This window comes from Balaenoptera borealis, assembly GCF_965194805.1.
Source record: "Balaenoptera borealis genome assembly, contig: HAP1_SCAFFOLD_1044, whole genome shotgun sequence".
Lineage (NCBI taxonomy): Eukaryota > Metazoa > Chordata > Mammalia > Artiodactyla > Balaenopteridae > Balaenoptera > Balaenoptera borealis.
This window is the reverse complement of record NW_028123167.1, coordinates 28,786-172,101: the sequence shown is the minus strand read 5'-3', so window position 1 is coordinate 172,101 and position 143,316 is coordinate 28,786. Positions and strand designations below refer to the sequence as shown.

The 143,316-nt window shown below is 48.5% G+C and overlaps 2 pseudogenes across 2 annotated transcripts; one reads left to right on the top strand and one right to left on the bottom strand.

Annotated features, from left to right (window-relative positions):
• Positions 1-66,165: 66,165 nt before the first annotated feature.
• On the bottom strand, positions 66,166-117,123 carry LOC309621838 (thimet oligopeptidase-like; annotated as a pseudogene). The gene is made up of 14 exons: positions 116,982-117,123; positions 116,406-116,781; positions 116,131-116,326; positions 115,076-115,133; positions 114,841-114,969; positions 114,066-114,204; positions 113,705-113,851; positions 69,451-69,586; positions 68,875-69,250; positions 68,600-68,795; positions 67,545-67,602; positions 67,310-67,438; positions 66,535-66,673; positions 66,166-66,321 (listed from the first exon to the last, which is right to left on the bottom strand). The product of its transcript is annotated as a thimet oligopeptidase-like (transcript).
• Positions 117,124-120,906: 3,783 nt separating this feature from the next.
• Positions 120,907-121,393, top strand: LOC309621837 (serine/arginine-rich splicing factor 3 pseudogene; annotated as a pseudogene). Its single transcript has one exon. The product of its transcript is annotated as a serine/arginine-rich splicing factor 3 pseudogene (transcript).
• The last annotated feature ends 21,923 nt before the right edge of the window (positions 121,394-143,316 follow it).

Below are 143,316 nucleotides of genomic sequence, written 5' to 3'. Positions count from 1 at the left end.
AAAAAAATGTATGTTTCATTATAAAAAGGATACATTGGAAAGACAGAAATTGCTACCTTACAAAGTTCTTTTTTTTAAAATTATTATTTATTTATTTATTTATTTATTTATTTTTGGCTGTGTTGGGTCTTCGTTTCTGTGCAAGGGCTTCCTCTAGCTGCGGCAAGTGGGGGCCACTCTTCATCGCGGTGCGTGGGCCTCACTATCGTGGCCTTTCGTTGCGGAGCACGGGCTCCAGACGCGCAGGCTCAGTAGTTGTGGCTCACGGGCCTAGTTGCTCTGCGGCATGCGGGATCTTCCCAGAGCAGGGCTCGAACCCGTGTCCCCTGCATTGGCAGGCAGAGTCTCAACCACTGCGCCACCAGGGAAGCCCCAAAGTTCTTTTTAAAAGGATTTTCTAAGCAGGCCTGTAGAAAGAAAGATGGACACAGACATGACATAGAGACCTCTTTTTTTAATTTGGTAATTATATGCAAAATACAGGACCACAGAAGTACTGAAAAAAAAATAAGCGACACAGAGGAAAACATTTTAGGTTTACTTTTTTGTCAGTTTCAAGGATCAAAGTTACCAGCCTATTTTATGATTATAAAATTATTGCTCGAAGTGCTTTGTGCTTCAAAACATGGTAGGTGGCTAAAATCTGCAAATACTTAACCTCTGTGCAACTTCTGACTTGAAGAGCAGAGTTAAATGATAGAACCTCGAGCCCTTTTGTTTGTGGTCGTAGAGAGGGAAATCTTAACCTGGGAACCCCCCTTCAGGCTTTGTTTTCTCTTTTGTTTCCACCTTTGTTTGGAAGAGTTTGTTTGTGTCCCTGTGCAGGGCCTTCCCCAGACAAACAGCCTCCCTGATTGACAGTCACAGATGGCCGCCGTCCCACCCTGTCTGACGTGTAAAACTTCCTCCAGCTGAGAGCCACCAGCCCCAAAAGAGAAGAAAACCTGAGGCCCCATTCAACCCTGCATCAATTATCCATGGCTTTGTGGAGACTTCTAGTGAGGGAAAGAGTTAAAGATCCATTTAAACTTTCAAACAGCAGAGGTAAACACTTGGCTAAGCACAGCTGATTGGATTTTCAATTGAAGAGGCCAGGCAGCCACAGGCAACGGGTGGTGAGGAACCCACAGAAATGATGGACACAGATTCTGCACTTTCAACTTGCATCTCTAGACAGAAATGCCGCCTAGAGAGGAAAGACACTGAAGAAGAGGGAAAGGCTGTGAGTCCAAACCCCACTGGTAGGCAGTCCTTTGGGCTGACTCCTTATCTGTGTTGGCTCCCACAAGCCTGGGTATTGGCGCCCCGGGTTGGAGACGCCACCTGCCCTGCCACGCAGCCTCTGCGGCTCTGAAAACTGGGGACATCTGAGAAAATTGTGGCAGCTTTCAAAGAGAGTAAAAAGGCTTAAACCAGTCCTATGAGAAATTTCGTTGTCTTTTTTGTTCGTTTATTTTAAACCAGTTTATTTGGGCTGGTTTTCCTCTTACAAGACATCATTCAGGTTCTAAGATCAGCCATGATTATCTCTTCCCAGAAAAATTCAGAAGAGCTACACTTCTGCTGGAATGGCACAGTCCTTTAACATCTGCTAATCACTAGAACTATAGGAACCCTGGCATGTGACCACCAGACCCCTGATCTGCAGGCTGGCAACTCTCTCTCTGATCTTGTAGGTGGTTGCTATTTAATTTTCCCTGAGCTCTTCTGAGCCCGTGGTTGATGGGAATTACTATTGGTTTAAGACAGTGATGGCCACCTGTGTACTAAACACAGCACTAGTATTTTCTATGCTAGTTAAAATAATGTGACCAAGTTTGCCCATCCCCCAAAAAGCAGAGCCTGAATAGGAGGTAGGCACTTCACAACTGCTATTTTCTGTCTGTCACCAGGAAAAGTTAGTGGGGAAATGAGCATGCCTCGGGTATTTTTTTTTTTTAATTTTTTTCTTTAAATTTATTTATTTATATTTATTTTTGGCTGTGTTGGGTCTTTGTTTCTACGCGAGGGCTTTTCTCCAGTTGCGGCAAGCGGGGGCCACTCTTCATCGCGGTGCGCCGGCCTCTCACTCTCGCGGCCTCTCTTGTTGCGGAGCACAGGCTCCAGACGCGCAGGCTCAGTAGTTGTGGCTCACGGGCCTAGTTGCTCCGCGGCATGTGGGATCTTCCCAGACCAGGGCTCGAACCCGTGTCCCCTGCATTGGCAGGCAGATTCTCAACCACTGCGCCACCAGGGAAGCCCTGGGTTTTTTTTTAATTGAAGTATAGTTGATAGAATGTTGTGTTAGTTTCAGGTGTACAGCAAAGTGATTCAGCTATACATATATATATTCTTTTTCAGATTCTTTTCCATTATAGGTTATTACAAGATACTGAATGTAGTTCCCTGTGCCATACAGTAGGTCCTTGTGTTTATCTATTTTATATATAATGGTGTGTATCTGTTAATCCCAAACTCCTAATTTATCCCTCCCCACGTTTCTCCTTCGGTAGCCATAAGTTTGTTTTCTATGTCTGTGAGTCTATTTCTGTTTTGTAAATCAGTTCATTTGTATCATTTTTTTAGATTCCATGTATAAGTGATACCATGTAATATTTGTCTTTCTCTGTCTGACTCACTTCACTTAGTATGATCATCTCTAGGTCCGTCCATGTTGCTGCAAATGGCATTATTTCATTCTTTTTTATGGCTGCATAATATACCATTGTGTATATATTGATATATACCACATCATCTTTATCCATTCATCTGTGGACGGACATTTAGGCTGCTTCCATGTCTTGGCTATTGTAAGTAGTGCTGGAGTTTGTTTTTTAAAAAAGCATATAAACTATACAATTCCTAGTTAATATATCATGATACTAAAATCCAGAATTTGGGGGCAGTGCACAGGTCTCTGCTTTATGTGCTTTGTTGAATGAGACATTGAGAATCTAATATATATTAAGTGCTCCACTGGAAATGTCTTATTAAACAAAACAGCACATAGGGGAGACTAGAACAGCGTCAGGCCACAGAGGACTTTCCACCTGCCACCAGCTCACTCTGCAAAAGGATGGATGTGAAACCCACAGACCTCTGGCATGCCAGTATCAGACAGCTGTAAGGAGTGTTTACTACTGCCCAGAAGTCTCCGAAATTCTTGGAAGGGGCTACTGGTGATGTTTCAGCGCCATGAGTTTAGATCCCACGGCAAGTGTGGGGAAACCACTCTTAGCCAAAAGGAAAGTCTAGCCAATCAGCCAACATCTGCAACTGACTCAACTTTGTAGCTGTCTCGTTGCCTGGGTCCACATAATTAAGGGAAAATGCTACATGCTCTAGCAATATTAGCAAAGCTGGGGTCTTAATATATATTCCTAGAGAGTTCTAAGGACCCAGGAAACATCACCTCTACTGGAAAAGTTGACCGTCAGCTTTTTGAACTGACAGTAGAGGGATGATTGGGCGGGTTTAGGACTTTAAGAGCCCCAAACGCCTGAAATTCCAGGTGGCAGTGCACTGTCATTAATATCCCCTGGTTTTAGCTCTTTGGGAGATACCTTTTCTGAGGGTTTTATACATTATTTTTGATTTATTTTAGTATTCCTACTTCTAGTCAAAGTCAAGACCAGGAAATGTAGAGATATGCTATGAGGTGGTTCTCGGGCTTTGTTTGAAATCTACTAAAAATTCCGTCATTCGTTCAGTGACTTTCACTGTGTACCATGCATCCGTGAGTAGTACTGCTATGGGTGCCCCTATGGAGCTGACATTCTTTGTTTAATATATTTATTTAATTATTTATTTGGCTGCGCTGGGTCTTAGTTGTGGCACGTGGGATCTTTTAGTTGCAGCATGCGAACTCTTAGTTGTGGCATGTGGGATCTAGTGCCCTGACCAGGGATCGAACCCGGGCCCCCCTGCACTTAGCCACTGGACCACCAGGGAAGTCCCTGGAGCTAACATTCTACCGGGGGGTTGGGGGGGGGGCGGGAGACAGACCAACGAATACACACTGTCCGCACAGTAGTAAATGTTGTGGAGAATTGTAGAGGCCAGAGGGGGGCAGGGCTTGCCGGTATGTGCGGCAGTTTCAAAAGGGTGTTTGGAGAAGGCACCACTTATAAAGGGACGGTTGAACAGCGTCCTGGGGAGGTGTGAGGGCTGAGCCCCTGTGTACTGGGGGGAAGTGGGTCCAGGCAGAGGGCTCAGCAGGGCAGAGACCCTAAGACTGGAACCACGTGGTGGAGGAAGAGCAAGGTGGCTGCAGCCAAGGGGCTGAGTGCGAGGGACCGCGAGACAGGTGGGGGGTGGTTGGCGAGGCTTTTTAGGCAATCACGAGGATCTCCACTTTTACTGGTCCTGGGATGGGGCACAGGAAAGTTTGAGCACTGGGGCGGCACACCCTGACTCAAGTGCTCATGCAGCATCGTCTCGGTGCTGTGGAAGCAAGAAGCAGGAGATGCTGCAGCGCTCAGCAAGAGATGATCCCGGCTTTGGGACCAGCGGCCAGCAGTGGAGGTGGTGAGAAGTCATCTGAAGATGGGAGGATAGATTTGCAGTGAATTGTGCTGTGGTACAAAAGCGGGTGGGAGGCACAGGGGCTTGCAGGGTACCATGTGCTTGGGTTCAGCTGGGGTCAGAAGGTGAAAGAAAGGCTCAGGCAAGAGCCTGAGGGTGTAGGGCGATGACTGTGTTCATGCATCTCGGAATTAAGGTGACTTGCTTGCTTTGCACAGTGGGCCGTCTGCTGAAGAGTATTGTCACACCCGCTCTGTGTTCTGCGTGATGCTTTTAGGTCAGCCTTAGAGTTCAGAGCTTTGTCCCAACTCTGCTCGCTGATGAACAGAGAAGATTCTTGTGATTTGGTGGTTTCCAAGAGAAATCCCAGCAAAGTGTGGATGGAGGTGGGGGCAGAGAGAATTGCTTTAGTCCCTCAAAGAGACTGTTTATAACAGTAGAACACAGTGAGAGCAACTAGGACAGCTTCTTCAAGAAGCACATATTCTTTCTTCCCTTGTAAGAGGCACTTACTCTCCAAAGAAATCTTTTTTTTTTTTCCTTACTGGAAATATTTCACTGCTTTGATTTTATTTTTTAATTCATTGTCTTCAAAGTTTGCTCTTTCAGAATTCATTTGCTTACCATATAATCTATGACTATTTCAGAAGATTGAAATTAGGTTTGTTTTGTGGCTTCTACTTTTAAACCAAGAAGTGGGTTCAGAATTGGTGATGGAAGAGAACTTGAAATAGGATAGCTTATTGGGAACATTGATTTGGGCCCTTTTCTTCTAGTGTTACTTTTTAGCTTATCTCTTTCAGAATATGCCTGATTTCCTTCTCTTGAGATACCACATGTCTAAGGATCCAGTTGTTACTTAATTTTTCTTTGTTTACTGATAAATATGCTGTATGCTTTTGTTCTTTTAAAAAGCAATTTTATTGAGGTATAAAACACTCACAATAAAATACATCCAATTTAAGTATAGAGTTTGAGTTTTGACAAAAGTGTGCACCCGCGTACCTGTTACCACGATCCATATATGGACCATTTCCATCACTTTAAAAAGTACACTCTGGGCCCGTTTCTAAATAGCTCATCCCACCCAGCCCCAGGCAAACACTGATCTGCTTCTGCTTCCAGTCACAATAGATTATATTTGCCTTTTCTAGAACATCCTATCAATAGAATCAAATCCTATGCACTCTTTTGGGTCTGGCCCCTTTGCCTCAGCACCATGTTCTTCCTTGAGGTTCATTATCATGTTGCTTGTGTTGGGATTTTTGTTTCTTTTATTGCTGAATAGTATTCCAATGTATGGACTTATTAACACACTTCACTTTTCATGGACATCGGGTTGTTTCCAGTTCAGGGAAATTATGAGTAAAGCTGCTATGGATATTTTTCATCAAGTCTTGTTGTGAACAAATGCTGTCATTTCTCTTTGGTAAGTGCCTAGGAGAGGCATTGTTGCATCTCCTGTGATAGGTACACACGGTATTTTTTTGTTTTTTGGTCGTACCATGCAGCTTGCGGGATCTTAGTCCCCCGACCAGAGATTGAACCTGTGCCCCCTGCAGTGGAAGCATGGACCCCTAACCACTTACCGCCAGGGAATTCCCAGTACACACACATTATGATTGTTATGTCATCTTGATGAATCTACCACTTTTATCATGATGAGAAGTCTGTCCTGGTAATAATATATTTGTTCTGACGTCTACTTTGTCTAATATTGTTATAATCACTCGAGCTTTCTTGATATTAGTGTTTGCATGGTATGTCTATTCTCTGACCTCTGCCTTGTAATTAGACTATTTAGACCATTTACACTTGAATAATTACCAATTTAGTTGGATTTAAATCTCGTATGTATTATTTGTTTCCTTGTTGCTTTTTTCTTCTCCAGTCTTCTTTTGGATTGAGTATATCCTAGTAAGTTGTCATCACCACTGGCTTATAATAGCTATATAGCTCTTCATTTCATTTATTTTTCTGGTGTTTCCAGGCACCTCGTCTTCCGTGAACTCCTGGTGCCTTTGCCTCGGCAGGACCACCATGGTCTGCTTGGGTCCCCCTCCCAGCACCACATTTCAGAAAGTGCCTCCAGGCGAAGAGCTGACGCAGCCTGGGGTCCTCCTAGTTTGCTTCCCTTCTTTCAGGGACTCTAGCCCCTTCTGTGTCTGAAAACAGTTACTTCATATACTTTGTCCAGTTTTCTGGTTGTTATTGTGGGAGCTTAGGTTCGGCTCTGGTTACCATATTATGTTCTGAAGTGTAATTTTATTTTTGAAATAAAGTATTTGGTTCTTGGCAGGAGAATGTGTTAAATATGTGAAATTGGGACTGCCTGTAAAACCCTAGATGCATAACACCATTGTTATGACTTCACAAAGTGATGTAAAGATGGTGATGATCAGTTTCCGGCTTAGGCATAGCAGCACGTGTAAACCTCAGAAGCAGAAGCTTTGAAAAGTTCTGTATCAGTCCCGTTTGAATGATAACAGCCCATAATCGAGCCCTTAGGTGCTCAGTGTTCTACATACAGATCTTTTTTAAAAAAAATCATCTTACGTGTGTGTTTTTTAAATTATTTATTTATTTATTTTTGGCTGCGTTGAGTCTTCGTTGCTGTGCACGGGTTTTCTCTAGTTGCGGCGAGCGGGGGCTGCTCTTCGTTGTGGTGTGAGGGCTTCTCACTGTGGTAGCTTCTCTTGTTGCAGAGCACGGGCTGTAGCACGCGGGCTTCAGTAGTTGTGGTGCGTGGGCTTCAGTAGTTGTGGCTCACCGGCTCTAGAGCGCAGGCTCAGTAGTTGTAGTGCACGGGCTTAGTTGCTCCGAGGCATGTGGGATCTTCCCGGACCAGGGCTTAAACCCGTGTCCCCTGCATTGACAGGCGGATTCTTAACCACTGTGCCACCAGGGAAGTCCCTGAGGTTTTAATTTAATTTTAATTCATTTAAATTGAAATAGCCCCATGTGGCTAGTGGCTGCCGTATTAGACAGGGGTAGAACTCCAGGTAGCAAGGGAGCAGGGGTAGAAAGACAGCCCTGTGATGGAGCAGTCAGGGGAGCCTCCCAGCAAAAGACTGACCAGCCTCTTGCCTCACTGTGGCAGGGGAAGCCCCAGGCTGGAAATGGCAAATACTTGGCACAGGCACCACTCCGAACCATTCCTGCGCCCATGGCAGACATTGCTAGTCAATCACCACACACTTTCTTGCTAGTTCAGCCATAGCTCAGGATCCTTCTCAATACAACACTCCAGGCAGTCCCCAACTACAGATCAGTAGATGCTAGCATTTGAGAGAAATATTACTGGTCATCCCTAGGCCAGGAGGCCCATCTGGGAGGTCCAGGATCTCACCAGGCTGTAAGGTGGCTGGCAAGGGACGTGTGGCCAACCTGGGTCAGTGAGGCAACCACAAATATGGAGAGTGGAGAGGCAATGTGCTGGAGGAGCCAAGATTTTTCTATTTCTTCAAGAAACACTCAGAGCATGATTTAGGGAGAGAGGAAGGGGGTGGGGGGAGAGGTGAAGACTTGTCAAAGCCAGCTGATGTGCAAAGCATTTGGAGATTTTTATTGAGCTGGGTGCAATATTGTGATTTATGAAGAAAAATACATATTTGGTCATTCGGACCAAAAATATATATTTGGCCATCTCCCACGTGGCCCAAACCTTAAAATATTTACATTTTCGCCCTTTTTGGAAAAAAAAAATTTGCTGACCCTTATTCTAGAGAGGGTTCTGAATTGCCCACAAAAGTGGACTTGCTGGATTAAAGGAAATATGCATTGAAAATTTCAGCAGATGCTGCCCTTCATACTTGCACTAGCTAGCAGTGTATGAGATTGCCTGTTCCCCAGTATCCTCACCAACACAGAGTAATATCAAACTTTTCCGTGTGGCCAATTGGATAGGTGAAAATGGTATTTCACTATCGTTTTAATTGTACTTACCTTATTAGCAGTAAGATTTAGTATTAGGCAGTAGGTATAATAAAATATATATTTGGTCTTTGTCCCTCATTCCTGGCACAAAACTTCTAAACCCCGTGGAATTTCCAGATAGGAGTGTCTTTTGATATTCATAACAAAACCCTTTCAACCACACCTGAGTTTGTGTTAATGAGGTGACTTTTGGAAAGCCCCTAAGGAAGGGGCTGGTTGCCAGGGGAACCAACCAGAATTAGAGGATTGGAACTTTCAGTCTCTTCCACCCTCCCCCCCACCCCCTTGAAGGGGAGAGGGGCTTGAGGTTGAATCAGTTAATCCTGTCTACATAACGAAGCTTCAGTGAAATTAAAAGAATGGAGTTTGGGGCTTCCCTGGTGGCGCAGTGGTTGAGAGTCTGCCTGCCAATGCAGGGGACGCGGGCTCGAGCCCTGGTCTGGGAAGATGCCACATGACACGGAGCAAGTGGGCCCGTGAGCCACAACTGCTGAGCCTGCGCGTCTGGAGCCTGTGCTCCGCAACAAGAGAGGCCGCGATGGTGAGAGACCCGCGCATCGCGATGAAGAGTGGCCCCCGCTTGCCACAACTAGAGAAAGCCCTTGCACAGAAACGAAGACCCAACACAACTAAAATAAATAAATAAATAAATAATTTAAAAAAAAAGTTCTTCAAAATTATTAAAAAAAAAAAAAAAAAAAGAATGGAGTTTGGAGAGCTTCTGGATTGGTGTACCCAGGGAGGTGCCAGGTGGGACAGCATGGAAGCTTTGCACCCCTTTCCCCATACCTTGCCCTGTGCGTCTCTTCCATATGGCTGTTCCTGAGTTAGATCTTTTTATAATAAACTGGTAATCTAGAAAGGAAAAAAAAATATTATATATATATATATATATTTGGTCATCTCATATATATTTGGCTTTCCAAAAGTCACCTCATTAACATAACAAAAGGCACCTTTTTTAAAAAATTAATTTTATTTGAGCGTAGTTCTGCTGTACAGCAAAGTGAATCAGCTATACATATACATATATCCCCTCTTTTTTGGATTTCCTTCCCATTTAGGTCACCACAGAGCATTGAGTAGAGTTCCCTGTGCTATACAGTAGGTTCTCATTAGCCTGGAAGGGCGACGCTGCACTCTCCCCTCCGTTGCCAGGCAGGCTGTGCTTCTGTTACTGCAGCCCAAGGCCCCGAGAGCCTGCTCTGGTTCCTTAGGGGCCCCTGGGAGGGGTGTTTGTCACAGGTCTCTCCGCAAGCCCAGTTCTCTCGACCGTGACTGTCCTCGATTGCGGCGTCTGCTACACGGCCTGGGTCAAAGAGCCTAAAAGTGCGGGGATTGGGACCCAACCTGGTAGGAGGAACTTGAGTCCCGTGATCCCCCTAAGCCCCTGTAACCCTGCGGTGGGCGTGGGTCCCCCTCAAGTCACGCTGCCTCCCACACCCACAGCTTCCTTCTGTCTTTGGCTGAGTCCCCTCTGGTTCCTCAAATGGCCACCAGGTGGGAGCAGAGACCTGCGGTGAGGCTGGGACTGAGGCCTCCTTGAAGATGGGCTAGGAGGGCTCCAGGCAGGGCTGGGGGCCTCTCTCACTGGGGGTCTGGGCTTGCCGGGTGGCTGGGAGCTGGGTGCGTGCCTGGGGGTGCAGGCCTCTTTTGGGGTGAGTGTGCTGTGACTGCGTGGGGTGTAGATGGGCACACCTGTGTGCAGAGGCCTCTGCAGCTGTTGGGTGCGTGTGCCCTTGAGCATGCCCGTGTGCAAGCATGCAGGGGGTACCTGTGTGTGACTGTGGGGCCTGGGTCTGCAGAATCCTCCCTGTTCCCCTGCAGGCCTGAGAAGGCTGACGATTGGGATAGCCTGGCCCTTGAACTTTATGTTTCCAAAGCGGCAGGTGGCTCCGAGGCTCGGACCTCAGGACCCCCTGCCCGCTGCGTTCCCTTAGGCTGTGTCCAGCCAGTGTGGCGGCTTGTCCTACTTTGCCAGGTTTGGGGTCCTGCTGAGCCTTTTTTATTTATTTATTTATTTTAACATCTTTATTGGAGTATACTTGCTTTACAATGGTGTGTTAGTTTCTGCTGTGTAACAAAGTGAATCAGTTATACATATACGTATGTTCCCATATCTCTTCCCTCTTGCATCTCCCTCCCTCCCACCCTCCCTATCCCACCCCTCTAGGTGGTCACAAAGCACCAAGCTGATCTCCCTGTGCTCTGCGGCTGCTTCCCACTAGCTCTCTGTTTGACGTTTGATAGTGTATATATGTCCATGCCACTGTCTCACTTTGTCACAAATCACCAAGCTGATCTCCCTGTGCTCTGCGGCTGCTTCCCACTAGCTCTCTGTTTGACGTTTGATAGTGTATATATGTCCATGCCACTGTCTCACTTTGTCACATCTTACCCTTCCCCCTCCCCATATCCTCAGGTCCATTCTCTAGTAGGTCTGTGAGCCTTTTGATTTGTGTCAGGATGGGGACTCATTGCTGTTCCTGGGGGCCTCGGGGTAGGAAAGGCCAACAGTGCACTGGGGGTGCTCCTTAGCCCCAGGCTGGGGGTTCGGGGAGGGGGAGGGCCGCCACACCGGAGTTTGTGCCCCTGGTCCTGCCAAGCCACTGGGAGGGTGGATGCTAGCCCACTTGTCACCCGCTTAGCATCCTGGGCTTCCAAGGTCCTCCTCCAGCCAGGCCCGTTTCCCTGCTCCCTTTGGTGCCTTTCTACTGCCCTCACTACCTCCACCGCCCTCTTCCGTTCTCCCTGAAAACCACGCTAAGCAGACATTTGTCAAGGTCACAGTGACCTCCATGCTGCCAAGCCCAGTGGACAATTCTCCGGCCTCCTCTGACTTGACCCTCAGCAGCACTTCAGGGGCTGGTCCTTCCCTCCTCCTGCCATCACTCCCTTCCGCAGCTCAGGAATTCCGCTCTCCTGGTTTTCCTTCTGTCCCGCTGGCCCTCCCTCTCAGCCTCCTTTGCTGGTCCCTGATCTCTCCAAGTCTGGGTGCCCCATCCCTACACCTCTTCTGTCTCCCTCTTTAAACGCCCACTTCCTTGGTGATCTCATCCAAGCTCATGGCTTTCAAATGACTCCCGTTGAGTATAATTTAATTAGTTGGTTTTTTATCATCTGTCTTCTCCCAAAGGAAAGCAAGCTCTACAGGCAGGGCTTTTTTTGTCTTAAGTCAGGTTTATTAAGGTATAATTTACATACAGTTAATGTCACCCTTTTTAGTGTTCACTTCTGTAAGTTTTTGACAAACACGTATAGTTGTGAAACTGTCTCTGCCATCAATTACAGGACAGTTCCCATCACCCCCAAAAGTTCTCCATACCCTTGTGGTCATCCCCTCCCCCATGTCCCGCCCTGGGCAGCCACTAATCTGTTCTTTTGTCCCTTTTCCCTAGTTGTGCCTTTTCTGAAAAGTCATATAAATGGGATTGTACTGCGTGTAACCTTTGGAATCGGCTTCTTCCACTTATCACAATGCACAGCGCATTTGAGATTCACCCATATTGTTGCAGCTGTGAGCCGTTAGTTCTTTTATTCTATTGTATTTTATTGCACAGCTTTGTTTATCTGTTCGGAGGGGGACCAGTTGTCCTGGTTTCCGTGGGAGGGAATGGTTTTTCTGGGACATGGGACTTTCAGTGCTAAAACCAGGGTGGTTGGTTATCTTAGTTCTTTAGTTGAGGGACATTTGGGTTGTTTCTAGGTTGTTGATGATTTTGAATACCTACTCAATATAACCAGTGACAGAGGGTTTTTTGGTGAACACAAATGTCCATTTCTCTTGGGTAAATACCTAGGAGTGGGGTTGCTCAGTTGGATGACGAGTGTACGTATCACTGTAAAAGAGGCTGCCAAGCTGTTCTCCAGAGTGGCTGTATTGTGTAGCATTGTGGGAGAATTCCACTTGCTCTGCATCTTAACCAGAACTTGGCAGTGTGTCAAAAAAAATTAAAAACCGGTTTTTTAGCCATCTTAATAGGTGTATAATGATATCTCCTCACGGTTGGCAGAGATTTCCTTTATTCGCCTTGAGTAGTGTTGTGCCCCCAGTGCCTGGGTTAGTGCCTGCTATGTAGTAGACACTCAATGAATTTTTTTTTTTTTTACTGAGTGAATGGATGTATGGATGGATGAATGAATGAAGTCAAAGGGGCTTCCGGTATCTAAATCTGTTATAGCAAATACATAGCACACGTACCGCCAATTCCCCCATGCCCCATTCTGTTTCCATGGCAGACGTCACTCATCATTTGAGCCATTTTATCCACCTGCTTCATTTCAGACAGGTACGATCCAGTCCTTTGTGTAGCAAGTGAGATGAGCCCCATGAGCTAATGCAGCTTTAGTTCAAGCCTCTCATTGGCTGAAGAAGAGGCCAGGCTCAGAGCAGGGTCCAAGGCTGCCCAAGGACTCACAGCGAGCCAGTGGCAGGACTAGATCTCCAGGCTGGGCTCTCCCCAGAAAAATGCACGACGTCTCTGACAAGGCTGGAGTAGGATGGGAGGCATGGACGTGGATCTGGGCCTGAGGCCGGGTTGGAGCATTGTGGAGTGCTCCCTGGGCCCCGGCCGGGTGGGAAGGCTGATGCCGGCGCTCTTCCTGCAGGTGCCCAGGAGCTGCTGGGATGGCCTACCCGCCCACGTTGGCTCCCTGGCCCAGCGGGCGTACTGGGCTCTGCTGAGCCAGCAGAGGGACCAGAGCATCGTGGCCCTGGGCCAGAGCGGTGCTGGCAAGACCACCTGCTGCGAGCAGGTCCTGGAGCACCTGGTGGGGATGGCAGGCAGTGTGGATGGCAGGGTCTCAGGTACAGTGGTCTCCAGGTGACGTGCAGCTGGGACGTGGTGGGGGCGGTGGCGTGGGGGAAGGGAAGGGAGAGTCAGAGGGGGTGCTGGGCGGCTCTTTCTTATATCTGCTCAGCTAGCGTTCACTGAGCACCTGTGTGCAGACCCTGTGCTGGCTTCTGGGCAGGGCCACCCCTAGTCTGTTGGGTACTTTTGTGTGAATTAGAAACAGGTACTCCTTGCCTAAGACACTCACTGCCACATGTGGAACCGTCGTCACGCATTGACATTGTTAGAACCAAACACTTGACCACCACGTTCTGGGCCATCATCCTAATAAGTATACAGGCCTATGGCTATCTGATATAAATGCTGTGCCCTTAGGTGTGGTGTCCTTGTGCAGCGCACAGCCCACTGGACTGTGCAGAGGACCCGATAAGTAAAAACAAAGACAAGGAGGCACTGACAGCCGGAAGGGAGACTCAGCTGCTCATCTGTGCCAGACTCCAGTGCTCTGCACCGCTTGCTGGCCGAGCTGGGGAGGGGAGAGGCGGAGGGAGCACAGAGAAGGGGCCGGGGGGCTTCCTTGAGGAAATGATGTTTGAGCTGGGCATTAAAGAAAGAGTTTCAACATTGTAAATCAACTATACTTCAATAAAAAATAGTGTCAGTTGGTGATAATAATTACAATATTGATGGGGATCGTGGTAAATGCTTGCTGAGGACTTACGCGCCAGGCTCTATTCCAAGCAGGTTAACTTATTTATTATTTAAAACATCCCTATAAGGTAGACATTATTATTATTTGAATTTTATAGATGAGGCCATTAAAACGCAGGGAGGTTAACCAGCTTGCCCAAGGCCACACAGCTCATACATCCTAGCACCGAGATTCAAACACAGACAGTTTGGCTCCAGAGCTGTTACCCCTGGGCCAGTGTCCTCAATGTATTGTTGCCCCTCTGAGGAGCCTTTTTAGTTGTTCTTTCTCCTAATCGTCTCCCACCGTGAAAAGTTAATGCCATAGATTCACCATATATTTGTTTATGCAGTGTGTGTGTATGTGTGTATATATATACAGACACACACAGACATGTGTGTGTGTGTGTGTGTATCTGTGCTCTATTCTATACATAAGAAAGGAAAACTGCCCCCATCCTCAAGAATCAGTTTCTGCCCTCTTGGGGGCAGTATTCCCCCTGCTGAGAATATATGGCCCAGGCAGTATTGCTTTTCTAATAATAACAAACAATACTAACACCACCACATTTGGAGCATGTTCTGAGCACTTTACATTATTAAATCTTTTAGTCTTTGTGGCAACCACATGAGGTAAGTAAGTACTATTATTACCCCCATCTTATAGATGGGGTATCTGAGGCACAGGGAGGTTAATTTATTCGCTCCAAATCAGGTGACTAACAACGGGGAGAGGCCATATTCAAGCTTGTTTAACCATTGTACTATCCTGCTTCTCCACTGGGCTTATTCCAATGCTTTATTGATCACCTGTTCTGCACCTGGCCCAGGTTAGAGCCCTGTGAGGAGCTGGGGATACAGCAAGGAGAGGCCCTCCCAGAATGTAGATCTGCTGAAAGTGTGTGTTGGGGGAGTGGGAGTCAGGCTAGGCTGTATCCAGGTGCCTAGCACATAGTGGGTGCTTGTTAAATAGTTATGTTAAAAAGCTTGGGACTGCTGGGCTTTTTGAGCTGGCTGTGATGGGCGTTCCCCGAGAGCAGGTCCAAGAATGTTAATGCTCTGCCCTCCTCCTAGACTCCACCAGGCCCAGGAGGCCCTAGGGCAGCCCTTGTCACTCAGATCGTACCAATCCTAGGTGTGTGTATCTCCCCTTCTGGACTCACTCTTGCTCACCCCGCGCCCCTGCTTGCAGCACAGGGCCAGCCCAGCAGCGGAAGAGGTGTGGCTTAGAGCTGAGTTGGGGGAGTGGAGGGGCCCCTGCTGGGGCCTGGGGCCAGAATGGGGTCCTGTGAGAGGTGGGGGTGGCAGCACCCGGGCCACGGGTGATGCCCTGTCTGTGCCCCACCAGTGGAGAAGATTCGAGCCACCTTCACTGTCCTCCGGGCCTTTGGCTCCGTGTTCACCGGCCACAGCCGCCGTGCCACCCGGTGCTCCATGGTGATGTCACTGGACTTGAACGCCACAGGCCGAGTCACGGCCGCCCAGCTCCAGGTGAGGCCTCTGGGTGGGAGGGAGAGGGGGCTCTTTGGGACTGCAGTAGCCTCAGCCCCACTCAGCAGGGCCCACGCCTCCAGCTGGGACCCTGGAATGTGTCTAAATGGTCATCGCTCCCCAGGCCAAGGCCAGCTCCTCCCCACCTCACTCAGTGCCCAGACATCTCCTCCCGGAGCAGGCCAGCTCGTCTGTGCCTCGGAGTATCACAGGGATGAAATATTCATGAGTAGATACATAATTCAGCCGCTCATTAGCTGGGTCTTAAAAGCGTAAGCTGAAATTAAACAGGCGCTCGCTGGCCTTCTGCGGCCGCCCGTGTGTGACAGGCACATGGCCTGTTTGTTCCTCTCTCTGAAATCACCTGGCTCCTCCCCTTCCCCCCCCCCCGCCCCCACCAACATTCTGTTTGAACAGAAAACAGGATTAGGTTATTAGAAGGGTTGTTTGTATGCGGAGCTAGGAGAATACCCAGACTCGCTGGTGCACGATAAATCCCTTTCTGTCCCGGCCCTGAAAGTCTACCGTGCATCACCATGTGGGTCAAGTTATTAAGGGCTTCGGTTGCATAAGAGTGTGTTGGAGGGCGGCTCTGGGTTAATTGTTAGTACCCTTGGATTCCTTCATCGGAATGAGCCCGTTGCATTCGTTGATTGCCTGCGTGGACGCTGAATCAGTGAGACAAAGGCCTGGCACGTTTTGATTTGGAGGCGTCCAGCCAAGTTGGGGCCTGAGGTGCTGCCTCGAAGAGTGGGCCTGGGGGTTGGTGGGGGTGTGCGGGCAGCCTAGCGGGGCCTCGTGCTGACCGGCGCCTGTCCTCTCCCCTGGCAGACGATGCTGTTGGAGAAGAGCCACGTGGCCCGGCAGCTGGAAGGGGAAGGCAGTTTCGAGGTTTTCTCCCAGATGCTATCCGGATTGGACCTGGCTCTCAGGTGAGCGACTGGGCTGAGCAGGGACAGCCGAGGGCAGTGAGACAAAGGGCCTCCGCTCTCCAGGGCCCCAGCCCTGCCTCTGCCCAGAGGTGAGAGGCAGTGGAGCCCAGTGGTTAGGAATCTGGCCTCTGATTCTTGCTGCCTGGTACTGCTCCTGGGCTGGGTGAACCTGGCCAGGTGTCACCTGCTCTGAACCTCCGTTTCTTCCTCTGTAAAGTGGAAATAGTACCTTGACTGCTGACCTTACAGGATTAAGTGAGATAATTCACATATGGCTCTTTATACACGCTGGGGGGTGGTGGTGGATGTCTGCTGTGACGGTGACATTTTGGTACAGGTTCTGACAGCAGCGTGGGAGGTGGGCAAGGAACAGCAGACCCCAAATCTTCCAGAAGCTCCTAAACTCTGTGAGAGCCTTGGGTGCACCTGAGGTAGCTCAGGGCGAGGAGGCACCAGGTGGAACAGCAGAGAAGCCACAAGACTCATCTGGGAGGGCCTTCTGGGGGAGGTGGCCCAGGGAGTCATCTCTGCCCCTCGCTGACTCCTGGGAATTCTTGGACATGTGGCTCCCTGTCTCTGAGCCTTGGTTTCCTCATCTGTTGAACGAATGAGTAAGGTTCTATCTAGTGAAGCTCCAGGGAGTGCTCACCCCAGGCGAGGGGTGATAATTTTCAATTTGCCTCTGCGTCCCCCATCATTTGTCTCCTGCCTTCCACCCCCGTCTGAAGGGCAGGCCCAACCTGTCCTGAGCCTCCTGGCTAAGGCCAGAGGGGCACCTTACCCTTTGGAGAGAGGGCAGATTAGGGAGGAAACTCCCAGTTTTCAGAGCAGGGTAACTGAGGAGTAAGGAAGCTTCTGGAAGGCCTTCACTTAAGAAGGGCCCATTGAGGGCAGCAAGTGAGGAATATTCGGGAGGCAGGGCCAGGGCCTGAGGCAGACCCCGGGGCCACCTGGGGCACTCTGTGGAGCCCCGTGCCATGATGCCCACCTGCCCTGCCAGGCCACTGGTGTGGGTGGGTCCTCCCTTACTTCTGGTCCCTTCTCTGTTTCCAGGACAGAACTGTACCTGCACCAGCTGGCAGACAGCAGCTCCTTCGGCATGGGCGTGTGGCCTAAGGTAAAGAGGAGGTCCTTCTGGGTGTGAGTGGGTGTCTGTGTCCCCATGGCCAAGGTGGGCGGGTCCCCTGTGTGGCTCGTCCCTCTGCCACTGGGGTGAGTAGTTGGCAAGGGCTGGTCACGTGGGGGAGGCAGGGTTGCCTTTATGGGGCCTGGGCTTGTCAGGGAAATGAGTCTTGTGCTAATAAAGGGAACCAGGAGGTGGTTTGTGTAGAGGTAAGGGCGCGGTCTCCGGGACAGGCTGTCTGGGTTCAAACCCCGGCTCTGACACTTACTGGATATGAGACCTCAGGCATGGACCCTAGCCTCTCTGAATGTCTGTGTCCTCTTCGGTAAAATAACAACAGAACGGGCGGGCAGGCTGAGGGGAGGACAGAGCGTGGCACGGCCTGCCCGCCTGGGCCACGGGGAGAAGGTCGGGGCGCCGCCCGCGCCCTCGTTCCGCTGCCTGGCGTCCTTTGTGGAGGGAGGGCTCCCAAGGAGCTCAAAGGCCAGGGAAGGACACACGGGACGGTCCAGAGCCACCCTACCGCTCCAGTGGTGCAGCACCCTCTCTGAATTCCTACTGCCACCAAAACACATCCCTAAGGCCTTTGGGAAGAATTGCTAGGACCCAGGAAGGCGGCCCCTTGCTGTGGTCCAGACTTCAGCAGCTGCCGATGACCAGAGGGAGCCAGCCGGCCGGCCGTGAGCAGGAGGACAGGACACGGGGACAGGGACAGCCACAGCCGGGCTTCCCGCAGCTGTGCCCACCGCCAGAACCAGCTCCAGCCAGTCACAGCCCCCGAGATGCCAAACAGTGACGGGCGAGAGGCCGGCAGGAAACTGACACCCCCTCACTGGAGAGCCTGCCCGGTCGGGGTGCGGGGCACCATCCCCGTCTGAACTCACCCCACAGCTCAGCCGTCTCCCAGTGACCCAGACGCGTCACCACGGCCCCAGGGGTGATCCCCGACCAAGGTCAGAACTCCCCCCAGTGTGACGGCCCCCATGCCACTCCTGTGGTGGAAGGGACGGCAGGCAGAGACCAGGAGTAGAGTCTTTTTTATTAATGGCTGCGTTTTCAAAGAACCATTTTGTTACCAGGAAAGCTCCCCAGGAAGGGATTGCATTAGTGCAACAAGGGGGAGCCTTGATGCCAGGCTTTCCAGACACTTCCAGGTGGAGACTTTTGGCCTAGGCCGGCCGCCGGGGACTCGGGGGCTGGGAGGACACACGGCCCCTCCCCCGCCCCGACGGGGCGCTAAGGCACCCGGCCCGCCTGGGGGGGCAAAACCCCGTGCCGTCAGCAGGCCGGCGGCTTGCAGCCCTCAACCTGCAGCCCTTTGCTCAGGAGGAAGGCGTCCTGCATGGGGTCACAACCCAGGAAGAGCTTCACCATGCCCTTGGCATCCTCGGAGCCCCCTGGCCTCAGAATGCAGCTTCTGTAGTCCATGGCAACCTGAGGAGAGGGGGCGGGGCTGCAGGAGGGTGGAGCACCCCCTTCACGGAGGGTGTGGGTGTGGCCACCTCTGCTGTGACTCAACAAAGGGCAGGGGAGCAGGGGGTTCTGGGCAGGGCCCTCAGAGCCTGGCAGGCCCAGGCGGGCGGCAAAAGCATCTAGGCCCAGGCCCAAGGACCTCCGTGTTGGTCTGCACGGCAGGCCGGCCTCTCACCTTGCCACTCAGGACGCCCTCCTGCTTGAAACGAGTGTGTGGACCGTGTCCGCGGAGTACACCTCGCTGCACAGGTAGCCATAGGACTGGGCGTCGTAGCTTCCTGCCAGGTGGCCGAAGGTCGCAGGCAGGTGGGTCCCTGGGACACACGCGGAGAGGCTCCTGCCCGGCCCCCTGGCCGCTCCGTGCCCCTTCCCCAGAGCCCAGAGCTTGGGGCCTCAAAGCAGCCCTGTCTGAGTCCCCTGCCACTAGAGGGAGTATTGGCCCAACACTTCTAGAAAACGGGGACCTTGCGGGCAACTCAGTGGAGGGACACAAATCAATCTTTGCCGACTTTCTGCTGAAGCTCACGAGGGTTCACCCCTAAGCCTCTTACAGGGACAGCTGCCCGAGGCTCCGAGGGATGAGTCAGGGCTCGCCCTCCAGCACGGGGAGAGCGTGGGTTAAAGCGCTCACGAGGGAGTGAACTGCGTCTCCGCACCGACACGCTCGGGCAAACCTCGTCGACGCGTTCCGTCCGGGGTATGAAGCCCTCTCCTGCCTCTTCCAGGCTCTCCAGAAAGCACGTGCAGATACGCCCAGCCCACCCTCGGACTCCGCGGGCCACAGCTGGAGGGACCAGCCCAGGAACCCAGGCAGGAAGAGGCCAGAGGTCAGCGAGCCTCGACCAGAGCCCGTCAGTCGGTCCCCCTTCACACACCACCAGAGGATCCTCTTGACCTGGGCAGTAGCCGCCAACCGACCGCTAAGGTGGGCCCGGCGTGCGCTTGGCTACCTGGCGTGGCTGGGACCCCGAGGATCTCCTGGCAGAGGCGGGCATTGTCCTAGGCCGGGTCCGAGGGCGTCTGCGTGTGCAGGGCCTGGTCCACCTTGGCCAGGACGATCTGGCGCAGGTTGAAGAGGCCTGGAGGGCGGGAGGAAGGAGACGGGGGCGCTGGCACTGTGTCCAGGCCGCGCTTTCCAGCCGGGCGGTCCGGGAGCCCCTTTCCTTTCCCTCGGCCCGGCCGCACGGGGGTTGGCCAGCCGGGACTTGATGAGCTTGTCCAGCAGCTCCTGGGGGACGGCGCTGCTCGTGCCCCGCCGAGACTGGCAGCAGCGCCAGGGCTTCACAGGGCGCGGCGCTCCCGGCCCCAGAGCCTACCATCTGGTTCTCATCCCCGGCTGTCACCAGAGTCGCAGGCAACGTGCCCTTCTTTTCGTTTGTCTTTTTTCCGGCCCTCGACCACGCAAAGGTGTGAAGCCCTGCCACTCGCTGCCACGTGGATGCACCGTGAGAACACGGTGCTCAGCGAGAGAAGTCAGACACAGAAGGACACACAGGGTGTGACCCCACTGAGGGGAAACGTCCAGAACAGGTAGATCCACAGAGTCAGAGTGGGTTCCTGGTTGTCAGGGACAGGGGAGGGGAGGGAATGATAACTAAGGGCGTGAGGGACCTTTTTGGGGTGAGGGAAATGTTCCAGAACAGGGCAGTAGTGACGGCTGCACAGCTCAGTAAAGTGTCCCCACGCGCTCCGGTTGCAGTCTGTGAGAGCATCGCTCTCAGGACGAAGGGCTGACTGCAGGAAGACTGAACGAGCACTGGGTCCTGGGCCCAGACACTCATCTGGGGACCCCCCCCCCACATTGGGAAGTCACTGGGACTTGCTGAGCCTCCACCGAGACTGGCAGCAGCCCCAGGGCCTCACAGGGCGTGGTGCTCCCGGCCCCAGAGCCTAATCTCTGGTTCTCATCACCGCCTGTCACCAGCCTTGCATGCAACGTTCCTTTCTTCTATTTTGTCTTTTTTAAAGGCAACTCTTGAATACCTGTATTTAACATTGCAGGGAACCAGTCCTGACTCCTTGATCTGGGACTTCCAGCCTCCAGAGTCTCGAGGACATCCACTTCCGTTGTTTACGCGCCCAGTGCGTGGGGTTTGATGATGGAAACTGACACCGAGGGCGTCTCCTCGTGCGGGGTGACATCAGCGGAAGAATCCCGTGGCGAGGGCCTGCCTGAGGACCACGGGAGAGCCCGGGCCCTCCCCGCCCCCTGCCTTCAGCCCCTCGCCCGCACCCTCCTGGGAGCGGAGCTGGTGCATCGCTTGCCAGAACTCATGGAAGTAGGTCTCCAGCTCATCATGCTGGAACAGGGAGGGCGGGTTGGGCGTAGGCTTGGTGAAGTTGGCCACCATGGCCGCGATGGCAATCTGGCGCCTCCCGTCCTGCTGCAGGCAGCCCGGCTGCAGGCCAAAGCAGGCCATGTGCCCGGACTTCCCTTCCCTGGGGAGGGACGCGGGTGAGGCCCCGCTACCACAGAGGAGCCCCGGCCCACGGCCGACAGTTTCCCCCACGCATGCACCGAGGGTAGAGGTCCAGGTAGAACTTGCTGATGGATGACCTTGCCCGAGGCCGCGTCCCGGACCGTGTAGAGCCTCACATCTTCATCTTCGTGACGCATGTTGGCGCCTTCCTCCAGGTCGAAGGTCAGCCCCAGCAGCTCCTGGGAGATGCCCAGCCGCCTGCGCGTGACCACCTGCATGGGGAAGGACTCATTGAGCAGGTACTGGTCCACGTGGTAGCGCATCTCCTCCCCCTGGTTCATGTAGTAGCGCAGGTCCTAGACGTTGATGGGCCCGTCAAAGTGCAGGCCCCGCCTCTGGCACTCAGCCTTCTTTAGCTCCAGGATCACGGCCGCTCCTGCTCCCCGAGGGGCTTCAGCTTCTGGGCCAGCTCATCTGCGGGTGGAGGGGAGAGGCTCAGCTATGTCCCTGTGGCAGCCGCCCAGCCGCCCCCCACCCCACGCCCCTCGAGGCAGAATGAAGGGTTGGGGAAGGCGACCCCCAAGGGCTGACACAGTGGGGTCTCAGGCAGCACCACGTCCAGTCAAGGTCCACCTGACCCCCGTCCCCACTGGGACTCGGGGAGGCGGGGTTACCTAGGAAAGTGGCCACCACCTGGCTGGTCTTGGCCATGTTCATCTCCAGCACAGAGTCGGCACGCGTGCTGAATCCCAGCAGGCGGGACTTCTGAGCCTGCAGCCTTACCAGCTCCCCGAGGATCGCGCAGTTCTCCTGGAACCCAGAGACAGCCAGCGCTGGGGACCGTGGGCCACGCCCTCCCCACAGGCCCCGGGCCAGGTCTCTGTGGGTGGGAGGGCTCTCAGGCCACTGGCGGGCACAGCCAAACCCCCTCCCTCCTCCTCCTGGCCTGGATTTCTAGACACTTTGGTGCTGTCCTAACATGTGGTCTTTATGAACACAGGTCCTTTTGGAACCAGAAACGGCGTGAACCATGATGAGCTCTAAGGCCAAGGGCAGGAAGAAATGTGACCAGGCTCTCCAGGAGCCACCCAGGGGCCTCCCCGGGCTCAACAATACAAACTTGGCTGCCGTGCAGACAGCAGCTCATCCCCACGGCGCCCGAACACCCAGCCCCTGGACGGCGAGAGACCTGTTGCTGCAGGTGCCCCGTGGTTGGCTGGTGAGGCCTGGCCCCAGGCGTACGCCACCTTCTCTGGGGCCACCTCTCTGGGTCTGCGGTGGGGTTCTCCTGGGAGCCCCCAGTCACCACAGGACCAACGTGGCCTGTCTGCAGCCCAAGAAGGTGGGGACACAGGTCTGTCCCCCGTGGACATCACCCGCGAGGCCGAGCAAGCACCAGTGGTGTCTGCGGGGAAGATGAAGGGCTCATGCACAGCCCCCATCTACTGAAGATGCTAAACGGGAGAAGCACAGACTGCAGCCACATGCGGTATGGACCAAACGCAAGTGTCCTTGCAGGAACCGATGTCTGAATGTCGAGGCTGTTCCCGGGCCACAGTGAGAAGGCCCAGGCCCCACGCAAGGCACAGAGAGGGGATGGGGGGAACATCTGCGAATCTGAGCTCATCGGGCATCACCCCAGAAGGAGAGGGAGAGAGCCAGAAGGAGATACGGAGGGAGAGGGAGAGAGAGGGAGGTACAGACGTCTCTCCTTTCCCTGGGGGTTCTCTAGTGCAGCCAAGCCTGAAAACCACTGCATTTCGGGAGATGGGTCCTCGTGGAAAAGTTAAATAGTAGCTCATGGCATTATCGACACATATTAAAATGGCCCCAAATCTTGGGGAGTCAGGGAGGGGAGCTGGCGGCTGCCTCGTAAAGGAGGAGAGATTGGGCGTCAGAGGAGGTGCCTGCCTCCACCACCTCCGCCGCCGCTGCCCCCCCCCAGGGCCCCGCAGACTTCATCTCCCAGCTGTGGTCCTGGGCTGGAAGGCAGCGGGGAGGTCAGGCCGTCCCAAGCATCAACGTTGACTTCAGGGCTGATCTGAAAGGCGCCTGGTGTTTGTTGAAGCAGAAAAAAGAGAAAGCAGTGGGCAGAGGATGGGAGGGGGAGGGAGCCCCCATCAGCCCTTCTCCCTGTCTCCCTCTCTGTCTCCCTCCCTCCCTCCCTCCCTCTACCTCCCTGCCTCTCACTCTCCCTCCATCTCTCCCTCTGCCTCTCTCCCTCCCTCTCTCCCTCCCTCTCTCCCTGTCCCTCTTGCCCTGTCCTGTCCCTCTCTCCCTCCCTCCATCCCTGTCTCTCTTTCCCTGTCCCTCTCTCCCTCTCCCTCTATCCGTCCCCCCTCCCTTTCCCCGTTTCCATCTCCCTCTCTGCCTCCCTCTTTCCCTGTCCCTGTTTCCCTGCTCTGCTCTCCCTCTCCCTCTCCCTCTTTCCCTCTCCCTCTCTCCCTGTCCCCCTTTCCCTGTCCCTGTTTCCCTGTTCCGCTCTTCCTATACCTCTTTCCCTCTCCCTCTCTCCCTCTCGTGCTCCCTCTCCCTCTCCCTCTCCCTCCACCTCCTTCCCTCTCCAGAGAGGGAAGGAGGTGGAGGGAGAGGGACAGGGAGCAGGAGAGGGAGGGGGGAGAGGGAGAGAGGGATAGAGGGAGGGAGAGGGACAGGGAGCAGGAGAGGGAGGGGGAAGAGGGAGAGAGTGATAGAGGGAGGGAGGGAAAGACAAAGACATCTCTCCCTCCCTCCCTCCCTCCCTCTCTCCCTCCCTCTCTCCCTCCCTCTCTCCCTCTTCCTCGCTCCCTCTCCTCCCTCTCCCTCCGTCTCTCCATCTCCCTCACTCCCTCCCAGAGACAGAGAGACGAAGAGGCAGAGACAAGGGAGAGGGAGAGAGGGAGAGGGAGAGAGAGGGGGAGAGAGGGAGAGACGGAGAGAGGGAGAGAGAGAGAGGTCTCTTCCTCCCTTTCCCTCTCTCCTCCTTCTCTCCCTCTCTCCCACTCTCCCTCTTCCCTCTCCCTCCCTCCCCCCTCCCTCTCTCCCTCTCCCCCTCTCCCTCGTCTCTCCCTCTCCCTCCATCTCTCCCTCTCTGGGAGGGAGTGAGGGAGAGGGAGAGACAGAGGGAGGGAGAGGGTGAGACAGAGGGAGGGAGAGGGAGAGAGGAAGGGAAAGGGCGAGGGAGGGAGAGGGAAGGAGGACGAGACGTCTCTCCCTCTCCGTCTCCCTCCCCCTCCCTCTCTCCCTCTCCCTCCCTTCCTCTCCCTCTCCCTCTCCTAGAGGGAGGGAGGGAGAGGGAGAGACAGAGGGAGAGGAGAGGGGGAGTCGGAGAAGGAGGTAGGGAGAGGGAGAAGGCGAGAGGGTGCCTGCTTCCCTCTCTGTCTCCCTCCCTCCCTCCCTCCCTCTCCGTGTCCCTGTCTCCCCCCTCTCCCTCTCCCTCTGTCTCTCCCTCTCTGGGAGGGAGAGAGGGAGAGGGAGAAGGAGGGAAAGTGATGGAGGGAGGGAGAGGGAGAGAAGGAGGAGAGAGGGAGAGGGAGGGAGGAAGAGAGCTCTCCCTCTCTCCCCCCTCTCTCTCCCCCTCCCTCTCTCCCTCTCCCCCTCTCCCTTGTCTTTGCCTCTCCCTCCGTCTCTCCCTCTCTGAGAGGGAGTGAGGGAGACGGAGAGACGGAGGGAGAGGGAGAGGGAGGAGAGGGAGGGAGGAGAGGGAGGGAGGGAGGGAGAGACGTTTCCTCCCTCCCTTTCCTCCCTCTTCTCCCTCTCCCTCTCCCTCTCCATCTAACTCTCCCGCTCCCTCCATCTCTCCATCTCCCTCACTCCCTCCCAGAGGGAGAGGGGAGGGAGAGAAGGAGAGGGAAAGAGGAGAGGGAAGAGGGAGAGGAAAGAGGCAGAGGGAAGAGGCAGAGAGGGAAGAGGGAGAGAGGGAGAGGGAGAGAGAGGGGGAGAGAGGGAGAGACGGAGAGAGGGAGAAAGAGAGAGGTCTCTTCCTCCCTTTCCCTCTCTCCTCCTTCTCTCCCTCTCTCCCACTCTCCCTCTTCCCTCTCCCTCTCTCCCCCCTCCCTCTCTCCCTCTCCCCCTCTCCCTCGTCTCTCCCTCTCCCTCCATCTCTCCCTCTCTGGGAGGGAGTCAGGGAGAGGGAGAGACAGAGGGAGGGAGAGGGTGAGACAGAGGGAGGGAGAGGGAGAGAGGAAGGGAAAGGGCGAGGGAGGGAGAGGGAAGGAGGGCGAGACGTCTCTCCCTCTCCGTCTCCCTTCCCCTCCCTCTCTCCCTCTCCCTCCCTTCCTCTCCCTCTCCCTCTCCTAGAGGGAGGGAGGGAGAGGGAGAGACAGAGGGAGAGGAGAGGGGGAGTCGGAGAAGGAGGTAGGGAGAGGGAGAAGGCGAGAGGGTGCCTGCTTCCCTCTCTGTCTCCCTCCCTCCCTCCCTCCCTCCCTCTCCGTGTCCCTGTCTCCCCCCTCTCCCTCTCCCTCTGTCTCTCCCTCTCTGGGAGGGAGAGAGGGAGAGGGAGAAGGAGGGAAAGTGATGGAGGGAGGGAGAGGGAGAGAGGGTGAGGGAGAGAGGGAGAGAAGGAGGAGAGAGGGAGAGGGAGGGAGGAAGAGAGCTCTCCCTCTCTCCCCCCTCTCTCTCCCCCTCCCTCTCTCCCTCTCCCCCTCTCCCTTGTCTTTGCCTCTCCCTCCGTCTCTCCCTCTCTGAGAGGGAGTGAGGGAGACGGAGAGACGGAGGGAGAGGGAAAGAGAGGAGAGGGAGGGAGGCAGAGGGAGGGAGGGAGGGAGAGACGTCTCCTCCCTCCCTCTCCTCCCTCTTCTCCCTCTCCCTCTCCCTCTCCCTCCAACTCTCCCGCTCCCTCCATCTCTCCATCTCCCTCACTCCCTCCCAGAGGGAGAGACGGAGGGAGAGGCAGAGACAGGGGAGAGGGAGAGAGGAAGAGGGAGAGAGAGGGGGGAGAGAGGGAGAGGGAGAGAGGGGGAGGGAGAGAAGGAGAGGGAAAGAGGAGAGGGAAGAGGGAGAGGAAAGAGGCAGAGGAAAGAGGCAGAGGGAAGAGGGAGAGGAAGAGGGAAGAGGGAGAGAGGAGAGAGGGAGATAGGGAGAGGAAAGAGAGAGGGAGAGGGAGGGAGAGGGAGAGAGGGAGGGAGAGAGGAAGAGACAGAGGGAGAGCGAGAGAGGGAGTGGGAAAGAGGTAGAGGGAGAGCGGAACAGGGAAAGAGGTACAGGGAGAGAGGGAGGCAGCGAGGGAGGAGAGGAAGCAGGGAGAAAAGAGAGAAAGAACACACCGTCTACATTTCTGTCAAATGACACCGGGGATCCTTACACAACCAGGAGAAAGTAACACAGGGAGGCTCTTTCTCAGCTGGAACTGGAACTGCAGACGGGGCCAAACACCACCAGGCTGGCCACACGTGTCCAGCCGCCGCTCCAGCCCCGTCAGCCGTGAGTCCGGTCACCAGGGCTCTGAGTGTCTGCTCCAGGGAGCTGGGGTTCACCCTCTCACCCGGGAGGCCGGGCCAAGAGAGCAGGGCCCCGGGCTGGACACATAGGGGAAAACGCATCCCCACAGGACAGCTTGTGCGAGCAGATTCAGCTACCAGATTCTAGAGGCCCGGGACCACCCTGTGGCCCGTGAAACCCAGGAGCCACGAGGGTCTTGCAACGTGATTCCTGTCCGTTGGACTGTAAAGTTTATGTAGGGAATCTTGGAAACAGTGGTAACAAGGCTGAATTGGAACGAGCTTTAGGCTATTATGGACCACTCTGAAGTGTGTGGGGTGCTAAAAACCCTCCCGGCTTCGCTCTCGTTGAATGTGAAGATCCCCGAGATGCAGCCGATGCTGTCCGAGAACTAGATGGGAGAACACTATGTGGCTGCCGAGTAAGAGTGGACCTGTCGAATGGGGAAAAGAGAAGTCGAAATCGTGACCGCCTCCTTCTTGGGGTCGTCGCCCTCGAGATGATTATGGGAGGAGGAGTCCTCCACCTCCCGCACATCTCCAAGATGGAGAGCCTTCTCCGTCAGCCAGAGCAGGTCCCTTTCTAGATATAGGAGAAGAGAGAGATCCCTGTCCCAAGAGAGAAATCACAAGCCGTCCTGATCTTTCTCTAGGTCTCCTAGCCGATCTAGGTCAGATGAAAGGAAATAGAAGACCACTTTGCAAGAGGAGTGGTGTACAGGCAATAACTTCATTTGGCAGGAGTATGTACAGAAAATTCAAGTTTTGTTTGAGACTTCCGAAGCTTGGTGCACTTTTTAAATGTTTTAGTTGTTCACATTTGTTTGTCTCTTGGGACAGTGACACATAAAGGTGTCATTCTCTATGGTTTGAAATGGGTCCTGGGAGGCATGTAATATGAAGAATTGTTACCTTACAATGTTCCCTTAAGCAAAATTGAACTTGCTTTGAATTTTTGGTCTTGCCTAGACTGATAATAAAACTCTAACTCCTGCCCACCTAAAGTGTGATGTTTACTATTATGGAAACAACACTGGCAAACATTGAAAAGACTTTCTGTAGCTGGGATATGGTATGCAGCTGTAGTTAAGCAAGCAGTCTTTAAAAGGTGCTGTGAACCCAAGCCAGCAGGTAAAAATGAAAGCCGCACCCTTACCCTAGATTAGAGGTTTAAAAATTCCACTAGTCTTCACACCGGACAAGAGATTGTCCAGGGAGTTTAAAATCTAAGAAGTTTCAAGGAAGTTAGTTTACCTTTGAGTTAGGTCATACGTCCCCTCTGTGATTGCTGTACATGAATACATAGCTCTTTGTAATATTTTTTGGAAATTTGAGATTATCAAGATACCAATGTCCTGCCAGATTAAGAGTATATTGTAGAGCTGAACTTTGAGTTACTGTGCAATTTTTTTTTTCAGGCTGTCATTTGTAATATGTTTTGTGAGAATCCTTGGGATTAACGTTTTGGTTGCAAAAGAAAAAAAGAAAAGAAAAGAATCCGCCTGCCAATGCAGGGGACACAGGTTCAAGCCCTGGTCCGGGAAGATCCCAGGTGCCGCAGATCAACTAAGCCCGTGGGCCACAACTACTGAGCCTGCACTCTAGATCCTGGGAGCCAGAACTACTGAGCCCCCGTGCCACAACTACAGAAGCCCACACGCAACGAAGACCCAACGCAGCAAGAAAAAAAAGACGATACTGGCCAGGTGATCAAGGGTAAAATCGTTTGTCATAAGTCCCGTTGATGGTGTGTATCCTTGATGTGACCTGAGGAGAATGGCATTTTTATCTCTGTCTGGGTCTTCCGCCCCAAACCCCATAACTCCAGACCAACCATAAGAAAACATCAGAAAACAAACAGACTAACAAATTGAGGGACAAAACACCTGACCAGTCCTCCTCAAAACTTTCAAGGTATCAAAACCCAGCGACGTCTGAGAAATGTCACAGCCCAGAGGAGACTGGGACAGAAAAAGGATGTTAGGGGAACACTAGGGAAATTCTAATAAAGTGTGGACTTTAGTTAATAACAATGTATCCATCTTGGTTCCTTAGTTGGATAAACATGTCACACTAAGGTACTAATGAGTTGGAAATAGGGGTACTGGGTCAGGGTCCACTCTGTACACTCTGTACAGATCTTTGCAACTTTTTTGTAACTCTAAGCTCTTGTAAAATTAAGCGAGTACTGAACAGAGCTAAGAATGTTATTTCCCTGATTTGAACATGCCTGAGTTTCTTTTCATGGTCACATTTTTGCTATTTGGATGTGTCTTGGAATCAGTAGCAAAGGAGAGTTGCCAGCCCCTGGGAAGATGTGGGTGGTTCGCAGGTGGCTTGCTCTGGAGCTGAAGACCACGGTGGGGTGGGAAGTCTGCAGCCTCGGGCTGCACTTAGAAACATGGGAGGGGATGGGCCAGCTCAGTTAGGGATGGAACCTATAAATAAAACTTTTTTCTTTTCCGTTATGGCTTATCACAGGATACTGAATATAGTTCCCTGTGCTAGACAGTAGGACGTTGTAGTTTATCCATCCTATATTTAATAGTTTGCATCTGCTAACCCCAAACTCCCAATCCAACCCTCCCTCACTGTTTCTCCCCCTTGGCAACCACAAGTCTGTTCTCTATGTCTGTGAGTCTGTTTTTGTTTTGTAGACGCGTTCATTTGTGTCGTATTTTAGATTTCACATATAAGTGAGATCATATGATATTTGTCTTTCTCTTCTGACTTACTTCACTTAGTATGATAATCTCTAGGTCCATCCACGTTGCTGCAAATAGCATTATTTCATTCTTTTTATGGCTGAATAATATTCCATTGTATATATGTACCACATCTTCTTTATCCATTCATCCATCAGTGGACATTTAGGTAGCTTCCATGTCTTGGCTACTGTAAATAGTGCTGCAATGAACGTTGGGGTGCATGTATCTTTCTTTCTTTCTTCTTTCCTTCTTCCTTTCTTCCTTTCTTTCTTTCTCTCTCTCTCTCTTTCTCTTTCTTTCTTTCTTTCTTTCTCTCTCTTTCTTTCTTTCTTTCTTTTTTCTTTCTTCTTTTATTGTCACACGGCATGTGAGATCTTAGTTCCCTGACCAGAGATGGAACCCACGCCCCCTGCACTGGAAGCATGGATTCTTAACCACTGGACCACCAGGGAAATGCCAGGGGTGTATGTATAGTTTTGAATTAGAGTTTTCTCCGGATCTATGCCCGGGAGTGGAATTGTGGGACCCTATGGCAGCTGTATCTGTTCCTGCACGCCTCACATCAACCACCTGCACTCCAATCCTTGCTCTCAACGTCATCTTCGGGGAACCCAACCTGCGACAGGGACCTTGACAAGAAGAAATGGCTCAGGGAAAAGCTACCTGCACGGGGAGGAGATAGAGACCATCGCCCCTGGGGTGCGGAGGGGAGAGTGGGTGCAGAGGTTTGTCATTTCACCCCCGATACTCATCTCAGCCCTCGTGGCTGCCCCACTCTAGGTCACCTCGGGATACAGAGGTGACCCGGTTAGAGTCCCTGCCTGTGCAGGAATCGGGGCACCAGCGGGTCTGAATAATACTAGTGCAGGGTCTCCCCCGTGGCACTGGGGTTATTCGGGGCGGGTCATCCTCTGCTGAGGGCCCCTCCTGGGCACTGTGTGGGGTTTAGCAGCATCCCTGGCCTCACCCATTTGATTCCAGGGGCCCTCCCTCCCAGTTGTGACAACCACAGATTTTCCCCACACATCACGGAAGAACTGGGTGAGGCGGGGGCAGGATGGCTCTGGGCGAGGACAGCTGTGTTGAAGCAACCAGCCTGGCCCAGGGCAAGGTCTGCCCCAATCCCGTCAGCGCCTGCATTTAGAACTGCCCCTTTCCTCTCCCACCTCCCCTGCCCTGCAGTGGTCTCCGAGACATCATCCCCATGTAATAAATCACACCTTCTCAGTTTACTGTTTGCTGCCCTCGCTAGAACGTGAGCTCTTTGAGGACAGGGATGCTGTTATGTCCCCAGCACCTAGAAGAGTGTCTGCTGTGTAGTAGATGCTTCATAAATACTTGCTGAATAAAGGAGTTGAATAAAGGGATGAGTGGATGAATGAATGAAGGTTACAATGGAAGGAGGGGGGAGATTCCCTTTCTGGCTCTCGGGGGTTGGGAGATCAAGTGAAAGATCTGTCCTAAATAGGCTGACCAGCCTTCTGGGGTTCCCCGGGACTGAGAGTTTCCCCAGAGTTCCAGCGCTCAAACCTGAGCGGTCCTGGGCAAACTGGGGGCGGGTGTTGGTCACCCTATCTAAACACAGTAACAATTCCAGCTGCAATAGCAATGGCCAATGACCTCTACGGTCTTATTGACCATGCACAGTTCTCTACCTGGCGGGGAAGGGTGGGCCGGGATTGGAATTCTGGTGATCCAGGGCGGGTGAGGGCACACCCCGGGCTTGTGGAGGGGAGTCCAGGAAGGTTCTGGAGGAAGTGACAGTGACACAGGAGGGAGGGAGGAGTCTAAGGAAGAACATCCCACATGACAACCTGTGCCAATGGCCCTGGGCCCAAGGTCACACCTGACCAGGGCTTGCTTTTTTTTTTTTCTAATTTACTTTTCCCCACATGGATATGCAATTGTCCTAATGCCATTTATTGAAAACTCCTTAATTTCCCCACTTTCTATCATATCAAGTTCTCATATATCTGTTTCTGGACCTTTTTTCTATACCATAGAGCTATACGTCCCATCCTTGCACCACTAGGGCTGTTTCATCACTATAACTTTATTTATTCATTTTGTTTTGGCCGTGCTGTGTGGCATGTGGGATCTTATGTCCCTGACCAGGGATCGAACCCGCGTCCCCTGCAGTGGAAGCTCGGAGTCTTAATCACTGGACCTCCAGGGAAGTCCCCAGGGCTTGCTTTGACATCCATGGAATGGTGGCAGGTGGGCACGGGGAGCAGCTGTCTGTGAGCCATCCTGGGTAGAAATGCAGGGTGGAGGGGAGGACAGATGGAGCTGGAGGGGAAGAAGCGGAGGAGGGAGGGAGGAAGGGAGGGAGGCCGGGGGAGAGACAGACAGAGAGTTTCCGGAGACAATAGCTCTGGCCGTGTCCTAGGGCATGAAAGCTGAAAATAGCTCCTAGTGCCGGGAGCCTTGGAGCCGGAGCCTGGGAGCCAGGGTGACTGGCTCTCCTCCCTGGTGTGTGTGTGTTGCGGGGGGGTGGGTGGCTCTGGGCTTCTCAGGCTGGGAATGGGGTGCACAGAGCAGGAACGGAGCAGGGACCCTTCTCTCTGGAACCTCGTGGGCCATCCTCAGCTCACAAAGCTGAGCCACTCCTTGCCCTACGAGTGGGGGGCTTATCCTCCCTGTCCCCTGGATCATACCCCCTCACACACAACTTCCCCGTGTGTGTTCCCAGCAACCAAGAGAATCTGTTTTTAAAAGATTTGGGGGAGGGGGGTAACCATACAAACAAGAGCAGAATGGATACTTTTTCAGGATATGAATGGCTCTGTGTAAGCCCACCCCCAGGGTAACCACAGTCCTGACCTCTAACACTCTTGACGAGTCAGCCTTGGTCTGGGCTTGCGGACCCACGGAAGCTTCCTCATTCCCTCCTTCAGATCCCGACTCTCCCTCGGCGTCTTTGTGAGAAGCACCCGGGGAAGTGGGACTGCTAGGCTGTACTGCTGCTAGAACTCCACCTGGGCTCCACCAGGCTCCAGCCCCCCGCCCTGTCCACCTAACTGACCCTGAGGCACCTCAACTGGTAGGAGCAGCATCACCTTCCCTCCTGGGACTCGTGATACTTAAGGGAGACACCGAAAGACAAGCCTTTGGCTCCCTGGCTGGCAAAGAGCAGGTACTCAATTGTCATAAGTGTCCGTATCAGTGAGGGTTCTCCAGACAAACAGAATCCATATGGGGTGTGTGTGTATATACACACACACGTACATATGTACAAGCATACAAAAATATACAGCTGTGTACATATGCAGTATGCGTACACACATATACACACATAGTATATACAATACACACATACATATATACACACATATAAAATGCAGTTTGTATATATACAGTATGTATACACACATATACACACAATATAGACAATACACACATACATATACACTATACATACACACATATAAAATGCATAGTTGGTATGTATACAGTATGTACACATACGTATAACATATGCAATATACACACCTAGGTACATATATAGCATACGTATATACACACATACAAAGATATTTAGGTGTGCATATAGACAGTATACATACATACACATATAATATATGCAATACATACACGTACATACATATAGACACACATATACACCTACATATAAAAGCATATAGCATAAAAATATATATGTACTGTATATAGAAATTCATCGTATATATACATACATATATCATATATATAAGATATATACACATACATATATACAATGTGTACACACACACACCTATATGTAAATATGCGCATGTACATACACATATAAATTCATACGCAAGTGTGTATATAATAGTATATTCATATATACATATAATACCTAGAAACATATTGGGGGGGAGGTGTCACGGTACGTCAAGGGCGGGAGTCGAACCCGCCACCCCAGGCCCCGAGGGGTCTCCCCGGGTCTCCACTTCGGGCCGGTGGGTGTGGCCGGGGGGGGGGGGCAGCTGAAGACGTGCGTGCGTGCTTGCGTGCGTACGTGCGTGCGTACGTGCGTACGTGCGTGCGTGGGGGCGGGTCCACGGGGCGGGAGGCGCTCGCCGCGAGTGAGTGGTTCAGCCGGGCCCCGGCTCATTGTGCTTGCCTCACGCCGGCCCCAGTTGGCAGCAGCGCTGGAGGCCCCGGGCCTGTGACCACAAAGAGGGAGCCGGGGGCCGGACGGGAGCAGGCCGGCGGCGGCGGCGGCGGCGCCGGCTGAGGCCCAGGCCAGGCTCCCTCCCCTCAGCCTCCCGCCCGCCCGCCCGCCTGTCCCGCCCCCGCCGGCGGCGCCCCGCCCCTCCCCCAACCGCCAGACTAGCCTGGTGCGGGGGCCGCGCGCGAAAACGTGGGCGAGAAGCTGAGGCTGGAGTCGCCCGTGGTGGCCGAGCCCGCCGTCTACCCATGGCTGCTGCTGGTCTACGTGAGTGCCGCCCGTCCCCTCTTCCCGGACCTCCACCTCTCTTCCCCCACGGCGCGCGCTGAGCCCACCGAGTAACGGAGCGACTCGAGTCGCCAGACCCTCTTTGGAGCCCCCCTTCCCGCCCTGCCTGGTTCTCCGCGGCCGTTTCCAGCCCCCGCGCGCAGGGTGGGCAGAGGGGAGCCGGGGCCGGCCGGGGCCACAGACTCGGCAGCGGGGACCCCGCGCTTCCGAGGGGCGCCCGAGCCGGTCTGCCGTTGGCCCTGTAGGGCTGGGGACCCAGGTCCCCCCCACCCCGGCCTGGACTGCCGGCGGGCTTGCCCTTCCGTACTTTATGATCTTGACACGTCGGGTTTCTTTTTCCTGGCCAGCTTTACCATTACCTGACCAGCTTTCCCAGCATCCCCTGATAATGTGTTAGATATTCAAGTTTTAGGGCCCGGTCCCAGCCCTATGGAATCAGCAACTCTGGTGGGGCTCAGTGATCTCTGTTACAACAGGCCCTCCAGATGATTTTTATTCACCTTAAAGTTTGAAAATATCTGCATTGTCAGCTGGCCGAAGCGTCCACCAGCAGGTGAAGGGGAGTGGCGCCTGGAAAAGATAGGGACTAGCCAAGGTAAGTACAGTAGCATTTGCCATGGTAGTAATGGAGAATGCCTTTTCTCCACTGGTTGGCACAGACTAGTATCTGGGAGCAGTGGCAGGGTTATTTAGGATGCTTTACATTGCAGTGTAGAGTGACCGCTGTCCTGGTTTGCCAGGGACTTCCCCTGTGTGAGCACTTAAAATCTCATCCTGGCAAACCCCTTAGCCTTGGGTTTGATAAACTTAGGGAATAACATGAAATTTAGGGGAAACATGATCTAGGTTTTGGGCAAGTCACAAGTGCTAATTAAAGCTAAGCAAGTATGGACAACATCTAGCCTTCTTTACCCCTTTGCGGGGAGGTAAATCTTGATTGGGTGAGAGGACTTATTGTTAAGAGATCTTTGTAGAAACATCCCCTTCTGCTTAGTCCGCTGGTTCTCCGTTCTGGCTAGACATTGGCATCGTCTGAGGAGAGTTAAAATGATTGTATTGGTCTAGCATGACCAACCGTCGGTGTGAGGGTTTTTAAAAAGTGCTTCAGAGGATTCTAATGTGCAGCCAAATTTAGGTGCCACTGCTTAAGCTTTTGAACCGCTGCTATGTATTTTCACCTCATCTTGCTGTGAGAATATCCAACTGTAGTTGAGGTTTGTTGTTTTTCTTTTTCTTTTTTTAACTGTCTTATTATAAGATTTACTGTCTTAAATAAGATTGAATGGACAGAAAATCCTGCTAGTCCATTTGGTATAGCTGGATACCCGGAGTAATATCGTTAAGATATGTACCATTTAAGTATTGTGACTGGCCTTTTAAAAATTAACATATGCATTAAATTAGTATTGATAGTATAGATCTCTTTCGAAGTTGTCATGTTGGGGAGCTATACCTCTAATCTGCTGCCATTGCTAAATATCTGGACACCTCTTACTAGGAATTGCTTTTAAAAATCTTTAGGGATTAAAACCAAGATTGCTGTATTATTTGTACTGGGACCACAAAAACCTCACAGAGTTCCCCCGCTGTACCTTCTACCCCCATCTCTAACCCTTGGCAACTTCTAATCTGTTCTCCATCTCCACAGTTTTGTTATTTTAAGAATAATATGTAAACATAATCATGAATTACTTAATCTTCGGAGATTGGCTTTTAAAAACTTTTCCCTCGGCATCATTCCCTTGAAGTTCATTTCAATTTTTGCATATATTAATAATTTGTTCCTTGTTGTTGCTCGGTAGTATTCTATCATAAGATTTTATCACAATCTGTTTCAACATTCACCCATTGAAAGACATTTGGGGAGTTGCCAGTTTGTGGCTATTAGAAATAAAACTGCTATGAACATTTATGTGTAAGTTTCTGTGGGAACTTCATTAAGTTTTTGTTTCTTTTGGATAAATGCTCAAGAGTACAATTACTGCATTGTAGGGTGAATCTACTTTTAGGATTAAAAGAGACTGTCAAGCTGTTTCTCAGAGTGGCTAAACCATTTTATTTTCCCACCAGTGATGTGATATAATTTTTCTACGTACTCGCTAGCATTTGATGTTGTCACTATACTTTAATTTTAGTTATTCTCTGATATCTCATTATGGTCTTAATTTGCATTTCCCTGATGGCTAACGATGTTGAACATCTTTTCATGTGCTTCTTTGCCATGTGTATATTCTCTTCCATGAAATGTCTGTTCCTGTCTTCTGCCTATTCTCTAGTTGGATTTTTTTAAGTTGTTTGGAGAGTTCTTTGTATATTATAGATACAAGTCATTTGTCTCCTATGGGATTTTCAAATATGTTTTCCCACTGTGTAATTTGAGTTTTCATCCACTTAAAAGGATCTTCTATGAAGCATCTTTAACTCATTTTGATGAGATCCAATTGATCAGTTTTTGCTTTTATTGATCATACTTTCGGTGTCAAGTCTAAGAATTATTCACCTAGTTCTAGATGCCAAAGATTTTCTCCTATTTTTTTTTTCTAAAAATGTCCTGCTTTTACATTTAAGATTATGATCCACTTTGATTTAATTTTTGTGTAAGATGTGTAAGGTTTAGGTTAAGGTTCATTGTTTGTTTGTTTGTTTTTGTCGAGGGATGTCCAACTGTTTCAGTACCATTTTTTGAAAAGTCTATTCTTCCTTGATAGCTTTTGCACTGCTGTCAAAACCAAGTTAAATGTATTTGTGTCAGTCTATTGCTGGGTTCTCTGTTCCATTCCATTGATCTATGTATCTACCCTCCATCACTACTGCGAAATCTTGAAATTGGGTAGATTAATTCCTCCCATTTTAATCTTCCTTTACAAATTGTTTTAGCTATTCTTCAGCCTCTTCCTACCATATAAATCTTAGAATAAGCTTGTCTATATCCACAAAAACCTTGAGGGCATTTTAAGAGTAATTGTGTTAAGCCTCTTAACTTGGGGAGAATTGACAGCTTTATTATGTTGTGTTTTCTAATCCGTGAACAAGGTATGTCTCCCTCTTTGTTTGGGACTTTTAAAATTTTCTTCATCAGCATTTTGTAATTTTCAGTATAGAGGTCCTATAAATGTCTTATTGGGCTTCTATTTAAGTATTTATTTAGGTCAGTTGTAAATGGCATCACATATTTTTATTTAAGCTTCTACACATTTGTTATTAATATATAATTTGATAAAATTGTGTGGATCTTGTACTCTAAAACATTTACAAACTAATATTATTTCTCAAGCTTTATGTGGATTCCTTGGTATTTTCTCCATTTAGATTATCATCTCATCTTCAGATATAGACAGTTTTAGTTTTCCTTATTCAATATAATAGGATATATTACTATTCAACATTCAGGAGGATATATTCCTTCCTATTCAACATAGTAGGAATAGTTCTTTCATCTTTTAAATAAACTTTTTAAAAATTTAACTTTTAAATTTATCTATTTATTTATTTTTGCTTTATTTTCTTACTAGAACCCCCAGTAATATATTTAATAAAAGTGGTGAGAGCAGATATCGGTGCCTTGTTTCTGATCTTACAGAGAAAGCGTTCAGTCTTTCACAGTTAAATATAATGTCGGTATAGGTTGTTTGTAGATCATCTTTATGAGTTTCTGTATGTTCCTTTTCTATTCCTAGTTTGCTTGGAGTTTCTTTTCTTCTTTTTTTTTTAAATCATGAATGGGATTGGATTTTGTCAAATGCTTTCTCTGCATTAATGATTAGGATCACATGACTTTTCCCCCTTAATCTATTGGATATGGTAGATTACATTGTTTGATTTTCAAATATTTAACCAACTTTGCATAACTGGAATAAATACCACTTGGTCATGGTATATTATTCTTTTTATATATTTCTGGAGTTAATTTGCTAATATTTGGCTGAAGATTTTTACAGCCAATTTCATAAAAAATACTGGCCTGTAGTTTTCTTCTTTCTATACTATCCCAGTCTGGTTTTGGTATCAAGGTAATACTGGCTTCATAAAATTAATTAGGAACTGTTCCCTCTACTTCTGTTTCTTATCAAGTCATGTAAAATTGGTGTTAATTCTTTAAGTCTTGGGTAAAAGTGAAACATCTAAGCCTGAATATTTCTTTTGGGAGTTTTTAAATGAAAAATCAGTGTTTCTCATAGTTACAGGAAAATTGAGATTGTCTCTTTCATCTTGGCTGAGTTTTGGTAGTTCTGGGTGTAGACGCATTGGTCCATTTCATCCACATTTTTGAATTTATAGTGTAGACTTGTTCATAATAACTTGTCCCTTATTAACCTGCAGGATATGTCATGGTATCCTTGGTTGCATTTCTGATATCTGTGATTTGTGCCATCTCTCTTTTTATCTTGATCAGTCTTGCTACATCTTTCTTGATGAGATTGTTTATTTTGAAGAACCAGCCTTTTGTTTCATTGATTTCCTCCCCCCCCCCATTTTCCTGTTTTCAGTTTCATGGATTTTTGTTTCATCTTTATTATTTCCTTCTTTCTGCTTGTTTAGTGTTTTTTCCTCTTCCGTTTTTACTATTTTAATATAGAAAATTAGACTATTTCTTTGAAATATTTTCTTTCCCAATTTAGTGCTATAGACTTCCCTTTCAGCATTGCTTTCACTTCATTCCACAAATGTTGATCTGTTATATCTCCATTTTCTTTTATTCTATGCATTTAAAAATTTTTCCTTGACTTTTTACCCATGAGTTATTTGGAATTGTGATGTTTAGTTTTCATGTGATTGAAGATTTTCCTGTTGTCTTTCTGTTATTGATTTCTAGTCTGGTTCCATTATGGCTAGAGAATATACTCTCTATGATTTTAATTCTTTTAAATCTGCTAATGTTTTTTTTTAGCACCCAGTGTATGGTATATGAGTGAATGTTCCATGGACACTTGAATATGTATTCTGCTTTTATTGAGTGTGTTCTTTAAATGTCAGTTATATCCTGTTGATTGATGATGTTTTCAGTTCTTCCATACCCTTGCTGATTTTTGTCTCTGGGAGTTCTATAAATTGCTGTGTTGAAGTCTCAAATAATAATTGTGGATTTGAAATTCTCTCCTTTTACCTTTTTCAGTGTTTGCTTCATGTGTTTTGAAGTTCTGTTGTTTGGTGCACACACATTTAGTATCACTAGGTCATCTAGGTGGATTATTCCTGTTATCTTTATGTAATGACCCTCTTTGCCCCTAATAATTTCCTTTGCTCTGAAATCTACTTTATCTGATATTAATATAGCCATTCCTGCTTTTTCTGATGAATGTTCACATGATATACCTTTTTCATCCTTTTACTTTGAACTACCTATATCATGATGTTTAAAGTAAGCTTCTTATAGACAGTATAGAGTTGGATCATGCTTGTGATTTTTTCATCTACTCTTCCAATCTCTGTCTTTGACTTGGTTATTTAGATCATTTACAGTTAATGTAATTATTGCTATGTTAAAGATTAGGTCTACCATTTTATTTTTTGTTTTGTCTTTTACCTTAGTTTCTCAATCCTGTGTTTCTCTTATTTTGCCTTCTTGTGGGTTACTTAAACATTTTTTGGTAAGTCCATTTTAATCTAATTTATTTATAATCATTTGTGTATACTGTTTGTATAGTTTTCTTAGTGGTTGCTTTTGGCCTTACACTATACATATGTAACTTATCATAGCCTACTGGAATCTGTCTTTTATTACTTCAAGTGAAGTTTCAAAATTTTACTTCCATTTAGGTCTCTTAATAGTCCCCAGTTTTAAAGTATGATTTTCTGTAGTATTTCCTTTATATACATTGAGAACCACATCAGATGGTGTCATAATTTTTGCTTTGACCATCATAGGGAATTTAAGAAACTCATGAGACTAATGATAGTCTCTTATATTTATCCCACTTGTTTTCACCCATTCCATTTTTCCCCTTTTCTTTCTGAAGTTGCCAGTCTTCTGTTATTGTTTTTTATGTTTTCATAACAGTAGGTGATATCTGGGCTTTCCAGTGCCATTGGATATGAGTTTCAGGAAACACTGAGCCTGGCTCACTTAATGCTACTGAGTTGGAGGGTTTGCATACGTTGGGCCTGTTGGCACAGCAGATGCTAGCAGATTAGACTAATGCTGATGGGACTAGTGCCACAGGAGGATGCATTCCCATTCAGGCTACGCTGCTGCTACAGTAGATCAAATCCCCCTCTACCCCAAGTGTGGGGCAGTGACCTGCTGCTGTCACTGCTTCTTTATTAGGCTGCTTTCGCCTCAGGTGTGTGGTGGGATCCCTTGGAAGCTGCTGCTGCTGTGAATCACAGGGTTAAATTCATTTTAGAAATACTTAAATATAAATATATAGCCTGGCTCTTGTAGGACCTCTGTATTTGTTTTTTATTGCTTTCATACGAATTACCGCAAATTGAGTGACTCAAAACATCGTAAATTTATTACCTTACAAGTCTGACATTGGTCTCAGTTGAGTAAAGTAAAAGTGTTGGCAGGATCGACAGATGAATGGATAAAGCTGTGGCACATATATACAATGGACTATTACTCAGCCATAAAAAGAAATGAAATTGAGTTATTTGTAGTGAGGTGGATTGACCTAGAGACTGTCATACAGAGTGAAGTAAGTCAGAAAGAGAAAAACAAATACCGTATGCTAACACATATATATGGAATCTAAAAAAAAAGAAAAAAATGGTTATGAAGAACCTAGGGGCAGGACAGGAATAAAGACTCAGCCATAGAGAATGGACTTGAGGACACAGGGAGGGGGAAGGGTAATCTGGGATGAAGTCAGAGAGTGGCATGGACATATATACACTACCAAATGTAAACTAGATAGCTAGTGGGAAGCAGCCACAAAGCACAGGGAGTGGAATCCTGCAGTGTTTGCTGATGGTCATTTGACTGGTGTGAGCTGAAACCTTTTTGACGTTGGATTTGCATGTGGCTAATAATTCCTTATACTGAGCTTTAGGCATGTCCTTTTTTTTCTTTTCCTTTTTTTTTTAAAGAGTGACTACAACTTCCCTCTTCATATTGACGTCTTGAAAAATTTGTCATGTGTTGAATTTCCTTGCCTATTCCCTACCCCAGGGCATTTTTTGAGGGCAGGCGTCATTTACAGCCCAGCAGTCCTTGTGACTATTAAGCTACCATTAGCACTGGGTTTAAAGCTGCTGTTGTGGGAAAGAGCCACAAGGTGGCAGCATTATTTCGTTCTCAACTCTTGTTACTAGGGCAACAGAGTCTTCCTGGAGGTAGTGTTCCAAGGTTGTAAATTAGAGTGGAATGTGCTGGGACAAGCCCCCAGAAGTTTATGTCTCCTTACTTATGTTTGCTTTTTAAATTTAATTTCTATTTCTTATCAGAGTAAATTTGATTAGAGTGTTGTGATTGTTTGGCTGTACAGAATCTGCTCAATGATTCATGCATATGTCTGTTCATCTTCGGATCCTGTTACCATGTATGTTATTACAGAATGTTGAGTAGACCTCCCTTGGTATTTGGTAGGTGTTTTGTCATTATATATTTTCTATGTATTAGTGATTATATAATTCATATAGTTTATATGTTATATGTTTATATACATTTAACATACATTAATCTATGTATGTTAGCCCCTTAGTCCTAAATTATCCATCCTCCCACCTTTCATTTTGGTTAACCATTAGTTTGTTTTATAAGTCTGTGAGTGTCTTTTTCTGTGGAAATATGTTCATTGGTAGCAATCTTAGGATAACATGTATAAATGATATCATAGGATATTTGTCATTCCCTTTTGACTGACTTAACCTAATATGATTATTTCTAGGCTCATCTGTAGTCCTGTAAACGGCATTGTTCATTTTTTTCCCGAGGCTACTATTCCATTCGGTACGTATACCACTTCTTCTTTGTCCATTTATCTGTTGATGGGCATTTTGTTTGCTTCCATGTCTTGCCTATTGTAAATACTGCTGCAATACACGATTTTCCATCCCGTGTCTTTTGGATTCTGGCTTTCACAGGTGACAGGCCCAATAGTGGGCCTTCCAGATCATATGGTGACTCACTTTTTACCTTTAAACACACTGCCATTCTGTTCCTATTATTGGCTGTTACCAGTTTACATCCCACTTAGACCGAGAGGTTATGCTGTTCTCCACAACTTCTTCAACATCTATTGTTTGTTGACTTTTTGCTGATGGTCATTCTGACTGGTGTGAGGTGATACCTTTGTGTAGATTGGGTTTCCATGCGTCTGACAATTCCTGATGTTTTGCGTTTATCAATGTCCTTTTCATTTTTTTTTAAGATTGAGCTAAACTTACAACTTCTAATTGCCTTCTTGAAAAATTTGCCGCGTTTGGATTTTTTGGCCATTCCCTGCCCCAGGATATTTTTTGAGGGCATGAGTCATTTACAGCCCTGCAGTCCTTGTGAATATTAGTGACCATTAGCAGTAGATTTGAGCTGCTGTTTGAGGAAACGGCCTTAGGGTGGGAAGACTTCTACGTTGCCAACTCTGCTTGCTAGGGAAACAGAACCTTGCTGCAAGTTGTGCTTTTAGGTTGCAGATTAGAGTGGAATGTGCCAGGACAAACCCCCATAAGTTTTAGCCTCCTTAATTCTTGTCTGTGTCTTTAAGTTGTAGTTTTTATCAGAGCAAACTTGATTGAAAAATGTCTTTTTTTCTAGGTGTACAGAATCTTGTTCATTTACACATATACATATATCTATTGATCTTTGGGTTCTTTTCCATGTAGGTTATTACAGAGTGTTGAGTAGACCACTCTTGGTATTCCATAGGTCTTTGGGGATTATATATTTTATACGTATTAGTATATGTGTGTTAACCCCAATATCCTAATTTATCCATTCCTCACACCTTTTCTTTGGCTTAACCATAAGTTTGTCTTCTCAATCTGAGATTGCCTTTCTCTGTGGAAATATGTTCATTTTTATGAATTTTCAGATAACATAAGTGATATCAAAAGGCATTTGTCTTTCGCATTCTGATTTACTTCACGTTGTGTGATTATCTCTAGGCTCATGTGTGGTGCTGCATATGCCATTCTTTTATTTTTTTTCGTGACTTATATTCCATTCTGTCTATATACCACTTCTTCTTTGTCCATTCATCTGTTTATGGACCTTTTTTTTGCTTCCATATCTTGGCTATTTCAATATTGCTGCAGTGCACATTTGCCTGCCTCTGTCTTTCCGATTCTGGTGGCCTTAGGTTATAGGCCCAAAAGGTGCCCTGCCGCATCATATGGTAGCTGAATTTTTACCTTTTAAAGCAGCTCCATTCAGTTTGTGTTAGTGCTGTTACCACTTTACATCCCACCAGCAGCTAGAAGGTACACAGTTCTCTACAAGCCCTTCAGCATTTATAGTTTGTAGACTTTTTGCTGATGGTCATTTGACTGGTGTGAGCTGAAACCTTTTTGGACGTTGGATTTGCATATGGCTAAGAATTCCTTATAGTGAACTTTAGGCATGTCCTTTTTTTTCTTTTCCTTTTTTTTTAAAGAGTGACTACACCTTCCCTCTTCATATTGAGTTCTTGAAAAATTTGTCATGTGTTGAATTTCCTTGCCTATGCCCTACCCCAGGGCATTTTTTGAGGGCAGGCGTCATTTACAGTTTTTTTTTTAAATTTAATTTATTTTATTTTTTATTTTATTTTATTTTTGGCTGTGTTGGGTCTTCATTGCTGCGCACTGGCTTCCTCTAGTTGCGGTGAGCGGGGGCTACTCTTTGTTACAGTGCGCAGGCCTCTCATTGTGGTGGCTTCTCTTATTGTGGAGCACGGGCTCTAGGGTGCGCGGGCTTCAGTAGTTGTGGCACGCGGGCTCAGTAGTTGTGGCGCACAGGCTTAGTTGCTCCGCGGCATGTGGGATCTTCCGGGACCAGGGCTCGAACCCGTGTCCCCTGCGTTGGCAGGCGGATTCGTAACCACTGCGCCACCAGGGAAGGCCAAGAAGGTGTTTTTTAACGTGTAATTTGAGCAAGTGGTTCCGTGTTATTAACATGCCCGGGGCGGGGTGGGGGGTCGGTGTGACAGGGCTGCCCTCCTCTGCAGGTCTAGTTCCAGTCTCTGAAAGGCATTGAGGATTCTGTTTGAGGATTCTGTCTTCCTTTGTGTTTTCTGCTCCCCACGCTCCCTCCTGTAACCCCTTTCTGCCATCCCCACTCCCCCCACCCCCCCAGTCACACGTTGCAAACCCCAGACCCGTTTTTTCCGTTGTGATTAAACCGTCACCTGAAGCCGCCTCCAGGAGCCTCTGATCTGAACCCCCTAGTGGCATTAACGTGGCCCTCGTGCTATTAACTTCAGCCTCACAGACTTTCCCCGCTGAGAACAGCTTTGCTGGGCACTGAGGGTCTGTGACTTTTATCTCAGTTAGGCCGTTAAAAAACTGAAACATGGTTTAGATAAATAAATAACTCCTCCTTCCCTTCCTCCTGGCTCTGAGCTTGGAGCTGGTGAGCTGTCTGGGGAGAAGGTCACGGGATGGGGGCTGGGGGATGGGGAGAGAGGACAAGGTAACCGTGCCTGACAGGGATCTGTAACTACACGTGGACAGAGCTCTATACTGAACGTGTCTGGTCCCTCCTTTGCTCCGAGGCGTTCCCGTTTTCTGGTTGGTGTGAGGGGTGGGGCAGAGTGGAAGGTGGACCAAGGTTGCAGTAGCTTTGTCTGACTCTAGGTCTGTGACATCCCCCTTCAAGCACATCCCTCTTCCCCACTGTCTCCCCATCTCTTCCCTCCGCCCCTTTCCGTGACTGTCTCCGTGTGTTTCCACCTTGTTGCTTTTCTGTGGTCCCTCTGTTTCTCTTTCACCCTCTACCTGTCTCCGCCTTTTGTCTCCTTCCGAACCTTCCAGCATCCCCTGTGCTGCGGTTGGCGCATGGTTTGGGGGATCGCCCTCCAACGCGGGCTGCAGGCGACTTGTCAGACTGCTTTGTGAAACCAAAAAATGTAGAAATCTTTCATTTCCTTGGCCTCTGAGGCTTCGCTGGGGTGGCGGGCAATTGGCAGGCCTGTCGGCTACACCCCACACTGGTCGTTGTTTCATATTCTTAGCTATAAAAGTGGGGATACAAATGGTACCTGCTTCATAAGGCCGTAGTGAGGATCCAGCAGGAAGTGGATGCGAAGCCCTGAGCACAGTGATTGATTCTCAGCAGATGCTCAATGAATGAAATCTCTTAAATGAAATCGTTTATTATAAAAATGTTTAGTCCGGGGTAAAAGTGGACCAGAACAATGAGCCCCCATGCATATACATCAGCCAGATTCGGTATGTTTCAACATTTTGTGTACCTGCTTTGTCCATCCCCTCTTCTTGTGGTTGCCGGAATATTTTAAAGCAATTAGCAAACCCCTCGTAGCATTTCAGCCCTATGTGCGTCTCTAAAAAACCTGAATGTTTTCTCATACAACCTTAAGACCTTTATGCCAACCAATGAAAATGATGATTCTTACTTTAATACTGAGTCCATATTCAGGTTTTTCTGATTAACTTTAAAATGTCCTTTTACTCTTGTGTTTTTTGAATCAGGATCCAAATATTGTTCTTGTATTGTAATTGGTAATAACATCCCATTAATCCAGAACAGCCCCCCACCCCACCCCCACCCCCAGGTAATTGACGTATTGAAGAAACTGGGCCGGCTGTAGAGTGTTCCACATTCTGGATTTCTCTGTTTGCTTTTTCGTGGTGTCATTTAAATTGCACTTCTGCTTCCTAAATTTCCTATGAGCTGAAAGCCAGCTCCAACAGCTGGATTAGCGTGTTAGGTTCGGACTTTGTAGCAAGAGGCACATGACACGTAGGGGCCGCTCTGCCGTCCGTCACTTCTCTAAAGTGGGCTCAGGTGCGCTCAGCTCTCCGGCTCCTCATTCAGCTGTCATCTGCCATTCGTTTCATTTTCACTGACGATCTCTGCATAAATCGATTATTTTATTAGGAAGTTAGGAAGCAGTGAGTTTGCTAATCATGCCATTCCTTCCACGTTGACTGCTTTTTACTCATCCACTTGCGCTATATATTTGCCTGTAAAGACAGTCAGGTGCGGTTGGCAGATTTCTGCGACGTCTCCCGTGACTTTTAAAAGCCTCCAGGGGTTACTCCCAGGGGTAACCCGCTGAAAGAGATTTTGCAGATATAATTAAGGTTGTGTTCTGGGTGGGTTGAATTTGCTCACACCAGCCCTTTAAAAGCAGAGAATGTCCTCAGGCCGGCAGCAGAAGTCAGAGAGATTGAAGCAGGAGAAAGGTGGGACGCACCCTTGGCAACTTTGCAGGTGGAGGGGGCCCCATGAGAAGGATTGTGAGTGTGTCGAGGAGCTGAGGGTGACCCCTCCTCCTTGGCAGGCAGCAAGGGAACGGGGACCTCAGTCCTACAGCCCTCAGAACTGCATTCTGCCAACAGCATGAATGAGTTTGGGAGCAGATTCCTCCCTGGAGCCTCTAGATAAGAACCCAGGTTGCCAGCACCTTGATTCTGGCTTTGTGAGCCCCTAGGCAGAAAACCCAGCAGAGCCAGCCAGGACTTCTGACCTCCAGAACTGGGAGGTATTTATTAGTGGTGTTTTTAAGTCACTGAGTTTGTGGATATTTGTTACACAGCAATAGAAGACTAATAGAGCAGGATCAATGCTTAACTTCTTTGTTTTTAATTGCCGGTTTCCAGAATAAAAAAGGTTAAGTAAATGACAGCTGCCTTTATCTTCCTCATCCTTACATAGAAACCATACGTCTTAACGGACGTCAATGAAGTGGATTCCTAATTTGCTGTCAGTAAAACTTACTCATTTAGAGATTGACAAGTGTCCTGGGTTTGGCTCATTGAAAGAATGGTTTTAAAGGGATACTGGTTATCAAATAGACAGTAAAATCAATTTGTCGGTTAAAATCAATTTGTATGGTTAAGATGTTTTGCTACCATTTTCTTCTGTGATATACTGAAATAATTTCATCATATGCAAGTGGGGCACATAACATTTGATAAATTCCATCTGTCTGTTGACAATCTACTCACTTCTCTGACTGCATACCCTCTCCTGTTAGAGAAGGATGTTTCCGATTATAAGGAGACTCCAAAATAGATGCTTAATTCATAAAGTATGCAAATGTTACTCTCATATATAAAGAACATCATGGTTAAAGTACTATGACGTCACATCATTATTGCCATGGAAGACATTTCATTTTCTCACACTGACTTCAGAGCTTAATCCAGAGTCTGAATATTGATCTTTTTGAATTCGTGTGAGAATTGGTGTCTTTGAAACATGGTTTTGGTCAAAACAAAATTTTGCAACTTTTACTCTTTGAAAAACAGCTTTATCGAGGCATGCTATTACATGTTATAAAATTCACTCACTATGAGTGTAAATTTGATGAGTTTTAGTAAACTCTGAGTTGTGCAGCCAGCACCACAGTCTAATTTTAAAACATTTCCATGTGTCAAAGAGACCCCCTGTGCCCACTTGTAGTCACTTCCTGCTCCCATCCCCAGGCAACCAATAATCTGCTTTCTGTCTCTATAGTAATTTTCCTTTTCTGAACATTTCATATGAGTGGAATCTTACAGGTTGTAGACTGTTTGTCTTTTGCACATGGCTTCTTTCATTTAACACCAGGTTTTGGAGGTTGATCCACGTTGTGTGTTCCGGTCTCTCGTTCCCTTTTGTTGCTGAATAATATTCCATTACGTGGATAGACCACATTTTGTTTATCCCTTCGCCAGTTGATGGACATTTGAATTATTCCCACTTTTGGTCTATTACAAACGATGCTGCTGTGTTCACATTCACGTACAAGTGTGGATGTATGTTTTCATTTCTCCTGGGTATGTAACTAGGAGTGGAATTGCTGGGCTGTATGGTGAATTCATGTTTAACTTTCTAAGGAATCACTAGTTGCTTTCTAAATTATACTACATTTACATTCTCACCATCATTTTATGAGAGTTCCAGGTTTGCCATAGCCTCATCAACACTTGCTGTTGTCTTTGATTCTAGCCTTCCTAGTGGGTGTGAAGTGGTGCTTCATTGGGGTCTTGATTTGCATTTCCCTAACAGTTAGTGATATTGGACATGTTTGTGGTGATTAGCCATTCTTATATCTTCTTTGGTGAAATATCTATTTAAATCTTATGCCCATTTAAAAAATTGATTGTCTTTATTTATGTTATTTATCATGTGTATAATTCACAAATACTTCCTCCCAGTCAGTGGCTTCTTTTTCATTTTCTTCATAGTGACTTTTGAAGTACAGAAGGTTTTAATTTTGAAGTCCAGTTTACAACTTTTTGGAATGAATTTTAGTGTCTTATCTAAGAACTTTTTGCCTAACTGAATTCCCCAAAGATTTTTTTCTCTTTTTCTTCTAGAAGTGTTTTAGCATTTTAGCTCTTAGGTCTTTGTTTGATTTTTGAGTTGTCATGTATAACGTGAGGTAAGAGTCTAAATTCATCTTTTTTTGCATGTGGCTATCTAGTTGTCTGAAAAATGTTTGTTTTTTTGTTTGAAGATAAAAACGTTTTCTTCCCCCGTTGGATTGTCTTGGCACCTTTGTTGAAAATTGATTGACCATAAACTTAAGGACTTATTTCTGGACTCTTAGTTTTGTTCTGTGGATGTATATGTCTGTCCTTATGCTGGTCCCACAGTGTCTTGATTACTGTAGCTTTATAGTAAGTTTTGAAATCAGGAAATAAAAATCTTCTCACTTTATTCTTTTCTTTCTTTTTTTTTTCAAACTTGTGTTTGGCTCTTCTGGATCCTTTGCATTTCCATATGAATTTTAGCATCAGTTTTTCAATTTCTGCCCCCCCTCAAAAAAAAGCCTACTCAGATTTTGGTAGGGATTTTGTTGAATGTATAGATTTGGAGACAACTGTCATTTTAACAACATTAAGTCTTCCAATCCATGAATGAAATGTCTCTACAGTTGTTTACGTCGTCCCTAATTTCTCTCAGCAGTGCTTTGTAGTTTTCAGTCTTATGTGTCTTCTTAAATTTATTCACAAATATTTTAATGTTTTTGATGCTATTATGGATGAAATTGTTTCTTTAATTTCATTTTTGGTTGTTCATTGCTAGTACATGGAAATAGAATTGGATTTTGTATGGTGATCTTGTATCCTACAATCTTGCTGAACTAATTTATTAGTTCTAGTAGATTTGTGTATGTGTGTATGTGTGTGAGTTCTTCAGGATTTTCTACATGTAAGATCCTGTCTCTGAATAAAAACAAATGTACTCCTTTCTTTCCAGTCTGGTGCCTTTTCTTTTCGATTTTTACTTTTCACTTTAATTTCTTAAATATTTATTAACGTTGGTCTCAAACATATTTAGCATGCTTTCAAAGAACATTCGGGTTGAAAGAATGCATAAATTATATTTGGCGTTTGGGGCTAAGGCATAAGAAATATACTTGCCATGGACTTTGAAAAAAAAATGTATGTTTCATTATAAAAAGGATACATTGGAAAGACAGAAATTGCTACCTTACAAAGTTCTTTTTTTTAAATTATTATTTATTTATTTATTTATTTATTTAGTTTTGTCTGTGTTGGGTCTTCGTTTCTGTGCGAGGGCTTCCTCTAGCTGCGGCAAGTGGGGGCCACTCTTCATCGCGGTGCGTGGGCCTCACTATCATGGCCTTTCGTTGCGGAGCACAGGCTCCAGACGCGCAGGCTCAGTAGTTGTGGCTCACGGGCCTAGTTGCTCCGCGGCATGTGGGATCTTCCCAGACCAGGGCTCGAACCCGTGTCCCCTGCATTGGCAGGCAGATTCTCAACCACTGCGCCACCAGGGAAGCCCTGGGTTTTTTTTTAATTGAAGTATAGTTGATAGAATGTTGTGTTAGTTTCAGGTGTACAGCAAAGTGATTCAGCTATACATATATATATTCTTTTTCAGACTCTTTTCCATTATAGGTTATTACAAGATACTGAATGTAGTTCCCTGTGCCATACAGTAGGTCCTTGTGTTTATCTATTTTATATATAATGGTGTGTATCTGTTAATCCCAAACTCCTAATTTATCCCTCCCCACGTTTCTCCTTCGGTAGCCATAAGTTTGTTTTCTATGTCTGTGAGTCTATTTCTGTTTTGTAAATCAGTTCATTTGTATCATTTTTTTAGATTCCATGTATAAGTGATACCATGTAATATTTGTCTTTCTCTGTCTGACTCACTTCACTTAGTATGATCATCTCTAGGTCCGTCCATGTTGCTGCAAATGGCATTATTTCATTCTTTTTCATGGCTGCATAATATACCATTGTGTATATATTGATATATACCACATCATCTTTATCCATTCATCTGTGGACGGACATTTAGGCTGCTTCCATGTCTTGGCTATTGTAAGTAGTGCTGGAGTTTGTTTTTTAAAAAAGCATATAAACTATACAATTCCTAGTTAATATATCATGATACTAAAATCCAGAATTTGGGGGCAGTGCACAGGTCTCTGCTTTATGTGCTTTGTTGAATGAGACATTGAGAATCTAATATATATTAAGTGCTCCACTGGAAATGTCTTATTAAACAAAACAGCACATAGGGGAGACTAGAACAGCGTCAGGCCACAGAGGACTTTCCACCTGCCACCAGCTCACTCTGCAAAAGGATGGATGTGAAACCCACAGACCTCTGGCATGCCAGTATCAGACAGCTGTAAGGAGTGTTTACTACTGCCCAGAAGTCTCCGAAATTCTTGGAAGGGGCTACTGGTGATGTTTCAGCGCCATGAGTTTAGATCCCACGGCAAGTGTGGGGAAACCACTCTTAGCCAAAAGGAAAGTCTAGCCAATCAGCCAACATCTGCAACTGACTCAACTTTGTAGCTGTCTCGTTGCCTGGGTCCACATAATTAAGGGAAAATGCTACATGCTCTAGCAATATTAGCAAAGCTGGGGTCTTAATATATATTCCTAGAGAGTTCTAAGGACCCAGGAAACATCACCTCTACTGGAAAAGTTGACCGTCAGCTTTTTGAACTGACAGTAGAGGGATGATTGGGCGGGTTTAGGACTTTAGGAGCCCCAAACGCCTGAAATTCCAGGTGGCAGTGCACTGTCATTAATATCCCCTGGTTTTAGCTCTTTGGGAGATACCTTTTCTGAGGGTTTTATACATTATTTTTGATTTATTTTAGTATTCCTACTTCTAGTCAAAGTCAAGACCAGGAAATGTAGAGATATGCTATGAGGTGGTTCTCGGGCTTTGTTTGAAATCTACTAAAAATTCCGTCATTCGTTCAGTGACTTTCACTGTGTACCATGCATCCGTGAGTAGTACTGCTATGGGTGCCCCTATGGAGCTGACATTCTTTGTTTAATATACTTATTTAATTATTTATTTGGCTGCGCTGGGTCTTAGTTGTGGCACGTGGGATCTTTTAGTTGCAGCATGCGAACTCTTAGTTGTGGCATGTGGGATCTAGTGCCCTGACCAGGGATCGAACCCGGGCCCCCCTGCACTTAGCCACTGGACCACCAGGGAAGTCCCTGGAGCTAACATTCTACCGGGGGGTTGGGGGGGGGGGCGGGAGACAGACCAACGAATACACACTGTCCGCACAGTAGTAAATGTTGTGGAGAATTGTAGAGGCCAGAGGGGGGCAGGGCTTGCCGGTATGTGCGGCAGTTTCAAAAGGGTGTTTGGAGAAGGCACCACTTATAAAGGGACGGTTGAACAGCGTCCTGGGGAGGTGTGAGGGCTGAGCCCCTGTGTACTGGGGGGAAGTGGGTCCAGGCAGAGGGCTCAGCAGGGCAGAGACCCTAAGACTGGAACCACGTGGTGGAGGAAGAGCAAGGTGGCTGCAGCCAAGGGGCTGAGTGCGAGGGACCGCGAGACAGGTGGGGGGTGGTTGGCGAGGCTTTTTAGGCAATCACGAGGATCTCCACTTTTACTGGTCCTGGGATGGGGCACAGGAAAGTTTGAGCACTGGGGCGGCACACCCTGACTCAAGTGCTCATGCAGCATCGTCTCGGTGCTGTGGAAGCAAGAAGCAGGAGATGCTGCAGCGCTCAGCAAGAGATGATCCCGGCTTTGGGACCAGCGGCCAGCAGTGGAGGTGGTGAGAAGTCATCTGAAGATGGGAGGATAGATTTGCAGTGAATTGTGCTGTGGTACAAAAGCGGGTGGGAGGCACAGGGGCTTGCAGGGTACCATGTGCTTGGGTTCAGCTGGGGTCAGAAGGTGAAAGAAAGGCTCAGGCAAGAGCCTGAGGGTGTAGGGCGATGACTGTGTTCATGCATCTCGGAATTAAGGTGACTTGCTTGCTTTGCACAGTGGGCCGTCTGCTGAAGAGTATTGTCACACCCGCTCTGTGTTCTGCGTGATGCTTTTAGGTCAGCCTTAGAGTTCAGAGCTTTGTCCCAACTCTGCTCGCTGATGAACAGAGAAGATTCTTGTGATTTGGTGGTTTCCAAGAGAAATCCCAGCAAAGTGTGGATGGAGGTGGGGGCAGAGAGAATTGCTTTAGTCCCTCAAAGAGACTGTTTATAACAGTAGAACACAGTGAGAGCAACTAGGACAGCTTCTTCAAGAAGCACATATTCTTTCTTCCCTTGTAAGAGGCACTTACTCTCCAAAGAAATCTTTTTTTTTTTTCCTTACTGGAAATATTTCACTGCTTTGATTTTATTTTTTAATTCATTGTCTTCAAAGTTTGCTCTTTCAGAATTCATTTGCTTACCATATAATCTATGACTATTTCAGAAGATTGAAATTAGGTTTGTTTTGTGGCTTCTACTTTTAAACCAAGAAGTGGGTTCAGAATTGGTGATGGAAGAGAACTTGAAATAGGATAGCTTATTGGGAACATTGATTTGGGCCCTTTTCTTCTAGTGTTACTTTTTAGCTTATCTCTTTCAGAATATGCCTGATTTCCTTCTCGTGAGATACCACATGTCTAAGGATCCAGTTGTTACTTAATTTTTCTTTGTTTACTGATAAATATGCTGTATGCTTTTGTTCTTTTAAAAAGCAATTTTATTGAGGTATAAAACACTCACAATAAAATACATCCAATTTAAGTATAGAGTTTGAGTTTTGACAAAAGTGTGCACCCGCGTACCTGTTACCACGATCCATATATGGACCATTTCCATCACTTTAAAAAGTACACTCTGGGCCCGTTTCTAAATAGCTCATCCCACCCAGCCCCAGGCAAACACTGATCTGCTTCTGCTTCCAGTCACAATAGATTATATTTGCCTTTTCTAGAACATCCTATCAATAGAATCAAATCCTATGCACTCTTTTGGGTCTGGCCCCTTTGCCTCAGCACCATGTTCTTCCTTGAGGTTCATTATCATGTTGCTTGTGTTGGGGTTTTTGTTTCTTTTATTGCTGAATAGTATTCCAATGTATGGACTTATTAACACACTTCACTTTTCATGGACATCGGGTTGTTTCCAGTTCAGGGAAATTATGAGTAAAGCTGCTATGGATATTTTTCATCAAGTCTTGTTGTGAACAAATGCTGTCATTTCTCTTTGGTAAGTGCCTAGGAGAGGCATTGTTGCATCTCCTGTGATAGGTACACACGGTATTTTTTTGTTTTTTGGTCGTACCATGCAGCTTGCGGGATCTTAGTCCCCCGACCAGAGATTGAACCTGTGCCCCCTGCAGTGGAAGCATGGACCCCTAACCACTTACCGCCAGGGAATTCCCAGTACACACACATTATGATTGTTATGTCATCTTGATGAATCTACCACTTTTATCATGATGAGAAGTCTGTCCTGGTAATAATATATTTGTTCTGACGTCTACTTTGTCTAATATTGTTATAATCACTCGAGCTTTCTTGATATTGGTGTTTGCATGGTATGTCTGTTCTCTGACCTCTGCCTTGTAATTAGACTATTTAGACCATTTACACTTGAATAATTACCAGTTTAGTTGGATTTAAATCTCGTATGTATTATTTGTTTCCTTGTTGCTTTTTTCTTCTCCAGTCTTCTTTTGGATTGAGTATATCCTAGTAAGTTGTCATCACCACTGGCTTATAATAGCTATATAGCTCTTCATTTCATTTATTTTTCTGGTGTTTCCAGGCACCTCGTCTTCCGTGAACTCCTGGTGCCTTTGCCTCGGCAGGACCACCATGGTCTGCTTGGGTCCCCCTCCCAGCACCACATTTCAGAAAGTGCCTCCAGGCGAAGAGCTGACGCAGCCTGGGGTCCTCCTAGCTTGCTTCCCTTCTTTCAGGGACTCTAGCCCCTTCTGTGTCTGAAAACAGTTACTTCATATACTTTGTCCAGTTTTCTGGTTGTTATTGTGGGAGCTTAGGTTCGGCTCTGGTTACCATATTATGTTCTGAAGTGTAATTTTATTTTTGAAATAAAGTATTTGGTTCTTGGCAGGAGAATGTGTTAAATATGTGAAATTGGGACTGCCTGTAAAACCCTAGATGCATAACACCATTGTTATGACTTCACAAAGTGATGTAAAGATGGTGATGATCAGTTTCCGGCTTAGGCATAGCAGCACGTGTAAACCTCAGAAGCAGAAGCTTTGAAAAGTTCTGTATCAGTCCCGTTTGAATGATAACAGCCCATAATCGAGCCCTTAGGTGCTCAGTGTTCTACATACAGATCTTTTTTAAAAAAAATCATCTTACGTGTGTGTTTTTAAAATTATTTATTTATTTATTTTTGGCTGCGTTGAGTCTTCGTTGCTGTGCACGGGTTTTCTCTAGTTGCGGCGAGCGGGGGCTGCTCTTCGTTGTGGTGTGAGGGCTTCTCACTGTGGTAGCTTCTCTTGTTGCAGAGCACGGGCTGTAGCACGCGGGCTTCAGCAGTTGTGGTGCGTGGGCTTCAGTAGTTGTGGCTCACCGGCTCTAGAGCGCAGGCTCAGTAGTTGTAGTGCACGGGCTTAGTTGCTCCGAGGCATGTGGGATCTTCCCGGACCAGGGCTTAAACCCGTGTCCCCTGCATTGACAGGCGGATTCTTAACCACTGTGCCACCAGGGAAGCCCCTGAGGTTTTAATTTAATTTTAATTCATTTAAATTGAAATAGCCCCATGTGGCTAGTGGCTGCCGTATTAGACAGCAAAACTCCAGGTAGCAAGGGAGCAGGGGTAGAAAGACAGCCCTGTGATGGAGCAGTCAGGGGAGCCTCCCAGCAAAAGACTGACCAGCCTCTTGCCTCACTGTGGCAGGGGAAGCCCCAGGCTGGAAATGGCAAATACTTGGCACAGGCACCACTCCGAACCATTCCTGCGCCCATGGCAGACACTGCTAGTCAATCACCACACACTTTCTTGCTAGTTCAGCCATAGCTCAGGATCCTTCTCAATACAACACTCCAGGCAGTCCCCAACTACAGATCAGTAGATGCTAGCATTTGAGAGAAATATTACTGGTCATCCCTAGGCCAGGAGGCCCATCTGGGAGGTCCAGGATCTCACCAGGCTGTAAGGTGGCTGGCAAGGGACGTGTGGCCAACCTGGGTCAGTGAGGCAACCACAAATATGGAGAGTGGAGAGGCAATGTGCTGGAGGAGCCAAGATTTTTCTATTTCTTCAAGAAACACTCAGAGCATGATTTAGGGAGAGAGGAAGGGGGTGGGGGGAGAGGTGAAGACTTGTCAAAGCCAGCTGATGTGCAAAGCATTTGGAGATTTTTATTGAGCTGGGTGCAATATTGTGATTTATGAAGAAAAATACATATTTGGTCATTCAGACCAAAAATATATATTTGGCCATCTCCCACGTGGCCCAAACCTTAAAATATTTACATTTTCGCCCTTTTTGGAAAAAAAAAATTTGCGGACCCTTATTCTAGAGAGGGTTCTGAATTGCCCACAAAAGTGGACTTGCTGGATTAAAGGAAATATGCATTGAAAATTTCAGCAGATGCTGCCCTTCATACTTGCACTAGCAGTGTATGAGATTGCCTGTTCCCCAGTATCCTCACCAACACAGAGTAATATCAGACTTTTCCATGTGGCCAATTTGATAGGTGAAAATGGTATTTCACTATCGTTTTAATTGTACTTACCTTATTAGCAGTAAGATTTAGTATTAGGCAGTAGGTATAATAAAATATATATTTGGTCTTTGTCCCTCATTCCTGGCACAAAACTTCTAAACCCCGTGGAATTTCCAGATAGGAGTGTCTTTTGATATTCATAACAAAACCCTTTCAACCACACCTGAGTTTGTGTTAATGAGGTGACTTTTGGAAAGCCCCTAAGGAAGGGGCTGGTTGCCAGGGGAACCAACCAGAATTAGAGGATTGGAACTTTCAGTCTCTTCCACCCTCCCCCCCACCCCCTTGAAGGGGAGAGGGGCTTGAGGTTGAATCAGTTAATCCTGTCTACATAACGAAGCTTCAGTGAAATTAAAAGAATGGAGTTTGGGGCTTCCCTGGTGGCGCAGTGGTTGAGAGTCTGCCTGCCAATGCAGGGGACGCGGGCTCGAGCCCTGGTCTGGGAAGATGCCACATGACACGGAGCAAGTGGGCCCGTGAGCCACAACTGCTGAGCCTGCGCGTCTGGAGCCTGTGCTCCGCAACAAGAGAGGCCGCGATGGTGAGAGACCCGCGCATCGCGATGAAGAGTGGCCCCCGCTTGCCACAACTAGAGAAAGCCCTTGCACAGAAACGAAGACCCAACACAACTAAAATAAATAAATAAATAAATAATTTTTAAAAAAAGTTCTTCAAAATTATTAAAAAAAAAAAAAAAGAATGGAGTTTGGAGAGCTTCTGGATTGGTGTACCCAGGGAGGTGCCAGGTGGGACAGCATGGAAGCTTTGCACCCCTTTCCCCATACCTTGCCCTGTGCGTCTCTTCCATATGGCTGTTCCTGAGTTAGATCTTTTTATAATAAACTGGTAATCTAGAAAGGAAAAAAAAATATTATATATATATATATATATATTTGGTCATCTCATATATATTTGGCTTTCCAAAAGTCACCTCATTAACATAACAAAAGGCACCTTTTTTAAAAAATTAATTTTATTTGAGCGTAGTTCTGCTGTACAGCAAAGTGAATCAGCTATACATATACATATATCCCCTCTTTTTTGGATTTCCTTCCCATTTAGGTCACCACAGAGCATTGAGTAGAGTTCCCTGTGCTATACAGTAGGTTCTCATTAGCCTGGAAGGGCGACGCTGCACTCTCCCCTCCGTTGCCAGGCAGGCTGTGCTTCTGTTACTGCAGCCCAAGGCCCCGAGAGCCTGCTCTGGTTCCTTAGGGGCCCCTGGGAGGGGTGTTTGTCACAGGTCTCTCCGCAAGCCCAGTTCTCTCGACCGTGACTGTCCTCGATTGCGGCGTCTGCTACACGGCCTGGGTCAAAGAGCCTAAAAGTGCGGGGATTGGGACCCAACCTGGTAGGAGGAACTTGAGTCCCGTGATCCCCCTAAGCCCCTGTAACCCTGCGGTGGGCGTGGGTCCCCCTCAAGTCACGCTGCCTCCCACACCCACAGCTTCCTTCTGTCTTTGGCTGAGTCCCCTCTGGTTCCTCAAATGGCCACCAGGTGGGAGCAGAGACCTGCGGTGAGGCTGGGACTGAGGCCTCCTTGAAGATGGGCTAGGAGGGCTCCAGGCAGGGCTGGGGGCCTCTCTCACTGGGGGTCTGGGCTTGCCGGGTGGCTGGGAGCTGGGTGCGTGCCTGGGGGTGCAGGCCTCTTTTGGGGTGAGTGTGCTGTGACTGCGTGGGGTGTAGATGGGCACACCTGTGTGCAGAGGCCTCTGCAGCTGTTGGGTGCGTGTGCCCTTGAGCATGCCCGTGTGCAAGCATGCAGGGGGTACCTGTGTGTGACTGTGGGGCCTGGGTCTGCAGAATCCTCCCTGTTCCCCTGCAGGCCTGAGAAGGCTGACGATTGGGATAGCCTGGCCCTTGAACTTTATGTTTCCAAAGCGGCAGGTGGCTCCGAGGCTCGGACCTCAGGACCCCCTGCCCGCTGCGTTCCCTTAGGCTGTGTCCAGCCAGTGTGGCGGCTTGTCCTACTTTGCCAGGTTTGGGGTCCTGCTGAGCCTTTTTTATTTATTTATTTATTTTAACATCTTTATTGGAGTATACTTGCTTTACAATGGTGTGTTAGTTTCTGCTGTGTAACAAAGTGAATCAGTTATACATATACGTATGTTCCCATATCTCTTCCCTCTTGCATCTCCCTCCCTCCCACCCTCCCTATCCCACCCCTCTAGGTGGTCACAAAGCACCAAGCTGATCTCCCTGTGCTCTGCGGCTGCTTCCCACTAGCTCTCTGTTTGACGTTTGATAGTGTATATATGTCCATGCCACTGTCTCACTTTGTCACATCTTACCCTTCCCCCTCCCCATATCCTCAGGTCCATTCTCTAGTAGGTCTGTGAGCCTTTTGATTTGTGTCAGGATGGGGACTCATTGCTGTTCCTGGGGGCCTCGGGGTAGGAAAGGCCAACAGTGCACTGGGGGTGCTCCTTAGCCCCAGGCTGGGGGTTCGGGGAGGGGGAGGGCCGCCACACCGGAGTTTGTGCCCCTGGTCCTGCCAAGCCACTGGGAGGGTGGATGCTAGCCCACTTGTCACCCGCTTAGCATCCTGGGCTTCCAAGGTCCTCCTCCAGCCAGGCCCGTTTCCCTGCTCCCTTTGGTGCCTTTCTACTGCCCTCACTACCTCCACCGCCCTCTTCCGTTCTCCCTGAAAACCACGCTAAGCAGACATTTGTCAAGGTCACAGTGACCTCCATGCTGCCAAGCCCAGTGGACAATTCTCCGGCCTCCTCTGACTTGACCCTCAGCAGCACTTCAGGGGCTGGTCCTTCCCTCCTCCTGCCATCACTCCCTTCCGCAGCTCAGGAATTCCGCTCTCCTGGTTTTCCTTCTGTCCCGCTGGCCCTCCCTCTCAGCCTCCTTTGCTGGTCCCTGATCTCTCCAAGTCTGGGTGCCCCATCCCTACACCTCTTCTGTCTCCCTCTTTAAACGCCCACTTCCTTGGTGATCTCATCCAAGCTCATGGCTTTCAAATGACTCCCGTTGAGTATAATTTAATTAGTTGGTTTTTTATCATCTGTCTTCTCCCAAAGGAAAGCAAGCTCTACAGGCAGGGCTTTTTTTGTCTTAAGTCAGGTTTATTAAGGTATAATTTACATACAGTTAATGTCACCCTTTTTAGTGTTCACTTCTGTAAGTTTTTGACAAACACGTATAGTTGTGAAACTGTCTCTGCCATCAATTACAGGACAGTTCCCATCACCCCCAAAAGTTCTCCATACCCTTGTGGTCATCCCCTCCCCCATGTCCCGCCCTGGGCAGCCACTAATCTGTTCTTTTGTCCCTTTTCCCTAGTTGTGCCTTTTCTGAAAAGTCATATAAATGGGATTGTACTGCGTGTAACCTTTGGAATCGGCTTCTTCCACTTATCACAATGCACAGCGCATTTGAGATTCACCCATATTGTTGCAGCTGTGAGCCGTTAGTTCTTTTATTCTATTGTATTTTATTGCACAGCTTTGTTTATCTGTTCGGAGGGGGACCAGTTGTCCTGGTTTCCGTGGGAGGGAATGGTTTTTCTGGGACATGGGACTTTCAGTGCTAAAACCAGGGTGGTTGGTTATCTTAGTTCTTTAGTTGAGGGACATTTGGGTTGTTTCTAGGTTGTTGATGATTTTGAATACCTACTCAATATAACCAGTGACAGAGGGTTTTTTGGTGAACACAAATGTCCATTTCTCTTGGGTAAATACCTAGGAGTGGGGTTGCTCAGTTGTATGACGAGTGTACGTATCACTGTAAAAGAGGCTGCCAAGCTGTTCTCCAGAGTGGCTGTATTGTGTAGCATTGTGGGAGAATTCCACTTGCTCTGCATCTTAACCAGAACTTGGTAGTGTGTCAAAAAAATTAAAAACCGGTTTTTTAGCCATCTTAATAGGTATATAATGATATCTCCTCACGGTTGGCAGAGATTTCCTTTATTCGCCTTGAGTAGTGTTGTGCCCCCAGTGCCTGGGTTAGTGCCTGCTATGTAGTAGACACTCAATGAATTTTTTTTTTTTTACTGAGTGAATGAATGTATGGATGGATGAATGAATGAAGTCAAAGGGGCTTCCGGTATCTAAATCTGTTATAGCAAATACATAGCACACGTACCGCCAATTCCCCCATGCCCCATTCTGTTTCCATGGCAGACGTCACTCATCAATTGAGCCATTTTATCCACCTGCTTCATTTCAGACAGGTACGATCCAGTCCTTTGTGTAGCAAGTGAGATGAGCCCCATGAGCTAATGCAGCTTTAGTTCAAGCCTCTCATTGGCTGAAGAAGAGGCCAGGCTCAGAGCAGGGTCCAAGGCTGCCCAAGGACTCACAGCGAGCCAGTGGCAGGACTAGATCTCCAGGCTGGGCTCTCCCCAGAAAAATGCACGACGTCTCTGACAAGGCTGGAGTAGGATGGGAGGCATGGACGTGGATCTGGGCTTGAGGCCGGGTTGGAGCATTGTGGAGTGCTCCCTGGGCCCCGGCCGGGTGGGAAGGCTGATGCCGGCGCTCTTCCTGCAGGTGCCCAGGAGCTGCTGGGATGGCCTACCCGCCCACGTTGGCTCCCTGGCCCAGCGGGCGTACTGGGCTCTGCTGAGCCAGCAGAGGGACCAGAGCATCGTGGCCCTGGGCCAGAGCGGTGCTGGCAAGACCACCTGCTGCGAGCAGGTCCTGGAGCACCTGGTGGGGATGGCAGGCAGTGTGGATGGCAGGGTCTCAGGTACAGTGGTCTCCAGGTGACGTGCAGCTGGGACGTGGTGGGGGCGGTGGCGTGGGGGAAGGGAAGGGAGAGTCAGAGGGGGTGCTGGGCGGCTCTTTCTTATATCTGCTCAGCTAGCGTTCACTGAGCACCTGTGTGCAGACCCTGTGCTGGCTTCTGGGCAGGGCCACCCCTAGTCTGTTGGGTACTTTTGTGTGAATTAGAAACAGGTACTCCTTGCCTAAGACACTCACTGCCACATGTGGAACCGTCGTCACGCATTGACATTGTTAGAACCAAACACTTGACCACCACGTTCTGGGCCATCATCCTAATAAGTATACAGGCCTATGGCTATCTGATATAAATGCTGTGCCCTTAGGTGTGGTGTCCTTGTGCAGCGCACAGCCCACTGGACTGTGCAGAGGACCCGATAAGTAAAAACAAAGACAAGGAGGCACTGACAGCCGGAAGGGAGACTCAGCTGCTCATCTGTGCCAGACTCCAGTGCTCTGCACCGCTTGCTGGCCGAGCTGGGGAGGGGAGAGGCGGAGGGAGCACAGAGAAGGGGCCGGGGGGCTTCCTTGAAGAAATGATGTTTGAGCTGGGCATTAAAGAAAGAGTTTCAACATTGTAAATCAACTATACTTCAATAAAAAATAGTGTCAGTTGGTGATAATAATTACAATATTGATGGGGATCGTGGTAAATGCTTGCTGAGGACTTACGCGCCAGGCTCTATTCCAAGCAGGTTAACTTATTTATTATTTAAAACATCCCTATAAGGTAGACATTATTATTATTTGAATTTTATAGATGAGGCCATTAAAACGCAGGGAGGTTAACCAGCTTGCCCAAGGCCACACAGCTCATACATCCTAGCACCGAGATTCAAACACAGACAGTTTGGCTCCAGAGCTGTTACCCCTGGGCCAGTGTTCTCAATGTATTGTTGCCCCTCTGAGGAGCCTTTTTAGTTGTTCTTTCTCCTAATCGTCTCCCACCGTGAAAAGTTAATGCCATAGATTCACCATATATTTGTTTATGCAGTGTGTGTGTATGTGTGTATATATATACAGACACACACAGACGTGTGTGTGTGTGTGTGTGTGTGTATCTGTGCTCTATTCTATACATAAGAAAGGAAAACTGCCCCCATCCTCAAGAATCAGTTTCTGCCCTCTTGGGGGCAGTATTCCCCCTGCTGAGAATATATGGCCCAGGCAGTATTGCTTTTCTAATAATAACAAACAATACTAACACCACCACATTTGGAGCATGTTCTGAGCACTTTACATTATTAAAGCTTTTAGTCTTTGTGGCAACCACATGAGGTAAGTAAGTACTATTATTACCCCCATCTTATAGATGGGGTATCTGAGGCACAGGGGGGTTAATTTATTCGCTCCAAATCAGGTGACTAACAACGGGGAGAGGCCATATTCAAGCTTGTTTAACCATTGTACTATCCTGCTTCTCCACTGGGCTTATTCCAATGCTTTATTGATCACCTGTTCTGCACCTGGCCCAGGTTAGAGCCCTGTGAGGAGCTGGGGATACAGCAAGGAGAGGCCCTCCCAGAATGTAGATCTGCTGAAAGTGTGTGTTGGGGGAGTGGAAGTCAGGCTAGGCTGTATCCAGGTGCCTAGCACATAGTGGGTGCTTGTTAAATAGTTATGTTAAAAAGCTTGGGACTGCTGGGCTTTTTGAGCTGGCTGTGATGGGCGTTCCCCGAGAGCAGGTCCAAGAATGTTAATGCTCTGCCCTCCTCCTAGACTCCACCAGGCCCAGGAGGCCCTAGGGCAGCCCTTGTCACTCAGATCGTACCAATCCTAGGTGTGTGTATCTCCCCTTCTGGGCTCACTCTTGCTCACCCCGCGCCCCTGCTTGCAGCACAGGGCCAGCCCAGCAGCGGAAGAGGTGTGGCTTAGAGCTGAGTTGGGGGAGTGGAGGGGCCCCTGCTGGGGCCTGGGGCCAGAATGGGGTCCTGTGAGAGGTGGGGGTGGCAGCACCCGGGCCACGGGTGATGCCCTGTCTGTGCCCCACCAGTGGAGAAGATTCGAGCCACCTTCACTGTCCTCCGGGCCTTTGGCTCCGTGTTCACCGGCCACAGCCGCCGTGCCACCCGGTGCTCCATGGTGATGTCACTGGACTTGAACGCCACAGGCCGAGTCACGGCCGCCCAGCTCCAGGTGAGGCCTCTGGGTGGGAGGGAGAGGGGGCTCTTTGGGGCTGCAGTAGCCTCAGCCCCACTCAGCAGGGCCCACGCCTCCAGCTGGGACCCTGGAATGTGTCTAAATGGTCATCGCTCCCCAGGCCAAGGCCAGCTCCTCCCCACCTCACTCAGTGCCCAGACATCTCCTCCCGGAGCAGGCCAGCTCGTCTGTGCCTCGGAGTATCACAGGGATGAAATATTCATGAGTAGATACATAATTCAGCCGCTCATTAGCTGGGTCTTAAAAGCGTAAGCTGAAATTAAACAGGCGCTCGCTGGCCTTCTGCGGCAGCCCGTGTGTGACAGGCACATGGCCTGTTTGTTCCTCTCTCTGAAATCACCTGGCTCCTCCCCTTCCCCCCCCCACGCCCCCGCCAACATTCTGTTTGAACAGAAAACAGGATTAGGTTATTAGAAGGGTTGTTTGTATGCGGAGCTAGGAGAATACCCAGACTCGCTGGTGCACGATAAATCCCTTTCTGTCCCGGCCCTGAAAGTCTACCGTGCATCACCATGTGGGTCAAGTTATTAAGGGCTTCGGTTGCATAAGAGTGTGTTGGAGGGCGGCTCTGGGTTAATTGTTAGTACCCTTGGATTCCTTCATCGGAATGAGCCCGTTGCATTCGTTGATTGCCTGCGTGGACTCTGAATCAGTGAGACAAAGGCCTGGCACGTTTTGATTTGGAGGCGTCCAGCCAAGTTGGGGCCTGAGGTGCTGCCTCGAAGAGTGGGCCTGGGGGTTGGTGGGGGTGTGCGGGCAGCCTAGCGGGGCCTCGTGCTGACCGGCGCCTGTCCTCTCCCCTGGCAGACGATGCTGTTGGAGAAGAGCCACGTGGCCCGGCAGCTGGAAGGGGAAGGCAGTTTCGAGGTTTTCTCCCAGATGCTATCCGGATTGGACCTGGCTCTCAGGTGAGCGACTGGGCTGAGCAGGGACAGCCGAGGGCAGTGAGACAAAGGGCCTCCGCTCTCCAGGGCCCCAGCCCTGCCTCTGCCCAGAGGTGAGAGGCAGTGGAGCCCAGTGGTTAGGAATCTGGCCTCTGATTCTTGCTGCCTGGTACTGCTCCTGGGCTGGGTGAACCTGGCCAGGTGTCACCTGCTCTGAACCTCCGTTTCTTCCTCTGTAAAGTGGAAATAGTACCTTGACTGCTGACCTTACAGGATTAAGTGAGATAATTCACATATGGCTCTTTATACACGCTGGGGGGTGGTGGTGGATGTCTGCTGTGACGGTGACATTTTGGTACAGGTTCTGACAGCAGCGTGGGAGGTGGGCAAGGAACAGCAGACCCCAAATCTTCCAGAAGCTCCTAAACTCTGTGAGAGCCTTGGGTGCACCTGAGGTAGCTCAGGGCGAGGAGGCACCAGGTGGAACAGCAGAGAAGCCACAAGACTCATCTGGGAGGGCCTTCTGGGGGAGGTGGCCCAGGGAGTCATCTCTGCCCCTCGCTGACTCCTGGGAATTCTTGGACATGTGGCTCCCTGTCTCTGAGCCTTGGTTTCCTCATCTGTTGAACGAATGAGTAAGGTTCTATCTAGTGAAGCTCCAGGGAGTGCTCACCCCAGGCGAGGGGTGATAATTTTCAATTTGCCTCTGCGTCCCCCATCATTTGTCTCCTGCCTTCCACCCCCGTCTGAAGGGCAGGCCCAACCTGTCCTGAGCCTCCTGGCTAAGGCCAGAGGGGCACCTTACCCTTTGGAGAGAGGGCAGATTAGGGAGGAAACTCCCAGTTTTCAGAGCAGGGTAACTGAGGAGTAAGGAAGCTTCTGGAAGGCCTTCACTTAAGAAGGGCCCATTGAGGGCAGCAAGTGAGGAATATTCGGGAGGCAGGGCCAGGGCCTGAGGCAGACCCCGGGGCCACCTGGGGCACTCTGTGGAGCCCCGTGCCATGATGCCCACCTGCCCTGCCAGGCCACTGGTGTGGGTGGGTCCTCCCTTACTTCTGGTCCCTTCTCTGTTTCCAGGACAGAACTGTACCTGCACCAGCTGGCAGACAGCAGCTCCTTCGGCATGGGCGTGTGGCCTAAGGTAAAGAGGAGGTCCTTCTGGGTGTGAGTGGGTGTCTGTGTCCCCATGGCCAAGATGGGCGGGTCCCCTGTGTGGCTCGTCCCTCTGCCACTGGGGTGAGTAGTTGGCAAGGGCTGGTCACGTGGGGGAGGCAGGGTTGCCTTTATGGGGCCTGGGCTTGTCAGGGAAATGAGTCTTGTGCTAATAAAGGGAACCAGGAGGTGGTTTGTGTAGAGGTAAGGGCGCGGTCTCCGGGACAGGCTGTCTGGGTTCAAACCCCGGCTCTGACACTTACTGGATATGAGACCTCAGGCATGGACCCTAGCCTCTCTGAATGTCTGTGTCCTCTTCGGTAAAATAACAACAGAACGGGCGGGCAGGCTGAGGGGAGGACAGAGCGTGGCACGGCCTGCCCGCCTGGGCCACGGGGAGAAGGTCGGGGTGCCGCCCGCGCCCTCGTTCCGCTGCCTGGCGTCCTTTGTGGAGGCAGGGCTCCCAAGGAGCTCAAAGGCCAGGGAAGGACACACGGGACGGTCCAGAGCCACCCTACCGCTCCAGTGGTGCAGCACCCTCTCTGAATTCCTACTGCCACCAAAACACATCCCTAAGGCCTTTGGGAAGAATTGCTAGGACCCAGGAAGGCGGCCCCTTGCTGTGGTCCAGACTTCAGCAGCTGCCGATGACCAGAGGGAGCCAGCCGGCCGGCCGTGAGCAGGAGGACAGGACACGGGGACAGGGACAGCCACAGCCGGGCTTCCCGCAGCTGTGCCCACCGCCAGAACCAGCTCCAGCCAGTCACAGCCCCCGAGATGCCAAACAGTGACGGGCGAGAGGCCGGCAGGAAACTGACACCCCCTCACTGGAGAGCCTGCCCGGTCGGGGTGCGGGGCACCATCCCCGTCTGAACTCACCCCACAGCTCAGCCGTCTCCCAGTGACCCAGACGCGTCACCACGGCCCCAGGGCTGATCCCCGACCAAGGTCAGAACTCCCCCCAGTGTGACGGCCCCCATGCCACTCCTGTGGTGGAAGGGACGGCAGGCAGAGACCAGGAGTAGAGTCTTTTTTATTAATGGCTGCGTTTTCAAAGAACCGTTTTGTTACCAGGAAAGCTCCCCAGGAAGGGATTGCATTAGTGCAACAAGGGGGAGCCTTGATGCCAGGCTTTCCAGACACTTCCAGGTGGAGACTTTTGGCCTAGGCCGGCCGCCGGGGACTCGGGGGCTGGGAGGACACACGGCCCCTCCCCCGCCCCGACGGGGCGCTAAGGCACCCGGCCCGCCTGGGGGGGCAAAACCCCGTGCCGTCAGCAGGCCGGCGGCTTGCAGCCCTCAACCTGCAGCCCTTTGCTCAGGAGGAAGGCGTCCTGCATGGGGTCACAACCCAGGAAGAGCTTCACCATGCCCTTGGCATCCTCGGAGCCCCCTGGCCTCAGAATGCAGCTTCTGTAGTCCATGGCAACCTGAGGAGAGGGGGCGGGGCTGCAGGAGGGTGGAGCACCCCCTTCACGGAGGGTGTGGGTGTGGCCACCTCTGCTGTGACTCAACAAAGGGCAGGGGAGCAGGGGGTTCTGGGCAGGGCCCTCAGAGCCTGGCAGGCCCAGGCGGGCGGCACAAGCATCTAGGCCCAGGCCAAGGACCTCCGTGTTGGTCTGCACGGCAGGCCGGCCTCTCACCTTGCCACTCAGGACGCCCTCCTGCTTGAAACGAGTGTGTGGACCGTGTCCGCGGAGTACACCTCGCTGCACAGGTAGCCATAGGACTGGGCGTCATAGCTTCCTGCCAGGTGGCCGAAGGTCGCAGGCAGGTGGGTCCCTGGGACACACGCGGAGAGGCTCCTGCCCGGCCCCCTGGCCGCTCCGTGCCCCTTCCCCAGAGCCCAGAGCTTGGGGCCTCAAAGCAGCCCTGTCTGAGTCCCCTGCCACTAGAGGGAGTATTGGCCCAACACTTCTAGAAAACGGGGACCTTGCGGGCAACTCAGTGGAGGGACACAAATCAATCTTTGCCGACTTTCTGCTGAAGCTCACGAGGGTTCACCCCTAAGCCTCTTACAGGGACAGCTGCCCGAGGCTCCGAGGGATGAGTCAGGGCTCGCCCTCCAGCACGGGGAGAGCGCGGGTTAAAGCGCTCACGAGGGAGTGAACTGCGTCTCCGCACCGACACGCACGGGCAAACCTCGTCGACGCGTTCCGTCCGGGGTATGAAGCCCTCTCCTGCCTCTTCCAGGCTCTCCAGAAAGCACGTGCAGATACGCCCAGCCCACCCTCGGACTCCGCGGGCCACAGCTGGAGGGACCAGCCCAGGAACCCAGGCAGGAAGAGGCCAGAGGTCAGCAGGCCTCGACCAGAGCCCGTCAGTCGGTCCCCCTTCACACACCACCAGAGGATCCTCTTGAACTGGGCAGTAGCCGCCAACCGACCGCTAAGGTGGACCCGGCGTGTGCTTGGCTACCTGGCGTGGCTGGGACCCTGAGGATCTCCTGGCAGAGGCGGGCATTGTCCTAGGCCGGGTCCGAGGGCGTCTGCGTGTGCAGGGCCTGGTCCACCTTGGCCAGGACGATCTGGCGCAGGTTGAAGAGGCCTGGAGGGCGGGAGGAAGGAGAGGGGGGCGCTGGCACTGTGTCCAGGCCGTGCTTTCCAGCCGGGCGGTCTGGGAGCCCCTTTCCTTTCCCTCGGCCCGGCCGCACGGGGGTTGGCCAGCCGGGACTTGATGAGCTTGTCCAGCAGCTCCTGGGGGACGGCACTGCCCGTGCCCCGCCGAGACTGGCAGCAGCGCCAGGGCTTCACAGGGTGCGGCGCTCCCGGCCCCAGAGCCTACCCTCTGGTTCTCATCCCCGGCTGTCACCAGAGTCGCAGGCAACGTGCCCTTCTTTTCGTTTGTCTTTTTTCCGGCCCTCGACCACGCAAAGGTGTGAAGCCCTGCCACTCGCTGCCACGTGGATGCACCGTGAGAACACGGTGCTCAGCGAGAGAAGTCAGACACAGAAGGACACACAGGGTGTGACCCCACTGAGGGGAAACGTCCAGAACAGGTAGATCCACAGAGTCAGAGTGGGTTCCTGGTTGTCAGGGACAGGGGAGGGGAGGGAATGATAACTAAGGGCGTGAGGGACCTTTTTGGGGTGAGGGAAATGTTCCAGAACAGGGCAGTAGTGACGGCTGCACAGCTCAGTAAAGTGTCCCCACGCGCTCCGGTTGCAGTCTGTGAGAGCATCGCTCTCAGGACGAAGGGCTGACTGCAGGAAGACTGAACGAGCACTGGGTCCTGGGCCCAGACACTCATCTGGGGACCCCCCCCACATTGGGAAGTCACTGGGACTTGCTGAGCCTCCACCGAGACTGGCAGCAGCCCCAGGGCCTCACAGGGCGTGGTGCTCCCGGCCCCAGAGCCTAACCTCTTGTTCTCATCACCGCCTGTCACCAGCCTTGCATGCAACGTTCCTTTCTTCTATTTTGTCTTTTTTAAAGGCAACTCTTGAATACCTGTATTTAACATGCAGGGAACCAGTCCTGACTCCTTGATCTGGGACTTCCAGCCTCCAGAGTCTCGAGGACATCCACTTCCGTTGTTTACGCGCCCAGTGCGTGGGGTTTGATGATGGAAACTGACACCAAGGGCGTCGCCTCGTGCGGGGTGACATCAGCGGAAGAATCCCGTGGCGAGGGCTTGCCTGAGGACCACGGGAGACCCCGGGCCCTCCCCGCCCCCTGCCTTCAGCCCCTCGCCTGCACCCTCCTGGGAGCGGAGCTGGTGCATCGCTTGCCAGAACTCATGGAAGTAGGTCTCCAGCTCATCATGCTGCAACAGGGAGGGCGGGTTGGGCGTAGGCTTGGTGAAGTTGGCCACCATGGCCGCGATGGCAATCTGGCGCCTCCCGTCCTGCTGCAGGCAGCCCGGCTGCAGGCCAAAGCAGGCCATGTGCCCGGACTTCCCTTCCCTGGGGAGGGACGCGGGTGAGGCCCCGCTACCACAGAGGAGCCCCGGCCCACGGCCGACAGGTTCCCCCACGCATGCACCGAGGGTAGAGGTCCAGGTAGAACTTGCTGATGGATGACCTTGCCCGAGGCCGCGTCCCAGACCGTGTAGAGCCTCACATCTTCATCTTCGTGACGCATGTTGGCGCCTTCCTCCAGGTCGAAGGTCAGCCCCAGCAGCTCCTGGGAGATGCCCAGCCGCCCGCGCGTGACCACCTGCATGGGGAAGGACTCATTGAGCAGGTACTGGTCCACGTGGTAGCGCGTCTCCTCCCCCTGGTTCATGTAGTAGCGCAGGTCCTAGACGTTGATGGGCCCGTCAAAGTGCAGGCCCCGCCTCTGGCACTCAGCCTTCTTTAGCTCCAGGATCACGGCCGCTCCTGCTCCCCGAGGGGCTTCAGCTTCTGGGCCAGCTCATCTGCGGGCGGAGGGGAGAGGCTCAGCTATGTCCCTGTGGCAGCCGCCCAGCCGCCCCCCACCCCACGCCCCTCGAGGCAGAATGAAGGGTTGGGGAAGGCGACCCCCAAGGGCTGACACAGTGGGGTCTCAGGCAGCACCACGTCCAGTCAAGGTCCACCTGACCCCCGTCCCCACTGGGACTCGGGGAGGCGGGGTTACCTAGGAAAGTGGCCACCACCTGGCTGGTCTTGGCCATGTTCATCTCCAGCACAGAGTCGGCACGCGTGCTGAATCCCAGCAGGCGGGACTTCTGAGCCTGCAGCCTTACCAGCTCCCCGAGGATCGCGCAGTTCTCCTGGAACCCAGAGACAGCCAGCGCTGGGGACCGTGGGCCACGCCCTCCCCACAGGCCCCGGGCCAGGTCTCTGTGGGTGGGAGGGCTCTCAGGCCACTGGCGGGCACAGCCAAACCCCCTCCCTCCTCCTCCTGGCCTGGATTTCTAGACACTTTGGTGCTGTCCTAACATGTGGTCTTTATGAACACAGGTCCTTTTGGAACCAGAAACGGCGTGAACCATGATGAGCTCTAAGGCCAAGGGCAGGAAGAAATGTGACCAGGCTCTCCAGGAGCCACCCAGGGGCCTCCCCGGGCTCAACAATACAAACTTGGCTGCCGTGCAGACAGCAGCTCATCCCCACGGCGCCCGAACACCCAGCCCCTGGACGGCGAGAGACCTGTTGCTGCAGGTGCCCCGTGGTTGGCTGGTGAGGCCTGGCCCCAGGCGTACGCCACCTTCTCTGGGGCCACCTCTCTGGGTCTGCGGTGGGGTTCTCCTGGGAGCCCCCAGTCACCACAGGACCAACGTGGCCTGTCTGCAGCCCAAGAAGGTGGGGACACAGGTCTGTCCCCCGTGGACATCACCCGCGAGGCCGAGCAAGCACCAGTGGTGTCTGCGGGGAAGATGAAGGGCTCATGCACAGCCCCCATCTACTGAAGATGCTAAACGGGAGAAGCACAGACTGCAGCCACATGCGGTATGGACCAAACGCAAGTGTCCTTGCAGGAACCGATGTCTGAATGTCGAGGCTGTTCCCGGGCCACAGTGAGAAGGCCCAGGCCCCACGCAAGGCACAGAGAGGGGATGGGGGGAACATCTGCGAATCTGAGCTCATCGGGCATCACCCCAGAAGGAGAGGGAGAGAGCCAGAAGGAGATACGGAGGGAGAGGGAGAGAGAGGGAGGTACAGACGTCTCTCCTTTCCCTGGGGGTTCTCTAGTGCAGCCAAGCCTGAAAACCACTGCATTTCGGGAGATGGGTCCTCGTGGAAAAGTTAAATAGTAGCTCATGGCATTATCGACACATATTAAAATGGCCCCAAATCTTGGGGAGTCAGGGAGGGGAGCTGGCGGCTGCCTCGTAAAGGAGGAGAGATTGGGCGTCAGAGGAGGTGCCTGCCTCCACCACCTCCGCCGCCGCTGCCCCCCCCCAGGGCCCCGCAGACTTCATCTCCCAGCTGTGGTCCTGGGCTGGAAGGCAGCGGGGAGGTCAGGCCGTCCCAAGCATCAACGTTGACTTCAGGGCTGATCTGAAAGGCGCCTGGTGTTTGTTGAAGCAGAAAAAAGAGAAAGCAGTGGGCAGAGGATGGGAGGGGGAGGGAGCCCCCATCAGCCCTTCTCCCTGTCTCCCTCTCTGTCTCCCTCCCTCCCTCCCTCCCTCTACCTCCCTGCCTCTCACTCTCCCTCCATCTCTCCCTCTGCCTCTCTCCCTCCCTCTGCCTCTCTCCCTCCCTCTCTCCCTCCCTCTCTCCCTGTCCATCTTGCCCTGTCCTGTCCCTCTCTCCCTCCCTCCATCCCTGTCTCTCTTTCCCTGTCCCTCTCTCCCTCTCCCTCTATCCGTCCCCCCTCCCTTTCCCCGTTTCCATCTCCCTCTCTGCCTCCCTCTTTCCCTGTCCCTGTTTCCCTGCTCTGCTCTCCCTCTCCCTCTCCCTCTCTCCCTGTCCCCCTTTCCCTGTTTCCCTGTTCCGCTCTTCCTATACCTCTTTCCCTCTCCCTCTCTCCCTCTCGTGCTCCCTCTCCCTCTCCCTCTCCCTCCACCTCCTTCCCTCTCCAGAGAGGGAAGGAGGTGGAGGGAGAGGGACAGGGAGCAGGAGAGGGAGGGGGGAGAGGGAGAGAGGGATAGAGGGAGGGAGAGGGACAGGGAGCAGGAGAGGGAGGGGGAAGAGGGAGAGAGTGATAGAGGAAGGGAGGGAAAGACAAAGACATCTCTCCCTCCCTCCCTCTATCCCTCTCTCCCTCCCTCTCTCCCTCCCTCTCTCCCTCTTCCTCGCTCCCTCTCCTCCCTCTCCCTCCGTCTCTCCATCTCCCTCACTCCCTCCCAGAGACAGAGAGACGAAGAGGCAGAGACAAGGGAGAGGGAGAGAGGGAGAGGGAGAGAGAGGGGGAGAGAGGGAGAGACGGAGAGAGGGAGAGAGAGAGAGGTCTCTTCCTCCCTTTCCCTCTCTCCTCCTTCTCTCCCTCTCTCCCACTCTCCCTCTTCCCTCTCCCTCCCTCCCCCCTCCCTCTCTCCCTCTCCCCCTCTCCCTCGTCTCTCCCTCTCCCTCCATCTCTCCCTCTCTGGGAGGGAGTGAGGGAGAGGGAGAGACAGAGGGAGGGAGGGGGTGAGACAGAGGGAGGGAGAGGGAGAGAGGAAGAGAAAGGGCGAGGGAGGGAGAGGGAAGGAGGACGAGACGTCTCTCCCTCTCCGTCTCCCTCCCCCTCCCTCTCTCCCTCTCCCTCCCTTCCTCTCCCTCTCCCTCCCTTCCTCTCCCTCTCCCTCTCCCTCTCCTAGAGGGAGGGAGGGAGAGGGAGAGACAGAGGGAGAGGAGAGGGGGAGTCGGAGAAGGAGGTAGGGAGAGGGAGAAGGCGAGAGGGTGCCTGCTTCCCTCTCTGTCTCCCTCCCTCCCTCCCTCCCTCTCCGTGTCCCTGTCTCCCCCCTCTCCCTCTCCCTCTGTCTCTCCCTCTCTGGGAGGGAGAGAGGGAGAGGGAGAAGGAGGGAAAGTGATGGAGGGAGGGAGAGGGAGAGAGGGTGAGGGAGAGAGGGAGAGAAGGAGGAGAGAGGGAGAGGGAGGGAGGAAGAGAGCTCTCCCTCTCTCCCCCCTCTCTCTCCCCCTCCCTCTCTCCCTCTCCCCCTCTCCCTTGCCTTTGCCTCTCCCTCCGTCTCTCCCTCTCTGAGAGGGAGTGAGGGAGACGGAGAGATGGAGGGAGAGGGAAAGGGAGGAGAGGGAGGGAGGGAGGGAGAGACGTTTCCTCCCTCCCTTTCCTCCCTCTTCTCCCTCTCCCTCTCCCTCTCCGTCTAACTCTCCCGCTCCCTCCATCTCTCCATCTCCCTCACTCCCTCCCAGAGGGAGAGGGGAGGGAGAGAAGGAGAGGGAAAGAGGAGAGGGAAGAGGGAGAGGAAAGAGGCAGAAGAAAGAAGCAGAGGGAAGAGGCAGAGAGGGAAGAGGGAGAGAGGGAGAGGGAGAGAGAGGGGGAGAGAGGGAGAGACGGAGAGAGGGAGAAAGAGAGAGGTCTATTCCTCCCTTTCCCTCTCTCCTCCTTCTCTCCCTCTCTCCCACTCTCCCTCTTCCCTCTCCCTCTCTCCCCCCTCCCTCTCTCCCTCTCCCCCTCTCCCTCGTCTCTCCCTCTCCCTCCATCTCTCCCTCTCTGGGAGGGAGTGAGGGAGAGGGAGAGAGAGAGGGAGGGAGAGGGTGAGACAGAGGGAGGGAGAGGGAGAGAGGAAGGGAAAGGGCGAGGGAGGGAGAGGGAAGGAGGGCGAGACGTCTCTCCCTCTCCGTCTCCCTCCCCCTCCCTCTCTCCCTCTCCCTCCCTTCCTCTCCCTCTCCCTCTCCTAGAGGGAGGGAGGGAGAGGGAGAGACAGAGGGAGAGGAGAGGGGGAGTCGGAGAAGGAGGTAGGGAGAGGGAGAAGGCGAGAGGGTGCCTGCTTCCCTCTCTGTCTCCCTCCCTCCCTCCCTCCCTCTCCGTGTCCCTGTCTCCCCCCTCTCCCTCTCCCTCTGTCTCTCCCTCTCTGGGAGGGAGAGAGGGAGAGGGAGAAGGAGGGAAAGTGATGGAGGGAGGGAGAGGGAGAGAGGGTGAGGGAGAGAGGGAGAGAAGGAGGAGAGAGGGAGAGGGAGGGAGGAAGAGAGCTCTCCCTCTCTCCCCCCTCTCTCTCCCCCTCCCTCTCTCCCTCTCCCCCTCTCCCTTGTCTTTGCCTCTCCCTCCGTCTCTCCCTCTCTGAGAGGGAGTGAGGGAGACGGAGAGACGGAGGGAGAGGGAAAGAGAGGAGAGGGAGGGAGGCAGAGGGAGGGAGCGAGGGAGAGACGTCTCCTCCCTCCCTCTCCTCCCTCTTCTCCCTCTCCCTCTCCCTCTCCCTCCAACTCTCCCGCTCCCTCCATCTCTCCATCTCCCTCACTCCCTCCCAGAGGGAGAGACGGAGGGAGAGGCAGAGACAGGGGAGAGGGAGAGAGGAAGAGGGAGAGAGAGGGGGGAGAGAGGGAGAGGGAGAGAGGGGGAGGGAGAGAAGGAGAGGGAAAGAGGAGAGGGAAGAGGGAGAGGGAAGAGGGAGAGGAAAGAGGCAGAGGAAAGAGGCAGAGGGAAGAGGGAGAGGAAGAGGGAAGAGGGAGAGAGGAGAGAGGGAGATAGGGAGAGGAAAGAGAGAGGGAGAGGGAGGGAGAGGGAGAGAGGGAGGGAGAGAGGAAGCGACAGAGGGAGAGACAGAGAGGGAGTGGGAAAGAGGTAGAGGGAGAGCGGAACAGGGAAAGAGGTACAGGGAGAGAGGGAGGCAGAGAGGGAGGAGAGGAAGCAGGGAGAAAAGAGAGAAAGAACACACCGTCTACATTTCTGTCAAATGACACCGGGGATCCTTACACAACCAGGAGAAAGTAACACAGGGAGGCTCTTTCTCAGCTGGAACTGGAACTGCAGACGGGGCCAAACACCACCAGGCTGGCCACACGTGTCCAGCCGCCGCTCCAGCCCTGTCAGCCGTGAGTCCGGTCACCAGGGCTCTGAGTGTCTGCTCCAGGGAGCTGGGGTTCACCCTCTCACCCGGGAGGCCGGGCCAAGAGAGCAGGGCCCCGGGCTGGACACATAGGGGAAAACGCATCCCCACAGGACAGCTTGTGCGAGCAGATTCAGCTACCAGATTCTAGAGGCCCGGGACCACCCTGTGGCCCGTGAAACCCAGGAGCCACGAGGGTCTTGCAACGTGATTCCTGTCCGTTGGACTGTAAAGTTTGTGTAGGGAATCTTGGAAACAGTGGTAACAAGGCTGAATTGGAACGAGCTTTAGGCTATTATGGACCACTCTGAAGTGTGTGGGGTGCTAAAAACCCTCCCGGCTTCGCTCTCGTTGAATGTGAAGATCCCCGAGATGCAGCCGATGCTGTCCGAGAACTAGATGGGAGAACACTATGTGGCTGCCGAGTAAGAGTGGACCTGTCGAATGGGGAAAAGAGAAGTCGAAATCGTGACCGCCTCCTTCTTGGGGTCGTCGCCCTCGAGATGATTATGGGAGGAGGAGTCCTCCACCTCCCGCACATCTCCAAGATGGAGAGCCTTCTCCGTCAGCCAGAGCAGGTCCCTTTCTAGATATAGGAGAAGAGAGAGATCCCTGTCCCAAGAGAGAAATCACAAGCCGTCCTGATCTTTCTCTAGGTCTCCTAGCCGATCTAGGTCAGATGAAAGGAAATAGAAGACCACTTTGCAAGAGGAGTGGTGTACAGGCAATAACTTCATTTGGCAGGAGTATGTACAGAAAATTCAAGTTTTGTTTGAGACTTCCGAAGCTTGGTGCACTTTTTAAATGTTTTAGTTGTTCACATTTGTTTGTCTCTTGGGACAGTGACACATAAAGGTGTCATTCTCTATGGTTTGAAATGGGTCCTGGGAGGCATGTAATATGAAGAATTGTTACCTTACAATGTTCCCTTAAGCAAAATTGAACTTGCTTTGAATTTTTGGTCTTGCCTAGACTGATAATAAAACTCTAACTCCTGCCCACCTAAAGTGTGATGTTTACTATTATGGAAACAACACTGGCAAACATTGAAAAGACTTTCTGTAGCTGGGATATGGTATGCAGCTGTAGTTAAGCAAGCAGTCTTTAAAAGGTGCTGTGAACCCAAGCCAGCAGGTAAAAATGAAAGCCGCACCCTTACCCTAGATTAGAGGTTTAAAAATTCCACTAGTCTTCACACCGGACAAGAGATTGTCCAGGGAGTTTAAAATCTAAGAAGTTTCAAGGAAGTTAGTTTACCTTTGAGTTAGGTCATACGTCCCCTCTGTGATTGCTGTACATGAATACATAGCTCTTTGTAATATTTTTTGGAAATTTGAGATTATCAAGATACCAATGTCCTGCCAGATTAAGAGTATATTGTAGAGCTGAACTTTGAGTTACTGTGCAATTTTTTTTTTTCATGCTGTCATTTGTAATATGTTTTGTGAGAATCCTTGGGATTAACGTTTTGGTTGCAAAAGAAAAAAAGAAAAGAATCCGCCTGCCAATGCAGGGGACACAGGTTCAAGCCCTGGTCCGGGAAGATCCCAGGTGCCGCAGATCAACTAAGCCCGTGGGCCACAACTACTGAGCCTGCACTCTAGATCCTGGGAGCCAGAACTACTGAGCCCCCGTGCCACAACTACAGAAGCCCACACGCAACGAAGACCCAACGCAGCAAGAAAAAAAAGACGATACTGGCCAGGTGATCAAGGGTAAAATCGTTTGTCATAAGTCCCGTTGATGGTGTGTATCCTTGATGTGACCTGAGGAGAATGGCATTTTTATCTCTGTCTGGGTCTTCCGCCCCAAACCCCATAGCTCCAGACCAACCATAAGAAAACATCAGAAAACAAACAGACTAACAAATTGAGGGACAAAACACCTGACCAGTCCTCCTCAAAACTTTCAAGGTATCAAAACCCAGCGACGTCTGAGAAATGTCACAGCCCAGAGGAGACTGGGACAGAAAAAGGATGTTAGGGGAACACTAGGGAAATTCTAATAAAGTGTGGACTTTAGTTAATAACAATGTATCCATCTTGGTTCCTTAGTTGGATAAACATGTCACACTAAGGTACTAATGAGTTGGAAATAGGGGTACTGGGTCAGGGTCCACGGCACTCTGTACACTCTGTACAGATCTTTGCAACTTTTTTGTAACTCTAAGCTCTTGTAAAATTAAGCGAGTACTGAACAGAGCTAAGAATGTTATTTCCCTGATTTGAACATGCCTGAGTTTCTTTTCATGGTCACATTTTTGCTATTTGGATGTGTCTTGGAATCAGTAGCAAAGGAGAGTTGCCAGCCCCTGGGAAGATGTGGGTGGTTCGCAGGTGGCTTGCTCTGGAGCTGAAGACCACGGTGGGAAGTCTGCAGCCTCGGGCTGCACTTAGAAACATGGGAGGGGATGGGCCAGCTCAGTTAGGGATGGAACCTATAAATAAAAACTTTTTTCTTTTCCGTTATGGCTTATCACAGGATACTGAATATAGTTCCCTGTGCTAGACAGTAGGACGTTGTAGTTTATCCATCCTATATTTAATAGTTTGCATCTGCTAACCCCAAACTCCCAATCCAACCCTCCCTCACTGTTTCTCCCCCTTGGCAACCACAAGTCTGTTCTCTATGTCTGTGAGTCTGTTTTTGTTTTGTAGACGCGTTCATTTGTGTCGTATTTTAGATTTCACATATAAGTGAGATCATATGATATTTGTCTTTCTCTTCTGACTTACTTCACTTAGTATGATAATCTCTAGGTCCATCCACGTTGCTGCAAATAGCATTATTTCATTCTTTTTATGGCTGAATAATATTCCATTGTATATATGTACCACATCTTCTTTATCCATTCATCCATCAGTGGACATTTAGGTAGCTTCCATGTCTTGGCTACTGTAAATAGTGCTGCAATGAACGTTGGGGTGCATGTATCTTTCTTTCTTTCTTCTTTCCTTCTTCCTTTCTTCCTTTCTTTCTCTCTCTCTCTTTCTCTTTCTTTCTTTCTTTCTTTCTCTCTCTTTCTCTCTTTCTCTCTTTCTTTCTTTCTTCTTTTATTGTCACACGGCATGTGAGATCTTAGTTCCCTGACCAGAGATGGAACCCACGCCCCCTGCACTGGAAGCATGGATTCTTAACCACTGGACCACCAGGGAAATGCCAGGGGTGTATGTATAGTTTTGAATTAGAGTTTTCTCCGGATCTATGCCCGGGAGTGGAATTGTGGGACCCTATGGCAGCTGTATCTGTTCCTGCACGCCTCACATCAACCACCTGCACTCCAATCCTTGCTCTCAACGTCATCTTCGGGGAACCCAACCTGCGACAGGGACCTTGACAAGAAGAAATGGCTCAGGGAAAAGCTACCTGCACGGGGAGGAGATAGAGACCATCGCCCCTGGGGTGCGGAGGGGAGAGTGGGTGCAGAGGTTTGTCATTTCACCCCCGATACTCATCTCAGCCCTCGTGGCTGCCCCACTCTAGGTCACCTCGGGATACAGAGGTGAGCCGGTTAGAGTCCCTGCCTGTGCAGGAATCGGGGCACCAGCGGGTCTGAATAATACTAGTGCAGGGTCTCCCCCGTGGCACTGGGGTTATTCGGGGCGGGTCATCCTCTGCTGAGGGCCCCTCCTGGGCACTGTGTGGGGTTTAGCAGCATCCCTGGCCTCACCCATTTGATTCCAGGGGCCCTCCCTCCCAGTTGTGACAACCACAGATTTTCCCCACACATCACGGAAGAACTGGGTGAGGCGGGGGCAGGATGGCTCTGGGCGAGGACAGCTGTGTTGAAGCAACCAGCCTGGCCCAGGGCAAGGTCTGCCCCAATCCCGTCAGCGCCTGCATTTAGAACTGCCCCTTTCCTCTCCCACCTCCCCTGCCCTGCAGTGGTCTCCGAGACATCATCCCCATGTAATAAATCACACCTTCTCAGTTTACTGTTTGCTGCCCTCGCTAGAACGTGAGCTCTTTGAGGACAGGGATGCTGTTATGTCCCCAGCACCTAGAAGAGTGTCTGCTGTGTAGTAGATGCTTCATAAATACTTGCTGAATAAAGGAGTTGAATAAAGGGATGAGTGGATGAATGAATGAAGGTTACAATGGAAGGAGGGGGGAGATTCCCTTTCTGGCTCTCGGGGGTTGGGAGATCAAGTGAAAGATCTGTCCTAAATAGGCTGACCAGCCTTCTGGGGTTCCCCGGGACTGAGAGTTTCCCCAGAGTTCCAGCGCTCAAACCTGAGCGGTCCTGGGCAAACTGGGGGCGGGTGTTGGTCACCCTATCTAAACACAGTAACAATTCCAGCTGCAATAGCAATGGCCAATGACCTCTACGGTCTTATTGACCATGCACAGTTCTCTACCTGGCGGGGAAGGGTGGGCCGGGATTGGAATTCTGGTGATCCAGGGCGGGTGAGGGCACACCCCGGGCTTGTGGAGGGGAGTCCAGGAAGGTTCTGGAGGAAGTGACAGTGACACAGGAGGGAGGGAGGAGTCTAAGGAAGAACATCCCACATGACAACCTGTGCCAATGGCCCTGGGCCCAAGGTCACACCTGACCAGGGCTTGCTTTTTTTTTTTTCTAATTTACTTTTCCCCACATGGATATGCAATTGTCCTAATGCCATTTATTGAAAACTCCTTAATTTCCCCACTTTCTATCATATCAAGTTCTCATATATCTGTTTCTGGACCTTTTTTCTATACCATAGAGCTATACGTCCCATCCTTGCACCACTAGGGCTGTTTCATCACTATAACTTTATTTATTCATTTTGTTTTGGCCGTGCTATGTGGCATGTGGGATCTTATGTCCCTGACCAGGGATCGAACCCGCGTCCCCTGCAGTGGAAGCTCGGAGTCTTAATCACTGGACCTCCAGGGAAGTCCCCAGGGCTTGCTTTGACATCCATGGAATGGTGGCAGGTGGGCACGGGGAGCAGCTGTCTGTGAGCCATCCTGGGTAGAAATGCAGGGTGGAGGGGAGGACAGATGGAGCTGGAGGGGAAGAAGCGGAGGAGGGAGGGAGGAAGGGAGGGAGGCCGGGCGAGAGACAGACAGAGAGTTTCCGGAGACAATAGCTCTGGCCGTGTCCTAGGGCATGAAAGCTGAAAATAGCTCCTAGTGCCGGGAGCCTTGGAGCCGGAGGCTGGGAGCCAGGGTGACTGGCTCTCCTCCCTGGTGTGTGTGTGTTGCGGGGGGGTGGGTGGCTCTGGGCTTCTCAGGCTGGGAATGGGGTGCACAGAGCAGGAACGGAGCAGGGACCCTTCTCTCTGGAACCTCGTGGGCCATCCTCAGCTCACAAAGCTGAGCCACTCCTTGCCCTACGAGTGGGGGGCTTATCCTCCCTGTCCCCTGGATCATACCCCCTTACACACAACTTCCCCGTGTGTGTTCCCAGCAACCAAGAGAATCTGTTTTTAAAAGATTTGGGGGAGGGGGGTAACCATACAAACAAGAGCAGAATGGATACTTTTTCAGGATATGAATGGCTCTGTGTAAGCCCACCCCCAGGGTAACCACAGTCCTGACCTCTAACACTCTTGACGAGTCAGCCTTGGTCTGGGCTTGCGGACCCACGGAAGCTTCCTCATTCCCTCCTTCAGGTCCCGACTCTCCCTCGGCGTCTTTGTGAGAAGCACCCGGGGAAGTGGGACTGCTAGGCTGTACTGCTGCTAGAACTCCACCTGGGCTCCACCAGGCTCCAGCCCCCCGCCCTGTCCACCTAACTGACCCTGAGGCACCTCAACTGGTAGGAGCAGCATCACCTTCCCTCCTGGGACTCGTGATACTTAAGGGAGACACCGAAAGACAAGCCTTTGGCTCCCTGGCTGGCAAAGAGCAGGTACTCAATTGTCATAAGTGTCCGTATCAGTGAGGGTTCTCCAGACAAACAGAATCCATATGGGGTGTGTGTGTATATACACACACACGTACATATGTACAAGCATACAAAAATATACAGCTGTGTACATATGCAGTATGCGTACACACATATACACACATAGTATATACAATACACACATACATATATACACACATATAAAATGCAGTTCGTATATATACAGTATGTATACACACATATACACACAATATAGACAATACACACATACATATACACTATACATACACACATATAAAATGCATAGTTTGTATACAGTATGTACACATACGTATAACATATGCAATATACACACCTAGGTACATATATAGCATACGTATATACACACATACAAAGATATTTAGGTGTGCATATAGACAGTATACATACATACACATATAATATATGCAATACATACACGTACATACATATAGACACACATATACACCTACATATAAAAGCATATAGCATAAAAATATATATGTACTGTATATAGAAATTCATCGTATATATACATACATATATCATATATATAAGATATATACACATACATATATACAATGTGTACACACACACACCTATATGTAAATATGCGCATGTACATACACATATAAATTCATACGCAAGTGTGTATATAATAGTATATTCATATATACATATAATACCTAGAAACATATTGGGGGGGGAGGTGTCACGGTACGTCAAGGGGGGGAGTCGAACCCGCCACCCCAGGTCCCGAGGGGTCTCCCCGGGTCTCCACTTCGGGCCGGTGGGTGTGGCCGGGGGGGGGGGCAGCTGAAGACGTGCGTGCGTGCTTGCGTGCGTACGTGCGTGCGTGCGTACGTGCGTACTTGCGTACGTGCGTACGTGCGTACGTGCGTGCGTGGGGGCGGGTCCACGGGGCGGGAGGCGCTCGCCGCGAGTGAGTGGTTCAGCCGGGCCCCGGCTCATTGTGCTTGCCTCACGCCGGCCCCAGTTGGCAGCAGCGCTGGAGGCCCCGGGCCTGTGACCACAAAGAGGGAGCCGGGGGCCGGACGGGAGCAGGCCGGCGGCGGCGGCGGCGGCGGCGCCGGCTGAGGCCCAGGCCAGGCTCCCTCCCCTCAGCCTCCCGCCCGCCCGCCCGCCTGTCCCGCCCCCGCCGGCGGCGCCCCGCCCCTCCCCCAACCGCCAGACTAGCCTGGTGCGGGGGCCGCGCGCGAAAACGTGGGGGAGAAGCTGAGGCTGGAGTCGCCCGTGGTGGCCGAGCCCGCCGTCTACCCATGGCTGCTGCTGGTCTACGTGAGTGCCGCCCGTCCCCTCTTCCCGGACCTCCACCTCTCTTCCCCCACGGCGCGCGCTGAGCCCACCGAGTAACGGAGCGACTCGAGTCGCCAGACCCTCTTTGGAGCCCCCCTTCCCGCCCTGCCTGGTTCTCCGCGGCCGTTTCCAGCCCCCGCGCGCAGGGTGGGCAGAGGGGAGCCGGGGCCGGCCGGGGGCACAGACTCGGCAGCGGGGACCCCGCGCTTCCGAGGGGCGCCCGAGCCGGTCTGCCGTTGGCCCTGTAGGGCTGGGGACCCAGGTCCGCCCCCCCGCCCCCCGTCCTGGACTGCCGGCGGGCTTGCCCTTCCATACTTTATGATCTGACACGTCGGGTTTCTTTTTCCTGGCCAGCTTTACCATTACCTGACCAGCTTTCCCAGCATCCCCTGATAATGTGTTAGATATTCAAGTTTTAGGGCCCGGTCCCAGCCCTATGGAATCAGCAACTCTGGTGGGGCTCAGTGATCTCTGTTACAACAGGCCCTCCAGATGATTTTTATTCACCTTAAAGTTTGAAAATATCTGCATTGTCAGCTGGCCGAAGCGTCCACCAGCAGGTGAAGGGGAGTGGCGCCTGGAAAAGATAGGGACTAGCCAAGGTAAGTACAGTAGCATTTGCCATGGTAGTAATGGAGAATGCCTTTTCTCCACTGGTTGGCACAGACTAGTATCTGGGAGCAGTGGCAGGGTTATTTAGGATGCTTTACATTGCAGTGTAGAGTGACCGCTGTCCTGGTTTGCCAGGGACTTCCCCTGTGTGAGCACTTAAAATCTCATCCTGGCAAACCCCTTAGCCTTGGGTTTGATAAACTTAGGGAATAACGTGAAATTTAGGGGAAACATGATCTAGGTTTTGGGCAAGTCACAAGTGCTAATTAAAGCTAAGCAAGTATGGACAACATCTAGCCTTCTTTACCCCTTTGCGGGGAGGTAAATCTTGATTGGGTGAGAGGACTTACTGTTAAGAGATCTTTGTAGAAACATCCCCTTCTGCTTAGTCCGCTGGTTCTCCGTTCTGGCTAGACATTGGCATCGTCTGAGGAGAGTTAAAAGGATTGTATTGGTCTAGTATGACCAACCGTCGGTGTGAGGGTTTTTAAAAAGTGCTTCAGAGGATTCTAATGTGCAGCCAAATTTAGGTGCCACTGCTTAAGCTTTTGAACCGCTGCTACGTATTTTCACCTCATCTTGCTGTGAGAATATCCAACTGTAGTTGAGGTTTGTTGTTTTTCTTTTTCTTTTTTTAACTGTCTTATTATAAGATTTACTGTCTTAAATAAGATTGAATGGACAGAAAATCCTGCTAGTCCATCTGGTATAGCTGGATACCCAGAGTAATATCGTTAAGATATGTACCATTTAAGTATTGTGACTGGCCTTTTAAAAATTAACATATGCATTAAATTAGTATTGATAGTATAGATCTCTTTCGAAGTTGTCATGTTGGGGAGCTATACCTCTAATCTGCTGCCATTGCTAAATATCTGGACACCTCTTACTAGGAATTGCTTTTAAAAATCTTTAGGGATTAAAACCAAGATTGCTGTATTATTTGTACTGGGACCACAAAAACCTCACAGAGTTCCCCCGCTGTACCTTCTACCCCCATCTCTAACCCTTGGCAACTTCTAATCTGTTCTCCATCTCCACAGTTTTGTTATTTTAAGAATAATATGTAAACATAATCATGAATTACTTAATCTTCGGAGATTGGCTTTTAAAAACTTTTCCCTCGGCATCATTCCCTTGAAGTTCATTTCAATTTTTGCATATATTAATAATTTGTTCCTTGTTGTTGCTCGGTAGTATTCTATCATAAGATTTTATCACAATCTGTTTCAACATTCACCCATTGAAAGACATTTGGGGAGTTGCCAGTTTGTGGCTATTAGAAATAAAACTGCTATGAACATTTATGTGTAAGTTTCTGTGGGAACTTCATTAAGTTTTTGTTTCTTTTGGATAAATGCTCAAGAGTACAATTACTGCATTGTAGGGTGAATCTACTTTTAGGATTAAAAGAGACTGTCAAGCTGTTTCTCAGAGTGGCTAAACCATTTTATTTTCCCACCAGTGATGTGATATAATTTTTCTACGTACTCGCTAGCATTTGATGTTGTCACTATACTTTAATTTTAGTTATTCTCTGATATCTCATTATGGTCTTAATTTGCATTTCCCTGATGGCTAACGATGTTGAACATCTTTTCATGTGCTTCTTTGCCATGTGTTTATTCTCTTCCATGAAATGTCTGTTCCTGTCTTCTGCCTATTCTCTAGTTGGATTTTTTTAAGTTGTTTGGAGAGTTCTTTGTATATTATAGATACAAGTCATTTGTCTCCTATGGGATTTTCAAATATGTTTTCCCACTGTGTAATTTGAGTTTTCATCCACTTAAAAGGATCTTCTATGAAGCATTTTAAACTCATTTTGATGAGATCCAATTGATCAGTTTTTGCTTTTATTGATCATACTTTCGGTGTCAAGTCTAAGAATTATTCACCTAGTTGTAGATGCCAAAGATTTTCTCCTATTTTTTTTTTCTAAAAATGTCCTGCTTTTACATTTAAGATTATGATCCACTTTGATTTAATTTTTGTGTAAGATGTGTAAGGTTTAGGTTAAGGTTCATTGTTTGTTTGTTTGTTTTTGTCGAGGGATGTCCAACTGTTTCAGTACCATTTTTTGAAAAGTCTATTCTTCCTTGATAGCTTTTGCACTGCTGTCAAAACCAAGTTAAATGTATTTGTGTCAGTCTATTGCTGGGTTCTCTGTTCCATTCCATTGATCTATGTATCTACCCTCCATCACTACTGCGAAATCTTGAAATTGGGTAGATTAATTCCTCCCATTTTAATCTTCCTTTACAAATTGTTTTAGCTGTTCTTCAGCCTCTTCCTACCATATAAATCTTAGAATAAGCTTGTCTATATCCACAAAAACCTTGAGGGCATTTTAAGAGTAATTGTGTTAAGCCTCTTAACTTGGGGAGAATTGACAGCTTTATTATGTTGTGTTTTCTAATCCGTGAACAAGGTATGTCTCCCTCTTTGTTTGGGACTTTTAAAATTTTCTTCATCAGCATTTTGTAATTTTCAGTATAGAGGTCCTATAAATGTCTTATTGGGCTTCTATTTAAGTATTTATTTAGGTCAGTTGTAAATGGCATCACATATTTTTATTTAAGCTTCTACACATTTGTTATTAATATATAATTTGATAAAATTGTGTGGATCTTGTACTCTAAAACATTTACAAACTAATATTATTTCTCAAGCTTTATGTGGATTCCTTGGTATTTTCTCCATTTAGATTATCATCTCATCTTCAGATATAGACAGTTTTAGTTTTCCTTATTCAATATAATAGGATATATTACTATTCAACATTCAGGAGGATATATTCCTTCCTATTCAACATAGTAGGAATAGTTCTTTCATCTTTTAAATAAACTTTTTAAAAATTTAACTTTTAAATTTATCTATTTATTTATTTTTGCTTTATTTTCTTACTAGAACCCCCAGTAATATATTTAATAAAAGTGGTGAGAGCAGATATCGGTGCCTTGTTTCTGATCTTACAGAGAAAGCGTTCAGTCTTTCACAGTTAAATATAATGTCGGTATAGGTTGTTTGTAGATCATCTTTATGAGTTTCTGTATGTTCCTTTTCTATTCCTAGTTTGCTTGGAGTTTCTTTTCTTCTTTTTTTTTAAATCATGAATGGGATTGGATTTTGTCAAATGCTTTCTCTGCATTAATGATTAGGATCACATGACTTTTCCCCCTTAATCTATTGGATATGGTAGATTACATTGTTTGATTTTCAAATATTTAACCAACTTTGCATAACTGGAATAAATACCACTTGGTCATGGTATATTATTCTTTTTATATATTTCTGGAGTTAATTTGCTCATATTTGGCTGAAGATTTTTACAGCCAATTTCATAAAAAATACTGGCCTGTAGTTTTCTTCTTTCTATACTATCCCAGTCTGGTTTTGGTATCAAGGTAATACTGGCTTCATAAAATTAATTAGGAACTGTTCCCTCTACTTCTGTTTCTTATCAAGTCATGTAAAATTGGTGTTAATTCTTTAAGTCTTGGGTAAAAGTGAAACATCTAAGCCTGAATATTTCTTTTGGGAGTTTTTAAATGAAAAATCAGTGTTTCTCATAGTTACAGGAAAATTGAGATTGTCTCTTTCATCTTGGCTGAGTTTTGGTAGTTTTGGGTGTAGACGCATTGGTCCATTTCATCCACATTTTTGAATTTATAGTGTAGACTTGTTCATAATAACTTGTCCCTTATTAACCTGCAGGATATGTCATGGTATCCTTGGTTGCATTTCTGATATCTGTGATTTGTGCCATCTCTCTTTTTATCTTGATCAGTCTTGCTACATCTTTCTTGATGAGATTGTTTATTTTGAAGAACCAGCCTTTTGTTTCATTGATTTCCTCCCCCCCCCCATTTTCCTGTTTTCAGTTTCATGGATTTTTGTTTCATCTTTATTATTTCCTTCTTTCTGCTTGTTTAGTGTTTTTTCCTCTTCCGTTTTTACTATTTTAATATAGAAAATTAGACTATTTCTTTGAAATATTTTCTTTCCCAATTTAGTGCTATAGACTTCCCTTTCAGCATTGCTTTCACTTCATTCCACAAATGTTGATCTGTTATATCTCCATTTTCTTTTATTCTATGCATTTAAAAATTTTTCCTTGACTTTTTACCCATGAGTTATTTGGAATTGTGATGTTTAGTTTTCATGTGATTGAAGATTTTCCTGTTGTCTTTCTGTTATTGATTTCTAGTCTGGTTCCATTATGGCTAGAGAATATACTCTCTATGATTTTAATTCTTTTAAATCTGCTAATGTTTTTTTTTATCACCCAGTGTATGGTATATGAGTGAATGTTCCATGGACACTTGAATATGTATTCTGCTTTTATTGAGTGTGTTCTTTAAATGTCAGTTATATCCTGTTGATTGATGATGTTTTCAGTTCTTCCATACCCTTGCTGATTTTTCTCTCTGGGAGTTCTATAAATTGCTGTGTTGAAGTCTCAAATAATAATTGTGGATTTGAAATTCTCTCCTTTTACCTTTTTCAGTGTTTGCTTCATGTGTTTTGAAGTTCTGTTGTTTGGTGCACACACATTTAGTATCACTAGGTCATCTAGGTGGATTATTCCTGTTATCTTTATGTAATGACCCTCTTTGCCCCTAATAATTTCCTTTGCTCTGAAATCTACTTTATCTGATATTAATATAGCCATTCCTGCTTTTTCTGATGAATGTTCACATGATATACCTTTTTCATCCTTTTACTTTGAACTACCTATATCATGATGTTTAAAGTAAGCTTCTTATAGACAGTATAGAGTTGGATCATGCTTGTGATTTTTTCATCTACTCTTTCAATCTCTGTCTTTGACTTGGTTATTTAGATCATTTACAGTTAATGTAATTATTGCTATGTTAAAGATTAGGTCTACCATTTTATTTTTTGTTTTGTCTTTTACCTTAGTTTCTCAATCCTGTGTTTCTCTTATTTTGCCTTCTTGTGGGTTACTTAAACATTTTTTGGTAAGTCCATTTTAATCTAATTTATTTATAATCATTTGTGTATACTGTTTGTATAGTTTTCTTAGTGGTTGCTTTTGGCCTTACACTATACATATGTAACTTATCATAGCCTACTGGAATCTGTCTTTTATTACTTCAAGTGAAGTTTCAAAATTTTACTTCCATTTAGGTCTCTTAATAGTCCCCAGTTTTAAAGTATGATTTTCTGTAGTATTTCCTTTATATACATTGAGAACCACATCAGATGGTGTCATAATTTTTGTTTGACCATCATAGGGAATTTAAGAAACTCATGAGACTAATGATAGTCTCTTATATTTATCCCACTTGTTTTCACCCATTCCATTGTTCGCCTTTTCTTTCTGAAGTTGCCAGTCTTCTGTTATTGTTTTTTATGTTTTCATAACAGTAGGTGATATCTGGGCTTTCCAGTGCCATTGGATATGAGTTTCAGGAAACACTGAGCCTGGCTCACTTAATGCTACTGAGTTGGAGGGTTTGTATATGTTGGGCCTGTTGGCACAGCAGATGCTAGCAGATTAGACTAATGCTGATGGGACTAGTGCCACAGGAGGATGCATTCCCATTCAGGCTATGCTGCTGCTACAGTAGATCAAATCCCCCTCTACCCCAAGTGTGGGGCAGTGACCTGCTGCTGTCACTGCTTCTTTATTAGGCTGCTTTCGCCTCAGGTGTGTGGTGGGATCCCTTGGAAGCTGCTGCTGCTGTGAATCACAGGGTTAAATTCATTTTAGAAATACTTAAATATAAATATATAGCCTGGCTCTTGTAGGACGTCTGTATTTGTTTTTTATTGCTTTCATACGAATTACCGCAAATTGAGTGACTCAAAACATCGTAAATTTATTACCTTACAAGTCTGACATTGGTCTCAGTTGAGTAAAGTAAAAGTGTTGGCAGGATCGACAGATGAATGGATAAAGCTGTGGCACATATATACAATGGACTATTACTCAGCCATAAAAAGAAATGAAATTGAGTTATTTGTAGTGAGGTGGATTGACCTAGAGACTGTCATACAGAGTGAAGTAAGTCAGAAAGAGAAAAACAAATACCGTATGCTAACACATATATATGGAATCTAAAAAAAAAGAAAAAAATGGTTATGAAGAACCTAGGGGCAGGACAGGAATAAAGACTCAGCCATAGAGAATGGACTTGAGGACACAGGGAGGGGGAAGGGTAATCTGGGATGAAGTGAGAGAGTGGCATGGACATATATACACTACCAAATGTAAACTAGATAGCTATTGGGAAGCAGCCACAAAGCACAGGGAGTGGAATCCTGCAGTGTTTGCTGATGGTCATTTGACTGGTGTGAGCTGAAACCTTTTTGACGTTGAATTTGCATGTGGCTAATAATTCCTTATACTGAGCTTTAGGCATGTCCTTTTTTTTCTTTTCCTTTTTTTTAAAGAGTGACTACAACTTCCCTCTTCATATTGACGTCTTGAAAAATTTGTCATGTGTTGAATTTCCTTGCCTATTCCCTACCCCAGGGCATTTTTTGAGGGCAGGCGTCATTTACAGCCCAGCAGTCCTTGTGACTATTAAGCTACCATTAGCACTGGGTTTAAAGCTGCTGTTGTGGGAAAGAGCCACAAGGTGGCAGCATTATTTCGTTCTCAACTCTTGTTACTAGGGCAACAGAGTCTTCCTGGAGGTAGCGTTCCAAGGTTGTAAATTAGAGTGGAATGTGCTGGGACAAGCCCCCAGAAGTTTATGTCTCCTTACTTATGTTTGTTTTTTAAATTTAATTTCTATTTCTTATCGGAGTAAATTTGATTAGAGTGTTGTGATTGTTTGGCTGTACAGAATCTGCTCAATGATTCATGCATATGTCTGTTCATCTTCGGATCCTGTTACCATGTATGTTATTACAGAATGTTGAGTAGACCTCCCTTGGTATTTGGTAGGTGTTTTGTCATTATATATTTTCTATGTATTAGTGATTATATAATTCATATAGTTTATATGTTATATGTTTATATACATTTAACATACATTAATCTATGTATGTTAGCCCCTTAGTCCTAAATTATCCATCCTCCCACCTTTCATTTTGGTTAACCATTAGTTTGTTTTATAAGTCTGTGAGTGTCTTTTTCTGTGGAAATATGTTCATTGGTAGCAATCTTAGGATAACATGTATAAATGATATCATAGGATATTTGTCATTCCCTTTTGACTGACTTAACCTAATATGATTATTTCTAGGCTCATCTGTAGTCCTGTAAACGGCATTGTTCATTTTTTTCCCGAGGCTACTATTCCATTCGGTACGTATACCACTTCTTCTTTGTCCATTTATCTGTTGATGGGCATTTTGTTTGCTTCCATGTCTTGCCTATTGTAAATACTGCTGCAATACACGATTTTCCATCCCGTGTCTTTTGGATTCTGGCTTTCACAGGTGACAGGCCCAATAGTGGGCCTTCCAGATCATATGGTGACTCACTTTTTACCTTTAAACACACTGCCATTCTGTTCCTATTATTGGCTGTTACCAGTTTACATCCCACTTAGACCGAGAGGTTATGCTGTTCTCCACAACTTCTTCAACATCTATTGTTTGTTGACTTTTTGCTGATGGTCATTCTGACTGGTGTGAGGTGATACCTTTGTGTAGATTGGGTTTCCATGCGTCTGACAATTCCTGATGTTTTGCGTTTATCAATGTCCTTTTCATTTTTTTTTAAGATTGAGCTAAACTTACAACTTCTAATTGCCTTCTTGAAAAATTTGCCGCGTTTGGATTTTTTGGCCATTCCCTGCCCCAGGATATTTTTTGAGGGCATGAGTCATTTACAGCCCTGCAGTCCTTGTGACTATTAGTGACCATTAGCAGTAGATTTGAGCTGCTGTTTGAGGAAACGGCCTTAGGGTGGGAAGACTTCTACGTTGCCAACTCTGCTTGCTAGGGAAACAGAACCTTGCTGCAAGTTGTGCTTTTAGGTTGCAGATTAGAGTGGAATGTGCCAGGACAAACCCCCATAAGTTTTAGCCTCCTTAATTCTTGTCTGTGTCTTTAAGTTGTAGTTTTTATCAGAGCAAACTTGATTGAAAAATGTCTTTTTTTCTAGGTGTACAGAATCTTGTTCATTTACACATATACATATATCTATTGATCTTTGGGTTCTTTTCCATGTAGGTTATTACAGAGTGTTGAGTAGACCACTCTTGGTATTCCATAGGTCTTTGGGGATTATATATTTTATACGTATTAGTATATGTGTGTTAACCCCAATATCCTAATTTATCCATTCCTCACACCTTTTCTTTGGCTTAACCATAAGTTTGTCTTCTCAATCTGAGATTGCCTTTCTCTGTGGAAATATGTTCATTTTTATGAATTTTCAGATAACATAAGTGATATCAAAAGGCATTTGTCTTTCGCATTCTGATTTACTTCACGTTGTGTGATTATCTCTAGGCTCATGTGTGGTGCTGCATATGCCATTCTTTTACTTTTTTTCGTGACTTATATTCCATTCTGTCTATATACCACTTCTTCTTTGTCCATTCATCTGTTTATGGACCTTTTTTTTGCTTCCATATCTTGGCTATTTCAATATTGCTGCAGTGCACATTTGCCTGCCTCTGTCTTTCCGATTCTGGTGGCCTTAGGTTATAGGCCCAAAAGGTGCCCTGCCGCATCATATGGTAGCTGAATTTTTACCTTTTAAAGCAGCTCCATTCAGTTTGTGTTAGTGCTGTTACCACTTTACATCCCACCAGCAGCTAGAAGGTACACAGTTCTCTACAAGCCCTTCAGCATTTATAGTTTGTAGACTTTTTGCTGATGGTCATTTGACTGGTGTGAGCTGAAACCTTTTTGGACGTTGGATTTGCATATGGCTAAGAATTCCTTATAGTGAACTTTAGGCATGTCCTTTTTTTTCTTTTCCTTTTTTTTTTAAAGAGTGACTACACCTTCCCTCTTCATATTGAGTTCTTGAAAAATTTGTCATGTGTTGAATTTCCTTGCCTATGCCCTACCCCAGGGCATTTTTTGAGGGCAGGCGTCATTTACAGTTTTTTTTTTAAATTTAATTTATTTTGTTTTTTATTTTATTTTATTTTTGGCTGTGTTGGGTCTTCATTGCTGCGCACTGGCTTCCTCTAGTTGCGGTGAGCGGGGGCTACTCTTTGTTACAGTGCGCAGGCCTCTCATTGTGGTGGCTTCTCTTATTGTGGAGCACGGGCTCTAGGGTGCGCGGGCTTCAGTAGTTGTGGCACGCGGGCTCAGTAGTTGTGGCTCGCGGGCTCTAGAGCGCAGTCTCAGTAGTTGTGGCGCACAGGCTTAGTTGCTCCGCGGCATGTGGGATCTTCCGGGACCAGGGCTCGAACCCGTGTCCCCTGCGTTGGCAGGCGGATTCGTAACCACTGTGCCACCAGGGAAGGCCAAGAAGGTGTTTTTTAACGTGTAATTTGAGCAAGTGGTTCCGTGTTATTAACATGCCCGGGGCGGGGTGGGGGGTCGGTGTGACAGGGCTGCCCTCCTCTGCAGGTCTAGTTCCAGTCTCTGAAAGGCATTGAGGATTCTGTTTGAGGATTCTGTCTTCCTTTGTGTTTTCTGCTCCCCACGCTCCCTCCTGTAACCCCTTTCTGCCATCCCCACTCCCCCCACCCCCCCAGTCACACGTTGCAAACCCCAGACCTGTTTTTTCCGTTGTGATTAAACCGTCACCTGAAGCCGCCTCCAGGAGCCTCTGATCTGAACCCCCTAGTGGCATTAACGTGGCCCTCGTGCTATTAACTTCAGCCTCACAGACTTTCCCCGCTGAGAACAGCTTTGCTGGGCACTGAGGGTCTGTGACTTTTATCTCAGTTAGGCCGTTAAAAAACTGAAACATGGTTTAGATAAATAAATAACTCCTCCTTCCCTTCCTCCTGGCTCTGAGCTTGGAGCTGGTGAGCTGTCTGGGGAGAAGGTCACGGGATGGGGGCTGGGGGATGGGGAGAGAGGACAAGGTAACCGTGCCTGACAGGGATCTGTAACTACACGTGGACAGAGCTCTATACTGAACGTGTCTGGTCCCTCCTTTGCTCCGAGGCGTTCCCGTTTTCTGGTTGGTGTGAGGGGTGGGGCAGAGTGGAAGGTGGACCAAGGTTGCAGTAGCTTTGTCTGACTCTAGGTCTGTGACATCCCCCTTCAAGCACATCCCTCTTCCCCACTGTCTCCCCATCTCTTCCCTCCACCCCTTTCCGTGACTGTCTCCCTGTGTTTCCACCTTGTTGCTTTTCTGTGGTCCCTCTGTTTCTCTTTCACCCTCTACCTGTCTCCGCCTTTTGTCTCCTTCCGAACCTTCCAGCATCCCCTGTGCTGCGGTTGGCGCATGGTTTGGGGGATCGCCCTCCAACGCGGGCTGCAGGCGACTTGTCAGACTGCTTTGTGAAACCAAAAAATGTAGAAATCTTTCATTTCCTTGGCCTCTGAGGCTTCGCTGGGGTGGCGGGCAATTGGCAGGCCTGTCGGCTACACCCCACACTGGTCGTCGTTTCATATTCTTAGCTATAAAAGTGGGGATACAAATGGTACCTGCTTCATAAGGCCGTAGTGAGGATCCAGCAGGAAGTGGATGCGAAGCCCTGAGCACAGTGATTGATTCTCAGCAGATGCTCAATGAATGAAATCTCTTAAATGAAATCGTTTATTATAAAAATGTTTAGTCCGGGGTAAAAGTGGACCAGAACAATGAGCCCCCATGCATATACATCAGCCAGATTCGGTATGTTTCAACATTTTGTGTACCTGCTTTGTCCATCCCCTCTTCTTGTGGTTGCCGGAATATTTTAAAGCAATTAGCAAACCCCTCGTAGCATTTCAGCCCTATGTGCGTCTCTAAAAAACCTGAATGTTTTCTCATACAACCTTAAGACCTTTATGCCAACCAATGAAAATGATGATTCTTACTTTAATACTGAGTCCATATTCAGGTTTTTCTGATTAACTTTAAAATGTCCTTTTACTCTTGTGTTTTTTGAATCAGGATCCAAATATTGTTCTTGTATTGTAATTGGTAATAACATCCCATTAATCCAGAACAGCCCCCCACCCCACCCCCACCCCCAGGTAATTGACGTATTGAAGAAACTGGGCCGGCTGTAGAGTGTTCCACATTCTGGATTTCTCTGTTTGCTTTTTCGTGGTGTCATTTAAATTGCACTTCTGCTTCCTAAATTTCCTATGAGCTGAAAGCCAGCTCCAACAGCTGGATTAGCGTGTTAGGTTCGGACTTTGTAGCAAGAGGCACATGACACGTAGGGGCCGCTCTGCCGTCCGTCACTTCTCTAAAGTGGGCTCAGGTGCGCTCAGCTCTCCGGCTCCTCATTCAGCTGTCATCTGCCATTCGTTTCATTTTCACTGACGATCTCTGCATAAATCGATTATTTTATTAGGAAGTTAGGAAGCAGTGAGTTTGCTAATCATGCCATTCCTTCCACGTTGACTGCTTTTTACTCATCCACTTGCGCTATATATTTGCCTGTAAAGACAGTCAGGTGCGGTTGGCAGATTTCTGCGACGTCTCCCGTGACTTTTAAAAGCCTCCGGGGGTTACTCCCAGGGGTAACCCGCTGAAAGAGATTTTGCAGATATAATTAAGGTTGTGTTCTGGGTGGGTTGAATTTGCTCACACCAGCCCTTTAAAAGCAGAGAATGTCCTCAGGCCGGCAGCAGAAGTCAGAGAGATTGAAGCAGGAGAAAGGTGGGACGCACCCTTGGCAACTTTGCAGGTGGAGGGGGCCCCATGAGAAGGATTGTGAGTGTGTCGAGGAGCTGAGGGTGACCCCTCCTCCTTGGCAGGCAGCAAGGGAACGGGGACCTCAGTCCTACAGCCCTCGGAACTGCATTCTGCCAACAGCATGAATGAGTTTGGGAGCAGATTCCTCCCTGGAGCCTCTAGATAAGAACCCAGGTTGCCAGCACCTTGATTCTGGCTTTGTGAGCCCCTAGGCAGAAAACCCAGCAGAGCCAGCCAGGACTTCTGACCTCCAGAACTGGGAGGTATTTATTAGTGGTGTTTTTAAGTCACTGAGTTTGTGGATATTTGTTACACAGCAATAGAAGACTAATAGAGCAGGATCAATGCTTAACTTCTTTGTTTTTAATTGCCGGTTTCCAGAATAAAAAAGGTTAAGTAAATGACAGCTGCCTTTATCTTCCTCATCCTTACATAGAAACCATACGTCTTAACGGACATCAATGAAGTGGATTCCTAATTTGCTGTCAGTAAAACTTACTCATTTAGAGATTGACAAGTGTCCTGGGTTTGGCTCATTGAAAGAATGGTTTTAAAGGGATACTGGTTATCAAATAGACAGTAAAATCAATTTGTCGGTTAAAATCAATTTGTATGGTTAAGATGTTTTGCTACCATTTTCTTCTGTGATATACTGAAATAATTTCATCATATGCAAGTGGGGCACATAACATTTGATAAATTCCATCTGTCTGTTGACAATCTACTCACTTCTCTGACTGCATACCCTCTCCTGTTAGAGAAGGATGTTTCCGATTATAAGGAGACTCCAAAATAGATGCTTAATTCATAAAGTATGCAAATGTTACTCTCATATATAAAGAACATCATGGTTAAAGTACTATGACGTCACATCATTATTGCCATGGAAGACATTTCATTTTCTCACACTGACTTCAGAGCTTAATCCAGAGTCTGAATATTGATCTTTTTGAATTCGTGTGAGAATTGGTGTCTTTGAAACATGGTTTTGGTCAAAACAAAATTTTGCAACTTTTACTCTTTGAAAAACAGCTTTATCGAGGCATGCTATTACATGTTATAAAATTCACTCACTATGAGTGTAAATTTGATGAGTTTTAGTAAACTCTGAGTTGTGCAGCCAGCACCACAGTCTAATTTTAAAACATTTCCATGTGTCAAAGAGACCCCCTGTGCCCACTTGTAGTCACTTCCTGCTCCCATCCCCAGGCAACCAATAATCTGCTTTCTGTCTCTATAGTAATTTTCCTTTTCTGAACATTTCATATGAGTGGAATCTTACAGGTTGTAGACTGTTTGTCTTTTGCACATGGCTTCTTTCATTTAACACCAGGTTTTGGAGGTTGATCCACGTTGTGTGTTCCGGTCTCTCGTTCCCTTTTGTTGCTGAATAATATTCCATTACGTGGATAGACCACATTTTGTTTATCCCTTCGCCAGTTGATGGACATTTGAATTATTCCCACTTTTGGTCTATTACAAACGATGCTGCTGTGTTCACATTCACGTACAAGTGTGGATGTATGTTTTCATTTCTCCTGGGTATGTAACTAGGAGTGGAATTGCTGGGCTGTATGGTGAATTCATGTTTAACTTTCTAAGGAATCACTAGTTGCTTTCTAAATTATACTACATTTACATTCTCACCATCATTTTATGAGAGTTCCGGGTTTGCCATAGCCTCATCAACACTTGCTGTTGTCTTTGATTCTAGCCTTCCTAGTGGGTGTGAAGTGGTGCTTCATTGGGGTCTTGATTTGCATTTCCCTAACAGTTAGTGATATTGGACATGTTTGTGGTGATTAGCCATTCTTATATCTTCTTTGGTGAAATATCTATTTAAATCTTATGCCCATTTAAAAAATTGATTGTCTTTATTTATGTTATTTATCATGTGTATAATTCACAAATACTTCCTCCCAGTCAGTGGCTTCTTTTTCATTTTCTTCATAGTGACTTTTGAAGTACAGAAGGTTTTAATTTTGAAGTCCAGTTTACAACTTTTTGGAATGAATTTTAGTGTCTTATCTAAGAACTTTTTGCCTAACTGAATTCCCCAAAGATTTTTTTCTCTTTTTCTTCTAGAAGTGTTTTAGCATTTTAGCTCTTAGGTCTTTGTTTGATTTTTGAGTTGTTATGTATAACGTGAGGTAAGAGTCTAAATTCATCTTTTTTTGCATGTGGCTATCTAGTTGTCTGAAAAATGTTTGTTTTTTTGTTTGAAGATAAAAACGTTTTCTTCCCCCGTTGGATTGTCTTGGCACCTTTGTTGAAAATTGATTGACCATAAACTTAAGGACTTATTTCTGGACTCTTAGTTTTGTTCTGTGGATGTATATGTCTGTCCTTATGCTGGTCCCACAGTGTCTTGATTACTGTAGCTTTATAGTAAGTTTTGAAATCAGGAAATAAAAATCTTCTCACTTTATTCTTTTCTTTCTTTTTTTTTTCAAACTTGTGTTTGGCTCTTCTGGATCCTTTGCATTTCCATATGAATTTTAGCATCAGTTTTTCAATTTCTGCCCCCCCTCAAAAAAAAGCCTACTCAGATTTTGGTAGGGATTTTGTTGAATGTATAGATTTGGAGACAACTGTCATTTTAACAACATTAAGTCTTCCAATCCATGAATGAAATGTCTCTACAGTTGTTTACGTCGTCCCTAATTTCTCTCAGCAGTGCTTTGTAGTTTTCAGTCTTATGTGTCTTCTTAAATTTATTCACAAATATTTTAATGTTTTTGATGCTATTATGGATGAAATTGTTTCTTTAATTTCATTTTTGGTTGTTCATTGCTAGTACATGGAAATAGAATTGGATTTTGTATGGTGATCTTGTATCCTACAATCTTGCTGAACTAATTTATTAGTTCTAGTAGATTTGTGTATGTGTGTATGTGTGTGAGTTCTTCAGGATTTTCTACATGTAAGATCCTGTCTCTGAATAAAAACAAATGTACTCCTTTCTTTCCAGACTGGTGCCTTTTCTTTTCGATTTTTACTTTTCACTTTAATTTCTTAAATATTTATTAACGTTGGTCTCAAACATATTTAGCATGCTTTCAAAGAACATTCGGGTTGAAAGAATGCATAAATTATATTTGGCGTTTGGGGCTAAGGCATAAGAAATATACTTGCCATGGACTTTGAAAAAAAAATGTATGTTTCATTATAAAAAGGATACATTGGAAAGACAGAAATTGCTACCTTACAAAGTTCTTTTTTTTAAATTATTATTTATTTATTTATTTATTTATTTAGTTTTGGCTGTGTTGGGTCTTCGTTTCTGTGCGAGGGCTTCCTCTAGCTGCGGCAAGTGGGGGCCACTCTTCATCGCGGTGCGTGGGCCTCACTATCGTGGCCTTTCGTTGCGGAGCACAGGCTCCAGACGCGCAGGCTCAGTAGTTGTGGCTCACGGGCCTAGTTGCTCCGCGGCATGTGGGATCTTCCCAGACCAGGGCTCGAACCCGTGTCCCCTGCATTGGCAGGCAGATTCTCAACCACTGCGCCACCAGGGAAGCCCTGGGTTTTTTTTTAATTGAAGTATAGTTGATAGAATGTTGTGTTAGTTTCAGGTGTACAGCAAAGTGATTCAGCTATACATATATGTATTGTTTTTCAGATTCTTTTCCATTATAGGTTATTACAGGATACTGAATGTAGTTCCCTGTGCCATACAGTAGGTCCTTGTGTTTATCTATTTTATATATAATGGTGTGTATCTGTTAATCCCAAACTCCTAATTTATCCCTCCCCACGTTTCTCCTTCGGTAGCCATAAGTTTGTTCTCTATGTCTGTGAGTCTATTTCTGTTTTGTAAATCAGTTCATTTGTATCATTTTTTTAGATTCCATGTATAAGTGATACCATGTAATATTTGTCTTTCTCTGTCTGACTCACTTCACTTAGTATGATCATCTCTAGGTCCGTCCATGTTGCTGCAAATGGCATTATTTCATTCTTTTTTATGGCTGCATAATATACCATTGTGTATATATTGATATATACCACATCATCTTTATCCATTCATCTGTGGACGGACATTTAGGCTGCTTCCATGTCTTGGCTATTGTAAGTAGTGCTGGAGTTTGTTTTTTAAAAAAGCATATAAACTATACAATTCCTAGTTAATATATCATGATACTAAAATCCAGAATTTGGGGGCAGTGCACAGGTCTCTGCTTTATGTGCTTTGTTGAATGAGACATTGAGAATCTAATATATATTAAGTGCTCCACTGGAAATGTCTTATTAAACAAAACAGCACATAGGGGAGACTAGAACAGCGTCAGGCCACAGAGGACTTTCCACCTGCCACCAGCTCACTCTGCAAAAGGATGGATGTGAAACCCACAGACCTCTGGCATGCCAGTATCAGACAGCTGTAAGGAGTGTTTACTACTGCCCAGAAGTCTCCGAAATTCTTGGAAGGGGCTACTGGTGATGTTTCAGAGCCATGAGTTTAGATCCCACGGCAAGTGTGGGGAAACCACTCTTAGCCAAAAGGAAAGTCTAGCCAATCAGCCAACATCTGCAACTGACTCAACTTTGTAGCTGTCTCGTTGCCTGGGTCCACATAATTAAGGGAAAATGCTACATGCTCTAGCAATATTAGCAAAGCTGGGGTCTTAATATATATTCCTAGAGAGTTCTAAGGACCCAGGAAACATCACCTCTACTGGAAAAGTTGACCGTCAGCTTTTTGAACTGACAGTAGAGGGATGATTGGGCGGGTTTAGGACTTTAGGAGCCCCAAACGCCTGAAATTCCAGGTGGCAGTGCACTGTCATTAATATCCCCTGGTTTTAGCTCTTTGGGAGATACCTTTTCTGAGGGTTTTATACATTATTTTTGATTTATTTTAGTATTCCTACTTCTAGTCAAAGTCAAGACCAGGAAATGTAGAGATATGCTATGAGGTGGTTCTCGGGCTTTGTTTGAAATCTACTAAAAATTCCGTCATTCGTTCAGTGACTTTCACTGTGTACCATGCATCCGTGAGTAGTACTGCTATGGGTGCCCCTATGGAGCTGACATTCTTTGTTTAATATATTTATTTAATTATTTATTTGGCTGCGCTGGGTCTTAGTTGTGGCACGTGGGATCTTTTAGTTGCAGCATGCGAACTCTTAGTTGTGGCATGTGGGATCTAGTGCCCTGACCAGGGATCGAACCCGGGCCCCCCTGCACTTAGCCACTGGACCACCAGGGAAGTCCCTGGAGCTAACATTCTACCGGGGGGTTGGGGGGGGGGCGGGAGACAGACCAACGAATACACACTGTCCGCACAGTAGTAAATGTTGTGGAGAATTGTAGAGGCCAGAGGGGGGCAGGGCTTGCCGGTATGTGCGGCAGTTTCAAAAGGGTGTTTGGAGAAGGCACCACTTATAAAGGGACGGTTGAACAGCGTCCTGGGGAGGTGTGAGGGCTGAGCCCCTGTGTACTGGGGGGAAGTGGGTCCAGGCAGAGGGCTCAGCAGGGCAGAGACCCTAAGACTGGAACCACGTGGTGGAGGAAGAGCAAGGTGGCTGCAGCCAAGGGGCTGAGTGCGAGGGACCGCGAGACAGGTGGGGGGTGGTTGGCGAGGCTTTTTAGGCAATCACGAGGATCTCCACTTTTACTGGTCCTGGGATGGGGCACAGGAAAGTTTGAGCACTGGGGCGGCACACCCTGACTCAAGTGCTCATGCAGCATCGTCTCGGTGCTGTGGAAGCAAGAAGCAGGAGATGCTGCAGCGCTCAGCAAGAGATGATCCCGGCTTTGGGACCAGCGGCCAGCAGTGGAGGTGGTGAGAAGTCATCTGAAGATGGGAGGATAGATTTGCAGTGAATTGTGCTGTGGTACAAAAGCGGGTGGGAGGCACAGGGGCTTGCAGGGTACCATGTGCTTGGGTTCAGCTGGGGTCAGAAGGTGAAAGAAAGGCTCAGGCAAGAGCCTGAGGGTGTAGGGCGATGACTGTGTTCATGCATCTCGGAATTAAGGTGACTTGCTTGCTTTGCACAGTGGGCCGTCTGCTGAAGAGTATTGTCACACCCGCTCTGTGTTCTGCGTGATGCTTTTAGGTCAGCCTTAGAGTTCAGAGCTTTGTCCCAACTCTGCTCACTGATGAACAGAGAAGATTCTTGTGATTTGGTGGTTTCCAAGAGAAATCCCAGCAAAGTGTGGATGGAGGTGGGGGCAGAGAGAATTGCTTTAGTCCCTCAAAGAGACTGTTTATAACAGTAGAACACAGTGAGAGCAACTAGGACAGCTTCTTCAAGAAGCACATATTCTTTCTTCCCTTGTAAGAGGCACTTACTCTCCAAAGAAATCTTTTTTTTTTTTCCTTACTGGAAATATTTCACTGCTTTGATTTTATTTTTTAATTCATTGTCTTCAAAGTTTGCTCTTTCAGAATTCATTTGCTTACCATATAATCTATGACTATTTCAGAAGATTGAAATTAGGTTTGTTTTGTGGCTTCTACTTTTAAACCAAGAAGTGGGTTCAGAATTGGTGATGGAAGAGAACTTGAAATAGGATAGCTTATTGGGAACATTGATTTGGGCCCTTTTCTTCTAGTGTTACTTTTTAGCTTATCTCTTTCAGAATATGCCTGATTTCCTTCTCGTGAGATACCACATGTCTAAGGATCCAGTTGTTACTTAATTTTTCTTTGTTTACTGATAAATATGCTGTATGCTTTTGTTCTTTTAAAAAGCAATTTTATTGAGGTATAAAACACTCACAATAAAATACATCCAATTTAAGTATAGAGTTTGAGTTTTGACAAAAGTGTGCACCCGCGTACCTGTTACCACGATCCATATATGGACCATTTCCATCACTTTAAAAAGTACACTCTGGGCCCGTTTCTAAATAGCTCATCCCACCCAGCCCCAGGCAAACACTGATCTGCTTCTGCTTCCAGTCACAATAGATTATATTTGCCTTTTCTAGAACATCCTATCAATAGAATCAAATCCTATGCACTCTTTTGGGTCTGGCCCCTTTGCCTCAGCACCATGTTCTTCCTTGAGGTTCATTATCATGTTGCTTGTGTTGGGGTTTTTGTTTCTTTTATTGCTGAATAGTATTCCAATGTATGGACTTATTAACACACTTCACTTTTCATGGACATCGGGTTGTTTCCAGTTCAGGGAAATTATGAGTAAAGCTGCTATGGATATTTTTCATCAAGTCTTGTTGTGAACAAATGCTGTCATTTCTCTTTGGTAAGTGCCTAGGAGAGGCATTGTTGCATCTCCTGTGATAGGTACACACGGTATTTTTTTGTTTTTTGGTCGTACCATGCAGCTTGCGGGATCTTAGTCCCCCGACCAGAGATTGAACCTGTGCCCCCTGCAGTGGAAGCATGGACCCCTAACCACTTACCGCCAGGGAATTCCCAGTACACACACATTATGATTGTTATGTCATCTTGATGAATCTACCACTTTTATCATGATGAGAAGTCTGTCCTGGTAATAATATATTTGTTCTGACGTCTACTTTGTCTAATATTGTTATAATCACTCGAGCTTTCTTGATATTGGTGTTTGCATGGTATGTCTGTTCTCTGACCTCTGCCTTGTAATTAGACTATTTAGACCATTTACACTTGAATAATTACCAGTTTAGTTGGATTTAAATCTCGTATGTATTATTTGTTTCCTTGTTGCTTTTTTCTTCTCCAGTCTTCTTTTGGATTGAGTATATCCTAGTAAGTTGTCATCACCACTGGCTTATAATAGCTATATAGCTCTTCATTTCATTTATTTTTCTGGTGTTTCCAGGCACCTCGTCTTCCGTGAACTCCTGGTGCCTTTGCCTCGGCAGGACCACCATGGTCTGCTTGGGTCCCCCTCCCAGCACCACATTTCAGAAAGTGCCTCCAGGCGAAGAGCTGACGCAGCCTGGGGTCCTCCTAGCTTGCTTCCCTTCTTTCAGGGACTCTAGCCCCTTCTGTGTCTGAAAACAGTTACTTCATATACTTTGTCCAGTTTTCTGGTTGTTATTGTGGGAGCTTAGGTTCGGCTCTGGTTACCATATTATGTTCTGAAGTGTAATTTTATTTTTGAAATAAAGTATTTGGTTCTTGGCAGGAGAATGTGTTAAATATGTGAAATTGGGACTGCCTGTAAAACCCTAGATGCATAACACCATTGTTATGACTTCACAAAGTGATGTAAAGATGGTGATGATCAGTTTCCGGCTTAGGCATAGCAGCACGTGTAAACCTCAGAAGCAGAAGCTTTGAAAAGTTCTGTATCAGTCCCGTTTGAATGATAACAGCCCATAATCGAGCCCTTAGGTGCTCAGTGTTCTACATACAGATCTTTTTTAAAAAAAATCATCTTACGTGTGTGTTTTTAAAATTATTTATTTATTTATTTTTGGCTGCGTTGAGTCTTCGTTGCTGTGCACGGGTTTTCTCTAGTTGCGGCGAGCGGGGGCTGCTCTTCGTTGTGGTGTGAGGGCTTCTCACTGTGGTAGCTTCTCTTGTTGCAGAGCACGGGCTGTAGCACGCGGGCTTCAGCAGTTGTGGTGCGTGGGCTTCAGTAGTTGTGGCTCACCGGCTCTAGAGCGCAGGCTCAGTAGTTGTAGTGCACGGGCTTAGTTGCTCCGAGGCATGTGGGATCTTCCCGGACCAGGGCTTAAACCCGTGTCCCCTGCATTGACAGGCGGATTCTTAACCACTGTGCCACCAGGGAAGCCCCTGAGGTTTTAATTTAATTTTAATTCATTTAAATTGAAATAGCCCCATGTGGCTAGTGGCTGCCGTATTAGACAGCAAAACTCCAGGTAGCAAGGGAGCAGGGGTAGAAAGACAGCCCTGTGATGGAGCAGTCAGGGGAGCCTCCCAGCAAAAGACTGACCAGCCTCTTGCCTCACTGTGGCAGGGGAAGCCCCAGGCTGGAAATGGCAAATACTTGGCACAGGCACCACTCCGAACCATTCCTGCGCCCATGGCAGACACTGCTAGTCAATCACCACACACTTTCTTGCTAGTTCAGCCATAGCTCAGGATCCTTCTCAATACAACACTCCAGGCAGTCCCCAACTACAGATCAGTAGATGCTAGCATTTGAGAGAAATATTACTGGTCATCCCTAGGCCAGGAGGCCCATCTGGGAGGTCCAGGATCTCACCAGGCTGTAAGGTGGCTGGCAAGGGACGTGTGGCCAACCTGGGTCAGTGAGGCAACCACAAATATGGAGAGTGGAGAGGCAATGTGCTGGAGGAGCCAAGATTTTTCTATTTCTTCAAGAAACACTCAGAGCATGATTTAGGGAGAGAGGAAGGGGGTGGGGGGAGAGGTGAAGACTTGTCAAAGCCAGCTGATGTGCAAAGCATTTGGAGATTTTTATTGAGCTGGGTGCAATATTGTGATTTATGAAGAAAAATACATATTTGGTCATTCAGACCAAAAATATATATTTGGCCATCTCCCACGTGGCCCAAACCTTAAAATATTTACATTTTCGCCCTTTTTGGAAAAAAAAAATTTGCTGACCCTTATTCTAGAGAGGGTTCTGAATTGCCCACAAAAGTGGACTTGCTGGATTAAAGGAAATATGCATTGAAAATTTCAGCAGATGCTGCCCTTCATACTTGCACTAGCAGTGTATGAGATTGCCTGTTCCCCAGTATCCTCACCAACACAGAGTAATATCAAACTTTTCCATGTGGCCAATTTGATAGGTGAAAATGGTATTTCACTATCGTTTTAATTGTACTTACCTTATTAGCAGTAAGATTTAGTATTAGGCAGTAGGTATAATAAAATATATATTTGGTCTTTGTCCCTCATTCCTGGCACAAAACTTCTAAACCCCGTGGAATTTCCAGATAGGAGTGTCTTTTGATATTCATAACAAAACCCTTTCAACCACACCTGAGTTTGTGTTAATGAGGTGACTTTTGGAAAGCCCCTAAGGAAGGGGCTGGTTGCCAGGGGAACCAACCAGAATTAGAGGATTGGAACTTTCAGTCTCTTCCACCCTCCCCCCCACCCCCTTGAAGGGGAGAGGGGCTTGAGGTTGAATCAGTTAATCCTGTCTACATAACGAAGCTTCAGTGAAATTAAAAGAATGGAGTTTGGGGCTTCCCTGGTGGCGCAGTGGTTGAGAGTCTGCCTGCCAATGCAGGGGACGCGGGCTCGAGCCCTGGTCTGGGAAGATGCCACATGACACGGAGCAAGTGGGCCCGTGAGCCACAACTGCTGAGCCTGCGCGTCTGGAGCCTGTGCTCCGCAACAAGAGAGGCCGCGATGGTGAGAGACCCGCGCATCGCGATGAAGAGTGGCCCCCGCTTGCCACAACTAGAGAAAGCCCTTGCACAGAAACGAAGACCCAACACAACTAAAATAAATAAATAAATAAATAATTTTAAAAAAACGTTCTTCAAAATTATTAAAAAAAAAAAAAAAAAAAAGAATGGAGTTTGGAGAGCTTCTGGATTGGTGTACCCAGGGAGGTGCCAGGTGGGACAGCATGGAAGCTTTGCACCCCTTTCCCCATACCTTGCCCTGTGCGTCTCTTCCATATGGCTGTTCCTGAGTTAGATCTTTTTATAATAAACTGGTAATCTAGAAAGGAAAAAAAAATATTATATATATATATATATATTTGGTCATCTCATATATATTTGGCTTTCCAAAAGTCACCTCATTAACATAACAAAAGGCACCTTTTTTAAAAAATTAATTTTATTTGAGCGTAGTTCTGCTGTACAGCAAAGTGAATCAGCTATACATATACATATATCCCCTCTTTTTTGGATTTCCTTCCCATTTAGGTCACCACAGAGCATTGAGTAGAGTTCCCTGTGCTATACAGTAGGTTCTCATTAGCCTGGAAGGGCGACGCTGCACTCTCCCCTCCGTTGCCAGGCAGGCTGTGCTTCTGTTACTGCAGCCCAAGGCCCCGAGAGCCTGCTCTGGTTCCTTAGGGGCCCCTGGGAGGGGTGTTTGTCACAGGTCTCTCCGCAAGCCCAGTTCTCTCGACCGTGACTGTCCTCGATTGCGGCGTCTGCTACACGGCCTGGGTCAAAGAGCCTAAAAGTGCGGGGATTGGGACCCAACCTGGTAGGAGGAACTTGAGTCCCGTGATCCCCCTAAGCCCCTGTAACCCTGCGGTGGGCGTGGGTCCCCCTCAAGTCACGCTGCCTCCCACACCCACAGCTTCCTTCTGTCTTTGGCTGAGTCCCCTCTGGTTCCTCAAATGGCCACCAGGTGGGAGCAGAGACCTGCGGTGAGGCTGGGACTGAGGCCTCCTTGAAGATGGGCTAGGAGGGCTCCAGGCAGGGCTGGGGGCCTCTCTCACTGGGGGTCTGGGCTTGCCGGGTGGCTGGGAGCTGGGTGCGTGCCTGGGGGTGCAGGCCTCTTTTGGGGTGAGTGTGCTGTGACTGCGTGGGGTGTAGATGGGCACACCTGTGTGCAGAGGCCTCTGCAGCTGTTGGGTGCGTGTGCCCTTGAGCATGCCCGTGTGCAAGCATGCAGGGGGTACCTGTGTGTGACTGTGGGGCCTGGGTCTGCAGAATCCTCCCTGTTCCCCTGCAGGCCTGAGAAGGCTGACGATTGGGATAGCCTGGCCCTTGAACTTTATGTTTCCAAAGCGGCAGGTGGCTCCGAGGCTCGGACCTCAGGACCCCCTGCCCGCTGCGTTCCCTTAGGCTGTGTCCAGCCAGTGTGGCGGCTTGTCCTACTTTGCCAGGTTTGGGGTCCTGCTGAGCCTTTTTTATTTATTTATTTATTTTAACATCTTTATTGGAGTATACTTGCTTTACAATGGTGTGTTAGTTTCTGCTGTGTAACAAAGTGAATCAGTTATACATATACGTATGTTCCCATATCTCTTCCCTCTTGCATCTCCCTCCCTCCCACCCTCCCTATCCCACCCCTCTAGGTGGTCACAAAGCACCAAGCTGATCTCCCTGTGCTCTGCGGCTGCTTCCCACTAGCTCTCTGTTTGACGTTTGATAGTGTATATATGTCCATGCCACTGTCTCACTTTGTCACATCTTACCCTTCCCCCTCCCCATATCCTCAGGTCCATTCTCTAGTAGGTCTGTGAGCCTTTTGATTTGTGTCAGGATGGGGACTCATTGCTGTTCCTGGGGGCCTCGGGGTAGGAAAGGCCAACAGTGCACTGGGGGTGCTCCTTAGCCCCAGGCTGGGGGTTCGGGGAGGGGGAGGGCCGCCACACCGGAGTTTGTGCCCCTGGTCCTGCCAAGCCACTGGGAGGGTGGATGCTAGCCCACTTGTCACCCGCTTAGCATCCTGGGCTTCCAAGGTCCTCCTCCAGCCAGGCCCGTTTCCCTGCTCCCTTTGGTGCCTTTCTACTGCCCTCACTACCTCCACCGCCCTCTTCCGTTCTCCCTGAAAACCACGCTAAGCAGACATTTGTCAAGGTCACAGTGACCTCCATGCTGCCAAGCCCAGTGGACAATTCTCCGGCCTCCTCTGACTTGACCCTCAGCAGCACTTCAGGGGCTGGTCCTTCCCTCCTCCTGCCATCACTCCCTTCCGCAGCTCAGGAATTCCGCTCTCCTGGTTTTCCTTCTGTCCCGCTGGCCCTCCCTCTCAGCCTCCTTTGCTGGTCCCTGATCTCTCCAAGTCTGGGTGCCCCATCCCTACACCTCTTCTGTCTCCCTCTTTAAACGCCCACTTCCTTGGTGATCTCATCCAAGCTCATGGCTTTCAAATGACTCCCGTTGAGTATAATTTAATTAGTTGGTTTTTTATCATCTGTCTTCTCCCAAAGGAAAGCAAGCTCTACAGGCAGGGCTTTTTTTGTCTTAAGTCAGGTTTATTAAGGTATAATTTACATACAGTTAATGTCACCCTTTTTAGTGTTCACTTCTGTAAGTTTTTGACAAACACGTATAGTTGTGAAACTGTCTCTGCCGTCAATTACAGGACAGTTCCCATCACCCCCAAAAGTTCTCCATACCCTTGTGGTCATCCCCTCCCCCATGTCCCGCCCTGGGCAGCCACTAATCTGTTCTTTTGTCCCTTTTCCCTAGTTGTGCCTTTTCTGAAAAGTCATATAAATGGGATTGTACTGCGTGTAACCTTTGGAATCGGCTTCTTCCACTTATCACAATGCACAGCGCATTTGAGATTCACCCATATTGTTGCAGCTGTGAGCCGTTAGTTCTTTTATTCTATTGTATTTTATTGCACAGCTTTGTTTATCTGTTCGGAGGGGGACCAGTTGTCCTGGTTTCCGTGGGAGGGAATGGTTTTTCTGGGACATGGGACTTTCAGTGCTAAAACCAGGGTGGTTGGTTATCTTAGTTCTTTAGTTGAGGGACATTTGGGTTGTTTCTAGGTTGTTGATGATTTTGAATACCTACTCAATATAACCAGTGACAGAGGGTTTTTTGGTGAACACAAATGTCCATTTCTCTTGGGTAAATACCTAGGAGTGGGGTTGCTCAGTTGTATGACGAGTGTACGTATCACTGTAAAAGAGGCTGCCAAGCTGTTCTCCAGAGTGGCTGTATTGTGTAGCATTGTGGGAGAATTCCACTTGCTCTGCATCTTAACCAGAACTTGGTAGTGTGTCAAAAAAAATTAAAAACCGGTTTTTTAGCCATCTTAATAGGTGTATAATGATATCTCCTCACGGTTGGCAGAGATTTCCTTTATTCGCCTTGAGTAGTGTTGTGCCCCCAGTGCCTGGGTTAGTGCCTGCTATGTAGTAGACACTCAATGAATTTTTTTTTTTTTACTGAGTGAATGGATGTATGGATGGATGAATGAATGAAGTCAAAGGGGCTTCCGGTATCTAAATCTGTTATAGCAAATACATAGCACACGTACCGCCAATTCCCCCATGCCCCATTCTGTTTCCATGGCAGACGTCACTCATCAATTGAGCCATTTTATCCACCTGCTTCATTTCAGACAGGTACGATCCAGTCCTTTGTGTAGCAAGTGAGATGAGCCCCATGAGCTAATGCAGCTTTAGTTCAAGCCTCTCATTGGCTGAAGAAGAGGCCAGGCTCAGAGCAGGGTCCAAGGCTGCCCAAGGACTCACAGCGAGCCAGTGGCAGGACTAGATCTCCAGGCTGGGCTCTCCCCAGAAAAATGCACGACGTCTCTGACAAGGCTGGAGTAGGATGGGAGGCATGGACGTGGATCTGGGCTTGAGGCCGGGTTGGAGCATTGTGGAGTGCTCCCTGGGCCCCGGCCGGGTGGGAAGGCTGATGCCGGCGCTCTTCCTGCAGGTGCCCAGGAGCTGCTGGGATGGCCTACCCGCCCACGTTGGCTCCCTGGCCCAGCGGGCGTACTGGGCTCTGCTGAGCCAGCAGAGGGACCAGAGCATCGTGGCCCTGGGCCAGAGCGGTGCTGGCAAGACCACCTGCTGCGAGCAGGTCCTGGAGCACCTGGTGGGGATGGCAGGCAGTGTGGATGGCAGGGTCTCAGGTACAGTGGTCTCCAGGTGACGTGCAGCTGGGACGTGGTGGGGGCGGTGGCGTGGGGGAAGGGAAGGGAGAGTCAGAGGGGGTGCTGGGCGGCTCTTTCTTATATCTGCTCAGCTAGCGTTCACTGAGCACCTGTGTGCAGACCCTGTGCTGGCTTCTGGGCAGGGCCACCCCTAGTCTGTTGGGTACTTTTGTGTGAATTAGAAACAGGTACTCCTTGCCTAAGACACTCACTGCCACATGTGGAACCGTCGTCACGCATTGACATTGTTAGAACCAAACACTTGACCACCACGTTCTGGGCCATCATCCTAATAAGTATACAGGCCTATGGCTATCTGATATAAATGCTGTGCCCTTAGGTGTGGTGTCCTTGTGCAGCGCACAGCCCACTGGACTGTGCAGAGGACCCGATAAGTAAAAACAAAGACAAGGAGGCACTGACAGCCGGAAGGGAGACTCAGCTGCTCATCTGTGCCAGACTCCAGTGCTCTGCACCGCTTGCTGGCCGAGCTGGGGAGGGGAGAGGCGGAGGGAGCACAGAGAAGGGGCCGGGGGGCTTCCTTGAGGAAATGATGTTTGAGCTGGGCATTAAAGAAAGAGTTTCAACATTGTAAATCAACTATACTTCAATAAAAAATAGTGTCAGTTGGTGATAATAATTACAATATTGATGGGGATCGTGGTAAATGCTTGCTGAGGACTTACGCGCCAGGCTCTATTCCAAGCAGGTTAACTTATTTATTATTTAAAACATCCCTATAAGGTAGACATTATTATTATTTGAATTTTATAGATGAGGCCATTAAAACGCAGGGAGGTTAACCAGCTTGCCCAAGGCCACACAGCTCATACATCCTAGCACCGAGATTCAAACACAGACAGTTTGGCTCCAGAGCTGTTACCCCTGGGCCAGTGTTCTCAATGTATTGTTGCCCCTCTGAGGAGCCTTTTTAGTTGTTCTTTCTCCTAATCGTCTCCCACCATGAAAAGTTAATGCCATAGATTCACCATATATTTGTTTATGCAGTGTGTGTGTATGTGTGTATATATATACAGACACACACAGACGTGTGTGTGTGTGTGTGTGTGTGTATCTGTGCTCTATTCTATACATAAGAAAGGAAAACTGCCCCCATCCTCAAGAATCAGTTTCTGCCCTCTTGGGGGCAGTATTCCCCCTGCTGAGAATATATGGCCCAGGCAGTATTGCTTTTCTAATAATAACAAACAATACTAACACCACCACATTTGGAGCATGTTCTGAGCACTTTACATTATTAAAGCTTTTAGTCTTTGTGGCAACCACATGAGGTAAGTAAGTACTATTATTACCCCCATCTTATAGATGGGGTATCTGAGGCACAGGGGGGTTAATTTATTCGCTCCAAATCAGGTGACTAACAACGGGGAGAGGCCATATTCAAGCTTGTTTAACCATTGTACTATCCTGCTTCTCCACTGGGCTTATTCCAATGCTTTATTGATCACCTGTTCTGCACCTGGCCCAGGTTAGAGCCCTGTGAGGAGCTGGGGATACAGCAAGGAGAGGCCCTCCCAGAATGTAGATCTGCTGAAAGTGTGTGTTGGGGGAGTGGAAGTCAGGCTAGGCTGTATCCAGGTGCCTAGCACATAGTGGGTGCTTGTTAAATAGTTATGTTAAAAAGCTTGGGACTGCTGGGCTTTTTGAGCTGGCTGTGATGGGCGTTCCCCGAGAGCAGGTCCAAGAATGTTAATGCTCTGCCCTCCTCCTAGACTCCACCAGGCCCAGGAGGCCCTAGGGCAGCCCTTGTCACTCAGATCGTACCAATCCTAGGTGTGTGTATCTCCCCTTCTGGGCTCACTCTTGCTCACCCCGCGCCCCTGCTTGCAGCACAGGGCCAGCCCAGCAGCGGAAGAGGTGTGGCTTAGAGCTGAGTTGGGGGAGTGGAGGGGCCCCTGCTGGGGCCTGGGGCCAGAATGGGGTCCTGTGAGAGGTGGGGGTGGCAGCACCCGGGCCACGGGTGATGCCCTGTCTGTGTCCCACCAGTGGAGAAGATTCGAGCCACCTTCACTGTCCTCCGGGCCTTTGGCTCCGTGTTCACCGGCCACAGCCGCCGTGCCACCCGGTGCTCCATGGTGATGTCACTGGACTTGAACGCCACAGGCCGAGTCACGGCCGCCCAGCTCCAGGTGAGGCCTCTGGGTGGGAGGGAGAGGGGGCTCTTTGGGGCTGCAGTAGCCTCAGCCCCACTCAGCAGGGCCCACGCCTCCAGCTGGGACCCTGGAATGTGTCTAAATGGTCATCGCTCCCCAGGCCAAGGCCAGCTCCTCCCCACCTCACTCAGTGCCCAGACATCTCCTCCCGGAGCAGGCCAGCTCGTCTGTGCCTCGGAGTATCACAGGGATGAAATATTCATGAGTAGATACATAATTCAGCCGCTCATTAGCTGGGTCTTAAAAGCGTAAGCTGAAATTAAACAGGCGCTCGCTGGCCTTCTGCGGCAGCCCGTGTGTGACAGGCACATGGCCTGTTTGTTCCTCTCTCTGAAATCACCTGGCTCCTCCCCTTCCCCCCCCCCACGCCCCCGCCAACATTCTGTTTGAACAGAAAACAGGATTAGGTTATTAGAAGGGTTGTTTGTATGCGGAGCTAGGAGAATACCCAGACTCGCTGGTGCACGATAAATCCCTTTCTGTCCCGGCCCTGAAAGTCTACCGTGCATCACCATGTGGGTCAAGTTATTAAGGGCTTCGGTTGCATAAGAGTGTGTTGGAGGGCGGCTCTGGGTTAATTGTTAGTACCCTTGGATTCCTTCATCGGAATGAGCCCGTTGCATTCGTTGATTGCCTGCGTGGACTCTGAATCAGTGAGACAAAGGCCTGGCACGTTTTGATTTGGAGGCGTCCAGCCAAGTTGGGGCCTGAGGTGCTGCCTCGAAGAGTGGGCCTGGGGGTTGGTGGGGGTGTGCGGGCAGCCTAGCGGGGCCTCGTGCTGACCGGCGCCTGTCCTCTCCCCTGGCAGACGATGCTGTTGGAGAAGAGCCACGTGGCCCGGCAGCTGGAAGGGGAAGGCAGTTTCGAGGTTTTCTCCCAGATGCTATCCGGATTGGACCTGGCTCTCAGGTGAGCGACTGGGCTGAGCAGGGACAGCCGAGGGCAGTGAGACAAAGGGCCTCCGCTCTCCAGGGCCCCAGCCCTGCCTCTGCCCAGAGGTGAGAGGCAGTGGAGCCCAGTGGTTAGGAATCTGGCCTCTGATTCTTGCTGCCTGGTACTGCTCCTGGGCTGGGTGAACCTGGCCAGGTGTCACCTGCTCTGAACCTCCGTTTCTTCCTCTGTAAAGTGGAAATAGTACCTTGACTGCTGACCTTACAGGATTAAGTGAGATAATTCACATATGGCTCTTTATACACGCTGGGGGGTGGTGGTGGATGTCTGCTGTGACGGTGACATTTTGGTACAGGTTCTGACAGCAGCGTGGGAGGTGGGCAAGGAACAGCAGACCCCAAATCTTCCAGAAGCTCCTAAACTCTGTGAGAGCCTTGGGTGCACCTGAGGTAGCTCAGGGCGAGGAGGCACCAGGTGGAACAGCAGAGAAGCCACAAGACTCATCTGGGAGGGCCTTCTGGGGGAGGTGGCCCAGGGAGTCATCTCTGCCCCTCGCTGACTCCTGGGAATTCTTGGACATGTGGCTCCCTGTCTCTGAGCCTTGGTTTCCTCATCTGTTGAACGAATGAGTAAGGTTCTATCTAGTGAAGCTCCAGGGAGTGCTCACCCCAGGCGAGGGGTGATAATTTTCAATTTGCCTCTGCGTCCCCCATCATTTGTCTCCTGCCTTCCACCCCCGTCTGAAGGGCAGGCCCAACCTGTCCTGAGCCTCCTGGCTAAGGCCAGAGGGGCACCTTACCCTTTGGAGAGAGGGCAGATTAGGGAGGAAACTCCCAGTTTTCAGAGCAGGGTAACTGAGGAGTAAGGAAGCTTCTGGAAGGCCTTCACTTAAGAAGGGCCCATTGAGGGCAGCAAGTGAGGAATATTCGGGAGGCAGGGCCAGGGCCTGAGGCAGACCCCGGGGCCACCTGGGGCACTCTGTGGAGCCCCGTGCCATGATGCCCACCTGCCCTGCCAGGCCACTGGTGTGGGTGGGTCCTCCCTTACTTCTGGTCCCTTCTCTGTTTCCAGGACAGAACTGTACCTGCACCAGCTGGCAGACAGCAGCTCCTTCGGCATGGGCGTGTGGCCTAAGGTAAAGAGGAGGTCCTTCTGGGTGTGAGTGGGTGTCTGTGTCCCCATGGCCAAGATGGGCGGGTCCCCTGTGTGGCTCGTCCCTCTGCCACTGGGGTGAGTAGTTGGCAAGGGCTGGTCACGTGGGGGAGGCAGGGTTGCCTTTATGGGGCCTGGGCTTGTCAGGGAAATGAGTCTTGTGCTAATAAAGGGAACCAGGAGGTGGTTTGTGTAGAGGTAAGGGCGCGGTCTCCGGGACAGGCTGTCTGGGTTCAAACCCCGGCTCTGACACTTACTGGATATGAGACCTCAGGCATGGACCCTAGCCTCTCTGAATGTCTGTGTCCTCTTCGGTAAAATAACAACAGAACGGGCGGGCAGGCTGAGGGGAGGACAGAGCGTGGCACGGCCTGCCCGCCTGGGCCACGGGGAGAAGGTCGGGGTGCCGCCCGCGCCCTCGTTCCGCTGCCTGGCGTCCTTTGTGGAGGCAGGGCTCCCAAGGAGCTCAAAGGCCAGGGAAGGACACACGGGACGGTCCAGAGCCACCCTACCGCTCCAGTGGTGCAGCACCCTCTCTGAATTCCTACTGCCACCAAAACACATCCCTAAGGCCTTTGGGAAGAATTGCTAGGACCCAGGAAGGCGGCCCCTTGCTGTGGTCCAGACTTCAGCAGCTGCCGATGACCAGAGGGAGCCAGCCGGCCGGCCGTGAGCAGGAGGACAGGACACGGGGACAGGGACAGCCACAGCCGGGCTTCCCGCAGCTGTGCCCACCGCCAGAACCAGCTCCAGCCAGTCACAGCCCCCGAGATGCCAAACAGTGACGGGCGAGAGGCCGGCAGGAAACTGACACCCCCTCACTGGAGAGCCTGCCCGGTCAGGGTGCGGGGCACCATCCCCGTCTGAACTCACCCCACAGCTCAGCCGTCTCCCAGTGACCCAGACGCGTCACCACGGCCCCAGGGCTGATCCCCGACCAAGGTCAGAACTCCCCCCAGTGTGACGGCCCCCATGCCACTCCTGTGGTGGAAGGGACGGCAGGCAGAGACCAGGAGTAGAGTCTTTTTTATTAATGGCTGCGTTTTCAAAGAACCGTTTTGTTACCAGGAAAGCTCCCCAGGAAGGGATTGCATTAGTGCAACAAGGGGGAGCCTTGATGCCAGGCTTTCCAGACACTTCCAGGTGGAGACTTTTGGCCTAGGCCGGCCGCCGGGGACTCGGGGGCTGGGAGGACACACGGCCCCTCCCCCGCCCCGACGGGGCGCTAAGGCACCCGGCCCGCCTGGGGGGGCAAAACCCCGTGCCGTCAGCAGGCCGGCGGCTTGCAGCCCTCAACCTGCAGCCCTTTGCTCAGGAGGAAGGCGTCCTGCATGGGGTCACAACCCAGGAAGAGCTTCACCATGCCCTTGGCATCCTCGGAGCCCCCTGGCCTCAGAATGCAGCTTCTGTAGTCCATGGCAACCTGAGGAGAGGGGGCGGGGCTGCAGGAGGGTGGAGCACCCCCTTCACGGAGGGTGTGGGTGTGGCCACCTCTGCTGTGACTCAACAAAGGGCAGGGGAGCAGGGGGTTCTGGGCAGGGCCCTCAGAGCCTGGCAGGCCCAGGCGGGCGGCAAAAGCATCTAGGCCCAGGCCCAAGGACCTCCGTGTTGGTCTGCACGGCAGGCCGGCCTCTCACCTTGCCACTCAGGACGCCCTCCTGCTTGAAACGAGTGTGTGGACCGTGTCCGCGGAGTACACCTCGCTGCACAGGTAGCCATAGGACTGGGCGTCATAGCTTCCTGCCAGGTGGCCGAAGGTCGCAGGCAGGTGGGTCCCTGGGACACACGCGGAGAGGCTCCTGCCCGGCCCCCTGGCCGCTCCGTGCCCCTTCCCCAGAGCCCAGAGCTTGGGGCCTCAAAGCAGCCCTGTCTGAGTCCCCTGCCACTAGAGGGAGTATTGGCCCAACACTTCTAGAAAACGGGGACCTTGCGGGCAACTCAGTGGAGGGACACAAATCAATCTTTGCCGACTTTCTGCTGAAGCTCACGAGGGTTCACCCCTAAGCCTCTTACAGGGACAGCTGCCCGAGGCTCCGAGGGATGAGTCAGGGCTCGCCCTCCAGCACGGGGAGAGCGCGGGTTAAAGCGCTCACGAGGGAGTGAACTGCGTCTCCGCACCGACACGCACGGGCAAACCTCGTCGACGCGTTCCGTCCGGGGTATGAAGCCCTCTCCTGCCTCTTCCAGGCTCTCCAGAAAGCACGTGCAGATACGCCCAGCCCACCCTCGGACTCCGCGGGCCACAGCTGGAGGGACCAGCCCAGGAACCCAGGCAGGAAGAGGCCAGAGGTCAGCAGGCCTCGACCAGAGCCCGTCAGTCGGTCCCCCTTCACACACCACCAGAGGATCCTCTTGAACTGGGCAGTAGCCGCCAACCGACCGCTAAGGTGGGCCCGGCGTGTGCTTGGCTACCTGGCGTGGCTGGGACCCTGAGGATCTCCTGGCAGAGGCGGGCATTGTCCTAGGCCGGGTCCGAGGGCGTCTGCGTGTGCAGGGCCTGGTCCACCTTGGCCAGGACGATCTGGCGCAGGTTGAAGAGGCCTGGAGGGCGGGAGGAAAGAGAGGGGGGCGCTGGCACTGTGTCCAGGCCGTGCTTTCCAGCCGGGCGGTCTGGGAGCCCCTTTCCTTTCCCTCGGCCCGGCCGCACGGGGGTTGGCCAGCCGGGACTTGATGAGCTTGTCCAGCAGCTCCTGGGGGACGGCACTGCCCGTGCCCCGCCGAGACTGGCAGCAGCGCCAGGGCTTCACAGGGTGCGGCGCTCCCGGCCCCAGAGCCTACCCTCTGGTTCTCATCCCCGGCTGTCACCAGAGTCGCAGGCAACGTGCCCTTCTTTTCGTTTGTCTTTTTTCCGGCCCTCGACCACGCAAAGGTGTGAAGCCCTGCCACTCGCTGCCACGTGGATGCACCGTGAGAACACGGTGCTCAGCGAGAGAAGTCAGACACAGAAGGACACACAGGGTGTGACCCCACTGAGGGGAAACGTCCAGAACAGGTAGATCCACAGAGTCAGAGTGGGTTCCTGGTTGTCAGGGACAGGGGAGGGGAGGGAATGATAACTAAGGGCGTGAGGGACCTTTTTGGGGTGAGGGAAATGTTCCAGAACAGGGCAGTAGTGACGGCTGCACAGCTCAGTAAAGTGTCCCCACGCGCTCCGGTTGCAGTCTGTGAGAGCATCGCTCTCAGGACGAAGGGCTGACTGCAGGAAGACTGAACGAGCACTGGGTCCTGGGCCCAGACACTCATCTGGGGACCCCCCCCACATTGGGAAGTCACTGGGACTTGCTGAGCCTCCACCGAGACTGGCAGCAGCCCCAGGGCCTCACAGGGCGTGGTGCTCCCGGCCCCAGAGCCTAACCTCTTGTTCTCATCACCGCCTGTCACCAGCCTTGCATGCAACGTTCCTTTCTTCTATTTTGTCTTTTTTAAAGGCAACTCTTGAATACCTGTATTTAACATGCAGGGAACCAGTCCTGACTCCTTGATCTGGGACTTCCAGCCTCCAGAGTCTCGAGGACATCCACTTCCGTTGTTTACGCGCCCAGTGCGTGGGGTTTGATGATGGAAACTGACACCAAGGGCGTCGCCTCGTGCGGGGTGACATCAGCGGAAGAATCCCGTGGCGAGGGCTTGCCTGAGGACCACGGGAGACCCCGGGCCCTCCCCGCCCCCTGCCTTCAGCCCCTCGCCTGCACCCTCCTGGGAGCGGAGCTGGTGCATCGCTTGCCAGAACTCATGGAAGTAGGTCTCCAGCTCATCATGCTGCAACAGGGAGGGCGGGTTGGGCGTAGGCTTGGTGAAGTTGGCCACCATGGCCGCGATGGCAATCTGGCGCCTCCCGTCCTGCTGCAGGCAGCCCGGCTGCAGGCCAAAGCAGGCCATGTGCCCGGACTTCCCTTCCCTGGGGAGGGACGCGGGTGAGGCCCCGCTACCACAGAGGAGCCCCGGCCCACGGCCGACAGGTTCCCCCACGCATGCACCGAGGGTAGAGGTCCAGGTAGAACTTGCTGATGGATGACCTTGCCCGAGGCCGCGTCCCAGACCGTGTAGAGCCTCACATCTTCATCTTCGTGACGCATGTTGGCGCCTTCCTCCAGGTCGAAGGTCAGCCCCAGCAGCTCCTGGGAGATGCCCAGCCGCCCGCGCGTGACCACCTGCATGGGGAAGGACTCATTGAGCAGGTACTGGTCCACGTGGTAGCGCGTCTCCTCCCCCTGGTTCATGTAGTAGCGCAGGTCCTAGACGTTGATGGGCCCGTCAAAGTGCAGGCCCCGCCTCTGGCACTCAGCCTTCTTTAGCTCCAGGATCACGGCCGCTCCTGCTCCCCGAGGGGCTTCAGCTTCTGGGCCAGCTCATCTGCGGGCGGAGGGGAGAGGCTCAGCTATGTCCCTGTGGCAGCCGCCCAGCCGCCCCCCACCCCACGCCCCTCGAGGCAGAATGAAGGGTTGGGGAAGGCGACCCCCAAGGGCTGACACAGTGGGGTCTCAGGCAGCACCACGTCCAGTCAAGGTCCACCTGACCCCCGTCCCCACTGGGACTCGGGGAGGCGGGGTTACCTAGGAAAGTGGCCACCACCTGGCTGGTCTTGGCCATGTTCATCTCCAGCACAGAGTCGGCACGCGTGCTGAATCCCAGCAGGCGGGACTTCTGAGCCTGCAGCCTTACCAGCTCCCCGAGGATCGCGCAGTTCTCCTGGAACCCAGAGACAGCCAGCGCTGGGGACCGTGGGCCACGCCCTCCCCACAGGCCCCGGGCCAGGTCTCTGTGGGTGGGAGGGCTCTCAGGCCACTGGCGGGCACAGCCAAACCCCCTCCCTCCTCCTCCTGGCCTGGATTTCTAGACACTTTGGTGCTGTCCTAACATGTGGTCTTTATGAACACAGGTCCTTTTGGAACCAGAAACGGCGTGAACCATGATGAGCTCTAAGGCCAAGGGCAGGAAGAAATGTGACCAGGCTCTCCAGGAGCCACCCAGGGGCCTCCCCGGGCTCAACAATACAAACTTGGCTGCCGTGCAGACAGCAGCTCATCCCCACGGCGCCCGAACACCCAGCCCCTGGACGGCGAGAGACCTGTTGCTGCAGGTGCCCCGTGGTTGGCTGGTGAGGCCTGGCCCCAGGCGTACGCCACCTTCTCTGGGGCCACCTCTCTGGGTCTGCGGTGGGGTTCTCCTGGGAGCCCCCAGTCACCACAGGACCAACGTGGCCTGTCTGCAGCCCAAGAAGGTGGGGACACAGGTCTGTCCCCCGTGGACATCACCCGCGAGGCCGAGCAAGCACCAGTGGTGTCTGCGGGGAAGATGAAGGGCTCATGCACAGCCCCCATCTACTGAAGATGCTAAACGGGAGAAGCACAGACTGCAGCCACATGCGGTATGGACCAAACGCAAGTGTCCTTGCAGGAACCGATGTCTGAATGTCGAGGCTGTTCCCGGGCCACAGTGAGAAGGCCCAGGCCCCACGCAAGGCACAGAGAGGGGATGGGGGGAACATCTGCGAATCTGAGCTCATCGGGCATCACCCCAGAAGGAGAGGGAGAGAGCCAGAAGGAGATACGGAGGGAGAGGGAGAGAGAGGGAGGTACAGACGTCTCTCCTTTCCCTGGGGGTTCTCTAGTGCAGCCAAGCCTGAAAACCACTGCATTTCGGGAGATGGGTCCTCGTGGAAAAGTTAAATAGTAGCTCATGGCATTATCGACACATATTAAAATGGCCCCAAATCTTGGGGAGTCAGGGAGGGGAGCTGGCGGCTGCCTCGTAAAGGAGGAGAGATTGGGCGTCAGAGGAGGTGCCTGCCTCCACCACCTCCGCCGCCGCTGCCCCCCCCCAGGGCCCCGCAGACTTCATCTCCCAGCTGTGGTCCTGGGCTGGAAGGCAGCGGGGAGGTCAGGCCGTCCCAAGCATCAACGTTGACTTCAGGGCTGATCTGAAAGGCGCCTGGTGTTTGTTGAAGCAGAAAAAAGAGAAAGCAGTGGGCAGAGGATGGGAGGGGGAGGGAGCCCCCATCAGCCCTTCTCCCTGTCTCCCTCTCTGTCTCCCTCCCTCCCTCCCTCCCTCTACCTCCCTGCCTCTCACTCTCCCTCCATCTCTCCCTCTGCCTCTCTCCCTCCCTCTCTCCCTCCCTCTCTCCCTGTCCCTCTTGCCCTGTCCTGTCCCTCTCTCCCTCCCTCCATCCCTGTCTCTCTTTCCCTGTCCCTCTCTCCCTCTCCCTCTATCCGTCCCCCCTCCCTTTCCCCGTTTCCATCTCCCTCTCTGCCTCCCTCTTTCCCTGTCCCTGTTTCCCTGCTCTGCTCTCCCTCTCCCTCTCCCTCTTTCCCTCTCCCTCTCTCCCTGTCCCCCTTTCCCTGTCCCTGTTTCCCTGTTCCGCTCTTCCTATACCTCTTTCCCTCTCCCTCTCTCCCTCTCGTGCTCCCTCTCCCTCTCCCTCCACCTCCTTCCCTCTCCAGAGAGGGAAGGAGGTGGAGGGAGAGGGACAGGGAGCAGGAGAGGGAGGGGGGAGAGGGAGAGAGGGATAGAGGGAGGGAGAGGGACAAGGAGCAGGAGAGGGAGGGGGGAGAGGGAGAGAGGGATAGAGGGAGGGAGGGAAAGACAAAGACATCTCTCCCTCCCTCTATCCCTCTCTCCCTCCCTCTCTCCCTCCCTCTCTCCCTCTCTCCCTCCCTCTCTCCCTCTTCCTCGCTCCCTCTCCTCCCTCTCCCTCCGTCTCTCCATCTCCCTCACTCCCTCCCAGAGACAGAGAGACGAAGAGGCAGAGACAAGGGAGAGGGAGAGAGGGAGAGGGAGAGAGAGGGGGAGAGAGGGAGAGACGGAGAGAGGGAGAGAGAGAGAGGTCTCTTCCTCCCTTTCCCTCTCTCCTCCTTCTCTCCCTCTCTCCCACTCTCCCTCTTCCCTCTCCCTCCCTCCCCCCTCCCTCTCTCCCTCTCCCCCTCTCCCTCGTCTCTCCCTCTCCCTCCATCTCTCCCTCTCTGGGAGGGAGTGAGGGAGAGGGAGAGACAGAGGGAGGGAGAGGGTGAGACAGAGGGAGGGAGAGGGAGGGAGGAAGGGAAAGGGCGAGGGAGGGAGAGGGAAGGAGGACAAGACGTCTCTCCCTCTCCGTCTCCCTCCCCCTCCCTCTCTCCCTCTCCCTCCCTTCCTCTCCCTCTCCCTCTCCTAGAGGGAGGGAGGGAGAGGGAGAGACAGAGGGAGAGGAGAGGGGGAGTCGGAGAAGGAGGTAGGGAGAGGGAGAAGGCGAGAGGGTGCCTGCTTCCCTCTCTGTCTCCCTCCCTCCCTCCCTCCCTCTCCGTGTCCCTGTCTCCCCCCTCTCCCTCTCCCTCTCCCTCTGTCTCTCCCTCTCTGGGAGGGAGAGAGGGAGAGGGAGAAGGAGGGAAAGTGATGGAGGGAGGGAGAGGGAGAGAGGGTGAGGGAGAGAGGGAGAGAAGGAGGAGAGAGGGAGAGGGAGGGAGGAAGAGAGCTCTTCCTCTCTCCCCCCTCTCTCTCCCCCTCCCTCTCTCCCTCTCCCCCTCTCCCTTGTCTTTGCCTCTCCCTCCGTCTCTCCCTCTCTGAGAGGGAGTGAGGGAGACGGAGAGACGGAGGGAGAGGGAAAGGGAGGAGAGGGAGGGAGGCAGAGGGAGGGAGGGAGGGAGAGACGTCTCCTCCCTCCCTCTCCTCCCTCTTCTCCCTCTCCCTCTCCCTCTCCCTCCAACTCTCCCGCTCCCTCCATCTCTCCATCTCCGTCACTCCCTCCCAGAGGGAGAGACGGAGGGAGAGGCAGAGACAGGGGAGAGGGAGAGAGGAAGAGGGAGAGAGGGGGGAGAGAGGGAGAGGGAGAGAGGGGGAGGGAGAGAAGGAGAGGGAAAGAGGAGAGGGAAGAGGGAGAGGGAAGAGGGAGAGGAAGAGGGAAGAGGGAGAGAGGAGAGAGGGAGAGAGGAGAGAGGGAGATAGGGAGAGGAAAGAGAGAGGGAGAGGGAGGGAGAGGGAGAGAGGGAGGGAGAGAGGAAGAGACAGAGGGAGAGACAGAGAGGGAGTGGGAAAGAGGTAGAGGGAGAGCGGAACAGGGAAAGAGGTACAGGGAGAGAGGGAGGCAGAGAGGGAGGAGAGGAAGCAGGGAGAAAAGAGAGAAAGAACACACCGTCTACATTTCTGTCAAATGACACCGGGGATCCTTACACAACCAGGAGAAAGTAACACAGGGAGGCTCTTTCTCAGCTGGAACTGGAACTGCAGACGGGGCCAAACACCACCAGGCTGGCCACACGTGTCCAGCCGCCGCTCCAGCCCCGTCAGCCGTGAGTCCGGTCACCAGGGCTCTGAGTGTCTGCTCCAGGGAGCTGGGGTTCACCCTCTCACCCGGGAGGCCGGGCCAAGAGAGCAGGGCCCCGGGCTGGACACATAGGGGAAAACGCATCCCCACAGGACAGCTTGTGCGAGCAGATTCAGCTACCAGATTCTAGAGGCCCGGGACCACCCTGTGGCCCGTGAAACCCAGGAGCCACGAGGGTCTTGCAACGTGATTCCTGTCCGTTGGACTGTAAAGTTTGTGTAGGGAATCTTGGAAACAGTGGTAACAAGGCTGAATTGGAACGAGCTTTAGGCTATTATGGACCACTCTGAAGTGTGTGGGGTGCTAAAAACCCTCCCGGCTTCGCTCTCGTTGAATGTGAAGATCCCCGAGATGCAGCCGATGCTGTCCGAGAACTAGATGGGAGAACACTATGTGGCTGCCGAGTAAGAGTGGACCTGTCGAATGGGGAAAAGAGAAGTCGAAATCGTGACCGCCTCCTTCTTGGGGTCGTCGCCCTCGAGATGATTATGGGAGGAGGAGTCCTCCACCTCCCACACATCTCCAAGATGGAGAGCCTTCTCCGTCAGCCAGAGCAGGTCCCTTTCTAGATATAGGAGAAGAGAGAGATCCCTGTCCCAAGAGAGAAATCACAAGCCGTCCCGATCTTTCTCTAGGTCTCCTAGCCGATCTAGGTCAGATGAAAGGAAATAGAAGACCACTTTGCAAGAGGAGTGGTGTACAGGCAATAACTTCATTTGGCAGGAGTATGTACAGAAAATTCAAGTTTTGTTTGAGACTTCCGAAGCTTGGTGCACTTTTTAAATGTTTTAGTTGTTCACATTTGTTTGTCTCTTGGGACAGTGACACATAAAGGTGTCATTCTCTATGGTTTGAAATGGGTCCTGGGAGGCATGTAATATGAAGAATTGTTACCTTACAATGTTCCCTTAAGCAAAATTGAACTTGCTTTGAATTTTTGGTCTTGCCTAGACTGATAATAAAACTCTAACTCCTGCCCACCTAAAGTGTGATGTTTACTATTATGGAAACAACACTGGCAAACATTGAAAAGACTTTCTGTAGCTGGGATATGGTATGCAGCTGTAGTTAAGCAAGCAGTCTTTAAAAGGTGCTGTGAACCCAAGCCAGCAGGTAAAAATGAAAGCCGCACCCTTACCCTAGATTAGAGGTTTAAAAATTCCACTAGTCTTCACACCGGACAAGAGATTGTCCAGGGAGTTTAAAATCTAAGAAGTTTCAAGGAAGTTAGTTTACCTTTGAGTTAGGTCATACGTCCCCTCTGTGATTGCTGTACATGAATACATAGCTCTTTGTAATATTTTTTGGAAATTTGAGATTATCAAGATACCAATGTCCTGCCAGATTAAGAGTATATTGTAGAGCTGAACTTTGAGTTACTGTGCAATTTTTTTTTTCATGCTGTCATTTGTAATATGTTTTGTGAGAATCCTTGGGATTAACGTTTTGGTTGCAAAAGAAAAAAAGAAAAGAAAAGAATCCGCCTGCCAATGCAGGGGACACAGGTTCAAGCCCTGGTCCGGGAAGATCCCAGGTGCCGCAGATCAACTAAGCCCGTGGGCCACAACTACTGAGCCTGCACTCTAGATCCTGGGAGCCAGAACTACTGAGCCCCCGTGCCACAACTACAGAAGCCCACACGCAACGAAGACCCAACGCAGCAAGAAAAAAAAGACAATACTGGCCAGGTGATCAAGGGTAAAATCGTTTGTCATAAGTCCCGTTGATGGTGTGTATCCTTGATGTGACCTGAGGAGAATGGCATTTTTATCTCTGTCTGGGTCTTCTGCCCCAAACCCCATAACTCCAGACCAACCATAAGAAAACATCAGAAAACAAACAGACTAACAAATTGAGGGACAAAACACCTGACCAGTCCTCCTCAAAACTTTCAAGGTATCAAAACCCAGCGACGTCTGAGAAATGTCACAGCCCAGAGGAGACTGGGACAGAAAAAGGATGTTAGGGGAACACTAGGGAAATTCTAATAAAGTGTGGACTTTAGTTAATAACAATGTATCCATCTTGGTTCCTTAGTTGGATAAACATGTCACACTAAGGTACTAATGAGTTGGAAATAGGGGTACTGGGTCAGGGTCCACGGCACTCTGTACACTCTGTACAGATCTTTGCAACTTTTTTGTAACTCTAAGCTCTTGTAAAATTAAGCGAGTACTGAACAGAGCTAAGAATGTTATTTCCCTGATTTGAACATGCCTGAGTTTCTTTTCATGGTCACATTTTTGCTATTTGGATGTGTCTTGGAATCAGTAGCAAAGGAGAGTTGCCAGCCCCTGGGAAGATGTGGGTGGTTCGCAGGTGGCTTGCTCTGGAGCTGAAGACCACGGTGGGAAGTCTGCAGCCTCGGGCTGCACTTAGAAACATGGGAGGGGATGGGCCAGCTCAGTTAGGGATGGAACCTATAAATAAAACTTTTTTCTTTTCCGTTATGGCTTATCACAGGATACTGAATATAGTTCCCTGTGCTAGACAGTAGGACGTTGTAGTTTATCCATCCTATATTTAATAGTTTGCATCTGCTAACCCCAAACTCCCAATCCAACCCTCCCTCACTGTTTCTCCCCCTTGGCAACCACAAGTCTGTTCTCTATGTCTGTGAGTCTGTTTTTGTTTTGTAGACGCGTTCATTTGTGTCATATTTTAGATTTCACATATAAGTGAGATCATATGATATTTGTCTTTCTCTTCTGACTTACTTCACTTAGTATGATAATCTCTAGGTCCATCCACGTTGCTGCAAATAGCATTATTTCATTCTTTTTATGGCTGAATAATATTCCATTGTATATATGTACCACATCTTCTTTATCCATTCATCCATCAGTGGACATTTAGGTAGCTTCCATGTCTTGGCTACTGTAAATAGTGCTGCAATGAACGTTGGGGTGCGTGTATCTTTCTTTCTTTCTTCTTTCCTTCTTCCTTTCTTCCTTTCTTTCTTTCTCTCTCTCTCTTTCTCTTTCTTTCTTTCTTTCTTTCTTTCTCTCTATTTCTCTCTTTCTCTCTTTCTTTCTTTCTTTTTTCTTTCTTCTTTTATTGTCACACGGCATGTGAGATCTTAGTTCCCTGACCAGAGATGGAACCCACGCCCCCTGCACTGGAAGCATGGATTCTTAACCACTGGACCACCAGGGAAATGCCAGGGGTGTATGTATAGTTTTGAATTAGAGTTTTCTCCAGATCTATGCCCGGGAGTGGAATTGTGGAACCCTATGGCAGCTGTATCTGTTCCTGCACGCCTCACATCAACCACCTGCACTCCAATCCTTGCTCTCAACGTCATCTTTGGGGAACCCAACCTGCGACAGGGACCTTGACAAGAAGAAATGGCTCAGGGAAAAGCTACCTGCACGGGGAGGAGATAGAGACCATCGCCCCTGGGGTGCGGAGGGGAGAGTGGGTGCAGAGGTTTGTCATTTCACCCCCGATACTCATCTCAGCCCTCGTGGCTGCCCCACTCTAGGTCACCTCGGGATACAGAGGTGACCCGGTTAGAGTCCCTGCCTGTGCAGGAATCGGGGCACCAGCGGGTCTGAATAATATTAGTGCAGGGTCTCCCCCGTGGCACTGGGGTTATTTGGGGCGGGTCATCCTCTGCTGAGGGCCCCTCCTGGGCACTGTGTGGGGTTTAGCAGCATCCCTGGCCTCACCCATTTGATTCCAGGGGCCCTCCCTCCCAGTTGTGACAACCACAGATTTTCCCCACACATCACGGAAGAACTGGGTGAGGCGGGGGCAGGATGGCTCTGGGCGAGGACAGCTGTGTTGAAGCAACCAGCCTGGCCCAGGGCAAGGTCTGCCCCAATCCCGTCAGCGCCTGCATTTAGAACTGCCCCTTTCCTCTCCCACCTCCCCTGCCCTGCAGTGGTCTCCGAGACATCATCCCCATGTAATAAATCACACCTTCTCAGTTTACTGTTTGCTGCCCTCGCTAGAACGTGAGCTCTTTGAGGACAGGGATGCTGTTATGTCCCCAGCACCTAGAAGAGTGTCTGCTGTGTAGTAGATGCTTCATAAATACTTGCTGAATAAAGGAGTTGAATAAAGGGATGAGTGGATGAATGAATGAAGGTTACAATGGAAGGAGGGGGGAGATTCCCTTTCTGGCTCTCGGGGGTTGGGAGATCAAGTGAAAGATCTGTCCTAAATAGGCTGACCAGCCTTCTGGGGTTCCCCGGGACTGAGAGTTTCCCCAGAGTTCCAGCGCTCAAACCTGAGCGGTCCTGGGCAAACTGGGGGCGGGTGTTGGTCACCCTATCTAAACACAGTAACAATTCCAGCTGCAATAGCAATGGCCAATGACCTCTACGGTCTTATTGACCATGCACAGTTCTCTACCTGGCGGGGAAGGGTGGGCCGGGATTGGAATTCTGGTGATCCAGGGCGGGTGAGGGCACACCCCGGGCTTGTGGAGGGGAGTCCAGGAAGGTTCTGGAGGAAGTGACAGTGACACAGGAGGGAGGGAGGAGTCTAAGGAAGAACATCCCACATGACAACCTGTGCCAATGGCCCTGGGCCCAAGGTCACACCTGACCAGGGCTTGCTTTTTTTTTTTTCTAATTTACTTTTCCCCACATGGATATGCAATTGTCCTAATGCCATTTATTGAAAACTCCTTAATTTCCCCACTTTCTATCATATCAAGTTCTCATATATCTGTTTCTGGATCTTTTTTCTATACCATAGAGCTATACGTCCCATCCTTGCACCACTAGGGCTGTTTCATCACTATAACTTTATTTATTCATTTTGTTTTGGCCGTGCTGTGTGGCATGTGGGATCTTATGTCCCTGACCAGGGATCGAACCCGCGTCCCCTGCAGTGGAAGCTCGGAGTCTTAATCACTGGACCTCCAGGGAAGTCCCCAGGGCTTGCTTTGACATCCATGGAATGGTGGCAGGTGGGCACGGGGAGCAGCTGTCTGTGAGCCATCCTGGGTAGAAATGCAGGGTGGAGGGGAGGACAGATGGAGCTGGAGGGGAAGAAGCGGAGGAGGGAGGGAGGAAGGGAGGGAGGCCGGGCGAGAGACAGACAGAGAGTTTCCGGAGACAATAGCTCTGGCCGTGTCCTAGGGCATGAAAGCTGAAAATAGCTCCTAGTGCCGGGAGCCTTGGAGCCGGAGGCTGGGAGCCAGGGTGACTGGCTCTCCTCCCTGGTGTGTGTGTGTTGCGGGGGGGTGGGTGGCTCTGGGCTTCTCAGGCTGGGAATGGGGTGCACAGAGCAGGAACGGAGCAGGGACCCTTCTCTCTGGAACCTCGTGGGCCATCCTCAGCTCACAAAGCTGAGCCACTCCTTGCCCTACGAGTGGGGGGCTTATCCTCCCTGTCCCCTGGATCATACCCCCTCACACACAACTTCCCCGTGTGTGTTCCCAGCAACCAAGAGAATCTGTTTTTAAAAGATTTGGGGGAGGGGGGTAACCATACAAACAAGAGCAGAATGGATACTTTTTCAGGATATGAATGGCTCTGTGTAAGCCCACCCCCAGGGTAACCACAGTCCTGACCTCTAACACTCTTGACGAGTCAGCCTTGGTCTGGGCTTGCGGACCCACGGAAGCTTCCTCATTCCCTCCTTCAGGTCCCGACTCTCCCTCGGCGTCTTTGTGAGAAGCACCCGGGGAAGTGGGACTGCTAGGCTGTACTGCTGCTAGAACTCCACCTGGGCTCCACCAGGCTCCAGCCCCCCGCCCTGTCCACCTAACTGACCCTGAGGCACCTCAACTGGTAGGAGCAGCATCACCTTCCCTCCTGGGACTCGTGATACTTAAGGGAGACACCGAAAGACAAGCCTTTGGCTCCCTGGCTGGCAAAGAGCAGGTACTCAATTGTCATAAGTGTCCGTATCAGTGAGGGTTCTCCAGACAAACAGAATCCATATGGGGTGTGTGTGTATATACACACACACGTACATATGTACAAGCATACAAAAATATACAGCTGTGTACATATGCAGTATGCGTACACACATATACACATATAGTATATACAATACACACATACATATATACACACATATAAAATGCAGTTTGTATATATACAGTATGTATACACACATATACACACAATATAGACAATACACACATACATATACACTATACATACACACATATAAAATGCATAGTTGGTATGTATACAGTATGTACACATACGTATAACATATGCAATATACACACCTAGGTACATATATAGCATACGTATATACACACATACAAAGATATTTAGGTGTGCATATAGACAGTATACATACATACACATATAATATATGCAATACATACACGTACATACATATAGACACACATATACACCTACATATAAAAGCATATAGCATAAAAATATATATGTACTGTATATAGAAATTCATCGTATATATACATACATATATCATATATATAAGATATATACACATACATATATACAATGTGTACACACACACCCCTATATGTAAATATGCGCATGTACATACACATATAAATTCATACGCAAGTGTGTATATAATAGTATATTCATATATACATATAATACCTAGAAACATATTGGGGGGGAGGTGTCACGGTACGTCAAGGGCGGGAGTCGAACCCGCCACCCCAGGCCCCGAGGGGTCTCCCCGGGTCTCCACTTCGGGCCGGTGGGTGTGGCCGGGGGGGCAGCTGAAGACGTGCGTGCGTGCTTGCGTGCGTACGTGCGTGCGTTCGTACGTGCGTACGTGCGTGCGTGGGGGCGGGTCCACGGGGCGGGAGGCGCTCGCCGCGAGTGAGTGGTTCAGCTGGGCCCCGGCTCATTGTGCTTGCCTCACGCCGGCCCCAGTTGGCAGCAGCGCTGGAGGCCCCGGGCCTGTGACCACAAAGAGGGAGCCGGGGGCCGGACGGGAGCAGGCCGGCGGCGGCGGCGGCGGCGGCGGCGCCGGCTGAGGCCCAGGCCAGGCTCCCTCCCCTCAGCCTCCCGCCCGCCCGCCCGCCTGTCCCGCCCCCGCCGGCGGCGCCCCGCCCCTCCCCCAACCGCCAGACTAGCCTGGTGCGGGGGCCGCGCGCGAAAACGTGGGGGAGAAGCTGAGGCTGGAGTCGCCCGTGGTGGCCGAGCCCGCCGTCTACCCATGGCTGCTGCTGGTCTACGTGAGTGCCGCCCGTCCCCTCTTCCCGGACCTCCACCTCTCTTCCCCCACGGCGCGCGCTGAGCCCACCGAGTAACGGAGCGACTCGAGTCGCCAGACCCTCTTTGGAGCCCCCCTTCCCGCCCTGCCTGGTTCTCCGCGGCCGTTTCCAGCCCCCGCGCGCAGGGTGGGCAGAGGGGAGCCGGGGCCGGCCGGGGCCACAGACTCGGCAGCGGGGACCCCGCGCTTCCGAGGGGCGCCCGAGCCGGTCTGCCGTTGGCCCTGTAGGGCTGGGGACCCAGGTCCGCCCCCCCGCCCCCCGGCCTGGACTGCCGGCGGGCTTGCCCTTCCATACTTTATGATCTGACACGTCGGGTTTCTTTTTCCTGGCCAGCTTTACCATTACCTGACCAGCTTTCCCAGCATCCCCTGATAATGTGTTAGATATTCAAGTTTTAGGGCCCGGTCCCAGCCCTATGGAATCAGCAACTCTGGTGGGGCTCAGTGATCTCTGTTACAACAGGCCCTCCAGATGATTTTTATTCACCTTAAAGTTTGAAAATATCTGCATTGTCAGCTGGCCGAAGCGTCCACCAGCAGGTGAAGGGGAGTGGCGCCTGGAAAAGATAGGGACTAGCCAAGGTAAGTACAGTAGCATTTGCCATGGTAGTAATGGAGAATGCCTTTTCTCCACTGGTTGGCACAGACTAGTATCTGGGAGCAGTGGCAGGGTTATTTAGGATGCTTTACATTGCAGTGTAGAGTGACCGCTGTCCTGGTTTGCCAGGGACTTCCCCTGTGTGAGCACTTAAAATCTCATCCTGGCAAACCCCTTAGCCTTGGGTTTGATAAACTTAGGGAATAACGTGAAATTTAGGGGAAACATGATCTAGGTTTTGGGCAAGTCACAAGTGCTAATTAAAGCTAAGCAAGTATGGACAACATCTAGCCTTCTTTACCCCTTTGCGGGGAGGTAAATCTTGATTGGGTGAGAGGACTTATTGTTAAGAGATCTTTGTAGAAACATCCCCTTCTGCTTAGTCCGCTGGTTCTCCGTTCTGGCTAGACATTGGCATCGTCTGAGGAGAGTTAAAAGGATTGTATTGGTCTAGCATGACCAACCGTCGGTGTGAGGGTTTTTAAAAAGTGCTTCAGAGGATTCTAATGTGCAGCCAAATTTAGGTGCCACTGCTTAAGCTTTTGAACCGCTGCTACGTATTTTCACCTCATCTTGCTGTGAGAATATCCAACTGTAGTTGAGGTTTGTTGTTTTTCTTTTTCTTTTTTTAACTGTCTTATTATAAGATTTACTGTCTTAAATAAGATTGAATGGACAGAAAATCCTGCTAGTCCATCTGGTATAGCTGGATACCCAGAGTAATATCGTTAAGATATGTACCATTTAAGTATTGTGACTGGCCTTTTAAAAATTAACATATGCATTAAATTAGTATTGATAGTATAGATCTCTTTCGAAGTTGTCATGTTGGGGAGCTATACCTCTAATCTGCTGCCATTGCTAAATATCTGGACACCTCTTACTAGGAATTGCTTTTAAAAATCTTTAGGGATTAAAACCAAGATTGCTGTATTATTTGTACTGGGACCACAAAAACCTCACAGAGTTCCCCCGCTGTACCTTCTACCCCCATCTCTAACCCTTGGCAACTTCTAATCTGTTCTCCATCTCCACAGTTTTGTTATTTTAAGAATAATATGTAAACATAATCATGAATTACTTAATCTTCGGAGATTGGCTTTTAAAAACTTTTCCCTCGGCATCATTCCCTTGAAGTTCATTTCAATTTTTGCATATATTAATAATTTGTTCCTTGTTGTTGCTCGGTAGTATTCTATCATAAGATTTTATCACAATCTGTTTCAACATTCACCCATTGAAAGACATTTGGGGAGTTGCCAGTTTGTGGCTATTAGAAATAAAACTGCTATGAACATTTATGTGTAAGTTTCTGTGGGAACTTCATTAAGTTTTTGTTTCTTTTGGATAAATGCTCAAGAGTACAATTACTGCATTGTAGGGTGAATCTACTTTTAGGATTAAAAGAGACTGTCAAGCTGTTTCTCAGAGTGGCTAAACCATTTTATTTTCCCACCAGTGATGTGATATAATTTTTCTACGTACTCGCTAGCATTTGATGTTGTCACTATACTTTAATTTTAGTTATTCTCTGATATCTCATTATGGTCTTAATTTGCATTTCCCTGATGGCTAACGATGTTGAACATCTTTTCATGTGCTTCTTTGCCATGTGTTTATTCTCTTCCATGAAATGTCTGTTCCTGTCTTCTGCCTATTCTCTAGTTGGATTTTTTTAAGTTGTTTGGAGAGTTCTTTGTATATTATAGATACAAGTCATTTGTCTCCTATGGGATTTTCAAATATGTTTTCCCACTGTGTAATTTGAGTTTTCATCCACTTAAAAGGATCTTCTATGAAGCATTTTAAACTCATTTTGATGAGATCCAATTGATCAGTTTTTGCTTTTATTGATCATACTTTCGGTGTCAAGTCTAAGAATTATTCACCTAGTTGTAGATGCCAAAGATTTTCTCCTATTTTTTTTTTCTAAAAATGTCCTGCTTTTACATTTAAGATTATGATCCACTTTGATTTAATTTTTGTGTAAGATGTGTAAGGTTTAGGTTAAGGTTCATTGTTTGTTTGTTTGTTTTTGTCGAGGGATGTCCAACTGTTTCAGTACCATTTTTTGAAAAGTCTATTCTTCCTTGATAGCTTTTGCACTGCTGTCAAAACCAAGTTAAATGTATTTGTGTCAGTCTATTGCTGGGTTCTCTGTTCCATTCCATTGATCTATGTATCTACCCTCCATCACTACTGCGAAATCTTGAAATTGGGTAGATTAATTCCTCCCATTTTAATCTTCCTTTACAAATTGTTTTAGCTGTTCTTCAGCCTCTTCCTACCATATAAATCTTAGAATAAGCTTGTCTATATCCACAAAAACCTTGAGGGCATTTTAAGAGTAATTGTGTTAAGCCTCTTAACTTGGGGAGAATTGACAGCTTTATTATGTTGTGTTTTCTAATCCGTGAACAAGGTATGTCTCCCTCTTTGTTTGGGACTTTTAAAATTTTCTTCATCAGCATTTTGTAATTTTCAGTATAGAGGTCCTATAAATGTCTTATTGGGCTTCTATTTAAGTATTTATTTAGGTCAGTTGTAAATGGCATCACATATTTTTATTTAAGCTTCTACACATTTGTTATTAATATATAATTTGATAAAATTGTGTGGATCTTGTACTCTAAAACATTTACAAACTAATATTATTTCTCAAGCTTTATGTGGATTCCTTGGTATTTTCTCCATTTAGATTATCATCTCATCTTCAGATATAGACAGTTTTAGTTTTCCTTATTCAATATAATAGGATATATTACTATTCAACATTCAGGAGGATATATTCCTTCCTATTCAACATAGTAGGAATAGTTCTTTCATCTTTTAAATAAACTTTTTAAAAATTTAACTTTTAAATTTATCTATTTATTTATTTTTGCTTTATTTTCTTACTAGAACCCCCAGTAATATATTTAATAAAAGTGGTGAGAGCAGATATCGGTGCCTTGTTTCTGATCTTACAGAGAAAGCGTTCAGTCTTTCACAGTTAAATATAATGTCGGTATAGGTTGTTTGTAGATCATCTTTATGAGTTTCTGTATGTTCCTTTTCTATTCCTAGTTTGCTTGGAGTTTCTTTTCTTCTTTTTTTTTAAATCATGAATGGGATTGGATTTTGTCAAATGCTTTCTCTGCATTAATGATTAGGATCACATGACTTTTCCCCCTTAATCTATTGGATATGGTAGATTACATTGTTTGATTTTCAAATATTTAACCAACTTTGCATAACTGGAATAAATACCACTTGGTCATGGTATATTATTCTTTTTATATATTTCTGGAGTTAATTTGCTAATATTTGGCTGAAGATTTTTACAGCCAATTTCATAAAAAATACTGGCCTGTAGTTTTCTTCTTTCTATACTATCCCAGTCTGGTTTTGGTATCAAGGTAATACTGGCTTCATAAAATTAATTAGGAACTGTTCCCTCTACTTCTGTTTCTTATCAAGTCATGTAAAATTGGTGTTAATTCTTTAAGTCTTGGGTAAAAGTGAAACATCTAAGCCTGAATATTTCTTTTGGGAGTTTTTAAATGAAAAATCAGTGTTTCTCATAGTTACAGGAAAATTGAGATTGTCTCTTTCATCTTGGCTGAGTTTTGGTAGTTCTGGGTGTAGACGCATTGGTCCATTTCATCCACATTTTTGAATTTATAGTGTAGACTTGTTCATAATAACTTGTCCCTTATTAACCTGCAGGATATGTCATGGTATCCTTGGTTGCATTTCTGATATCTGTGATTTGTGCCATCTCTCTTTTTATCTTGATCAGTCTTGCTACATCTTTCTTGATGAGATTGTTTATTTTGAAGAACCAGCCTTTTGTTTCATTGATTTCCTCCCCCCCCCCCATTTTCCTGTTTTCAGTTTCATGGATTTTTGTTTCATCTTTATTATTTCCTTCTTTCTGCTTGTTTAGTGTTTTTTCCTCTTCCGTTTTTACTATTTTAATATAGAAAATTAGACTATTTCTTTGAAATATTTTCTTTCCCAATTTAGTGCTATAGACTTCCCTTTCAGCATTGCTTTCACTTCATTCCACAAATGTTGATCTGTTATATCTCCATTTTCTTTTATTCTATGCATTTAAAAATTTTTCCTTGACTTTTTACCCATGAGTTATTTGGAATTGTGATGTTTAGTTTTCATGTGATTGAAGATTTTCCTGTTGTCTTTCTGTTATTGATTTCTAGTCTGGTTCCATTATGGCTAGAGAATATACTCTCTATGATTTTAATTCTTTTAAATCTGCTAATGTTTTTTTTTAGCACCCAGTGTATGGTATATGAGTGAATGTTCCATGGACACTTGAATATGTATTCTGCTTTTATTGAGTGTGTTCTTTAAATGTCAGTTATATCCTGTTGATTGATGATGTTTTCAGTTCTTCCATACCCTTGCTGATTTTTGTCTCTGGGAGTTCTATAAATTGCTGTGTTGAAGTCTCAAATAATAATTGTGGATTTGAAATTCTCTCCTTTTACCTTTTTCAGTGTTTGCTTCATGTGTTTTGAAGTTCTGTTGTTTGGTGCACACACATTTAGTATCACTAGGTCATCTAGGTGGATTATTCCTGTTATCTTTATGTAATGACCCTCTTTGCCCCTAATAATTTCCTTTGCTCTGAAATCTACTTTATCTGATATTAATATAGCCATTCCTGCTTTTTCTGATGAATGTTCACATGATATACCTTTTTCATCCTTTTACTTTGAACTACCTATATCATGATGTTTAAAGTAAGCTTCTTATAGACAGTATAGAGTTGGATCATGCTTGTGATTTTTTCATCTACTCTTTCAATCTCTGTCTTTGACTTGGTTATTTAGATCATTTACAGTTAATGTAATTATTGCTATGTTAAAGATTAGGTCTACCATTTTATTTTTTGTTTTGTCTTTTACCTTAGTTTCTCAATCCTGTGTTTCTCTTATTTTGCCTTCTTGTGGGTTACTTAAACATTTTTTGGTAAGTCCATTTTAATCTAATTTATTTATAATCATTTGTGTATACTGTTTGTATAGTTTTCTTAGTGGTTGCTTTTGGCCTTACACTATACATATGTAACTTATCATAGCCTACTGGAATCTGTCTTTTATTACTTCAAGTGAAGTTTCAAAATTTTACTTCCATTTAGGTCTCTTAATAGTCCCCAGTTTTAAAGTATGATTTTCTGTAGTATTTCCTTTATATACATTGAGAACCACATCAGATGGTGTCATAATTTTTGTTTGACCATCATAGGGAATTTAAGAAACTCATGAGACTAATGATAGTCTCTTATATTTATCCCACTTGTTTTCACCCATTCCATTGTTCGCCTTTTCTTTCTGAAGTTGCCAGTCTTCTGTTATTGTTTTTTATGTTTTCATAACAGTAGGTGATATCTGGGCTTTCCAGTGCCATTGGATATGAGTTTCAGGAAACACTGAGCCTGGCTCACTTAATGCTACTGAGTTGGAGGGTTTGTATATGTTGGGCCTGTTGGCACAGCAGATGCTAGCAGATTAGACTAATGCTGATGGGACTAGTGCCACAGGAGGATGCATTCCCATTCAGGCTATGCTGCTGCTACAGTAGATCAAATCCCCCTCTACCCCAAGTGTGGGGCAGTGACCTGCTGCTGTCACTGCTTCTTTATTAGGCTGCTTTCGCCTCAGGTGTGTGGTGGGATCCCTTGGAAGCTGCTGCTGCTGTGAATCACAGGGTTAAATTCATTTTAGAAATACTTAAATATAAATATATAGCCTGGCTCTTGTAGGACGTCTGTATTTGTTTTTTATTGCTTTCATACGAATTACCGCAAATTGAGTGACTCAAAACATCGTAAATTTATTACCTTACAAGTCTGACATTGGTCTCAGTTGAGTAAAGTAAAAGTGTTGGCAGGATCGACAGATGAATGGATAAAGCTGTGGCACATATATACAATGGACTATTACTCAGCCATAAAAAGAAATGAAATTGAGTTATTTGTAGTGAGGTGGATTGACCTAGAGACTGTCATACAGAGTGAAGTAAGTCAGAAAGAGAAAAACAAATACCGTATGCTAACACATATATATGGAATCTAAAAAAAAAGAAAAAAATGGTTATGAAGAACCTAGGGGCAGGACAGGAATAAAGACTCAGCCATAGAGAATGGACTTGAGGACACAGGGAGGGGGAAGGGTAATCTGGGATGAAGTGAGAGAGTGGCATGGACATATATACACTACCAAATGTAAACTAGATAGCTATTGGGAAGCAGCCACAAAGCACAGGGAGTGGAATCCTGCAGTGTTTGCTGATGGTCATTTGACTGGTGTGAGCTGAAACCTTTTTGACGTTGAATTTGCATGTGGCTAATAATTCCTTATACTGAGCTTTAGGCATGTCCTTTTTTTTCTTTTCCTTTTTTTTAAAGAGTGACTACAACTTCCCTCTTCATATTGACGTCTTGAAAAATTTGTCATGTGTTGAATTTCCTTGCCTATTCCCTACCCCAGGGCATTTTTTGAGGGCAGGCGTCATTTACAGCCCAGCAGTCCTTGTGACTATTAAGCTACCATTAGCACTGGGTTTAAAGCTGCTGTTGTGGGAAAGAGCCACAAGGTGGCAGCATTATTTCGTTCTCAACTCTTGTTACTAGGGCAACAGAGTCTTCCTGGAGGTAGCGTTCCAAGGTTGTAAATTAGAGTGGAATGTGCTGGGACAAGCCCCCAGAAGTTTATGTCTCCTTACTTATGTTTGTTTTTTAAATTTAATTTCTATTTCTTATCGGAGTAAATTTGATTAGAGTGTTGTGATTGTTTGGCTGTACAGAATCTGCTCAATGATTCATGCATATGTCTGTTCATCTTCGGATCCTGTTACCATGTATGTTATTACAGAATGTTGAGTAGACCTCCCTTGGTATTTGGTAGGTGTTTTGTCATTATATATTTTCTGTGTATTAGTGATTATATAATTCATATAGTTTATATGTTATATGTTTATATACATTTAACATACATTAATCTATGTATGTTAGCCCCTTAGTCCTAAATTATCCATCCTCCCACCTTTCATTTTGGTTAACCATTAGTTTGTTTTATAAGTCTGTGAGTGTCTTTTTCTGTGGAAATATGTTCATTGGTAGCAATCTTAGGATAACATGTATAAATGATATCATAGGATATTTGTCATTCCCTTTTGACTGACTTAACCTAATATGATTATTTCTAGGCTCATCTGTAGTCCTGTAAACGGCATTGTTCATTTTTTTCCCGAGGCTACTATTCCATTCGGTACGTATACCACTTCTTCTTTGTCCATTTATCTGTTGATGGGCATTTTGTTTGCTTCCATGTCTTGCCTATTGTAAATACTGCTGCAATACACGATTTTCCATCCCGTGTCTTTTGGATTCTGGCTTTCACAGGTGACAGGCCCAATAGTGGGCCTTCCAGATCATATGGTGACTCACTTTTTACCTTTAAACACACTGCCATTCTGTTCCTATTATTGGCTGTTACCACTTTACATCCCACTTAGACCGAGAGGTTATGCTGTTCTCCACAACTTCTTCAACATCTATTGTTTGTTGACTTTTTGCTGATGGTCATTCTGACTGGTGTGAGGTGATACCTTTGTGTAGATTGGGTTTCCATGCGTCTGAGAATTCCTGATGTTTTGCGTTTATCAATGTCCTTTTCATTTTTTTTTAAGATTGAGCTAAACTTACAACTTCTAATTGCCTTCTTGAAAAATTTGCCGCGTTTGGATTTTTTGGCCATTCCCTGCCCCAGGATATTTTTTGAGGGCATGAGTCATTTACAGCCCTGCAGTCCTTGTGACTATTAGTGACCATTAGCAGTAGATTTGAGCTGCTGTTTGAGGAAACGGCCTTAGGGTGGGAAGACTTCTACGTTGCCAACTCTGCTTGCTAGGGAAACAGAACCTTGCTGCAAGTTGTGCTTTTAGGTTGCAGATTAGAGTGGAATGTGCCAGGACAAACCCCCATAAGTTTTAGCCTCCTTAATTCTTGTCTGTGTCTTTAAGTTGTAGTTTTTATCAGAGCAAACTTGATTGAAAAATGTCTTTTTTTCTAGGTGTACAGAATCTTGTTCATTTACACATATACATATATCTATTGATCTTTGGGTTCTTTTCCATGTAGGTTATTACAGAGTGTTGAGTAGACCACTCTTGGTATTCCATAGGTCTTTGGGGATTATATATTTTATACGTATTAGTATATGTGTGTTAACCCCAATATCCTAATTTATCCATTCCTCACACCTTTTCTTTGGCTTAACCATAAGTTTGTCTTCTCAATCTGAGATTGCCTTTCTCTGTGGAAATATGTTCATTTTTATGAATTTTCAGATAACATAAGTGATATCAAAAGGCATTTGTCTTTCGCATTCTGATTTACTTCACGTTGTGTGATTATCTCTAGGCTCATGTGTGGTGCTGCATATGCCATTCTTTTATTTTTTTTCGTGACTTATATTCCATTCTGTCTATATACCACTTCTTCTTTGTCCATTCATCTGTTTATGGACCTTTTTTTTGCTTCCATATCTTGGCTATTTCAATATTGCTGCAGTGCACATTTGCCTGCCTCTGTCTTTCCGATTCTGGTGGCCTTAGGTTATAGGCCCAAAAGGTGCCCTGCCGCATCATATGGTAGCTGAATTTTTACCTTTTAAAGCAGCTCCGTTCAGTTTGTGTTAGTGCTGTTACCACTTTACATCCCACCAGCAGCTAGAAGGTACACAGTTCTCTACAAGCCCTTCAGCATTTATAGTTTGTAGACTTTTTGCTGATGGTCATTTGACTGGTGTGAGCTGAAACCTTTTTGGACGTTGGATTTGCATATGGCTAAGAATTCCTTATAGTGAACTTTAGGCATGTCCTTTTTTTTCTTTTCCTTTTTTTTTTAAAGAGTGACTACACCTTCCCTCTTCATATTGAGTTCTTGAAAAATTTGTCATGTGTTGAATTTCCTTGCCTATGCCCTACCCCAGGGCATTTTTTGAGGGCAGGCGTCATTTACAGTTTTTTTTTTAAATTTAATTTATTTTATTTTTTATTTTATTTTATTTTTGGCTGTGTTGGGTCTTCATTGCTGCGCACTGGCTTCCTCTAGTTGCGGTGAGCGGGGGCTACTCTTTGTTACAGTGCGCAGGCCTCTCATTGTGGTGGCTTCTCTTATTGTGGAGCACGGGCTCTAGGGTGCGCGGGCTTCAGTAGTTGTGGCACGCGGGCTCAGTAGTTGTGGCTCGCGGGCTCTAGAGCGCAGTCTCAGTAGTTGTGGCGCACAGGCTTAGTTGCTCCGCGGCATGTGGGATCTTCCGGGACCAGGGCTCGAACCCGTGTCCCCTGCGTTGGCAGGCGGATTCGTAACCACTGTGCCACCAGGGAAGGCCAAGAAGGTGTTTTTTAACGTGTAATTTGAGCAAGTGGTTCCGTGTTATTAACATGCCCGGGGCGGGGTGGGGGGTCGGTGTGACAGGGCTGCCCTCCTCTGCAGGTCTAGTTCCAGTCTCTGAAAGGCATTGAGGATTCTGTTTGAGGATTCTGTCTTCCTTTGTGTTTTCTGCTCCCCACGCTCCCTCCTGTAACCCCTTTCTGCCATCCCCACTCCCCCCACCCCCCCAGTCACACGTTGCAAACCCCAGACCCGTTTTTTCCGTTGTGATTAAACCGTCACCTGAAGCCGCCTCCAGGAGCCTCTGATCTGAACCCCCTAGTGGCATTAACGTGGCCCTCGTGCTATTAACTTCAGCCTCACAGACTTTCCCCGCTGAGAACAGCTTTGCTGGGCACTGAGGGTCTGTGACTTTTATCTCAGTTAGGCCGTTAAAAAACTGAAACATGGTTTAGATAAATAAATAACTCCTCCTTCCCTTCCTCCTGGCTCTGAGCTTGGAGCTGGTGAGCTGTCTGGGGAGAAGGTCACGGGATGGGGGCTGGGGGATGGGGAGAGAGGACAAGGTAACCGTGCCTGACAGGGATCTGTAACTACACGTGGACAGAGCTCTATACTGAACGTGTCTGGTCCCTCCTTTGCTCCGAGGCGTTCCCGTTTTCTGGTTGGTGTGAGGGGTGGGGCAGAGTGGAAGGTGGACCAAGGTTGCAGTAGCTTTGTCTGACTCTAGGTCTGTGACATCCCCCTTCAAGCACATCCCTCTTCCCCACTGTCTCCCCATCTCTTCCCTCCACCCCTTTCCGTGACTGTCTCCCTGTGTTTCCACCTTGTTGCTTTTCTGTGGTCCCTCTGTTTCTCTTTCACCCTCTACCTGTCTCCGCCTTTTGTCTCCTTCCGAACCTTCCAGCATCCCCTGTGCTGCGGTTGGCGCATGGTTTGGGGGATCGCCCTCCAACGCGGGCTGCAGGCGACTTGTCAGACTGCTTTGTGAAACCAAAAAATGTAGAAATCTTTCATTTCCTTGGCCTCTGAGGCTTCGCTGGGGTGGCGGGCAATTGGCAGGCCTGTCGGCTACACCCCACACTGGTCGTCGTTTCATATTCTTAGCTATAAAAGTGGGGATACAAATGGTACCTGCTTCATAAGGCCGTAGTGAGGATCCAGCAGGAAGTGGATGCGAAGCCCTGAGCACAGTGATTGATTCTCAGCAGATGCTCAATGAATGAAATCTCTTAAATGAAATCGTTTATTATAAAAATGTTTAGTCCGGGGTAAAAGTGGACCAGAACAATGAGCCCCCATGCATATACATCAGCCAGATTCGGTATGTTTCAACATTTTGTGTACCTGCTTTGTCCATCCCCTCTTCTTGTGGTTGCCGGAATATTTTAAAGCAATTAGCAAACCCCTCGTAGCATTTCAGCCCTATGTGCGTCTCTAAAAAACCTGAATGTTTTCTCATACAACCTTAAGACCTTTATGCCAACCAATGAAAATGATGATTCTTACTTTAATACTGAGTCCATATTCAGGTTTTTCTGATTAACTTTAAAATGTCCTTTTACTCTTGTGTTTTTTGAATCAGGATCCAAATATTGTTCTTGTATTGTAATTGGTAATAACATCCCATTAATCCAGAACAGCCCCCCACCCCACCCCCACCCCCAGGTAATTGACGTATTGAAGAAACTGGGCCGGCTGTAGAGTGTTCCACATTCTGGATTTCTCTGTTTGCTTTTTCGTGGTGTCATTTAAATTGCACTTCTGCTTCCTAAATTTCCTATGAGCTGAAAGCCAGCTCCAACAGCTGGATTAGCGTGTTAGGTTCGGACTTTGTAGCAAGAGGCACATGACACGTAGGGGCCGCTCTGCCGTCCGTCACTTCTCTAAAGTGGGCTCAGGTGCGCTCAGCTCTCCGGCTCCTCATTCAGCTGTCATCTGCCATTCGTTTCATTTTCACTGACGATCTCTGCATAAATCGATTATTTTATTAGGAAGTTAGGAAGCAGTGAGTTTGCTAATCATGCCATTCCTTCCACGTTGACTGCTTTTTACTCATCCACTTGCGCTATATATTTGCCTGTAAAGACAGTCAGGTGCGGTTGGCAGATTTCTGCGACGTCTCCCGTGACTTTTAAAAGCCTCCAGGGGTTACTCCCAGGGGTAACCCGCTGAAAGAGATTTTGCAGATATAATTAAGGTTGTGTTCTGGGTGGGTTGAATTTGCTCACACCAGCCCTTTAAAAGCAGAGAATGTCCTCAGGCCGGCAGCAGAAGTCAGAGAGATTGAAGCAGGAGAAAGGTGGGACGCACCCTTGGCAACTTTGCAGGTGGAGGGGGCCCCATGAGAAGGATTGTGAGTGTGTCGAGGAGCTGAGGGTGACCCCTCCTCCTTGGCAGGCAGCAAGGGAACGGGGACCTCAGTCCTACAGCCCTCGGAACTGCATTCTGCCAACAGCATGAATGAGTTTGGGAGCAGATTCCTCCCTGGAGCCTCTAGATAAGAACCCAGGTTGCCAGCACCTTGATTCTGGCTTTGTGAGCCCCTAGGCAGAAAACCCAGCAGAGCCAGCCAGGACTTCTGACCTCCAGAACTGGGAGGTATTTATTAGTGGTGTTTTTAAGTCACTGAGTTTGTGGATATTTGTTACACAGCAATAGAAGACTAATAGAGCAGGATCAATGCTTAACTTCTTTGTTTTTAATTGCCGGTTTCCAGAATAAAAAAGGTTAAGTAAATGACAGCTGCCTTTATCTTCCTCATCCTTACATAGAAACCATACGTCTTAACGGACATCAATGAAGTGGATTCCTAATTTGCTGTCAGTAAAACTTACTCATTTAGAGATTGACAAGTGTCCTGGGTTTGGCTCATTGAAAGAATGGTTTTAAAGGGATACTGGTTATCAAATAGACAGTAAAATCAATTTGTCGGTTAAAATCAATTTGTATGGTTAAGATGTTTTGCTACCATTTTCTTCTGTGATATACTGAAATAATTTCATCATATGCAAGTGGGGCACATAACATTTGATAAATTCCATCTGTCTGTTGACAATCTACTCACTTCTCTGACTGCATACCCTCTCCTGTTAGAGAAGGATGTTTCCGATTATAAGGAGACTCCAAAATAGATGCTTAATTCATAAAGTATGCAAATGTTACTCTCATATATAAAGAACATCATGGTTAAAGTACTATGACGTCACATCATTATTGCCATGGAAGACATTTCATTTTCTCACACTGACTTCAGAGCTTAATCCAGAGTCTGAATATTGATCTTTTTGAATTCGTGTGAGAATTGGTGTCTTTGAAACATGGTTTTGGTCAAAACAAAATTTTGCAACTTTTACTCTTTGAAAAACAGCTTTATCGAGGCATGCTATTACATGTTATAAAATTCACTCACTATGAGTGTAAATTTGATGAGTTTTAGTAAACTCTGAGTTGTGCAGCCAGCACCACAGTCTAATTTTAAAACATTTCCATGTGTCAAAGAGACCCCCTGTGCCCACTTGTAGTCACTTCCTGCTCCCATCCCCAGGCAACCAATAATCTGCTTTCTGTCTCTATAGTAATTTTCCTTTTCTGAACATTTCATATGAGTGGAATCTTACAGGTTGTAGACTGTTTGTCTTTTGCACATGGCTTCTTTCATTTAACACCAGGTTTTGGAGGTTGATCCACGTTGTGTGTTCCGGTCTCTCGTTCCCTTTTGTTGCTGAATAATATTCCATTACGTGGATAGACCACATTTTGTTTATCCCTTCGCCAGTTGATGGACATTTGAATTATTCCCACTTTTGGTCTATTACAAACGATGCTGCTGTGTTCACATTCACGTACAAGTGTGGATGTATGTTTTCATTTCTCCTGGGTATGTAACTAGGAGTGGAATTGCTGGGCTGTATGGTGAATTCATGTTTAACTTTCTAAGGAATCACTAGTTGCTTTCTAAATTATACTACATTTACATTCTCACCATCATTTTATGAGAGTTCCGGGTTTGCCATAGCCTCATCAACACTTGCTGTTGTCTTTGATTCTAGCCTTCCTAGTGGGTGTGAAGTGGTGCTTCATTGGGGTCTTGATTTGCATTTCCCTAACAGTTAGTGATATTGGACATGTTTGTGGTGATTAGCCATTCTTATATCTTCTTTGGTGAAATATCTATTTAAATCTTATGCCCATTTAAAAAATTGATTGTCTTTATTTATGTTATTTATCATGTGTATAATTCACAAATACTTCCTCCCAGTCAGTGGCTTCTTTTTCATTTTCTTCATAGTGACTTTTGAAGTACAGAAGGTTTTAATTTTGAAGTCCAGTTTACAACTTTTTGGAATGAATTTTAGTGTCTTATCTAAGAACTTTTTGCCTAACTGAATTCCCCAAAGATTTTTTTCTCTTTTTCTTCTAGAAGTGTTTTAGCATTTTAGCTCTTAGGTCTTTGTTTGATTTTTGAGTTGTTATGTATAACGTGAGGTAAGAGTCTAAATTCATCTTTTTTTGCATGTGGCTATCTAGTTGTCTGAAAAATGTTTGTTTTTTTGTTTGAAGATAAAAACGTTTTCTTCCCCCGTTGGATTGTCTTGGCACCTTTGTTGAAAATTGATTGACCATAAACTTAAGGACTTATTTCTGGACTCTTAGTTTTGTTCTGTGGATGTATATGTCTGTCCTTATGCTGGTCCCACAGTGTCTTGATTACTGTAGCTTTATAGTAAGTTTTGAAATCAGGAAATAAAAATCTTCTCACTTTATTCTTTTCTTTCTTTTTTTTTTCAAACTTGTGTTTGGCTCTTCTGGATCCTTTGCATTTCCATATGAATTTTAGCATCAGTTTTTCAATTTCTGCCCCCCCTCAAAAAAAAGCCTACTCAGATTTTGGTAGGGATTTTGTTGAATGTATAGATTTGGAGACAACTGTCATTTTAACAACATTAAGTCTTCCAATCCATGAATGAAATGTCTCTACAGTTGTTTACGTCGTCCCTAATTTCTCTCAGCAGTGCTTTGTAGTTTTCAGTCTTATGTGTCTTCTTAAATTTATTCACAAATATTTTAATGTTTTTGATGCTATTATGGATGAAATTGTTTCTTTAATTTCATTTTTGGTTGTTCATTGCTAGTACATGGAAATAGAATTGGATTTTGTATGGTGATCTTGTATCCTACAATCTTGCTGAACTAATTTATTAGTTCTAGTAGATTTGTGTATGTGTGTATGTGTGTGAGTTCTTCAGGATTTTCTACATGTAAGATCCTGTCTCTGAATAAAAACAAATGTACTCCTTTCTTTCCAGACTGGTGCCTTTTCTTTTCGATTTTTACTTTTCACTTTAATTTCTTAAATATTTATTAACGTTGGTCTCAAACATATTTAGCATGCTTTCAAAGAACATTCGGGTTGAAAGA